Source organism: Pinus tabuliformis, chromosome 8 (assembly GCF_031772625.1).
Source record: "Pinus tabuliformis cultivar Carrire ecotype Pingquan chromosome 8, CPIR1, whole genome shotgun sequence".
Lineage (NCBI taxonomy): Eukaryota > Viridiplantae > Streptophyta > Pinopsida > Pinales > Pinaceae > Pinus > Pinus tabuliformis.
Window position 1 is genome coordinate 1,118,138,229 of NC_142294.1, and position 144,179 is coordinate 1,118,282,407.

Consider the following 144,179-nt stretch of genomic DNA (forward strand, 5'->3'; position numbering starts at 1 on the left):
TTGATTCAGTTTTCTTGTAATTCCTAAAGGGTCTTTTGGTTGAGGTTTCAGCTACCTGTTTTTTGATTTCAACCATTTCATTTGACATAGTCTTGAGGACCTTTTGTAGGCCCTCCATGTCATATGGATCTTTAGGGGTTTTCTTCTTTGAATCATCTTTAAAAGAAACTTTTTTGGTTTTTCTATCTTCAAGAGCAGCTTTCTTCTCTAGAGCATTTATACGTTTCTCCACAGCAAGTGCTTCTTTCATGTTTTCAGCTAAAGTTGGTTTTCCAGCCCTGTCTACAAAAATAGCTATATTGGCAGGTAGGGCAGTTATATACCACTCGCTTCGGATTTGCTCACTTGGTTTGGAGGCGGTTGGGATTTTATTCAAGAGTTTATTGAATCGTGCATTAATTTTGTTTAATTGGTTCCCTATGCTCTATCCTAAGATTGGAGAGATCATTTATTAGTGTAGCCAAAGACCTATCATCACCGTACTTAGTAAGAAATTTTTCTTGGCAAGTCATCCAACTGGTAATGGAACCAGAAGGTAAGGAAAAATACCAGGATCCTGCTGATCCTTGCAAAGTATAAGGGAAAAGCCTAACGACAACATCTTGCTCCGTTACTCCCTTCAAATTAACTGCCAACATGAAGTTATTAATATGTTCCTCAGCTTGTGTTCCATCATCTGGATTAAACTTGGGTAGCCATTTCTCAGGTGCATCAGGTAATGCATGCAATGGAGCAGGCATATTGACTGCACCAGGCCTGGTCCATGGATATGCCATTGTAACCACAGTAGTGGATGATATTACTGTTGAACTTCCAGAAGTCTGGGAAGGAGTTGATATTAAGGATTGTGCAGGTTGGGATGCTGAAGTTGCTAATCCCTGATGAACAACAATGTGCGATGAGGAATTGGATGGTTGACTTCGCACCGGGGAAGGTGAGATGGAGGATGTGGATGAAAGTTCTTCACTATCAGATCCTTCAGTGTTTTTCTTCGCCTTTTTCCTTTTGGGTAAAGGGAACTTAGTAGGTTCAATACCGAGCTTTCCACTCTAAAGTCTGGTGAGAGGGTGAGGTAAATTGAACTGCGAAGTCACACTGCTTTGAGATACCTCAGATTTCTATGGGGATATCGAGAAACTCTGAAGTTTATGGATGAGAGACTGAACTTCAGGAGATTCAAGACTTAATTGTTCTAGATTATGGTGGGTTTGAGCAGTGGTAGTTGATTCCTCTTCTTCTTGTTTGGATACTGGAGAACCAGCATGCAATTGGGAAGTACGAGGTGATGTGGAGGGAGAATTACTCTTAGAATGGTTTGTAGATTTGGGTTTACTTGCCATTCACAGTTGATGGCCCTCCTTCTAGCGCCAAAAATGTTGATGCCCTGAAAATCGTTGTATCAACATTGGGGGATAACCACCCGGTCCGGACCTTAATACAGCTCCTTTTCCGTTTGGAATGGTGGCTCCGACTGGGGATAATGGGACCAGTTTCCCAGTAATGAATAAAAGGGGTGGATGAATGATTGATTATCTAATCTAATGATAGGCGAATAACTTAATCTATCAGCAAAATAAAAGAACTACTACTAATCCCGGGAACTATTATTCTTTGGAATGTAGCGCTTGATGATCTATGTCTATTGACAGACATATAGATGACTCTATCTAATAAACATGGACATTCATTCATTCAAGGATTACTTTGTTTAAATAGTTAAACAAAGTGATTAACACAATATTGCTACACTTATCATTTATATCATCGATACATATATGATCAGAAGAAAAGCATACTGTAAACATCCAATAGTGGAAGGAATAAATAATGTTGTTAAAACACATACATATATTTGATAATAGCAAAAGCGATCAATTGACAATTCATATAAAAAGAATGAATTCAGACATAGATAATAGTACCATATGAGCTGCTTATCACTCCCAATATCAATCGCTATTTGAAATTCTTCTTCCAATGCAGAAATACTTTCAAACAAAGACAGTAGTGCACATTTGCATAAAAGTTTCTTTGCCAAAATCAGAATGATTGGTCCAGTTTTATAAAAGAATATACCTGAAGTACAATAGTGCAACTTCAGGCTTTAAGTCATGTACAAAACTTACGACCCTTTCCAAATACAATGAAATTGTCTATAAATACTTAATTAAGCTAACAATCTATGAAACTGAAATCCTACTTAATTGGTATCAATTGATCTTGAATATCTCCTGTTCAGCAATCTGGCAGTCGGCGGTATGAATCATCATTTAGGCTGTTTGCCTTTAAACCTGAGCTGACATATCGCAAGCATTGGCTCCACTTCGGGCGGTCTATTGAGGCGAGAATTGAGTTGGGCGGCATAGGTGGCATCCTAAATATCGGGAATGATATACCCGATTGCATCTGTAAGGCATTTGAGGGCGGCTCTCTGGCTGTGTGGTTTGACGAAGAAGAACCAATAGGTGTCCCATGTCAAACTGTTAATTCCTGCGATTAATCTCCCATTTTTCTCTAGTTCTGGATAACATGACTGCTCCAATGTTTTCGCCGCTATCAATTTACCTGGAGTACATTGGGAAATCATGTTAGACAAGTAGAGAGTATTATTAACGAATTCAACCAGATTACTTGTGGTTGATTTGCATCTTGAAATTTCTCTCTCTGCTTTCATTAACTAGGACTGCCATTCTGTAAATAATATCTCCTTATGTGATTCTAAAATCTTTGGTAAATTAGCCGCCTGTCCCTGATCGATATCTTGCCACTCAAGAAAATTAGTTAATGTTTCATCGGCTTGATCCAAGTTTGTTCTAGCTTTTTCCAATTTTTCACTTATTGATGTCGTCAAATCGGATAACGGTTCCGCCTGGGTGATTTGTTGACATAAAAGCTTTATTTTTGTTATCAATGCCTTGTTTATCTGTAATGCCTCTATTTTGAATTCGGCTATCTGTGGAAGGTTCTTTGTTTTCTCTAGCTGGGCTGATAGTTGAGCAATCTGCTCATCTTTTGACTTCAGCATTTGTTCATTCGCTGCTTTCAGTTGTGCCAATGCCTCAGACAACTCTTTCTGCTTTTGGACTGCACTGTGAACAATCCTTGTTTCTCTTCCTGCAATTGTTTAGTTAATTGATTATTTATTTGTTGTTGTGTTAACAATTGTCGTTCTGCTTGCTCCACCTTTTGTTGTGCTTCTGATAGTTGTGCTTGTAGTGAAAAGATCTCGTGGTCTTTTGTTTTTAATAAAATACTAACCTCTGATGCTTTGTCTATTGTTGCTACCAAATAGGCTCCAGCATATTGTGATAGTTTTGTTAGGTCATCAGAGGGGTCAAATTCCTCCTTCCAAACCACGTTGCCCGTCACTGTTTGTTCTGGGAATAGGGAAGGTTGATCAGTCCTTCTCCTCTTCCTCTGTCGTTTTACCACAGCTTTGTGTCTTGGGCTATAGAAGACATCTAAGGGAGGAATTTCTTCTATTTGCAAAATAATCTGATCGGAGGGATCCTTTGGGATTATCTCTACTTCTTTCGAACTAGGTAGGCCGCTGGTTCCACTTGGAACCTGTTTTGAAGTGGTCTCCTGCGTGTCTTCCGCTTTTGATGTCTCGGCATCTTTGGAGCATTCAAGATTACTGATAATTGAATCGAATTGCTGCCATTCCTGGAGCAATTTCGGGTCAATTTGAGTATCTACATTCACCTCTATGCTGCTCTGTTCCTGCTCTTTCATCTGGGTTTCCTCTTGTCTTTTCATATGCACTTCCTCCTATTCTTTTGATGTAACAGGAGGTTCCTTAGTATGTCGTTGTTCAGGCTCGCTTGATTCTGTTGTTGGGGTTGTTGCTAACAGATCTAGAGGCAGAGTTTGCAACCTCTGTTCTCTAAGTCTGTTGAATTCAACTAACCCTTCATCTTTGTATTCCATTCTGGCCAGCGATTTAACTTGGGACATCGACTCGGCTGAGGAGAACAGGTCATCAAACTTATCTTCTTTATTATCAAACTTTGTCAATTTGGCCTGTTCAAGTGCATTATAGGCGACTTTGTTTGGGTCAAATCGCCTATTAGGGAGAGTTGCTAGAGTTAATGATCTCATCTTTGTAGATTCTTCTCTGCATGTTTGTAATCATGCAAAGTGTAGACACCACATCTCAGAGGAAAAGAGGGCCAGACCTGCTTCTTATTTTTCTTTAGAGTTTGTGTAACTCCTTCGGAGATAATCTGATAGGCTATTTCCCTAGCCAGTAGTTTATCAGGTATGTACAAAGGAAGGACATGAGGTTCGGCTTGGCTGCCGAAAATTCTTATATAAGTAAATTTTTCCTCTCCGAACCATCTTCCTATTGTTGTCAAATCAATCCCTGCTTGGTAGGAAATCTTGGGAGCAGGTTTATCAAAAATAGAGTAATGAATGGGTAACATAAAGCCATTGCAAACTTGGTATAAATGGTGCTTATAGGAAGTTTTCCACAATTTCTGATGGTATATGTGAATGGGCATGGGGTCTTGTGAAGTCCACCTCCAGCCGAGCACGGGAAATTCAGAATTAAAACACAGGGTGTCTAGTATATAAGCACTGTAGTAGAATGGGGGAATAAGCCTTTCAGTGACGCGGGTTTTGCTTCTAAAATCAAGAACTGTTGTTGCTAGCTTATCTGACAGTATAGTTTCCCAATCCATTATTTCACTATTACACGCCGCTTCCATCAAGGGAACCATTTCTATAGTGAAATTAGCGGAATCGTGCAACCCCCACAATCTACACATCATTATCCCAGCATAACAATAAGGAGAACATAGAGAATCAACAGAGTACTTACCCGAAGATTCATGCTTGTGTTTTGCCGGATTTTGTCTCCAATCCCGAATGGGTTCGGATTCAATTTCGTTCTCTTTTCGGAATTTCTCCAGAAATGCCTTGTTGTACTTCTTCTCTGGCACAGGAAAATGATACATTTGCCTCAAATCATTAGACTGAAATGAACCAAAGATTCTCCCATCTCTGGTGCAGAAGGTTCTGTCTGTGATTGGGATTTCCTCAATTGCCCACCTCACTGCATCCGTATATGGGAGAATTTTTTCCCGAGCTACTATCCGATGAAGGAAAGAGTTGGCTAAGTCCTTTAAAGTAGCATCAGATTTTCGATTGGTATCTACTGTGGCTTGTACTACTGTCACCTCTGGTTCTTCGGCCTTAATCAAATTATAGGTACTTTGCCAAGTAGTTCTGCCGAGTCCTAGACATGTAGTATCGGATATCAATCCTTTTCTTTTAGTTCCTGAATCAGTGATGAGTTGTCCTGTGGCTAGCGAAGCAGAAGCGATTGCAGTTTTCTTAGACTTCTCCCCATTCTGCTTGAATCTCTGACTTTGGAAGAATTCTGCACAGGAGTGAAAATGAACGTAATACAGAGAATTGATAGCGCAAACCAAATATGAGTGAGATATATTGATCAATGCACGATGAAGGATTAACTTAAAGTGGTTGCGGATACAATCTGTGAAAATATTTTTAGGCTTATTATTTCATTAAATGGCCGTTAAAACCTGCCAATCCTTTAAATGCCCATCATATCGTTTATTGGCCGAAAGATTTGTTTAAGCGTGCCTTGGATGTTTTGGCGGTTGAGAACAGGTGAATCACTGTTTGGAAGATAAGGCCTTTAATACGAATTAACCGTAATATCCCTTCTTTAACAATTCTTTGAAATTCGCGCTTTTGGCTTTATCGCAATCGGGCGTCGGGGGAAAACTTAAATCGTTATATTCGTTCCTTTTGGAATCCCCGATTGCCGATAGCGATATCACATCGCATCGGAGCGAAAGGGACTTTATCGCATCGCATCGGAGCGAAAGGCACTTTTGTTATGATAACTTATTATTGCCGATATCTGATAGCCTATTGCGCGTTGTCGCGTCGGAGAAAACCAATGGGTCTTTAAGTTATGTCTCCTTTGTCATTGCGACATGTGATCTTGCGATCGCTTTATCGCAATGATAAAATATTAATCATTTATATTATAAGACCAAATAATTGGTTTATCAAAAAGGTTTTATAATGTTTTCATTTTGTTTTCGGACCTTTTTGAATAATACAAAGTTGATACCAATTAAAATAAAAAGGGACCCATTTCATATTATAGTTTTGTGAATAAAAATGATATGAAATGGGGGGTTGTTGTAGAGCACAACAAGACCAACAAACCCACTATTGGTTTGAGGGGCAGACCCACCTTCCAAGTCAACCCAGCAGACCGACCCCAAAAGATGTACAAGAGTGCAAAGGAGGAAGATATGGGTATCAAATGCATAAGCATTAAAATGTATATATATTTTGGACTAATGCATAGTGTGGGAATGGTGAGACCCATTCCAAGAATGGGTTGATAGCTAATATGACCATGCCAAGTGTCGATAAATGGTTGACTAGGCTGCCACATGGTTGACACGTGGCAAAAGGAGGATGAGGCAGTGGAAAACTTTGCAATTTTATAACTCTTGATCCAAAGTTCAGTTTGCGTGAAATATTATATCACCATAACTGCCTCATCGAGATGAACACAATGGCCACAGTTGTTTCAAGTTTTGAATTCAAATATATATCTCATCTCTCTAATCATTCAAGAGGGATTGGATTAGCAAGTGAACAATCTCACCTTGGGTTAAGGTGAGGGTTGTTACATCTTCTTCAGCCCTAGTAGTCGATTCATCTCAGTGTTTTGTCTCTAATATGTGGGTAGGGCCGCAAGATTATTTGATGGAGAAAAGGAGGGCCAAAATATCTAAAGATCTTGCAAGAGTAGGGCCAGACTTCATGTATATTGCTGCCTATAAGAGAAGGGGTCGAATTCCCTATTGATCTATACAGTGTTGCAAGAGGGAGTCGTAGGCATTAGTGTGCAAGGGAAGAGGCCTAGATGTCAATGCTAAATGTGGTGAGGAGGGTCGGACTCCTTCATATCATAGTGAGGAAGTTTACAAGCCTATCCAAGATTGTTGGTACATTTGGACAAGGAGGTCAAACAATTAGGTCTATGCAAGGGTTGTTAGAAGAAGGGTGAGACTAGTGACATGCTTTGCTAAGTGGAGAGGTTGTTCAATGGTTTGGAACAATAGTATATGTGATGCCTAAGAACAATTGATAAGAAGGAATTCTTACCATTGTTAGAGGATCGATGTTGATGCCCTAGTTGAGGATTCTTCCATGCAAGGTTAGTCATCCAAGATCAGCTCTGAGATCTGGTAAAATTACCCTAGTCATGTGCACAAAAGGAAGGGTCGAGACATTAAGGATGAGGACATTTAGCCTTGTGATTGTGTTATATTCTTCATATTTGTGTACAATAGTTATATTAGGTAAACTAACCTAAAGAGGGATGAAACATGAGTTTTATGTGAATAGAAGAGCGACAAAGCAACTAATGTGTCACAGAAAGGGTAGATTTGTATGCCTTAGGAGAAGCAGTTTGGATCAGCCAAGACGTTGAAAAGTGGGTAGCATGAATACCTAAAGTACAATGTTCATGGAAGGAAGCAATGGGTTGTCAGGAGGCAGACTTATGGGATCCCTAGTTCAAATGATGTAAGGATACAATTGGTTGATTAGACTGCAAATCCAGAAGACCGAATGAGCAGACCTCTTAGTGGAGAAAGAGGGTTGTTAGTGGGAAGATCAGTGGGCTAGAATTGAGTGACACTAAAGGAGCAGTGATCATTGATAGCGGAAAGTTGGACCACTGAAGATGTAGTTGCAGTGATCAGCAAATGAGGAGGCAAAGGACCCGCTAGATATGTTCAAGGTACGGGGACTAAAAGGGCTGAGTGTGTGCACCATCAACAAGTAGGTCAAGTGCATCTTATTCATGGTATATTGGTGTTCATATTTGTTAACACCAAGCGCCAAAAAGTGTCATACACCTTGTCTTTAAATGAACCGATTTTAAATAAATTCAGTCGAAAAAGGAGTGGTTGGTAACCATACATAACCCTCTAAAAATTTTTGCAAGAAATAATGTTGAATTTAATGAAGTATGACCGTGCTGTCGTGCAGAGGCAATGGTAAACAGCTTCTAGTGAATGGAGTAAATGAAGAGAATTCCCTCTGCATAACCTAAAGTGGCAAGTATATTCATGCCCAAAAGAATCACTATGGTATGTAACATCAAGGGACAGGTGGTGGAATTAGAGAAGCATGAAACATAATTACTTAAAAGAGGGATGCACAAGGGAAGGGGTGGATTTTTTGGTTCTGTCCAAATCAAGTTCTATTTTTTACTGAAAGAGTTCCCTCTATAACAATGCAACTATTGAACCCACTATGTGTGGCTTGCTGGTTGGGATAATAGAAATTACAAAGTAAGTGCCTTGCGTTGAGATTGTTGAACCCACTATGTGTGGCTTGCTCAGGGGTTGTTGAACCCACTAGAAAGCTTGAAAATTGATGAACCTGCTAGCTAGAAGTTAGAAACACCTAGGTACTTAAGTAGTTGTTGAACCACCAAATGTGGCCCCGGGTTGGGAACACTGATGCTTGCTCTCTCTATGGAACTACCTAGATGGGTGATCTCCACACTCCCATGGCAGCTTGTTTGTTGTTGAACCATCCTCTAAATTGCTAAGAACTCTCCTCGTATTATTGAACTCTAGTGGGTGAAGGTGGTATGGCCTTGGTACTTTCTAGTTTTTATCCATTCTACCATCCACCCTCTTATTATGTTTCTTCATCTATGTCTATTTTTAGTTGTCCATTTTTCCAAGCCTTTTTTATGACACTTTCCACTCCCCTCTATCTCTAGGATCCTTGCTTTTTTTCCTTTTAATTTTTTATTTAATTGAATTCTTTCAATCATTTTATCATTTCCCTTACCCCTTTCTTAAGAAAGACCTTGTTCCCCTTTCAACCCTCTTCATTTTCAACTTCATCCTAGTTAATTTTATTGTCATTGTCATTGTCACCCTCTTGTTTATGTCTCCCTTGTTTGTTCCTTTTTCAACCCTAACCATCATTTTCTCATCTTATGACGTATTTCATTTTTCTTCAATGAATTTGAATTTCTTTCATTTACTTTATTTTTATCGAGTCAAAATGTTAAAAAATACATCTCTACATATCTCAAATATAAAGAAAAATTTTAATAAAAAGTAGTGAATCGGGTGATGGATATTATATGTTAACCAATATTTATTACCACGCCAACCCAATAAAAAGTGGACAAGGGTGGGGGGAAATACTAATTAAAATGCAATATTATTACATTTTACCTACTATTTCTAGTCACACCCTAACCTAAATATTACATTCTACTCAATATTTCCACTCACCCCTATTGATTTTATAGTTGAGTTTGTTTACTTTTAAACTTCAAATATAAAGGAAAAATTACGATAATAAGTGAACCTATTTTGGGGAAATACTAGGTAAAATATAATATTATAATATTATATTTTACCCAGTATAGCCTAGTTAAAAAGGGATGGATGATTTGTCATACCTATAAGAAAGTTCCACCCAATTCTAATGTGTGATTTGTCATAGTTAATCTTCATAAACAATGCTTTATATGGCATCTTCTTGACCCACAAAATAATTTTTCATACTAAGAATGTTCTCAATAATAAATCTACTTTTAGCAATGCCAATTGTTCTACATATGCAACCTAACAAAAACCTTGACATGAGGACTATTATTGTCCAACTACTTACAGAATTTGATCATTTTTGCATTAATATGACTCCCAAGAGAGAGCTTGATTGAAGAGACTTGAATACATCCGAAGTATGTTCTCTAATGACATTCCCCTCTATCATTAAATCCAAGGGAACGTGATTGTTGATTTGAAGCAATAAGTGGAAATGGAGTCCAAGTCCTTACCATTATGACTTGAACAAGGAAGATTTTGTGAAATCAGTTTCAATGCTCTCCTAATTCTCATAAAAATAGGAGACTCTTGAATGGTGAAATCCAATGTATTATAAACAATATCTATCAAGCTAAAACTTCCTTTAGAGCCAAAACCAAATGGGAAATTAAGCTAATTTGATGCCTAAGAAAACTTCACCAATGGACATTGCCCTATTCAGTAATAGCCTAGAGCATCTATAACAATAGCATGATGAAGAGAAGCCAAGGGAAAACATTGCCTAATTGATTAGATATTGATCCAAGACCTTAATGATAGCTCAAATTTCAAAGTGTTTGAAAGAGTATCAAACCTGAGCAACTGGATAGATCTCGTCTTCCTAATTTTGATGCTATGAACAGTTCGAAAAACCAACACCATATGAAGGAGTTATCGCAATTTGAAAATTCCAGTAAACTGCAATTTATGGACATTTGACCAAGAATAATTTGATTTTTGAAAATATTATAAAAAGCATATTCCAAGGAATATTCTTTTTTGGGTGATCAATTAGGTGTCGACACGTGGCAAGCCTGAAGGCCGCCACGTGGCCCTGGAATGGTTATGTAAAATTTTGTTGGGGGTCCGAAGAAATCAAACTTGTGACCTCCATCAAGCTAGCACAGCGCGCTACCACCTCCGCCTACGTTGTTTCTTAACATATGATGGGCACATCGTATATTTATGTTATAACCAGTCATAGTTTGGGGGTCAGCACTGCCAACGGTCCCATAAGAACTATTCACATGTCCACGAGATAACTGTCGATTGCAGCGCCAGATTTACGTAGTTATCCCTAACCACCAGAGTGCTAACCGTTCACATGCGCGCCCAGAATTAAATGGTAACAGTCAGTTCCAACGGTTTCGTTTGGCGGAGCGGCTAAAAAGGGCGGCTGTGCCAATTTTAACGGGAGTTAAGTGCCAGTTCACCAAAATTGGTGGAGTATTCCTAGGGGATACTGACTAAATGCATTCCAGGAGCAGTTTTCGACTAGGGAGAGTGAAACAAGAGGCTAGCTAGGCTAATTGGAGCCTTCTGAAGCCAATGGAACAATCCAAAGACACTAAAGAAGTCATCTTCATAGAGATTTTCATCCAAGGAGGTTGGAGCAAAGGGCCACCAGGGGTTGGAGGCAGTGGTAGGAGCTACCAGTACTCATTCTCAGCAAACCAAGTCATTCCTGACTGTAATGAACCTTCTGAATCCATTTTAGGGATTTGCAGAAGCATTTGGGGACTTCTAAGAGCCAAGGTGCTACAAGGAGGTTTCAGGCAACCCAGTGCCAACCATGGAGGAAGGCCTAGTTTGGTGATGTAATGCTCATTTTGAGCAAATGATCAGTCTATTGTTGGTGTCTGATATGTGCTAGAGACAGTAGAAGAGGTTTCAATGACAGTTGAAGAATTCTGAAGGAGTTAGTGCCATCAAGAAGCTCAGGGAAGCTCAGAGCACTGATTGAAGGAATCAAGTCTAAGGGAGCTTAGATCTGTTTGCAGAGCGATGTTAGCCATGACAGGGATATAGATGGTATTCTAAGCCCATTGGTTCAGTTCAGTAACCTTTGGAGTTAAGTGTGGAATTTGCAAAAGAAACTTTTCCATAATCCCAAATAGCCAAGTCAAGATGACAAAAGCTCAAGGAGACGTAGCCCACGATATTTAGGTGAACTCCTAGATTAAATTTGTTGTTATGTGTTGATGTTTATTTGCTGCATTATATGGTTGTTATGTGTGTTTAATATCAGCAGAAACAAATGGACTTGAAGCACTTAAACAGTTAAAAGAAATTTCACATACACATGTTTCAAGTAATTAATTCCGCAAATGTCATACATAAGCTAGGTCATTTATTTGTTACGCTTTGAGTGGCAGATTCTTGTAAACATAACAAGTTATTAAACCCCCATTTCAGATCAGGTGGTATCAGAGCTAGATGGTTGATTGACAGAGCAAAAGGTTGCTTGTTTGACTTGAAAGGTGTTTAGAAAGTATAAAGAATTTGACTGTCTGTAAACTGACTATTGCTTGAGTTTGTGAAGGTGAAGGGAAAGCTACTGATAGCTAAGTCCAGGAAAGGAAAAGAAGGAAGAAGGGCTGAAGGCATTCTCCTTACTGAAAGGACATCAAGGAAACCCTTGAAGCACAAGAGGGTTTGTTTACAAAAGGCTGCTTGAATAAGAATTTGATTCTAATGCCATTTAGTTCATAAATTGTCAATAGATTTTGAAAGCTTTGTGAATTTTGTTGAAGCTCTTTTGTTCATTTTTATAATGACAACTTCTACAAGTGAGTTTTCCAAATCCTCCTCCTTCACAAGATTATTTGATGAAGACATGAAGCGATATTTGTTCATCATGATGGATATGGTGAAACAAATGTATGAAGATGAAAGGAAGAGAACAAAACTTCGAGAGCAATTGAATTCCATTAAGGAAGAGAAGTTGTTGCTTTTTGACAAATTGCAGGAAATGGAGAGCCAACTTCAAATGGAAAATATGAACCTAGAAAGGATGCATGAGTTGGAGACAGCTCCTTGCTGCCAAAGAAGCCTTAGTCAAGTATCAGTTTGAAAAAGAAGTAAACAATTCTAGTCTGTCTTCAATTTCCTCTAAGAATGTTTATGTTGGTTCTTTTGAAAAACATACAAGAGGCATAGAGTCCAAGTTGATGTCAAAAATGGGCTATGAAGGAAAAGGATTGGGAAAACATGCACAAGGCATAGTTGAGCCAATAATGGTTGAGGAAAGGCCTAAGTATTTGGGTCTTGGCTATAGACAATCTTATGGAGAAAGTTCCAAAGCAACCATGAAGGCAATTGAAACAGTTCCTAGAAGGAGTTTCATTTTAGGTTCTCTACCTCAAGTTTGTAAAGATTGTATTCATGGGGAATGCAATTGTTTGAAACATACTTTGCAAGAAGAAGGTGTTCATAAGCATGCACTCGAACAAGAGAGTTATGAAAGCTCTAAAATCATTGAAGAGATTGATGGTGTTCCGAAGGGAGCCACTTCTTCATTCGATTCACCTTCTCATGAAGACAACAAAGGTGAAAGAGAAAGGTATAAATCTGATTTCAATCACACTTCTTTTGATTATGTTAAGCATGGTAAATTTCCACATAAGCATTAGAAAAAATTTGCATGTTCCTTTTGTGGTTTGGTTAACCATAGTGTTTCTAGATGTTGGAAGAAAATGGCCACATACAGGAAATTTTTGAAGAAAAGGAGGCAAGGTCCATTGGACAAGGCAAATTATGCTGTAAAGAGGGTGAACATGTGTTGCACTTATTGCCATAAGAAAGGACATATTGTTGAAAGTGTTGGATTTTGAATCCAACAACGCTTCCACGAAATTTGAAGAAAGTGGAAAAAGAATATGGCAAGAATGGAAAGGAAGTTTCCATAATTTATGTGTTTCAGGATGATTCACATGTTGATATCAATGTGCTATTAAGGGAAGCGCCTTTGATGTGGATTGGTAAGAAAGGGTTAGAGTTCTTATCCAATTAAAGTTGCATGTCTATTGATTTGAAACATTTCTTTGCCAATGGAATGCAAGTTGCAGGGTTTTACCAAAAAGGTGAATGGAAAAGTTGAGTATGAGACTCGCTTTATTGCAGCAAAATTATGTTCATTTCAACTTTGTAAGTACATGTACATATGATTGAGGATCTTGTACTTATGATTGTGCTTGAGAGAAAGTTGAAGAATGGAATACATGCATGAGAATGGTATGTATGAACAAAGGAATGTTGATGATTTCCTTGTATTTGAACATGTATGTGTAATTGACTTGATGGTCGATTGCTTTGTTTAAACATGCATGCAATGTCATATCGACTTAGAAAAGTTGATTTTGTCTCCAAAATTGAAAAAGGGAGATAATGATGAAGTGTTTCACAAGGGGTGGAATTCTTTCTACTTTGAAAAAGAATCGTCAAGTTCTTTTTGTATATGCTTGACTTGGAGAGTCAGTTGTTTGAAGAAGGCATGTTTTTGTCGGCTTATGGTTTAGTCAATCATTTGTATACAAGATGTAAAGACATGATGATGATTCACATGATGTGAAATTTGTTTCTTTTGATGGAGCAAGAGTTTATGTCGTCAAGTTATTTCTTGCATTATGTTGTTTTTTTTACAAGATGTCAGAAGAAGATTTGCAGCAGCAAAAGTCACCATAGAAGTGGCTTGGTAAGAAGTGGCTTGACTTCTTGACATAGTAAAACATACTTTTATTGGTGCATATGCAAATTTCAGTTAAGTATGCATGTGTTTATGATGTAATCTCACGTTTGTTTGAGCCACCATGGATCGATGATCAAGGAAGCGATGTTCAGCTACCTTCTGTAAACCTTCTCAACAGAAATTTTGAATGAGTTCAAGGAAGACAGTCCTTAACAGGAGGACAAGCGCATCCAGGAGAGGAAGTGTCGACTACCTTCGAGTTTTGGTTCAAATGCACTAGCCATACAACGCAAGTGTATGGACGCTGAAAGAAGAGGGTGTTGTACTCTCATCTACTGTACAGATCAATATATCGGTCTTTTGGGATCCAAAATATTTCTAATGGGGAGGAGTGATCAGATATTGATCCAGGACCTTAATGATAGCTCAAATTTCAAAGTGTTCGAAAGAGTGTCGAACCTGAGCAACCGGATAGATATCGTCTTCCTGATTCCGGCGCCGCGAACGGTTCAAAAAACCGACACCGTATAAAGGAATTATCATAATTTGAAAATTCCAGTAAACTGCAATTTATGGACATTTGACCAAGAATAATTTGAGGCCACCACGTGGCCCTGGAATGGTTATGTAAAATTTTGTTGGGGGTCCAATGAAATCGAACCTGTGACCTCCGACAAGCTAGCACAGCACGCTACCACCTCCGCCACCGTTGTTTCTTAACATATGATGGGCACATAGTACATTTATGTTATAACCAGTCACAGTTTGGGGGTTAGGACCACCAGCGGCCCCATAAGAACTATTCACATGTCCGCGAGATAACCGTCGATTACAAAGCCAGATTTACACAGTTATCCCTAACCACCGGAGGATTAACCATTCACATGCGCGCCCAGCATTAAATGGTAACAGTCAGTTCCGACGGTTCCGTTTGGCGAAGTGGCTAAAGACAGTTATGCCAAATTTAACTGGAGTTAAGTGTCAGTTCACCAAAGTTGGTGGAGTATTCCTAGGGTATACTGACTAAATGCATTCCAGGAGCCTTCTGAAGCCAATGGAACAGTCCGGAGAAGATGAAGAAGTCATCTTCATAGAGATTTTCATCCAGGGAGATTTTGGAGCTAAGGGCCACCAGGGGTTGGACGCAGTGGTAGGAGCTACCAGTACTCATTCTCAGCAAACCAATAGTCATTCCTGACTGTAATGAACCTTCTGAATCCATTTCAAGGATTTGCATAAGTATTTGGAGACTTCTAAAGGCTGAGATGCTACAAGAAAGTTTCAGGCAGCCCAATGCCAGCTATGGAGGAAGGCCTAGTTTGATGATGCAGTGCTCATTTTGAGCAAATGATCAATCTATTGTTGGTGTCTAATACGTGATGGAAACAGTAGAAGAGGTTTCAGTGACAGTTAAAGAATTCTAAAGGAGTTAGTGCCATTAAGAAGCTCAGGGAAGCTCAGACCACTGATTGAAGGAATCAAGTCTAAGGGAGCTTGGATCTGTTTGCAGAGTGATGACAGCCATGACAGGGATATATATGGTATTCTAAGCCCATTGGTTCAGTTCAGTAACCTTTGGAGTTAAGTGTGGAACTTGTAAAAGAAACTTTGCCATAATCCCAAAGAGCCAAGTCAAGATGACAAAAGCTCAAGGAGACATAGCCCACGATATTCGGGTGAACTCCTAGATTAAATTTGTTGTTATGTGTTGATGTTTATTTGTTGCATTATATGGCTGTTATGTATGTTTAATATAAGCAGAAACAAATGGACTTAAAGCACTTAAACAATTAAAAGAAATTTCACACACATGTTTCAAGTAATTAATTCTGCAAATATCATACATAAGCTAGGTCATTTATTTGTTAAGCTTTGAGTGGAAGGTTCTTGTAAGCATAACAAGTTATTAAACCCCCATTTTAGATCACTAATCAACCTCTGGGGAATAATGGGATTAATAATTGCCTATTAGCATGTGCCTTGAAGATGCTTTACAAAATAAAACATTAATTTTTTGCATGAACTTTAGAGCAAAACCATATCACTTTAGCATACCTATAAGAAAGTTCCACCCAATTCTAATGTGTGATTTGTCATAGTTAATCTTCATAAACAATGCTTTATATGGCATCTTCTTGACCCACAAAATAATTTTTCATACTAAGAATGTTCTCAATAATAAATCTACTTTTAGCAATGCCAATTGTTCTACATATGCAACCTAACAAAAACCTTGACATGAGGACTATTATTGTCCAACTACTTACAGAATTTGATCATTTTTGCATTAATATGACTCCCAAGAGAGAGCTTGATTGAAGAGACTTGAATACATCCGAAGTATGTTCTCTAATGACATTCCATATCATTTTATACAATTCAACTAAAAATCCATCTTCACCTTGAGAATTGCCATTCTTTAGAACCCAAACTGTGACCTTCACCTTTTCAAGGGATAAGGTAGAGTTAAAGAGACTTGGTTTCCCAATCTATCAAAATTAGAAGGGACAACCAATTGAACGCTTATCTTTGGCTCAAAAACAATATTCCAAAATTTTAAGGGGAGGGCAATATATTTTAAAAAAGACCCTAGAACACTGCTCATATCTCAGTGTATTTCATTTCATATATTATCATCTAGAAGGTACAACAATGAAATAAACCTTAAGGAATGCTTTCATTTTAGACCAAAAAACTTTAAACTTGAAGGTTCATTTCCAACTTTTACCCAATTAATTATAGCCTTTATTCTTACTCTAGTTGTGTATTCCTCTATTATTTGTAGTTGTGTATTCCTCCATTAGCTCAAACATAATAAAAAATGTCTCTCATATTGCAAATGAGTGCATCCCTCCAGTGTTTGCCCAACAATCAGTTTGCCCCACCCTCTTAAAAATAAGGTTGTCTTTCAGATTTCACCTTCTAACATCATGTAAAAGGCAATGAACTAAAATAACTTAACGCGCAATTTTCCTACATTCAAAGGACTCTAGATGTGAGAAATTAATCTTGAAAGTGTTCTCTTTGCCCTATTCCTACCCTATCAACATGAAGCTAGACAAAGGAAAATTATATGATCCCATTAATTAAGAAAGATTGTCCACAACGCATCATGTCTCCAGGGTAAAAACATAATATGGACATAATTAATGGAGAAGGAAAAAACAATTTCACTACAAAACCTATCTATCCTAGCAACAATCGAGCTTCCTTTAACTTGTTGGACCAAGTAAACTGCCCAAATTAAGCTATGTTTTTGCTTCCAATTTACATGGTATGTGAAGATGTCTACGACATTTCCAAGCTCGTCTTTAAGCAACACTATAACTTTCCCATGAAGTAAGGTTTTGTAAATCCGAATCCACAAGTAGGAAGTCATCAATGATCCACTGCCACAATTGTGTCTTTGTATTTGTAACATAGAAAAAGCAAAAGGTCAAACCACAAATGTGAAAATTACATTAATCTAGGCATGCTTGTCACTAGGTCAAAACCTTTATTCAAAGAAATGGTAAAGTGAGCCACATGGCAATACAATAGAAAACCCCTCCTTTTCCTGCCAAATACTTTACGACTAAAAATGGTAGTCATTGATAAAAATTGGAAATAAAAAATGACCAAAATCACTTAACGTTAGTTTTTTAGTAAAAGATGGGGAGGGGCAAGTATTGTCAACAACCAAGAGACTAGTGTGTCAAATCCCAAGGTGGAAAAAGGTATAAGCGAGCAAAAACAAGTGAAGTCCAAAATTCTAATATAGATTGACAAAATTCTAATATAGATTGACATAGAATGGAATCCCAAGGTGGAAAAAGGTATAAGCTAGCAAAAACAAGTGAAGTCCAAAATTCTAATATAAATTGACATAGAATGGAAGGGAAGTGAATTAACATTTACACTACCATAACAAGGCTAATGACAATTAAAGGATTTTCCACAATATCGAGCAAACCCTTGCAGGTTGCGCTTCAACTTTTACGTTTATGGATGTATGGATGTATGGATTGTAGGTTATATGACGTATTAATGCATGGATTAAATTTTACTTATTTGAATTGCAAGTTGGCCAATAAAATATTAAAATTTTCAATAACGGCTTGTTTGGTCGGTGAAATCGAGGTTTTGCTATTACCTCCACCAAGGTTCACAATATCGAGCAAACCCTTGCAGGTTGTGCTTCAACTTTTACGTTTATGGATGTATTGCAGGTTGTGCTTCAACTTTTACGTTTATTAATGCATGGATTTAAATTTTACTTGAATTGCAAGTCGGTCAATAAAATAATAATATTTTCAATAATGGCTTGTTGGGTCGGTGAAATCGAGGTGTTGCAATTATCTCCACCAAGGTTCAAGTCTCTACAATGCCATGCTCATGCTCATGTGTCTGCGTGTGCGTGTGAAAAACAGGTGAGGCCAAGTGCTAGTCCTCAGCAGCCTTGGAGAGATAGGTACTCCTGTGCTCGTGGTCTTTTAGCTCAAGGGTTCCTCCATAGAATGGCAGGATATTTGTCCATTGAATATTCAAAATAGAACTGTTATCGGTTGCTTGTGGTCTCTTAGCTCAAGGGTTCCTCCATAGCATGGCAGGATATTTGTCCATTGAATATTCAAAATAGAACTGTGATCGGTTGCTCGTGTTGACTTTATGTGCTAGGTAAAAAAAAAAAAAAAAAAACTAAAAATTGTAGTCTTTTAATATTTTTTGGATTCATCCCTAAAATTTGGGCACTCTAGCTGAGTCACGAGTCATCCCCAAAACTTGTCGCCCGTCGTCAAAGCTCAGCAAAACATAGTTGGAGTGTGATTGCTTTGTCTATTTCTTTGAAAAGCAACTTTCCAAAAGGTTTGACTATAATATCCACAGCCTCCTTGATGCATTCACCTAGATATGGAAAATTCAATCCACAAAGTGCTACAAAGCTTAAATATCACCAAAAGGTTGAAGTCAAATTTCTAATATTGCAGATATGCAAACATTTGAGATATTGTCCATACTCTGTTCATCACTATGGCCTTAGCAGCTCCTTCAGAAATATTGAATTGCAAGTATCCTTTTCCAAGCATAAACATAAGAGTCAAACATTTCAACCCTTAGGTTCCCACATTTTTTCTTTATTTTTTTATGTCTCTGAAAGACAGGATCCATCCCAAGAAAAGGGTGGATTCATGCTTGTTTACACATTTTTTCAGACAGGTTAAGCAACAATTACCTCTGACAATCAAATGAGAAATTTTATTATGGTCGAGAACAGAACTGAGAATGTATAGCTTCAAGGGAATGTCCTCCTTTAATGCTGTCATTGGCATTCAAAACATCTTTAAAGGATCGTTTGTCCACACAATCATTGGCTGTTACCTGTTGCCACTGGGAGACTTCAGAATTTGACTTGCTTCAACCTGGAATTTGATATGCCGTCCTCTATCTCTGTTCCTCAGACCTCAACCAACCAGCACTTCATTTTTCAATTATGGCTTTCAAATCAATGGCACAAGACAAAAATGCTTTTTAAAGAGAATCAGATTGTGCTTTCACTGGGCATCTTTAAAGGATCGTTTTTCCACACAAGTATTGGCTGTTACCTGTTGCCAGTAGGACATTTCAGACCTTGAGTTGCTTCAACCTGGAATTTGATATGCCGTCTTCCATCTCTGTTCATCAAACCTCAACCAACCAGCACCTGATTTTTCAATTATGGCTTTCAAATGAATGTCACAAGATAAGAACGTTTTTGAAAGAGAAATAGATTGCGTTTTCCTTGGGAAAACAACTTGCTGTTGCTAACAAATATATTCGATGCACTATCAGGTACAATGCTTAGTTCAGCTTGCACTGATGCTAGTTTCATATTCCCCTTTGCAGGTGACAAGGCGGTGGAACCAATGGATATGAAATATTCTGTCACATGATCATCTTTCTGTAGTTAATCGAAATTCATGGAAAGGTTTGTTCTGCTAACAGTCTCAACAAGCTTAAGAGTTGACAGACAGGAAAAAGTCCAGAATTATTGCTGCCATTCTTGGCTTTCTTCCGATATGTGGTTGGGGTACCAGTAATAAACTCTTTTATTTCTACCTGAGAAAAATATATTTGGTCAAAGTTGAAGACTGGCCTTGGAACACTGAAATCGAACAGATGTCCAGCACATTAGAATCAATCCAGTTCGTTGTACACTCCTTATTCCAGAATTTCACTGTTACCAACTTGAAACAGACGCTTCCCTAAGCTAGTATTCTACTTACTAAGAATTTTGGGAAATCACAAAGAATTTGAAATCTGGCAAACCAGTAGCCCAAACACACTTTTAGCAAAATCAGCCTCTGGACTTGAATAAAACTGAGCCCTTCCAAATTTGAAATCCTTCAGTCTCCTGAGTCCTTTGAGATCCCCATTTTAAGTGACAAGAAACCTAAACAATCGGACTTCTCTGAAGCCACAATGGTTTCATCTCTGGTCCTGCTAAAAGAATAGTTAAATTCAATGCACACAGGCCACATAATGGGAAGGTGCAAAATCAAAGAAAAAACCAGAGAAAAGAGACAAAAATCCCTTCTGATCCTTCTCTTCCATTCCAACAAATCAAAGAAAAATATTCTTATTGTTTGACCCAAGCCATTCTATCAAAAGCCAGGAAAAACAACCCACGGCCTCTCCTCATGAGAACTAGATTATGGTGAGAAGAAGAGGAAAAGGCTAAATACAGTATAGTGGAAAGAAAAGATATCATATGTACAAGAGCAAGCTACATATCGACACTTCCACAATTACTTGTATTAATGAATCATGATAAATGGAAAACTCAACTAGGAATATGTCAATATTATGGAATTAGAGATAAAACATAAGGTACAAGAACAAGTCACAAATCAAGAGTTCTAGTATAATTCAATGACTTTGTGGAAGACCTTTTCCCAGAAGCTAGAAAAGAAATACTAAATACCAATTTAATAGCAAATATAAATTCTTTTAGGGCTTCCAGTATTGCTAATGTCAAATCACATTTTAAGCACAGGAACTAGCTCCTTCGGGACTCTGTTACTAATGCTAAACTGCATGAGCTTGATTACTTTGCTGTAATTGTAATTTGTAAATGCTACAATAAAAAAGGATCAGTAATAAACCATTACCATTCTCCATCGGCAAGTTCAAATGCAATTGAAGAACTGTGCTTGGAAAAGCACTTAGTAGATGCACCAAACAAAATAATTATACCAAGAAGCAACTTGTTACTTAATTATGGAAGTGATTCCTGAGCCAAGCTCACAAATGATTACATCCAGTTCTATACACTTCTTTAGCATAGAAAAATAAATTTATTTACATAAGCTTCAAGTGTTGATTCATGAACACTTGCATTTACTCGCTTCAAGGGGCTAAAAGATGCTAGACAAAATCCCATATATATGGTAAGCTTAGTTTATGCTTACACTTACCACATTGTTAATAAAAGGAAACAAGAATGCAAACAATATTTCAGGTCGGTAATCCATTGAATAAATTAGACACATTGACATCCATTACTGTCTGTACCATGAAGTCGGCGACTTGAGCTTAGTAACCCACCAGCCTCTTTACACTTTGGCCATTTTGTAGCTTTGTTCTCTTCATTTTTCCATATCTTTGTTGTTAGAGAGTGGAAAAGACTCCTTACATAAGTACCAACTGCTGCCAAAAAATCACTGTAAAAAGACACACAGAGGTAGGTTCAATTAATAATGCTCAAATAAACATGACTGAAATGCCTCCAGTCACAAAATATTTAAGTGAATCAGTAGTAAGTACTTACAGAGCTGAACAAGGAGCACGCCCACCATTTACATAGTACACATACAAATAGGCATCATAATGGTATCCATTAATGTAATAAAAATTTTGCAGCTTCCGCAAACATTGAAAGTTGTTCTTCTTGTAGAAAAGAATAGCAGACTGATTGTAGGAGATGACATGCAAGTAAACTGCCCTACAACTTGGTATGCTTGATGCATATTCGATAACCTCCCAGACCAGTCTTGAAGCTAGAAAACAGATGTACAATGTCAAAACTAAGAAAGAGAAATTGAAGATGCTTTGCAATAGAAGAACAGAAATATCAGGGTACAGAACAATTCCAAAGGAAAATTAATTAATTTTCTTGGAACTTACCAATTCCAAGATTTCTGTATGAGTTTATAACACCAAGAGTTAGGATATACACAAGTGTTCGATCTGTCTTCAATATATCATAACCCAGCATATCTTCCGTCTACACAATCAGGTAAATACAGCTTCTCAAGTTTTATCCAGCTATCAGAAACCAAAACTTCATTGGACATTTGATTCTTGCAGTGAAGTATACAAAAGCAAATTCAATATTCACTGATCAAGAAAAATCTGAAGGCAGTATATGGATCAGAAAAATTGTACCTCACTTTCTGTTGCTACCACAACACGTGCAGTTACAAAGCCGATAGGATCATCCCTATGAGCATCAGGCCTACTAGTGTCAACTGCTGCCCATGATACAATTCCTCGACCATTGACCACATTCAAAAAGAACTCTGATTCATACCTGACACGATTATTCTTCACACAAATTATCCTCACCTTAACTATAAAAGAAGTGTGCATTTATATAGCACCATAAACATAATTTAGGACCTAAGATAGATAACTGATCCAAACCTGATTGGGAATAGAGCTTTATGAATCTCCTTGAGAACTTCCAAGTCAGATGGCCGTATGGGCCTATAACCAATGGTTGGTAGATGACTGATCTTTCGCACTCCTGGTGCTACCATGGATGGTACTGATCTGATCCCCATACAAGATTCTGAATCACTAGGTAAGGGTGATCTAATTACTGGGTTTTCTTGCAGGCTACATCCTTCAATATTTTCATACAAACAGCTACGGTAAAACTGGCGATCACTCTGATCTTTCCCAAGTCCCTATAAAGCAACATATTTCATAACCAACGATTAGCTTTAACATGAGGTGAAAATCTGCAAAGCTCATTCCAAGTCCCTATCAGTCATCTACTCTATTCCCATTTTAATAAAAACGCACTACTGCAATTAGCACAGATCCATAGCCCACATTGCTTTGAATAAACAGTGATTGGGTGTACTGTAAAGGCACTCCTTGATGTTAAGGTCACTGGTTCAAAACCTGTGGGAAGTCCCACTTGCCTAACCAAAAAAAAATATAAAAATAAATAAATAAATAAAACTAAAACAGATCCGTATTAATACCAGATCTATTAAGCACCCAGAGAGATCAAAAAAACCTAGGAACAAGCCTCTCAGTGCTTGAAATACATGGGGTTCAGATGGATCTACACTAGTTTATTTCCTTTATTTATTTTTTGATTTGGGCTATTCCTTTTTTTGAAATTAGATGTCAGGCATCATTTTTTTCTATTTTATATTATTAGCATTGCTCACATACATACATACATACATGGAGGATCTCTCCCACCCCTGGCTGCAAGAGCACCTCACTTCTCTCAATGCAATTACATCTCGTATATCACTTTTCAACCATTCAAACTTGCTTTTGTGTACACCATTTTTACATACAGGAAAATGCTCAAGAAATGCTACATATGAGCATTAGCATGGTTTTTGCTGGAGGCAAATATAGATGTCAGTGTTAATTATCAGTTAAAGTCACGGAAGGATAGTAGCTTGGTTACAGATACGAACACAAAATCTGGCAGGAATAAATCACAAGATATAGAAGATTATGCAGTAAGTATTCACGCACACTGTAAGCTTAAACTCAAAGAAGAATTTCCTTTCAGAAGGAGCATATATATCCATCAATATGCCCACATAAAAAGCAATATCCTAGCCTATATGTATACATCAATATGACCACAAAAAACCCAATATCCTAGTCTTTCTAATGAAACCCATTTGTATTATTATTATATGAAAAGATATTTTGTTAATAAACTAGACACAAGTGACTCATGAACCTTATCCCAACAAGCCATAACTAGCAACTTACATTCCTACATCCATATTATCATTCCTCTCATTCCAAACCTTGGACACAAATTAGCTCCATGTCCAGAAAAGAAGTACAAAATTTTCATGTCATTTTCAACCGAATAAAAACAAAAAAATATCCATACATGTATGCATGCGTATGTACATGTGACTGTGAATGTATTCATGCAGTTTTCAAACTCTTGAATGAGAGGAATCTAAAATATTAATACAACGTAGAAATCAGACCTAGCTGCACTTGAAATGCTATAGGATGAATGGTAATTATTTTCTATATGCCCAAAGAGATGGTAACCAACTTCGTTTCAGATATCAGCTTCCAAACATCACAAGAATAATAACAGACCTCATGCTCATCTTTCACTGTTTATAAATTGAATAATATATATACAATACAATTTAGAATGCTTTGTAACACCTTTTCATCTGTTTTGAAAAAAAAAAATACAAATTAAAAAGAATTCAAAAATCAACGCAAAAACAAGATCACCGTTCAAATTCCCCATTCTTCACTTTTAATTATAAGTTACCACTTGTTCAAAAAATTAAAAAGAAGTAACGTGGTTTATCTAAGTAAAACCACACACCATGTCATCTTTCCTTGACCTCTCTGATTTTCTTCTCAACATGTTTTTTTGTTATCATTCTTTACAGTGAAGAAAAGTCACGCTGAAACTAAATCCATGTTTAGGCCAAAGTTGGTCATGAAGTCAGATTTTGTCTTGTAAATATGGAGGCACCCTATCTTGATTTAATTATTGACACCGGTGGAGGCATCATTATTGTATATGGTGAGTCACCCCCATCTCTGCTGATCATGTGTACATATATGTAAATAGACTACAGGTTGAATAAAGAGTTGCACGATAATCCCAATTGTGAAGGATGTTATGGTTGTTTCTTTCCTTTATCTTATTTATTTAATTCATGAGCACCAATACTCTATTTTATTAGGTGTATGTCATTGTCATTCCCAATTGTAATTTCAGGTGGATTGTACTTCAAGATCCCACCAAATCCCCCGAAAGAAAGATACACTTCTGAAATGGATAATAAATGACCTCTTATTCACCTATTGGAGACCTATAATGACTTCAACGTGGGCAAATATCTTGAGCATAGAGATGTTTTTCAGCCCATGAATAGCACATATAGGAGAATGTTTGTTTCATTGACAACCAACCTAGGCTTCTTTGATGGTAAGAACCACTGAAACTCTCATGAGCTCAATGTCACTTGGTCAAAGCATGAACAAGTCTTCAAAGGATTGGTCCACTGAGGTCTACTACAAGTTGGACTGCTGACAGCAGTGACAACCCCAATTCAAAACTCAGTAGGCATGCTCCTTGCATTAATGTGGTTGTAGCAAATAAGGCCAGGTACAAGTCCTAGGTGATTTCGATGGAACAGATACCCCTCAATCATGTTAACCATGCTTAAGGTTTTTATCAATTGTTAACAACAATGTAAAAGAGAAGCAGAACCTACTATGGAAAAAGGTCCATTTGTCTACCAAAAGAGAAAAGCTCTTCAAAGGATTTATGGAAACATGTTTCCTAAAAAAAGTCTTAGGAGGTATCACAAAAGTCAAATCATAACCAAAATCTGTCCAACATTAATGTTCCTAGTGAACTAAATCGCACTATATATTATAAATGTAATTTACACTTTCCACTATATTTTTTCTTATCTCATTGTACATAATTCATAGGAGACTTGGTCGAAGATGATCACTCTCGACCAATCTTGTACCTCTATAAACAGAAATAATGTCATAGAGTACACCATCTATGTAAAATACAATAATCTCCTCTCTACCTGCATGTTTGAATCTCTTCGGTTTTCTATGAAGTTGCACAATACGGGAAAATGGGTACAAGCTTCTGAAATGGAAACGCACTAAAACATGACTCCCAAAAAAATTGGAAATGAAGAAATGTGAAAATTTTATTGCAGTTAATCTGGTTATTATTCTCCTATTTTTAAACAGATTATTTGTCCCGGCAAATTATTTACTGCAAATAACAAATAAAACACAACTGCTAATGTCACCAATTAAATAAACTACAGAAACTCTGATAGTGTTGAAAAGTAGCAAGTGAAGGTGTTCTTGACTCGTGTCTAGTCAAGATGGCCACAAACAGTTTTCCTTAGCATGCATGAATTCCTAGAAATCAGGACAAGTCATGAAGGAATTTGGAGGCTCAGTTTTGTTTGTCTCCAAGTGCTAGTTTATTTTTGGAAAGGGACGAGTGAGAGTCTCAATGTCTAATTGAGGCTAGGACAAGTTACAAGAGTCAATTTGACTCAGTTAACTAATCAATCACAAGTCCGAGTTCTAAAATTAATACCAGATTTGGCATGATTAAAAAATTTATAAGGAGGATGAAGGCACCTTTGTAATTCATTCTTGTATGCACAGGTTGTGTGTGTGAGAGCTTGTTGTGGGAAGAGAGTATCTAGGAGCAACCTAGACGCAGATTTGAGGCAGATAATTTCCTTGCAGAAGTGCGCTAGGATTTAGGAAGAATTCCTAAATAATAGGGGCCTGCTCAGCACTAGGAAATAGGATATTTCCGCGTAAGGAAATAGGGAGCAGAAGGTCGAGTCTTGCAGGGAGGTTTCTAGCTTAGTCCAAGCAGTGAGAAAAGTTGTATTCTCTGTTGAAACAATTGCCTTGTAAAAGAGATCAGATTGCTCTATTTTCTGTCAATAAAATTCTACAGCTAGCAGAGGGTTTTCCCAGTTGGGTTCCCTAGAAAATATTGTGTCACTGTTTTGTGTTATTGTGTCTTTATCTATTTGTTTTATTCCACTGCAATTTTTTTAGTAGAGAAATCCTGGGTCCTAGTGAATCGAACCCAATTTCAGTTGGTTCATCAAGTAGCTTCAAAATTTCAAGGAAATTCTACAGATAGAAAACTTTAGAAAACCAATCACAAAATGAGCACTATTTTTTGACAAAACATCTGTGGAAAAACACTGAATGGAAAACCAGTGCTTCAGATCTAAGAGTTTTGTTATTAATCTTCAGCAAATTCTGTAATTGATAAATATTACAACTGCTTGCCAAACCACAACAAAGCTCCAGCAAAATATTTCTTCACCTCCACAAGTCGATCTGACCACTAGAAGGCTCATGGCGCAATACGCCTTTTCTGCTATCAAACTGATTTCCTGCAATTCGCTCTGCAACTGGAAATATCGATCTGCTAAACTGGCAACTCGTACAGCCTCTCTTGGCAATCTCGGCCTCTCTGTCTGCAAAATAACTCTGGGAGAATTCCTCCTTTGGATCTCGAAAACTAGAAGAATACTAATGAAAGAAAACTCCGGAAATATTTACTGCTTCAACTGTTGCTGAAACCCTCACTGGTGTTGAACCCCATATTATCATTGCGCTCTCTTCACTGCAATGAATTGATCTCAATTGCCCATTGATTTCCTTTATAATCTCTTGTTGAGAAATCAATCTGAAAAGATCTAATCAATGGCTAAGATCACTTAAAAACTTTACTAGAAGTCTCTACAAACTTTACTAGAAGTCTCTACAGGAAAATTGACCATGTCTCAATTATGACTAATTAATTAATCTATTTCCCTAAGTTAAAACTTTGGAAAATAATTAAAAATTGATTATATAATTTAATTAAGACAAATTCACTTTATAAAATAAATTGGGCTTATAGATATTTTCCACTCTTGTGTTCCTAGCCTCATTGACACCACTTAAGGTTAGAACAACTATTTGAGCTACATCAAGCAACAGAAAATAGCACATTAGATTGTGTGTGTGTGTGTGTATGCGTGTGATGTGTTATTTCATAAATAGCACATTAGGTTGAAACTTTGAAAGAAAACATTATGAATAAATAATAGAGAACAATTAATGACAAACATGAATGACAAGTAATGTTCCATCATTGGTTATGTTAGGATCCTCACCATTAGTATCACCCTTTGCTTCTTGTCTAGCCCATAGTTTTAAAATTCAACCGATTCGAAACGGAAACGGCCGAGTTGATCCATTTCATTGCCCAAAAATGTGACTCGGTGGAGGAAACGGTTCAGTAGGCCGAGTCAGCCATGACTCGGCCGAGTCATAACCAGTGCCCTGTAACCCCATCAAAACAGCGATTTGACATTTTTTTAATGAAATTTTGAAGTGTTCGCTGATTCGTTTGAACTCCAATGTGTTTTATGAATTAGTTAAATGTTATTTGGGGTCCATTTCCCCCTCCCAAACCCTATTTAACACACTCAAATGCTCTCTACTATTGATATGCTATTCAAATTTCATGGTAATGTTAAATTCTTAAAGTAAAAGTGACATTCTCCTTAATCTTCATTTTCATCCTTTTACTTAAATTTTTAACATTACCATGAAATGACTCAGGATGTTTGAGAGTAGTTTCGGCCTCATTGGATTTCATATGGAGAAAGTAGAATTTTAGATTTCATTCAAAATCTAGCAGACTTATCAGTTTTTCAGGATTTCAGGATTGGAGGATTGCAATGTTTCCACTGAATTTTGTCATGTATTAGGGTATGGAACTCGTATTTAATCAAGAGCACCAATCCCTCTATGTACCTTGATGTTAGTGACATTGGTTGTCGAACTCCTCTGGGATTCGCTCCCAAACCAAGAGCTTCTGAAAATGTCGCTCCCGCTCCCGTTTTCACTCCTGCTCCCAAGTAACACAAAGAAGAGAAACCGTTTGGATCAAAAACGGTTAAATGATCTAGTTTATGTCCAATACAACCTCCGGCTCAGACGAAACCATTTGCTAAACAAAAGACCTGATTTAGATCCCATTGTGTTGGAAGACATTGATCCAACATCAGATTGGGTAGTGGAGAGTCGTCCAGAAGAGTTTTATCCTGCTGAGGATCTTGATTTAGATTTAGATATTGAGACATCAGTTGAACTTGAACATGTTGTTCAGTTGAATGCAGATCCCAATCCACCAGCCTCAGTCTCACAGCCAGCAAGGACTCCAGTTGTAGGTGCTTCCTCTGCTCAGCCACGACAGAAGCGCAACCGCATATCTACTCTATCTCAGCTTGCATCTGCTGCAGTTGCACAGCCTGCTAGTGGTACCACTTCTACAGCTGCAGTTGGAGATGATGATGATGAGGAGGAGCCATGGGGCCCCTTGTCTGACTCTGATGATGATCCAGAGATTGATCGACATGATCTTGGCTCCTCTTGCAGTAGCTACTAGCCAGTAGCTGTAGTACTAGTACTGGAGTCTGGTCACAGTTTACTTTTGTTGTAGAGGCCATTTCTAGCCTCCTTGGTTATGTGTTTTTTGTTTTGAGTCTTTAATCATGTATGACAGTTGACTATGTATTGCCATTGGGTACCATTTTGATATAATGGATTGGTTCATGAGCCTACTTTGATCATATGTTGTTTTCCATCTATATTATAATGCTGTGTGTTTGGAAACATGAATGAAAATCTTAAAACTATGTTTAAAATCTTTAAAATTATGTTTTTTTATAAAAAAAATAAATATTTAATGTATTTTTTACAACGACCGAGTCATTGAAATCAAGCCGGCCGAGTCATTACCGTTTCGGAGTCGGAGTCGGAGTCGATCCTCGACCGAGTCGGAGTCGGAGTCGGAGTTTTAAAACTATGGTCTAGCCTTTGCCTTGATCCAAAATTAGTGTGAAAACTAATACATTACACCAATTGGAATTCTTGTATGTAACTCACAATTTCCTGCAACTTCATTAAAAAATTGACTTAATTCCTGATTTTGGGTAGCATCAAATGTGCTCTAGCCTTGAAATTTGGTGGAGAAGCTAAGGCACATGAGATCTCCAAGACCCGGAAATCGTTTGGAGAAATTCCACCTGGATGAGGAGTTATTAAAATAATTAATATTTTTAATGGGTTCCTAAGAGAAAAAGTATAAGAGAAGACTTGAGGATCATTTGGAGACACACCAATAGATACTCAATATCCCAAGGAAAATTGATTCTCAAAGAGGGATAGATTTCAGAGGGAGAGTTGCAAGGTGGAAGAAGAGGAGGGCATCAACACCAGTCAGTGACTGAGGAGGAGTTGACGCGGGGGCATTAAGAGACAGCATAGAGGGAGACGCAGTCCAGGAGAGACGCAACCCTCATGCAGGCTGACGCAGAGGGACGCAGAACCATGCAGAGTGATGCAAAAGTGACGCAAAAGTGGGAGAAGGGTCTCTAGGGTGTCAGAAAGTTTCCAGGGGAAAGTCTCTGGTGTTTTCTCTCGGTTTCTCTGTAAAATCATTCCTTTTAAAGCGATTGTTGTTGAAGATTAATAAAACCCTCATCTGTTGCACTAGTTTTCCCACATTGGGTTTTTTTGGAGACAATTGTCCAAAAAAAACTATGTTGATGTGATTGGTTCTTGTGAACAATAAGTAGGTGAAATAACTCAATTGCTGCAATAGAATTTCGGGTTAGAAATTTTCACATGGTATCAGAGCAGAGATTCGGCAACAGGAGAGAAGAATCGGATATGGGTCAGGAGCATGATGCAAAGGCATCAACTCAAAGGGACTCATGCGGATTTCCAAAAGAAAGCACGAGGGACATGGATCACGATTATTCTATGTTAGCTTCCAAACTGGAAGAATAAGTCGCTTGCCTAACAAGCTCTGCCTCGTCTGAGGTTTGTTATATAGATAGTGGAGCTTCCTGGCATATGACAGGAATTCGAGAATGTTTTTCAAATTATCAAGAAGAAAGGATGAATTTTCAGATCACCGTGGGAAATAAGGCAAAATGTACCCCCATAGGAAGAGGTAGTGTAGTCTTTCAGACCGAAGCAAGAGAGTGGCTTCGAGCAACCAATGTGCTACATGTGCCAAGATTGGGGATGAACTCACTCTTCGTATCTCAACTTCAAAACAAGGGCTATGACATTTTCTTCATTAAGGAGAAAGTATATGTCAAACACCCGAGTTGGAAAAGGAAGGCCCAGATCAGAATCAGAAGTAACAGGCTGTATAGATTACAACTAGAATCTCCAATGGCACTGATAAGCAGCAATGGAGATAAATATTTGAATGAACTATGGCACAAGAGGATGAGACACTTACACCATGGGGCTCTGAGAATTCTCAGGAAAGCAATATCAGGAGTTCCAAAATTAAGTACCAAACGAGATGATGTATGCAGAGGGTGCACTCTAGGCAAGTATGCCAAAGCAGCGTTTTCCAGAAGTAACAATAGAGCTCAAAGTGTTCTAGGATTGATACACTCAGACATCTGCAGACCTATGTCCACAAAAGCTCTTAGTGGTGCTGATTACTTTGCCACCTTCATCGATGACAATTCCAGGAAGCCTTGGATCTAATTTTTGAAAAACAAGGATGAGGTTTTTGGTCGATTCAAAGAGTTCAAGGCTCTAGTAGACAATCTGATAGGAAAGACGATAAAAGTGTTGCGCTCAGACAATGGTGGAGAGTACGTTGACAAGGACTTCACCGATTTTTGTGCTAGGGAAGGCATCAAAAGAGAGTGGGCAGCGCCCTACAATCTGGAATAGAATGGAGTAGCAGAAAGGAAAAACGGGACTATTGTGGAAGTAGCTATGGCAATGCTATATGATCAGGATATGCCCAAATTCCTGTGGGCAGAAGCATGCAGCACGACAATTTATGTCCAAAACAGGACTCCACACAGGGCATTGGGCAAAATCACTCCGGAAAGGGTCTTCACTAAGAAGACCCTTGAAGTCATTCATTTCAGGATATTTGGGAGTTTGGTGTATTGTCGTATACCCAAAGAAAAGAGAAAGAAATTAGATCAAACTGTTGAGAAAGGATATCTTGTGGGATATAGCGAAAATGCTAAGCCATATAGAGTTTATCTTCCAGGGAGTAGGAAGGTAGTAGTTCGACGGGATGTAAAGTTCATGGAGGACAGAGCTTTCAGGAAATCCCGAGAAATGCCTTCCGAGGAGCAGTCAAAAGACGATCTGTTGGTCCAACCACATCTACCAGCAGAGACTAGTACCAACAATTCTCCTAAAGGCAAAGCTTCAGAACATGAAGAATCTCAGGTAGAGGAAGAGCTGATAGATGTACCCACTACCAGAGGAAGAACAAGCCAGGAACTCCGACAAATTCTACGGGATGCAAAGGACTTCATTGGTGCACCCAGGAATGATAAAAGAGAGCGAAGACAGCCAGACAGATAGCAGGCCCTAGTAGCTCAAGTTGGGGTGTTGAAGAAAGTGTAACTAAGTTTGGTCTTCATAATGACATGACCTTAGTAAATGATGTAATAAAGAGAATAAATTATTTTTGTATATCTTGCTACATGGGTTTCATGAGCAAGAAGTGTCATAGGTCAAAAGACTTCTTCTTGATGTCTTTAGGATTTTATTTATATGTCAAAGAGTCATGTCATGTATTGAGAAGCTCTTTATGAGCCTATGTGTAATGTACTCTAGTCTACAAAATGTGTAGAAGCCCTCCAAAGACCAAGCATAATCCTCCAAGAAGTCTGCAAGCGAAAACAAGAAGGAATTCTTTATGTTGGCACAAAATAGAATTAATTGGATAAATGGAAGTCATGTTGGCTCAAGGAAATACACATGTCGGTTCATGGAATCACGTCGGCTCAATATAGAGGCACAAACCACTATAAATACCCACTTAGGGTCAGCGCAAATCACACAAGAAGAATTCGCAATTCTCTGAGATTTCGTGTGAATACGGGTGCAGGGATCTGCAATCAAGAAGATACAAAACTCGCATTTCTTTGAACTACGGATAGATACGAGGTGCAAGAGGGAGATCTCAGTTGGGTATAAGATCTCAGAAGGCCTCATCAGATGCGTAATGATCACAGTGAGGAAGGATGATAATCACCTCCTCCTCGGTGATGTACCCCTCAACAAAAGGAAACATAATCATTATCTCTTGGTGATAAAGAGATCTCTGGAATCCTACAGGAGCACTAACAACCTCGGCATGATCACAACAAGCAAAAGTCTCTCTTTATGAGCCTATGTGTAATATACTCTAGTCTACAAAATGTGTAGAAGCCCTCCAAAGACCAAGCATAATCCTCCAAGAAGTCTGCAAGCAAAAACAAGAAGGAATTCTTTATGTCGGGACAAAATAGAATTAATTGGATCAATGGAAGTCATGTCGGCTCAAGGAAATACACATGTCAGTTCATGGATTCACATCGGCTCAATATAAAGGCACAAACCACTTTAAATACCCACTTAGGGTCAGCGCAAATCACACAAGAAGAATTCGCAATTCTCTGAGATTTCATGTGAATACAGGTGCAGGGATCCGCAATCAAGAAGATACAGAACTCGCATTTCTTTGAACTACGGATAGATTCAAGGTGCAAGAAGGAGATCTCAATTGGGTATAAGATCTCAGAAGGCCTCATCAGATGCGTAATGATCATAGTGAGGAAGGATGATAATCTCCTCCTCCTCGATGATGTACCCCTCAACGAAAGGAAACATAATCATTATCTCTCGGTGATAAAGAGATCTTTGGAACCCTACAGGAGCACTAACAACCTCAGCATGATCACAACAAGCAGAAGTCTCAAAGGATATCACGTTATAGGAATCGGATCTGCCTCCAGCAATCTCGGCATTCAAATGATGAAGTGATATCTTTGTTACAGTCTCGGCATCATAAAAGGCAATGACAAGGGTTACATCAAAAATCCTACAGGGATCAATGATGAGGATCACGATGATCCCACAGTAGCGTATAGTTGTTATCCCTCTCGACATACTCACAGTTGTAACGATAACAGTTCACTCTCCTTGTTGACATTCCAGACAAACGCAGTATATGATGACTTGTATCACAGTAGTATACTCAGTGATTGAATATAATCACAGCCTTAACATATTAATGATAAGGAAGGATCTCTGTGATATACACAGTCCTGTTCCTAGCATGGAGAATTATGGGATCATGATTTTGATATCTCAGTGACCTCATTGTTTCGATGGTACTGATGTGAATGTACATCAATGATGATCCCACACGAAAGGAACAGCAAGTGAAGATGCAGCAGTAGTGTGATGACAGTGGTATGGTAGCAGTAATGATGATGATCTCAATGAAGACAAGAGATCTCAGTGACATGATGAAGAGACAGTAATGAATATCTAAGTGATGGCTTCAATGGTGCAGCAATCATGATGATCTCAGCAGTGTTCAAGCAAGAGGATTGATGTCTTGGTCTTGGAGAGGCAGAATGTATCAAGGGTCATGGTCTTGGTATTTGTTAGTTGGAATCTCTATAAGAAGAATTTTGCGTGGGTTTTCCTCTCCAAAAGGGAGAGGTTTTAGCCCTGACAGAGAGCCAAGTATCTTGTGTTCTTGTCTCTTTGTTTTGATAGCAATTTGATGAAGTAATTACACACACTAATAATAAGAAGAAGATCAAGACAAGAAGAATTGTAAAAGAACTTCACAAATTTGTTATCATGCTAAGAAGAATCACCTTAATTCTGAATGCCCTAGATTCTTCAACATGGGGAACCCCCTAGTTTTCAGGAGGTCGTTCAGCATCAAGTATCGGCTGATGCTATGGTGGAGGAATACAGTTCTATAATGGTCAATGATGTCTGGGAAGTGATACCTAGGCCTCAGGACAAGTCAGTGGTAGGTTCGAAATGGATCTACAAAGTCAAATATGCTGCAGACGGCAGTGTGGAGAAATACAAAGCCAGGTTTGTGGCTAAGGGTTATGCTCAGAAGTAAGGGATAGACTACGAAGAAACCTTCGCCCCAGTAGCCAGGTATACTTCTATTAAAACCGTGATATCCCTTGCAGCATAGATGGGGTAGGAGATTCACCAGATGGATGTCAAGACAGCGTTCTTGAATGCGGTGATAGAAAAAGAAGTATACATTGAACAGCCAAAGGGTTTTGAGACACATGAGAAGAAATCTCATGTATGCAGATTAAAGAAAGCCTTGTATAGGCTTAAACAGGCACCTAGAGCATGGTACAATCGAATTGATTGCTACTTGCAGAAGATGGGGTTCGTCAAGAGTAACGCAGATCCTAATCTCTACTATCTTGTCGTGGAGAATGAGCCTCCAATCCTGGTGTTATATGTGCATGATCTTTTCCTGACAGGATCATCTAGGCTCAAACACTGCAAGAACCTAGTCACAGAATTCGACATGAAGGATTTGGGGCAGATGCATTATTTCCTGGGGTTGGATGTTTGCTAGCAGAAGGGTGAGATCTTCCTTGGACAAGGGAGATATGCTACAGAGATCTTGAAAAGATTCAGGATGCAGGACTATAGACCTATGGCTACTCCAATGATCACCAACTAGAAGAAGATTGATGATTCAGAAGATAAAGACGTTGATCCTACCTTGTACAGGCATCTTATAGGGTCCCTGATGTATCTGGTCAATACCAAGCCAGCCATTTGTTACGCTGTCAACACCCTCAGTCAATTCATGGTGGAACCCAAGAGGGCGCACTGGGCAACAGCCAAACATGTTCTCAGATATATACAAGGAACAGTCGAGCATGGACTAATGTACACCCAAGGCAATAACATCAGGCTAAGTGGGTTCACTGACGCAGATTGGGCTGGAAGTTTAGTAGATCGGAAAAGTACAACTGAGTACTGTTTCAACATTGGATCAGAAATGACTTCCTGGTGTAGTAGAAAACACAAATTTGTGGCTCTTAGCTCAGCTGAAGCAGAATATATGGCAGCTAGCACAGCTTTGTGCGAAGCCATATGGCTTAGGAAATTGCTTGTGAATCTATTCAAGAGAAGGATGGAAGCGACCAGGATTTTGTGTGATAATCAGAGTTGCATCAAGCTCTCTGAGAATCCAGTATTTCATGATCGGTCGAAGCACATTGATATCAGGTGTCACTTTGTCAGAGACTGTGTCCAACAAGGGGCAGTACAGTTGAGGTACACTCCTACGGGAGAATAGGTGGCAGATATCCTCACCAAGGCTCTAGGGAGAACAAAGTTTGTTTATTTCAGGGAAAAGACGGGGATGGTGAAGAATCTATTTCAATAGCAGAAATGGATAAGTATCGGGAGTTGCAGTGCAGCAGTTAGCAGTGGTAGTGCTATGGGTAGCATGATGTAGCATGTTGAGAGGGAGCTGTAGTACAAATGTAGCAGTGGTAGTGGTCGTGTCATGGGTAGCAATACAGGGAGCAACAGTGCAATGGATGTGGGGCAACAGGACAAGCATCAGCACAGAGGAACGATGCGGAGGATCAGTGTGATGCTTCTATGGTGAAGCATTACTAGAGCACATTCCTCGCTAAGAGGGAGTGTTGATTTTGGGTAGCATCGGTTGTGCTCTAGCCTTGAATTGGTGGAGAGGCTAAAGCACATGAGATCTCCAAGACCTAGAAATCGTTTGGAGAAATTCCACCCAGATGAGGAGTTATTAAAATAATTAATATTTTTAATGGGTTCCTAAGTCTAAACTTAGGAAAACAAAAATATTAATGGATATTAATAAAGATAAGGGTGAGAAGCTTCTGAGAGATGAGGATCAAGTCTATTTAATCTTAGTCGTTGATTAGAGACTTAATCTCAGTCATTGATCCATCAACAGGAAAAGTATAAGAGAAGACTTGAGGATCATTTGGAGACACACCAACAGATACTCAGTATCCCAAGGAAAATTGATTCTCAAAGAGAAGGATATCGATTACAGAGGGAGAGTTGCGGGGTGGAGGAAGAGGAGGGCATCAGCAATAGTAAGTGGATGAGGAGGAGGTGACGCGGGGGCATTAAGAGACAACGTAGAGGGAGACGCAGTCCAGGGGAGACGCAACCCTCATGCAGGCTGACACAAAGGGACGCAGAACCACGCAGAGTGACGCAGAAGTGGGAGAAGGGTCCCTAAGGTGTCAAAAAGTTTCCAGGAGAAAGTCTCAAGTGTTTTCCCTCAGTTTCTCCGTAAAATCATTCCTTGTAAAGCGATTGTTGCTGAAGATTAATAAAACACTCATCTGTTGCACTGGTTTTCCCACATTGGGTTTTTCCAGGGACAATTGTCCAAAAACCACTGTGTTGATGTGATTGGTACTTGGGCATGCATATCATTGTTATTTTCTCTGTGTAATTATGTGATAATTGCAGTAGAATTATTTTAATGTTTGCTAAAGGGATTTCGTAAATAACTTATTGTGAAGAATAAGTAGGTGAAATAAATCAGTTGTTGCAGTAGAATTTCGGGTTAGAAATTTTCACATTAATAATGTTAAATATGCAATTGAGAAGAGATCAACAATGATAATGGAGTTCACCCCTTTTGCGTGACATCTCCAGATCCACTTCAACAATGGAACCAATGCGTTAAAATGATTAAAAACAAACATAAAGATGTTTTTGACATTAAGATGGCCTCGAATCTACGAATGTGTCTTCAAGGTTCGCCAAGGAAGACAATGGCAGTGGTATCACGACCCTCTTTGGCCTCTTCCCACTTAAAAGAACCCATCTTTCCTATTCTTCATACAAAGAACTATTGTCTTTTCTTCAACGATATTCATTCTATTATATAGCAATGTCAAGGCCTGCGAATCTAGTGGTGAGTTGTTAAGACTTTTGGGGAGGATATCATGGTTCAAATCACATGACTTCCTCCTACTCCCTTTCACATCGATATAATATTATCCAAAATACTTTTATGGCACAAAATTCTAGTACCAAGTACTAATTTCACACGATAATATTCATGGCATGAATCATATTAAATCTTGGAGCACATGGTTGACATATTTTATACACTAAATTAAAGCAAAGTAATATTCATTCCATACCATATATGGCAATGATAGTTGTTAGAGTTTTGACTTCATGGGTTGTTGAACTTATGCGGGTACATTATTTAATAATAATTCAAATTCCTTATTTTATGGAATTTGATATGATATGATAATAAAAAAACATTTTTTAAACTCAACAACCAATTTCCATGTGTCACTTAAGAACCTGCTTATTTGTCCATGTGTCTATTGTTAACAGGTCCACATGTTGGCCTCATAATGGTCCACATGCCACCCTGTCATTGATCCACATGTCAACTTGCCATTGATCCATGTGTCAACATTTCCCCTTGTTTGTATTCAAATTCCACAGGGCATAACTTTTCCATACAGTGTCCATTTGACCCCATTAGAATTGTGTTGGAAATCTCTTGACAAGCTCTTCATTATGGGAACATTTTCATAATCATTTGAAGCCATCCACTTGCATCAGTTATGGGAATCCTTAACATTAACATTAAAAACCAAGGAATTCTTTTGCATATATGGACATAATGCTAACCGAAAAGCATTGTCACTAATATTTTCCAAAATTTAAATGGACCATTGTAATGTCCCTTTTCTTAGACATGGGCAATGGAGACCATCTCAATAGCCTAGCCATTCCAATAGGCTACAGACTGAATAAATTGGGGAATCTCAATGGAGAAATTAATTAATTAAGATTACTAAAGAAAAGAATATTAAAAAAGTCACTTTATTTAATGAAGGAAAAGGTGGCCCATGGTATTCAGATGACCCAGATACAGACCATGGTATTTCGATAAGCCATTGTAAAAAAAAGAAAGCGGGAGCTCATTCGAAGGCATGGCTGAATGATTTGGTGAATTGATTTTAGTGGCCCTCTAAGCTTGTGTGAGGGTTCCAGGCAAATTTTGCTAACATGTTCCATGAACAATTTGTGTAAATTTCCCCATAATTTATTAATAAAAATTGGTTGGAATTTTGTTCTCGAATTTCATTTAGTAAATTATGATTATTGGCTCTTATTTTTCTTGTGTGGATTTGAATGAAATGTGGTTCTCCACATTTTTCTTGTTGAATTTAATTAAATTTTACGGCAAAATTATTTCTAAATTTTTTCTGAGGAAATGGTGATATTACAACCATACCTGATTGGCTTGAGCCTTTTGCCTTCACCTTTAAGGCTTTCTTTGTTAATGAATAGCTAAAGTTGATCACCAACTTGGAAATGATGATCAACCCAATACTTGGAATGACTAGCCTTATTCTTGGCTTGGCTATTTTCCAATTGTTCTTGTACAACTTGATGACCCAATTGAATCTTTTAAATGAACTTCTTGGCTTTGTCCACATCATTGTGTCAATCTGCCACTAAATCTTGCCCAAGAGTAAATTCCAAAAGAGACTTAGGCAAATACCCAAAACATGTCTCAATAGGAGACTTTTGTGTAGAAGAATGTATGGCACAGTTAAAGGCAAGTTGTACATAATACAATGCTCATCCCAAAGCTTAGAATGCTTCCTACAATATTCTAAGAGTAAATGTATCACTGTCTTGTTGACCACTTATGTTTGTCCATCGATTTGTGAATGAAAAGCAATGCTCTTTTTAAGTTTAGTGTCCATTAATCCCCATAAAATTGACCAAAATTCCCCAAGAAAACAAGAGTCTCAATTAAATACAATGAATGTGGGCAAACCAAAATGAACCCAAACATGCTACAAAATTAATGAACCCAAAATTAGTGTCCATTAATCCCCACAAAATTGACTGAAATTCCCCAAGAAAGCAAGAGTTTTGATTAGATACAATGAATGTGAGCAAACCAAAATGAACCCAAACATGCTACAAAAACAAATTTGCAGTCTTTTCTCCTATCACATGTTTCTTACATGGCACTAAGACACAAATTTGTTTCTTACATGGCACCAAGACCAAAACATACAAATAATCATGACCTTTCTTAGACATAGGCAAACCTCCTACAAAATCCATAGACACACTTCCCCATGGACAAGAAGATATAGGAAGTGGCATGTACAAACCCAATTATGTGTTACTTGATTTGCAAGTCGCACACATAACACATCATTTACATATTTGGACATAATTTCATATATTTGAGTCAAATAACAATATTGTTGCATTTGAGTTACTTTTTTCCCTACACCAAAATGACCAAAAATGAGAAAAGTATGTGTTTCCCAAATTACATGCACTCTTTCATCTCGTCGAATATACAAATTACCAAGATGATATAACAACTTGTCATGTACATGGTAATCTAATTCTTCCACTTGGATACCATGGGTTAGTGTCTCATATATATCCTTAAAATCTACATCTTATCATATTGTTCAATGTAACTTTCATGAGTTAATGAAGTATGTTGTAAAATAAATAATGAATGCATTAATAGAAGGTCTTCATAACATATCATCAACTTTGTTTTGTGTACCTTTCTTATACCTAATGACCAAATGGAATTGTTGCAAGAATCCCATCCAACGAAAATGATGTGATTGTTGTAACTTGGTCTATGATACGAGACACTGTAAAGGTTGATGATTCATATGGATGATTGTCTCTTTGCCCATCAAATAGTGTTTCCCCTTCTTCACACTTTGAACCAAAGCATACAGTTCCTTGTCACAAGTAGGATAGTTTCTTCCCACACCAATGAAGGTCTCAAAATAGTAACAAATTGGTTTCCTCCTTTGTATTAACACTACTCCCATGGCATAATCAATTGCACCAATCAACTAGGGTTGTACTAATCAATTAGGGTTGTACTAATCTTCACTTTCAAAGTCTTGAGAGCCTTCTGTTGTTTACCTCCCCACTAAAAGACCTACGTAGCACTTGTCATGATGGCTTCAACATTAAAAGGGTCAATTTTCAATTCACCGCGCCCTACAATATAGCCCAAATAAATTAGATATATTTACCAGATTCACATTTTGACATCTTTAGGCACAATTTCTCCTTTTTCAAGACATCTAATACTTTCCTAACATGCTCTACAGGATTTTCCCATTTTTTACTTAAAATCAATATATCATCTAAGTAGACTATTACAAAATCATCTATGAATGACCTAAATACATCATTCATAACCTGCACAAAAGTGTCGGGAGCATTATAAAGCCCAAAGGGCATAAATAGGCATTCAAATAAATCCTATTTTGTTTTAAAAGCAATTTTCCAAATATCACCTTCAGAAATCCTTATCTAGTGATAATCAATTCCTACAACCATTTCCTAAGTCTAACTTAGTAAAATAGAATGCATTTTTCAATTGATCTAACAAATCATCAATACGAGGAAGAGGGTAATGATTTTTCACCATGATTTTGTTCAATACCCAAAAATCCACACAAATTATCCATGTACCATCTTTCTTTGGTACCAACACAATGGGCAATTCTCATGGAGAAGTACTTGCTCAGATGACTCCTTTCTCGAATAACTTTTAAACTTGCTTCTTTATTTCTTCATTCTCATGCACAAGTAAACTATACATGTCATTTTTAGGAAGAAGTGCATCTTGTTGTAACTAGATCTCATGTTGTATCACTCTCTTAGGACTCGGGAGGTAATCTTTTTGGTTCTTGAAACACTTCATCATAGTTAGAAACAATCCTAACTAATTCATCTTTATGTCTAGAATCAAATCCTTTGAAAGCATTGAACAACTATTTGATCAATGCAGAAATAAAGAAGCATTCAAATGATGAGCTCTCAAGATATACTCAATCCCATCCTTTGCAAAATGATACTAGTTCTCTTCCATGTAGAAGATAGCTTTCCTATCATATAAATATGGACTTTCCAAAACAATCCCACAAATAATACGGTACGACATCTAACTTTACCTCATCAGTGAAATTAGACATAATTGCAAATATGAGAGTTTCCATTGTTTAGACACCAATAACTCAGCATCCTCACATACGCATCCTAAAGGATATGGTTTTGGATGTGGATTAGTTTCAAGTCTCAATGTCTTAACAATTTCTTCAAAAATAAGATTAGCTTATGAACCACTATCAAAGAGTGTATCAATCCTTGTAAGTTTTGAGATGACTCTTAACATGAAATAGCTCACTTTGTTTCTTTTCATCATGCATAGTTTTCAATTTTAAAGAATGAATGTTAGAGCTAGAACAACCTAAAGAAGATATACATTGTATTTTCATGGTCACAATCTTGGTTTAATCACCTGAATCTGATCCAAGATCCTATTGGATTGTAGCAGTGGTCTTCTGATTACCCTTCTTATTGTTTAACCATGTTGGCTTTAGTTCTGGATGAAGTTTCCATTCCCTGGCATCATCATGTCATTTTTGCAATGTGAAAATGTAGGCTTCTTATCTTCTTTTTTCATTGTAGTTGATATTTTTGTCGTACCCTTTCCTTTGTTCTTGCCTACAACTAGTTGAACTAGTTTCTTTGAGAAGTTCTCATGGACATTTTTACCCTTGAGTAAACGTTAGTAGCTTGGACACAATCAAGATTAGTTGGGTTAAACATAAAAATAGTATGTGTCAAATAACTATGCAACCAACAAATATACTTCTAAAGAGTTTCTTGCATGCAAAGAGGAATACCCAATGCTAATGCCCTCTCTGGATCCCTAAACTCTAGTATAATCTTGCACAATTTGTCCTCTACCTTGTCTTAGATTATGCCAATCCATTAATGCTTGTTGCATATAGCCTAATGGATAGAATTGGTTCTTTAATGCAGCTATAAACTCATAGCAAGAAAATATCATTTTACCTTTCATATGAAGATCTTCGTCCACAATTCTTTGAATCCTGCAATAAACTTCAATCTACTTGACCCAATTATTTAGCTTTTCTACATTAAGTTCGCCATTATATATCAGCAAATCAAATTTTACATCTAGTTTTAAGAAAGGTAATTTGGAATCAACCTTCTATGATTGCCTTTTTTGAGATGGAGATGGAGGTGGAGGTGGAGGAGTTTGAGGAGGGTCCCCATCAGCTCCTCCACTTTTAACTTGGATTGGTCCTCCATTTTTTCTTCATTCACTGTACAACTCTTCCACCATGGCTTTCATGTCAAAAAAGGCTTTTCAAAATGTCTTTTAGACTTGGCGAGGCTTTTTCCCCTTCACATTCCCTTACTTGCTAATGTATGTCTCATATTGATCTCAAAATTAAACTCTTCAAGTGATCCTTCTTCGCGCTTAAGCTTAGACCTAGTTAGCATTCAACACCAACATTTGCAACCCTTGATCAATCCTACTATGATACCATGCCTTCCTCGTAGTGGTGAAATTCCCTTTATATATGTCAACTTGCCATTGGTACATGTGTCAACAATACCCCTTGTTTATCTTCAACTTCCATAGTGTTAATTTTAGATAACAATGGTATGTTCTATGCTTAGCACAATTTATTTCAATGTTCCTTTAGCAGCCCAATAATGATTTCCAATTATTTCCAATAGCAATCACATTGACAGTAAATGCAGATATAACATAAAACAAAATTGCAGAAGACGAGCCAAGATAAGAGAACATCGAATTTGGCGGGTTCCAGGGAAAAACCTCAATGTGGGGAAAACCCTTTAATCAAATCTTCTTATTATTATTCAATAGTTCAACAGAGAGAGAGTGCAAAAGTCAAATTGATTAGCCCAATACAAAGTCAAATCGTCCCTGTCAAATTTTGTAGTCAAACTTCAACCCTAAACAAAAAGTCAACGTTGGTCAAAACAACAATCAAATACCTCCTTTGAAGCTTGGTCAAAAGCAATCAAACTCGACCTCCAGCAATGGTCAAAGTCAACCCAAAACAATCATAAAAACTCTGGTCAACTCAGTCAACTTGCTGTCAACTCTATCGTCAAACAGGCTTGCGGTCAACGCAGGTCAAACTGCCCAAAAAACTTCGATTTTTGTGCCAGTCAATGCGGCCTAATAAAGTCAAAATTTTGCGCTCAAAACCCCAATCAAAACAGCCTCAGTCAATTTTGGTCAAACAGTCTGAAATTCTGCAATTTTGGTTCTATGATTTAGCCCAAAAAATTTGTCGTCCTTGCCGCACGTGTGAGAGAGAGAGAGAGAGGTTGCCCAAGTTGTACGTACTATGAACCAATTTGATGAAGAGAGAGAAGAATGTGTGAGGTCTCTTCTATTTATACACTTTGTTGTGGGTGAAGAGACACATCCATTGGGCTTCTTGAGCCTACATTTAGCTGAGGCTGACCTAAACAAGTTGCACATGTGTGGTCATAAATTCAAAATCACACTTTTGCTTGTCCGAATGAGATGATCTTTATATCAATCTTGGACCTCTCGAAAAGAGGAATCCAATGCAATCATCATCTCCATCAAATGAGTTGTCCCAAGGTGGAATTTGGCCCTAGTTGCCAATTTTAACACTCCCTCTCAACTAGGGAGAATTCCACCTACCAATCCATCTGTCGTCATCATGCCATCCTGTCGTCATGTACCATCTCTGTCATCTCTACTATGTTGAACCATGAAGTAATAATGAAGAAGAATTGATCGAGAGTGAGTCACAAGACCTTACCACTCTCCACTCAGCATTGACAAAGGTCAGTCCAGAGGTAAAACCTCAAATGATCCTAGATCAGTCCAGATTTTGAATACATCATGCTTAGAATTTTAACTCACACTGAGATATTGTATTAAACAGGGATTTCGGCCTTGTTCTTGCAGAGGGAGCTCAGTCTCGAATGACATTGATTGATATTTTACAGTGCCTTGGACATAGACTTAGGTTTCAAGGATCAAGAAGCTCAGATCATGTATTCACAGAGATCATTCATAGTACCTTACAGTGAATTAATATATCAGATAACTCGCAGAGATACATGTCCCAAAAAAGGCTAAAAGGTGTCACAAGGCTCCTGCATTTTGAGACAATAACTTATAATTTCATACTTGTTCACAAAGTCAAATCACATTACAGCAATATGAACTACCTGAGGTAGCTTCGGCCCTCTCTTGATGCCACACAACCTTGTATACATTTCTACAACCCCTTTTGATTTGAATCACGGTACAAGGATAGAATCAAGCCTTCAAAGGAGTTTGGTCAATCCACAGAACAAAGACCTTAGAAATCATCTAGAAGTGAATCCTTTTTCCCAACCACTCATCAAACCACAGCTCTGATTCAGTGTTGATTTTCTAGGATACCTACTATATTTGGTTTTCCTTCACCTAATAACTACTTCAATGATCAATTAAACATTAGTTTTCACATAGCATTAAATTCCATGTCGTTTAGGCAGTTATACAGAAGAATAACATCAACTAATAAACATGAAAGAGCAGTAAAGTAACCATGAAACAATGAGACAAGAGACACAGAAATTAGACACAACCAAGGCAAAACCCACAAGAGGAAAACCCAAAATATGTTCTTCCTTATGAGAGAGAGAGAGAGTTTCCAGATTCATCTATACACCATAAATAATAATAGTAGAATAATAACCAAACCAGAAACCAGAATCATGATGAAGTGCCATGTCAAAAATTCAAGTCCCTAAAATTTTGGCCCTCCCTAGAATTTCGGCCCTCCTCCTAAAATTTCAGCCCTCCTGTAATTTCGTTGAATCAAAGATGCATGAGACCAAATTGATATATACAAATGAGGAGAAATAATCTCTTTTATGTAGCCTTCAAGTGGGGGTCAAATGGGTGCCTCTTAGGGGCCCAACCGACCTACTAAATTTGGAGGCAAATTTAAAAATTCTAAATTTCATTTATTTTTCAAGATGAAAATACCAACCATGGCTACCATATTTTCTCAACAGGTACCACCTTTTATAGAGGATTTAGCACTATATACTCAAACAGAGTTGACAAAAGATATAATTTTGCAAAAGAGATAAAGAACTACAAGACAGGAGGCAGCATGACCTTTGGAGGGTTGGGTTAAAAGAACAACTTCCAGACAAGGCTAAATGGTACTCCAGGAAGAGAGTAGAGGAAAATTTTCCTTAACTTATTTAGTAAAACCTTAGGGACCAAAATGTTGGAAAATGTAACTAGATTCGGTCTTCATTATTGTACTTGAGTTAAATGTAATATATTTGTCAAAATAAAAGCAAAAAGAATTTTATTATTATTTTATTTGACTTATTAAAGCATGGGTTTCATGCTTGGGTCAAATGTCATAGGTCAAGCCTCCATTGAAGGCTTTAGGTTAATTGTCAAAGTCAATTTTTGTTTGAAGACTCTTCCTCCATCAAGGTCTCCTTGTTGTCGGCTTCAAAAGAATCCTCATCAAGTCAGCAACCCTCAAGAGAACTCATGTCGGCTCAAAATAAGTGACACTGCTCTTCAAAAATGTCATGTCGGCTCATTTATGGACAGACAACTATATATATAAGGATGAGGGCTTCGCATTACCTACACAGAAATTTGCATAAGATTTCAAAGAACAAGTTTCGGTACTACTACAGGACATCTCAAGTTCGGATTTCAAGAAGTCTACTTTCAGTGATCACAGAGAGTTTGTATAGGGTTTTTCAGAGACATATGTTCGGTGTCTTTACAGTAAAAGGTTTGGATATCACAAAGTGCTTGGTGCTACTTCAACCCGGTGCTATTTCAGAAGGAAGGGTTCGTTATTATAATATAGATGAACTTACATTGCAGTGACTACAGGATTCGGTGTTATCACAGTGACCTTAACTCGGTGCTCTCACCACAATGACATCATATCAAAGCTATAACAGTGACCTCATCTCAATGATATTACAGTGACTTCAATTTGGTACATGAAGGAGCTCGGATTGGTTGCAGAGGTGATCTCTTCAAGGACAAGTATGAAGAAGACTGACTGCTACAGGAGCAATGGAATTGAAGAATGACAAGGTTGACTTGATGGATGGAGGTAGTCTCGAGTCTGAGTTGTAAGGGTCTTGGTCGTCTCATCTTGAATCTACTAAAGGAATAATTTGTGACTGGGTTTTCCCCTTGAGGGGGGTTTTGCCCTGGCAGTGTGCCTACATCTTGTGTTCTCATCTATTTGTTGCTTGGCATTAATCTTGATGACAAGAAAAGATAATAAAAAGATCTAATACTAATAATGAAAACATCACAAGTTAATGTCATAATAAGGGAAATTGTTTAAATGCCATTTCTATAGATTTTCCAACACAAAAGCATTCCAAAATGGAGAGGTATGATCAAGATTGGACTATTATATTGTTTTTCATCCATCTCAAATGCTTTCAAGGTGGTAAAATCAAAGAAACCATCTTAGAGGAGCAATTTTAGTAACAGGGTAAAACTTTGTCATGTAAGCATCATACCCACCATTTCCATTCAAAAACCTTTCCAATGGTGCAAGAATCACATCATTCAAATTTTGAACATAAAAATTATGTCTCTCGCAAGTTAACCTATCATGATTGACCACCATAATTCGAGAGGTTGCCAAGTCATCCCCCACTACTCATAGAAAAGGGACTAGCCATGTGGGCACAATAAAGAAGACTTTATATGGGTCGAGTTGTAACAGATGTTGAGGATTGAATGGATCAAATCTAACCCCCAATAGGCAGTGGTGTTATAACCAAGCCAATAGGAAGAAAACGGGTTTGTTTTTATTCAAGTGCATTTTGTTCCATAGTAAAGCAGAGTAGCTAAGAGTAGACAGAGAAAGGGCAGAGCAAAGAGAGTTTGTGTATTGTAGCATCCCACATGCCATAGGTCTCACTCCTTTGTATTTGCACCATTTCCATTCAAAGAAAGAGAGAGCAAAGCAACCTCACCTTCCAATTGGGCTTTTCCCCGAAAGGGTTTCCTAGGTCATATCTTGGTGTTATTGTGTTTTTGTGAAAGATTGTTTTATTTGTTCTCTATTCTCCACATTTTTATATATTGTTTGCATAAGAAAAAAAGGTAACTTAATAACACCAGAAATCTAAGGAAAATTAACCCTCATAGTGTAGATTTTGGATTTCAATATATTTTTATCAAATTTGTTGTGATGAACTATGTAATATTCCCTTTCTTGATCTGGTCAAAATGGGCAAAATCTGTCCATGGCATTTACTGTAGTATTTTCCCACGGTATCAACGCATGGTATTTGCCTTTGATTTTCGAGGTAAAATAATAAAATAGGGTCTTGAGAGAGTCCATCAAGCCTATAAAAGGGGATAGAAACTAAGAATTTTAGGCATTCAAGTTTATTTATCTTGCTATGTTTTTCTTGAGAACTTGGCATGGCCAGTTCCAGACTCTAATTTGATCCCAAGGACGAAAACCCCGTGGGTGTTATTTTGTTTGGTGGATCCATCTAGGGTCCACGATTGTGCTTAACTGCATTTGTCTTCTCATTTTGATAAGCAATTGTGCATGCCATTGCAGGGGCTTGAAATTTATTGTATGGGCATGTACCCTTTTATTCAGTTATTAATATATATAAAAGCTACAGTTTCAAATCTCGTTGTGCTCAGTGTTTGATTTTAATTATTTTTAACTAGAACACCTAGATGTGCCAGATTAGTTGATCATTTCGTTGCTTGGGATCTTACAGTGGTATCAAAGTTGTGCATCCTGCCAGCCTGAGGATGTTTTTATTGCAGATCGAGGGTCAAGAGAAACTAGTCTTCGGTGATTTGATCACCCTAGCTAGACTCTCGTCAATTTCAGTGGTCCTCTCTAACCACCCTAATTGAATTGTATAATTGTGTTCATTTATTAAAGATTTTTAGTGCTAGAGTGAAGCTCTATTTTCCAGAGTACTATCGTTTGCAGGGAACTAAGTTCTGGTTACATCACTGAAATATTCCTGCTATAAGGAACAAAGGAGTTCGAATCCATTCGCCCTGTAGATCTTCAAGATGGAGTTCTTTCTACTAGAGGTCGAGTTTTGACAGCATTGTCAAAGGCCGAACTAATTATTATGCATGATCATAAGAGTGTATCTTCAACATTGAGGGTCAAAGGCTGTGACAATTTGGAGAGGTCGAATGCAATTGGCCAAGCCATCAGCTGTGGGTCATAAGCGCATGCCGGGTTTTCTGTTGAGTCGAGGAATCTAAAGTCTAGCCATCAATTGTGGTTGTGGGCATAGTGATTGGGTGCATTAATCAGGTAAGCAAGGTTGCTGCAAGTTTGGCTGAACGAGACTCTTGTTATTCCGGGCACAATCACTTCTTGTGAGGGTCCGAAAAGGCCATTATACTGCAGAAGCCGCAAACTTTTGGAAACAGTCGACTCAATCTAGGTTGGTCGATGCAGGACAGAGCTAATCTATTTCTTTAGACATGCGGTTGACCCCTTGCATGGGTGAAGGAGCGAATCGTGCCACCTGTTCCTGGCATTGGGGAAATAAAATCAAGGATTAAAGGCCACTTTCAGTTTTATAGGACAGGTATCTGTATTCGATGGTGGAAATGCTGAAAAAGAAGGATCCCAACGGTACTTCCTCCATACTGAGTACCCTCTATCGATGAGATCTGATTGATTGAGATTGGATCAATCAGTTGGAAGCGGAGATGTCATGAAACTATACAAGCGCAAAGATTTTGATGGTTGTTAAAAATCAAGAGATATCTATCTTTAGCCGTTGATATTTTTAAATCACATTTCACAGCTTCTCCAAAACTGTTTTGCATCGCCTGATGTTAAAAACTACAAAGGTTTGCCAAGGAATCACAAGAAACGTGTGGGTCACCACCCATTGGACGACGAACAGAGGCAATCATGAAGTCTTTTCCTGCTCGTGGATTTCCGAAGGATTCATGCTCAAAACTATGGAGACAAGGCACGCATAGCACGCAATAGTCCAAGCAGCTTTACGGTTGTTGCGTAGTAATTATGGAAAGTGAGATTATCCGAGCCGCATTACAAATCAAGAATGGCGAAGGAAAAACACATATGCATAGCAGCTATATGTAGTTGTCAAGACTGAAGCGATCTCTATGTTGTGATGGGGGACGAGTCTAAATCACCTTGCTAGATGAAACGAAACCATTAAGGAAGCTATCTAAAAGCCGAGTGGCAGATTTGTAGATTGTTGTTCTCTGCAGTGGTTAAAGAGTATTATTTGTAGGACCGTTGCACCACGACCAAGGAACAACGACAGTGGAGCTCATCTGATATCTCATGGCTAAGATTCTAAGGCCGTAGGCCTCGTGGACAACAACACAAGCTTGGGAAAAGAGAGAATCACCATAGTGATTCACAACTGATGTGAAGCCGAAGAGCCTCTTTAGCTGTGCGTTGAAGTGTTCTTTAAACATTGGCAGTCTCATTATTTTATCGTAGTAGGACCCAACGCACAAAGAAGTTAGAGTCTGATTTTATAATGGGTGAGATTACATCCACAGTACAGACCAAGATCTAGTGTCAAATTTGGAGGAGAATAAGTTCAATATTAAAATAACAAAGGTTTGTTCAAAGGCGGATCCATAAGCTGCAAGAGCACTGATTTAAGCTGAGCATCACCATTTTAACAAGTGATTGTGCTCTCAAAAGGACAATTCAAGGAGTTATCTACAAAATATTATTTATTCCCAACCTTTGTTGCAGGGGATGGATTTTGAGGCTTTAATTATTTGCAGGATAATTTCTTCTACACCAGCGATGGTTGCATTAGATTATTATTTTCTCCGCTATTATTTATAGATTTGGGGCAAAATATTGCCAAGTCTTTGCAGGCCGATTCACATCATTTGAAGGGCCAGATCCCGATTTTTAATACCGAGTTTTATCTGTTGGCTGCATTTGAGCAACTATTGGAGGATTTGAATTGCTAATTATCTTCAAGGAGATTGAGGAGAGTGATCGAGAAGCAAAGCTTGTCAAAGTACTAGTTGCATGAGGGCAATATCATTACATTGAAAGGGTTGAGGTTTGATTGTCATGAAGGCTAAGTATTAAGATCCATTGATTCAAAACCATAATGTCATCATTTTACTTTTGGAAATGCCTCAGGAATCAACATAGTAAGTCTCTGGGCTACAATACTTCGGTAGATCAAAAATGGCAACAACTAACAGATTAGAAGAAAGAAGAAAACAACAAACCTTTCTCTCGGAAGGTCCATATTATCCTTATATCCGAAAGGAAGATGTTAAAAGAAAGTCTCTTTGCACTTGGATCTGAATTGCAACGAACAAAGTCAATCATAGACCTACATAAGTTAAAGAAATTAGACATGTGTTTGTCCGAGGTAGGGCAACCAAAATGGAAGGAACTCAGTGGGGCTCTCAAGGCATCCATGCTTGCATTGATACAACCCAAACTTTAGGAACATCCTTGTGAAGAGGTCAAGCTCACAATTGCTTCTTGTCTCAGCAAGATCATAGCTCTAACATCGCCACTACTGCCCTACAATAATGATTTCATGAGAGATATACTACAGCTGATAGTAGAAACCCTTCAGGGGTTTGAATAGCATCATGCTTCCTACCTTTTAGAAGCGGTGCAGAATTTTAAATCTCATGGTAGAGTTCAGCTTTGGCACCTTTATGTTGAATTTGGAATGTGACGACTTGATCTTTCAGTTACTACAAAGATTTTACACCAACATTACATCAGCTCATCCAGACTGTGTCAAACAAGCATGCAAAAGATTGTGTCGCTATTCTTCATAGGAGATGCTGACATTTGCAAGATACTAAGATCCAAATTGTTGACCATTTGGAGGAAGGAGGCAAAGGTATCATCAGTTGCCTATGATCTAGTCGAGAAGTTAGTCAAGCAAAACATAAAATTGTTTAGAAGGTTGCTAACTAGGAAGGATTTGAGAAGGATCGATGGAGGAAGCAAGAACATAATCTGTAGCAAGAATGAGAGGACTATGCTTTATCTGCAAGGGACCTTGGGCCCTTAACCATTCTTGTCCAGGTGATAAGGAGGACACAAGGGCATATCATGGGGATTCATCCATAGTTGGGCTCACCAGTTTTCAGAGGAGAACCTATGAAGGATCCAAGAAGTCAAGTACAAATGATGAACAACAACACCATGTTTTTCAAAGAAACTTGCAAGACAAGCCGATGATAATCAGTCAGCTTGACAAAGTACACAGGGAAAGGAAGGAAGTAATTCCTCCTTATGATGTGGTAATTGAGTCTATAGATATCCAAGAGAACATCCATAAAGAGTATGGGCAATCAGGTGTGGATAACAGTCCACCAATACATCCATGTGTGACAACCAGAGAAGAAGGCCAGGAAGAAGGGATTCAAGGAGAATCAAATGAGGAGCCAGTGGTGATAATCCGACATGATAAGCACGATCATGCGGGTCAGCATAACAAATATAGTATGCAGGATGAGCCATTTCTAAAGGGTCAGTCAAAGGTTCAAGTTGAAGTTGTGGTCGTGGGGCATCTGGTGCAGACATATACAGAGACATTCAACAAGGCACTAGAATTTCCAGTAGAGGACTTTCAAGAAAGGATCATGCATTTCAAGACAGACCTTATGATGTTGAAGCAGAGAGTCTGGACAATCCGAGACACTGTCTTACAGGAGAATAGAAAAATTGAGGAGCTCATAGGGGTATGTGCCGAATCAACGACCGAGTTGCCTAAAGTTGAGAAACAACTCAAGTCCCTCACAAGGAAACAAGAGGAGTACAGTTGGGAGTTCCAGAGAAACCCTCTACAGGAGTACATAGATAAGGCTTGCAACACTACCAAACCCCCCTTATACATTGGGAAGAGCAGGGAAAAGTTCTCCAAATGCATCATGTTGGATGACCGAGTGAAGCAGCATGAGTTGAGCATCGAGCAACATAAACATAGTAGATTTGCAGGTATTCAACCTTCCCAAGGTGTGGATTGGCAAGAAATTATGAGTTGGTACTCTATTGATAGGTTGATTCTTAAGAGGACACTCACAGCCAAGGGCATATTGCAACGTAGGCTCTTTGGCATGGATAGTGAGGGAGGGCTGAGATGGTACCATAACCCACAGGTCCCAAGACTTAGGTGGCATTGGGATCCAGGAGAATCCATTTGGGCCAGGATTGGTCGGAGGATTGTTTGGGATCCAAATGAATCTATCGAGGGAAGGAATGGTCGGAGGATCGTTTGGGATCCAGGTATCGAAGGATCCATTCGAGATCATGTAGCATGGAGATATGGAATAGCACACTGGGTTGTATGGGATCTCGGTATCAATACTTCTGTTGTGGATAGCAATGAATTGATTAAGGGCAAGCAATCTTTGGGCAGGAGAATTTGTAATATTCCCTTTCTTGATCTGGTCAAATGGGCGGAAATTGTCCATGGTATTTCCCGTCGTATTTTCCCACGGTATCATAACAAGATAATAGATCTACAGTGATCACTTCAACAAACCTTAATCTCGTCAAGTAAACCCAACAGAATTATAACAGCACTTAACATAGATTACAAGAGAGATTATTCATCCATAGTATGCCCAAAAGAGATCAACCACAACTGACAACTTTCACAAGCAAAGCAAACCTTTTAGGAGTGCCCTTGGGCAAAGAGTGAAGAATATACTCAATTAAATGAAATGAGTATAACCTTGTATTTATACACATCCTTTAGGTGTAGGGCACTAGCCCTAAGAGGGTGACTAGGCCAACCAAGTCAAATATAGAGAGATATGATAAATAGGTTGATTCAACATCCATAAAGCCACTAATACATCAAAACAATGGATGGGCACGTGGCCTCAAATGAAGATTAACCACATTATCTCAACAAGGCGGAGGGTGATTGGAGTTGTAGCACTCCAATGCCAAGAGTCAAGTATATAATAAAGTGGCTTTAAAATTTAAAGGGTCACAATATATTAAGAGACCAGTTAAGATTAGCAAAGCATCATTAGTGAAAATAGTTAATGTAAGGTATAACAAAGTATCATTAGTGAAAGTAGTTATCAATTGGACGTAGCTCAGATGGTTAGGAGAATTGTTGTTATCCTCCCCACACAGGTTCAATTTCTGCATGTGACATGTTGAGTTCATACTGAATATATCGTTGTAATGGGTTTGAGCCTTGTTGTCTGAGAGTTTCGTGAAGACCAAAACATATATATTCCTCAGATGGAATATAAAGATATTTCTTCATGGAAAAAAATAATCAGTGAAAGTAGTTATGTTAGGTAGGTATTAGAACATGTTACACAATAGTAGTTAAGGAAACATTTGCTTTATAGCTGTTAATGGTCATGTATAAGGTTTTGTGTAGTTGTTAATGGTCATGTAGATTTTTGTGTGTCATTGTTGCCTGGAATTACACCACTGCCTGGTTTAAATCTGTGGTTCTTGACTGGAATAATGTATGATTCATTGCCGTCCAGAACTTTATGACCTGCAGACATTGATGCATTTTTAAATTATGCAGTTAAGAGTGGTTAAGGACATGTTGCTGACATTCATTTCATGGTGTTCTTGAAATATGCTGCCAAGGGTAATATACTAATAAATAATATAATGGTATTTTTAATGCTTCACTACTGAGCGCTCATTGCCTGTAGTTTTTCTACCATTCTGCCGATTATGGAGAATTTCTTTGTCTCCTGTCACTAGTATTTTCTGCCCATGAAAGTGTTGACCATTACTGATGATAAACCTGCTTCAAATTAGTGAGTCATTGATCTATGTTTGTTACTGTTTGTATTTAAAATTTGTTACCATTGATTGGAGGATGGCATAAAAGCACACTTGCAGTGAGTAGTCCAGCCATCTCAGAACTTGATTAATGGGAATCTCAGCTGACAATCTCAAGGCACAGAAAAATACTAATAATCCATAAATCAAAAAAAATAATAGCTCTAAAAGTAAAAGTATCACTGCTTGCATGTTCTGCTGGCGGGAAAGGTGAACTTAAGGTTGAAAACTTATTGTGGTTTATTGGTTGGTAACGTTTGAGTGGCTGTTGGTCGGAAATAAAACATTACTTGGTGGAGTCAATTGCTTGAACGGTTAAATCATACCAAAATAGGCTGATTTTTCGTATAATGCTAACAAATATTTTTGGAGATACTGTTTGGCTCAGTTTTTCATCATTCAATTCCCATATCCACAGAAGGTTGGAACCAGACCACTGGATGGAGGGTTTCACAAAACCAAAAAATATGTTTAGAGAAGGGGCGAAACAATGGTAGGGGTTAGGCGAGGGGTCATGCTTATGATTCCCAAAAACTCAATGGGGACATCTACATTGTGTAGAAGCACAAACAAAATCTAAACTCACTTATAGAAATCTGTGGGGTATAGCCATGGGTAAAGAACAAGGACCTGCGGATCCAATCAAGTAGGCAACTTTTCTTGAAAAGAATAGGGAAGAAAATTGATGATCATTGTAGTTTATCAGTCATGGGCCACATCATATCCCATGTTCAAGATTCAGGTGATGTACATGTAGCCCAGGAAAAACATCAGACCTTATATGACAACGGAACCCCAAACAGAAAAAGTCCTTGTATCTAAAAGACAAAATGTATAACTTGAAGATGGCAGAAGGAAAATCTGTTACAAAGTATCTTAAAAGGCTCAAGGAGATTAGAGGTTAGTTGGTCGCAGTTGAGGAAAGAAGAGGAAAAGGACGTAGTATCATTGTCATGAATGATCTGCCATAATATTATGAAGGCTTTGTCAAATTTAAGTATCATGGCCGCAAAAAAACCTGATATTTTAAAGAACTTGCGAGGTTTTTTGTTGAAAATGTAGCGTGGGAGGTGATTCTGCATTGGTTAAGTGCCACAACATGCAAAAAATCACCAGAAATTCTTTCACAACAATTATTTTATTATTTTCTAAGTTTAGTCCTTAGGCATAAAGTAATTAATTTAATTTGACTTTACAGGCCAATTTTTATAAAGTTAAAAAGGATAATGAAAGATTATATCATGATTGTAGATCTCAAGCGTTGGGATGCAATCTCAGCACTCCATTACTTTCGAGATTATGCCCAATCTCGAGATTATAAATGGGAACTAGGCTGTTGGAGAGGCAGTTCAATTGTCACTAGAGACTGGGCATTCAGCTGAAGATCAGGAGGAAGAACTGGCAGCAAGAGCGTATCAGCAAACAGGGCAGCAACAGGTTGATTTCAAGACAGCAGGCAGGGCGAGAAGACTGAGCCATATAGGCCATAGTTTGCTGGCCCATGCAGGCCGACATCTGCTGGGTCGTACAAGCTGACTTTATCGAATCAACAGACCACACAGGCCAGACTGTAACAGCACAAAGGCTAAGAAAATTGCTGCTGTAATTTTCTGAGTGAATACTCTTGCTGCAATCAAGATTTTCTGAAGCTGACTAAGAGCCCAAAGTTTGTTGGTTTTCCCCATACTGGGGTTTCTGGGGTAAAATTGTGTCAAGAATTTTTTTATGTGCCTAGGTTTACTGTTTATTTATTTCTGCTGTGCATATTGAGTTAGGAACCCAGTGAATTTCGTGTTATGAATTTCAGATTTGAAGAAGTCATTTTATTTATGTTCTGAGAATTTTATTGGACATTAAATCTAACCTGGGTTCAAGAAAACTAACACTTTTAATGTAGGAGCAATGGAACTAGAAGTTTAAAGAAGAAGAAAATGAAGAGAAAACTTTTGTCACTAAGATTAATGGAAAATGGAAGCAAGCAAAGTGAGAGGATAAGAAGGCCAATCCAAGGTTGACTGTAGTAAGAAGTGGAAACAATAATTTGAATCAAAATAAAATTAGACATTGCTTTAGTTGTGATCCGTGTTATCCAAACTGGACAAGAACCGGTGGAACTTGGAGAGGCAGTTCAATTGTCACTAGAGACTGGGCATTCAGCTGACGATAAGGAGGAAGAATGGCAGCAAGAGCGTATCAGCAAACAGGGCAGCAACAGGTTGATTTCAAGACAGCAGGCAGGACGAGAAGACTGGGCCATACAGGCCATAGTTTGCTGGCTCATACAGGCCGACATCTGCTGGGTCGTACAAGCTGACTTTATCAAATCAACAGACCACATAGGCCAGACTGTAACAGCACAAAGGCTAAGAAAATTGCTGCTGTAATTTTCTGAGTGAATACTCTTGCTGCAATCGAGATTTTCTGAAGCTGACTAAGAGCCCAAAGTTTGTTGTTTTTCCCCATACTGGGGTTTCTGGAGTAAAATTGTGTCAAGAATTTTTTTATGTGCCTAGGTTTACTGTTTATTTATTTTTGCTGTGCATATTGAGTTAGGAACCCAGTGAATTTCGTGTTATGAATTTCAGATTTGAAGAAGTCATTTTATTTATGTTCTGAGAATTTTATTGGACATTAAATCTAACCTGGGTTCAAGAAAACTAACACTTTTAATGTAGGAGCAACGGAACTAGAAGTTTAAAGAAGAAGAAAATGAAGAGAAAACTTTTGTCACTAAGATTAATGGAAAAGGGAAGCAAGCAAAGTGAGAGGATAAGAAGGCCAATCCAAGGTTGACTGTAGTAAGAAGTGGAAACAATAATTTGAATGAAAATAAAATTAGACATTGCTTCAGTTGTGATCAGTGTTATCCAAACTGGACACGAACCAGTGGAACTTGGAGAGGCAGTTCAATTGTCACTAGAGACTGGGATTCAGCTGAAGATCAGGAGGAAGAACTGGCAGCAAGAGCGTATCAGCAAACAGAGCAGCAGCATGTTGATTTCAAGACAGCAGGCAGGGCGAGGAGACTGGGCCATACAGGCCATAGTTTGCTGGCCCATACAGGCCGACATCTGCTGGGTCGTACAAGCTGACTTTATCGAATCAACAGACCACATAGGCCAGACTGTAACAGCACAAAGGCTAAGAAAATTGCTGCTGTAATTTTCTGAGTGAATACTCTTGCTGCAATCGAGATTTTCTGAAGCTGACTAAGAGCCCAAAGTTTGTTGGTTTTCCCCATACTGGGGTTTCTGGGGTAAAAATTTAAAATTGTGTCAAGAATTTTTTTATGTGCCTAGGTTTACTGTTTATTTATTTCTGCTGTGCATATTGAGTTAGGAACCCAGTAAATTTCGCGTTATGGATTTCAGATTTGAAGAAATCATTTTATTTATGTTCTGAGAATTTTATTGGACATTAAATCTAACCTGGGTTCAAGAAAACTAACACTTTTAATGTAGAAGCAATGGAACTAGAAGTTTAAAGAAGAAGACAATGAAGAGAAAACTTTTGTCACTAAGGTTAATGGAAAAGGGAAGCAAGCAAAGTGAGAGGATAAGAAGGCCAATCCAAGGCTCACTGTAGTAAGAAGTGGAAACAATAATTTGAATCAAAATAAAATTAGACATTGCTTTAGTTGTGATCAGTGTTATCCAAACTGGACAAGAACCGGTGGAACCAGCCAGTCTGACCGGTTTGACCCCCAAACCAGTCCAATCAAAGGCTTGGAACCAGAAAAGGCTGGTTCAGTACCAAACCAGTCGTTTTCATCAAACAAACCAATTCTGTAAAATGCAACAAAGGACATTCCAAGCTCAAATTCAAAAAAATAAAAAATAAAAACTAATAAATTTTTAGTGGGGCAGCCGAATATTCAAGCCTAGGGCCCTACTATTGCTAATAGCTATATAATTAATGGTAATGTTAAATTCTTAAAGTAAAGGGCTCTTAAATTTTTTACATTACCATTAATTGTTTAAGGATGTTTGAGGGTGGTTCTAAACTCATCGGATTCATATGAAGAAAGTAGAATTTTAGATCTCACTCAAAATCCAGACTTGCAATTTTTAGGATTCGAGGATTGGGGGGATTGCAACGTTTCCATTGGATTTTGTCATGTACAAAGGTATGGAATTGGCATAATCAAGGGCACCAAGCCCTATATGTACCTTGATGTTAGTGGCATTGACTGTTGAAATCCTTTGTCATGACCCTAGTAAAAATGTACTCATCACTCAAACAAACTCTTGACTTGACATGTTAAGCTTTTTCTATCTTATTTTAATGCTTAGAGGGTTATATTGATAACAAAGATACCAATATAGGCAATGATTTTGATGATATGTAGGTATGTGTTGTAGCGTGATATTTTCAGGATGCTAGTGGCCATCTAGAGCCTGTTTGTTGATGTATTTTTGGTTCAGAGATGGAATGCCCTTGGTGCTAATTTGGTTATATGCACCCTTACATGCCAAAGTATATGACTCACAATAAAGTGATTCCCACATCTAAACACGAACAGCTGCAGAGAAGTTATGGCACTTGAAGATGGAATGCCCTTGGTGCTCATTTGGTTATATGCACCCTTACATGCCAAAGTATATGACTCACAGTAAAGTGGTTCCCACATCTAAACACAAACAGCTGCAGAGAAGAAGTTATGGCACTTGAAGATGATAGTACAAAAAAGGTGCAAGGAATTGACTCAGTCCCAATGACAATGCCAAAAAAGTAAGATGAAATGTACTAGTAGTGTTTTATATGTTTCCAATCTAAGACAAAGTAAACTGTTCTGTATCAGTATTACAGTTAGTTTTGAGGAAGATGACCTAAATAGGTCTGTTGCCGGAGCAGCTAAATAACAAGCATTGATCGTAGCTGGAAATGTTGGAGATATAATTTGGCATGAGAGCTATGGCCATTTGTCTTATTTTTTCTTGGTTTGTTCAATAAGCACATAATGGTGTATGAATTGCCAAACATTCAGAGAGCAGAAGGTGCCTGTGAAGCTTTTCTTATTGATAAACAGCATAAAGAGAAATTTGATAAGGTTAAATCTTGGTAGGAAAAACAATCTTTTAGAGTTAGTGGATGGTGATCTTCATCGTCAGTCCTATGCATAATCCTTGGAGGCTACAGGTATTTCCTGATTTTTATGGAGGACTGTACTCAGAAAATTTGGGTAGCTTTTTTTTAGAAAAAAATCATAAACTTTTGAGGTGTCCAAAACTTTTCGAGCAATAGTTGAAAGGTAGTGGCAACATGGAAATAATTGAAAAAACTAAATATAGATAATGGTGGAAATAATCCACAAGCTTATACAGATGTTGTATTTTATTTTTACAGGTAATCCAATTTTCCTAATGAAGACAGCTTGTCCATCTCCAATCTGAGGGAGTTTACTAGTATTGTAGCCAGCTGACAGCAGTTAAATTGGAGTCCTTTGGGTAAGAAGCCACAAGCAGGGGGTATCTATTCTGCCAAGGTCACCCAGAACTTGCCCCTGGCCCCAACAAGTACAGATGCACAGCACACAAGCAAAAGCACAAGTGTCATTGATGTGACTTGGAACCCTGTTGGAGGTAATTACAACTCCCTCCTTTCACCAACCCGACAAGCCACTGTTAATGCTTTTACAGATATTGTAAGGCATATGGAATCAGAAGGTAAGGAGCATGCTAAAAGAGAAAGGTCTTGCTAATACTTTTTAGGCAGAAGCAGTTCATACAATTGTGTATTTGATGAATAGGAGTCCAACAAAGGCTGTTAAAAATATGAAACCAGGAGGCATGGAGAAGCAGGTAGAAAGAAAGAATGAATCAATGCAATGCAGCTGGAATATAATGCCTTGTCAAAGAACAACAGTTGGAAATTCAAAAATTATCTCAAGGGAAACAAGCAATAGGCTGTAAGTAGGTTTTATAGGACCAAATATAAGGATGATGTGAGTATTGACAAGCAAGCACAAGAGCAGATTGGTTGCGAAGGGCTTTGTACAAAAGGAAAGAATTGACTGAAGAAACATTTGCTCCTTCAGTGAAGATGATTACTGTGAGAACAGTCTTATATATTGCTACTCAGTGTGGCTAGAAGGTATCTCAGATGGATGTTGAAAATGATTTTCTTAATGGAGATATGTTTGAAGAAGTGTGTAAGCAATGGCCACAAGGCTTTCCCATGAACGAAAAAGAACATATGGTTTGCATGTTGGTAAAACTGCATTGTGCCTTGAAGCAGGCCCCTAAAGCATGGTATTTTCATGATTGATGAGCATCCTGTAGCTACAAGTTTCAAGCAAAGTCCCTCTGATCCAACTTGTATGTGGAGGTTAAAGGTGATGACCTTATAAACTTAGTTTGATGATTTGCTAATTAAAAGTAGCAAAAATGAATCAATGGAATAGGTTAAAGCACATCTAGGTAGAGCATTTAATAATACTGACCTTGGCCTTTTGCACTATTGTATTGGCATTGAAGTTTGGCAAAAAGACAATTAGATGGACCTAAGTTGACTACAAGGGAAGACTTGAAGGATGTAAATTAAAATTAAACTTTGTATAGACAATTAGTTGGCAGCTTTATGTATTCGATAACTACCATAACAGACTTAAGCTATCAAGTGAGTATTGTTTCTTGGCTTATTACTTATCCAAAACTTCGGCACTGGAAAGCTGAGAAGAGGATCGTCATATATGTTAAAGGAACTTCCTAATTTGGTCTAGAGTTTGTAAGGAATGATAGTTTCAGGCAGGTAAGCTTCACTGACTGAGAGTGGACAGGTACTTGGACAACAAAAAGTCAACTATGGGTTATTTTTTCAATGCACTCATGTGCTATCTTGTGGGGTAGCAAAAATAACCACTGTGTCTTTGTCTTGAATAGAAGCAGATTACAGAACAGTAGTTCGTGCTGCAAGTGAATCCATATGACTTAGAAGGATTGTTTATAAGCTCAAGGTGGAGCAGAAACAAGCAAGTCCCCTACTGTGTGACAAACAGAAAGTAATCAAATCAGCCAAGAATCAGATTTTTCATGCCTGAACCAAGCATATTTAAGTTCATCAGCATCACATCAGAGGGTGCAAGATAAGGATATCGAGCTAATCTATTGTGCCACTTAGGATTCAGTGACTAATTTTCTCCACGAAGCATTGAGTAGAGACAAATTTGAAAAACTTAAAAACGTGCTTGGTGTAACTGTAAATAGAATGACCATTATGTTGGAAACTTCAAGAAGTTACTGTATGTTTTATGATGATTGTGATTGATCTCCATGGCAATTTGCCACTTTGATAAACTCATAGAACACAGCTCACCCCAGTACATAGTCAAAGACAGAACCGCTTTGTGAACTGTAAACTCATAGAACACACCTCACCCCAGTACATAGTCAAAGACAGAACCGCTTTGTGAACTGTAAACTCATGAACACACCTCACCCCAGTACATAGTCAAAAACACAGCCGCTTGTTGAATTGGGCTATGGAACATATGAAGCATGACATGCTGCATCAATTTGTTTGAAACTGCAAAGTGCAAACATAAGTTCCCATGGAATTTTCTGATTTCTAAATGCTGTAGTTTCCTTAATTGCTTCTTTTGACAGGATGCCATCTTACATGGGATTTTGAGGAGAGGATTGACTGAAAATTTGATGGTTTCTTAAATAATTTGCACGATGTTGACCAACGGAAGGAAATAACACAAACATATTATGCGATGAAACATTAGTCTAAAAGTCGAGTTAGTTACACTACTAGCAGTAATTTTGTTGGACTACGACAGTTCAATAAAACCACAGTTTTCAATTAAACTGATACACCCATTCCAAACTGGTGATTTTTTGAAATTTGCAGGGCTTGTGCAAAAAACAAAAACAATACAACTGTCAAATTTCTTGGACAGAGAACCATCAATCAACATGGTTATCGCTTTATCAACATCGGTGCAAGAGACACGCGGATTTTTTATGATCCTTCATGCAAAAACATCAGTCCCACATTTATCCTAATCCATTTCTTCTCAGACAGATTACTTTCTTCATTTGAGCATCCTACTATGGTTCCTGTTTCAATTATATGCACTTGGTAACTGGTTGTTCGAAATAATATTTGCCAGAGAGCGGTCACGAGTTCAGTCCACAAGGAGTCATCACGCACAAACACAATAGAAGCCTTCCAACAAATGGAAACGTATTCACGGTATTAAGAATTGTGGGCTTCATCACCTATTTTCCATTTCCTCTTTGAAATATGAAAAATGGGTATTGCTTGCAGTTGAGTGTTTGCTATAAATTTATTCAAACAGGGCAAATAAAGCAAAAAAGATACCAGGATGAAAGAAAAGGAGTATGAGAAAACCTGGTATACAGTGCCCATGGTCATCCATCCAAAAGAATCATAAGCCGAGTATGCCACCAGATCAACGAGGAAGAATGAAGCAAAAATACGTGTTGAGATCAACTCAACCACCGAATTGCCAACACGCTTGCTTCGTCAACGCTCAAAACCCATCTTTCACATCCTTGAGCTGCAACCTTCCATGAAGTAGACTAGGTAGATAGATTGCCACTACCTATGCTGAGGATCAATCCCAGAAACCATTCAGAAGTATGCCTTTGACTGTATTACATGATATCCTGCCCAACTAAGCTTTTTTCCAGTTCAAAGAAGATATGACCTCTGCTTTTTCCAATTCTGTCAGTCCGGTTCTCCGCATAATCCTGTGTCCGCTCCTCTAATCAATTAAAAAGATCGCATTTACATACAATAAATATATAGACACAGTAGGGGTATTGATAAACAATGGGGTACATCCAGAACAATGGGTATATTTCCCTTGCACTTTCTTCGCCGTGTTTGAATGGCGGTTTTTCCTCGTTTTTTCCTTGCCGTGAGTGTAGAAGGGTTGTCAGGCTCGTCCCTATGTTTATGAACTTGCACATAACCTTCATTCATCTTAATCCTTCTAGAATAAGGCATCGAACCAAAACACCCCAAGTGCATCAAACATGGAGGTTAAATGTTAATTTATTTTTATTTTAATATTAAATTAATTAATAAATACCCAATTTGTTTTCTTATTACCGTTTTTATTTTTATATTAATCATTGTTGTATTTAATGCCTTCACATTTAAATTTTAGGGTGCTTTTTTATCATTTTTAATGTGATTGTAATTTCTATCTTTGAGACCTTTACCGTTGTAATTTCTACATTTGATACCTTAAGGTTAGTAATTTCTATATTTGATACTTAAGTTTAGGTTTATTTCATTTTTTGAAATTTTTTATAATAAAATTTTGACTTTTTTATTGGGTCATTTTCAAGTAATATAAAGTTGTTTAAATATTTTAAGGTTAGTTGTGATAAATTACATAATATATAATTTGAGTGGGTTTGATGGTTAAAAATATGTGTTCTTTTTTAAATGGTTACGGGTTCAAAACATTTGTTGTTTTTAAATGTTTTCTTTAGAGGAGGTAGAGTAGACAATGGGTCTTGTACACCAATTTGGCGTCTAGCTTAGTCATGACCTTAATATTAGAATATGATTAGTAGACAATGGGTCTTATACACCAATTTGGTGTCTAGCTTAACCATGACCTTAAGATTAGAATATGATTAGTAGACAAAACATTTGTTTTTTTTAATGTTTTCTTTAGAGGAGGGTAGAGTAGACAATGGGTCTTGTACACCAATTTGGAGTCTAGCTTAGTCATGACCTTAACATTAGAATATGATTAGTAGACAATGGGTCTTATACACCAATTTGGTGTCTAGCTTAACCATGACCTTAAGATTAGAATATGATTAGTAGACAATGGGTCGTATACACCAATTTGGTGTCTAACTTAGCCTTAACCTTGAGATTAGAATATGATTATTTTATTGTTATTGTGAAACTACATCTCACTCAACAAAAAATAATTTTACATAAAGCACTCATCATGAAATGAGATGGCAAGCACTCATCATGAGTTGAGATGGCCTATCTAACTGTTTTTAAAGTTATAAATCATTGAACATACAATATATGTTACAAAATTTGGAAAATAAAACAAAGTATTTTTATTATTACCTCTCAAAAATAGATTCTTTATTTGGAACTTGATTAGAGAAAAAGGTAAAAGTGGACCAAGTTATTGTCATTTATGTAAGGAAGCAAAGAAAAACATTTGCCATTTAATGATAAATTGCCTTAAGCATATACACTTCCATAAATAATAGGTCTTATACACCAATTTGGTGTATAACTTGAATGTAACTTTAAAATTAAATTATTTTATTGTTGTTGTTGTTGTGAAACTACAACTCACTCAAGAACAACAACAACAAAAAATTACGGAAAGTGCTCATCATGAGATGAGATGACCCATGGAACCATTTCTAAAGTTATAAATCATTGTACATACAAGTGCAGTTCTAAAGTTAGAAATCATTGTACATACAATATATACATGTGGGCAATAGTGGCCATGTTCTGAAGTTTGGAGAATAAAAGCATCTAAAAAACAAGTTATTTTTATTGTTTTTCTCAAAAATAAGACTTCACTTGGGACCAAGTTATCGTTATTTATGTGAGGAAGCAAAGGAAGACAATGGTCATTTAAAGATCAAGTGCCTTTAAGCATGTCAATTACGGATGCAGATAAGATGATTGGTTGTTGAAATGTGTGGGATGGTTTGTTCTTCGATTGAGGAGTGCCTAAGGAAGTGGTTTAGGAAGAAAGAACTAAAAGCATTTAGAGCTTTGCCTTTCTTTAGTGATGTGGGTCACATGGCTTGCATGTAATAATAATATACTGAATAACAAACGAAAACGATAATTCATAAGTTCCATATGAACCCAAGGTTGACAATTAAATGAGCATTCTTCTATTTATCTTTCTAAGTAATTAGAAATGTAATTAAAATGCCTGTCAACTAGCATATACACATGTTTTCCTTGAGTAAGAATCATGTATGTATGCAGTATGCCAAACAAAGGGTTTGTATATGAACTCATTTTTTTTCTTTTTGAATAGTTCTTTAGAGATAGAGTTCCTACAAAAGTAAGAGGGATGATGTCATCAAGATCAGACCTAGAGTAGCATCCCTAGACCTATTTTCATCGTTTATAGGTGATCCTATACTTAGCAATGGCATTCATTATTGGTTGTTGATTGAGTGTTTTCCCTTGTGTTCGACATCAAACATCTATTTACGCATTAGGATTTGTGCAGTACCTTGGGTTCCATTTTCACAATTGTTGGAATTCCTCACCTCTGTTAACATATTTCATTATTGGTCATTGCTTAGAGGGTCTCCTCCATATGTTATTCCATCTAGCATATCATATCACACGTAGTCTAAGATGCATGATTTGGCTTGATGAAATTATGATGTAGATTTGCAATTGCTCATGAAGTTTTAATCAAAATCACAAAACACAAACCTACTCTACTGCTCTGCGAACATTAATTCACAATTTAGAACAAAAATTTTAGACATGCAATAAGAAATAACACACATGCACACAATATTTTTCCTGGGGAAAACAATCTGCTTAAAACCCCAATGCCTGCATGCATTAATCTGATGAATATAGATGTATTACAATTGCTTTGCTCAACTAAGCACAACCTGCAAGTGCATAACCTATCTCTCTACTCACTGAGAAGCTCTAACTCGGACTTAGTCAATTTCTGCCTCTGCTTGAGCCCCTATTTCCTTGCGCAACTCCTTGAGAAATTAGGCCCCTATTATTTAGGAATTTCTCTAAAATGGATTGTGTAATTCTTCAAGTTGATCATCAGGTTGCATGCAACACCTATACACTCTAGAATTGTCTACAACTAATGTTACATTGCCTTGGAATCTCCACCTCAACTAGGTAACTTTAATTCTCTGCATGCACTAGCTATTTTGAGTTGATTGATTAGTTAATTGGATGATCATTGAGTTTTGACTGAAGTCCCACTACACAACTGACCTTCCACTAGTTCCTCCAACAGTTGGAACTAGTTTAACTGAAAATAACTTGAGATAATTGACTTTGGTTGCTATAAATTAGCAATCAAACATGCTTAACTGAACTCTAACTCCTCCAACTCTAATCTAATAAGTAAACTAGGTGACACAATCCATGTCACACAAGTTAATTGCATCCAAGTTGTCTGTTGATGTGGAAATTCGAATTTTTTCAATTTAATCAAGGCAAAATCAAACTGAGATTTTTTTGTTGCATTTTTCAACACTCCCTCTCAACAAGAAAGGGAATATCAACCACCCTTATCTTACACCTATGGAACTCGAACTTCCCTCTTGATAAGGCCTTTCCCAAAATGTCATCATCTTGTTCTTTTGTCAGAATGTACTGCAACAGCATTATTTGCCTCTGCACACAGTCACGTAAATGGTGATGCCAAATATCTATATGCTTGGATCGATCATGAATACAGGATTCTCAAAGAGCTTGATGCAACTCTGATTATCACAGTAGATCATAGTTGGATCCATCATCTGACCAAACAATCCAACAAGTATCTTTCTCATCTAGATCGCCTCACATGTTGCTTGACTTGCAACCATGTATTATGCTTCTATCGAGCTGAGAGCCCCAGATCTTTGCTTCCTGTTATACCAGGAAACGACTATGAACCCAACACTAAAAAATCCACCTAATGTACTCTTTCATTCTAATGGACTCCCCACCCAATCTACATCTGGGAAGCCACACAGCTTCACTCCCTCTGTCTATTTGTACCATAGTCCAAATTGGGTAGTACCTTTGAGGTACCGTAAAACATGCTTAGCTACCTTCCAAAATAATTTGGTTTGCCTAACCATATCTTGCCTCAATTGGTTGACTACATAGCACATATATGGTTGTGTGTTCACAAGGTACATCAGTGAACCCACAAACTGTCGATAAATGGTAGCATCCACTTCCTCACTTGAAGTGGCATCCTCCTTTGTCCACTTGGTTGCTAGAGGTGTCTCCATGGGTTTGCAACTATCCATGCAGAATCTCTGAAGTATCTCATTTGCATAATTTCTTTAAGAGACAAACCCATCACCTTGCCATACTTTCAACTCAAGGAAGTAGTGCATGAGACCCGTGTCTTTCAATTCAAACTCCCTTGCAAGGTCCTCCTTGCAAGATCTAATCAGCTGCTCATCACCAATTAAAATTAAATCATCAACATATAAGACAATAATGAGAAATTTACCTTCTACCAAAATATGATAGAGGTTTGCATCTGCCTCACTTTTGATAAAGCCCAAACTGATGAGATAGCTATCGATATTAGTGTACCAAGCATGGGGTGCTTTCTTGAGATTGTACAATGCTCACTTGAGTCTACACACATGAGACTCTCAATCAAAAGTCTCAAAGCCTTCTGGTTGCTCAAAGTACACCTCCTCCTTAATAACTCCATTGAGGAATGTTGTTTTACATCCATCTAGTGGATCTTTCACCCCATCTGCGTAGCCAAAGCAAGAATTGATCTAATGGATGAGTACCTTGCTACAGGAACAAAGGTCTCCTCATAGTCAATCCCTTCAACTTAAGAGTACCCCTTTGCCACAAATTTGACCTTGTACTTCTCTATACTTCCGTTTATTGCATGCTTTACCTTGAAGATCCATCGCTAACCTATTACCCTCCACAATGTCCCAAGCTGAGAGGAATTGCGGAGGTAACCACAAACCATGCTTTTAGCTTGGTAGCTAGCCCTAACAAACCAGAGAGGGCTCTCTCTATGAAATCACAGCCAAGAGATGACTGGAATATAAAGGATTTTAGGCTAGATATGTTTAGATCAGGGTTTGATTTGATTTTGATTATTTTTTGGATGATGGCTTAGGTATAGGAAGCTAGATCTAAGCTTTGAGAATCAAATTTACAGAGATGTAATGGGGCAGGGTAGGCACACACTTTAGCACTTTGGGGTTTTCATTGTGTATATGGGAGATAGGTAGGGTTTCTAAACGAGCATGAGTCTCATGAATTTGTTTATATCAGAAGAAAAATTAACAATAATGTGAAAGCTTCTCCAAAACATAGCATTACATGAATGAATTATGTTTATTATCTTAGGAAACAAGCACATGAAACATGGAAATGGAAATGAAAGATACAATACATTCAAACTTATGATCACACAAGGAAAAACGTTGCTAAAACACATACCACAGGAATCCCACTATAATTGTTGCAAACTTTATCTATTAGTTCTTGCCAAATTCTCAATTACACTAGTATTCAAGGATTAATTCCACTACGTCCAACCCTTGACAGTGATTATAAAAGGCCTCATATAGGCTCTCAAGTCGAAATCCTCCCTAGGAGGTTGAATTGCCAGCAAATAAAGTCGAATACATGCACTTATATGATCGTTGCTACATACTAGGGAGGTTACTCAACCATTTCCCCTTTTATCTAATTATCATAAGATATTTATCCAAATCATTAAATGGAGGATAAGGCACCTATTTGCCCATATAGTAACCCATTTACATTTGACCATTTACATTCATCCACTTTCACCTTTTGACTTTTACAAAATTCAAACTAGAAACTCTGAAAAATTACACAGTGAAAATTTTAATTAAAATCTCATAAAATTGCAAAAGCGCAACACCAAGTTTGAGGCCATTTTTAGGTGCCTTCCTGAAGTAAAAATTGAAATCTGAAAGAATGGTAAACTAGCCTTGTCTGTCTAGTTTCCAGAACATCTTGAATTTTTGAAAATGACCCATGGGAAGGCCTCCAAAAACTCATTCTTCCAAGGTGTCTCCAGATGCGCCGCTCCAAGACCAGAAGGGTCGCACTAGCTAGCAAAAAGGTCGCACCTCCTCGGAAAGGTCGCAAAAAAGGTCACACCTCCTTAGAAAGGTCGCAGGAAAGGTCACACCTCCCAAAATGAACAAAACACTTGATTTTTCATAATTTTTTCTCCTTTTTGAGTTTGCACGATGATGATTGGGAGATCTTAAGATTTTTAAGAGTGCAAATGAGTTAAAAATAAAAAATTAAATAAATAATAATAAAAAAACTCATCTTACCCTTTTAAACTCGAATTTGGAACGTTGACACTTTATAACCTTTGTAACTTTATTGGCTTTCCTGAAACATTGGATCTTTTTGGAACTTTGAACTGCAGCAATTGGAACTTTGAAGTACTTATTACATATAAAAACATAAAGTTACATTTGAAATCGAAATTTATTGAAGAGACTTGCTTATTACCACTCCTCCTTTACCGAATTTTATGCATGAAATGAAAGCTTTAGTGACCTTGAAACCCTAATGACCTAATGGAGACACTGAACTGAATGAAATCATGATGGTGATGACTGACATGATGATGATAGTCTCTTAATGATGATACACTTAGCTGAGTGATGAAAGTGACCGACATGTGAAATTCTTGAGAGAGTAGAAATAACCCTAGACACACTAACCAGTGACCAAATTTTATTCTGAAAACCTAGTGACATGATAAAATTTGACTTTGAGACCCCTAACAAAACTTGGTAAAAACATATTTGATCACTAGTGATAGGCATAACTGACTGACACTAACAGAACCCACAATTGTTTATCTGTTGGTCTTGGGACCACTTCCCAAACATTGTACTTTACAATGGATTCATATTCTTCCACCATTGCATCATCCCATACAGGTTTCTCTATTGCTTCCTCGAAAGACGATGGCTTAGTCTCTACAAGCTCGGTCATTAGAGCCATGTAGCCAGTGTACAGATCAGGTGACCTTCTCTCTCTGCGCTAATTTGAAGGAGCACCCGCATTCTCCCTCGCAACCTACACAAGTCTTTCATCTTCCTTAGTTCTTTTTTTGCCTTCTCTGGATGGTTTTGCTTGAGTGGTTCTCTCCATTCTCTGCTCCTCAATTTATGGTTCCTCTACAACTTCCTAAGGTTCCTCCACAACTTCCTGAGGTTGCTCATTTAGAGCTAAAAGCTCCTCTTCTTGTGGGCTTTGAAGCTCCCTCTCAAGAGAGCACCGCATCGCTTTCTCCTCATCAAATTTTACATCCCTTCATACAACTGTCATTCTGAGGGATGGCAAGTACACACAGTTGTTGTGGGGAGTTTATGTGTAACCCACAAGTACCCCCAATTCTGCTATCGGCTCTAGCTTCTTCCTTGATTATTTGGAGACATGGAAGTAAACATAGGCTCCAAAAATCTTGAAGTGTGACACATCTGAATTTCTCCCCAAGAAAGCCTCCTCTAGTGTAATCATGCCTAGAATCTGATGAGGACTCCAGTTCTGCAAATAGACTATCGTGTTGCATGCCTTGGCCCACAAAATGCATCGGTAAGCCTTGGTCATGCAACATCACCCTCGTTGCTGCCACAATGCTATGGTTCTTTCTCTCATCCACCCCCATTCTGTTGTGGGTTGTGGGGTGCTCTCAACTCTCGTCAAATGCCTTATTTTGCACATAAGTTTTTAAATTCATTTGACACGTACTCACCTCCATTATCGCTCATGAGAGCCTTCACATTCTTATCAATTTCTTTCTCAACCAGCGCCTTGAATTCTACGAACTTGAAGAATGTCTCATCTTTCTTCCGCATGAAGAAGGTCTAGCACTTCCGTGACAAGTCATCAATAAAAATGACAATTTGTGTCTGGTAGTGGAGGTTGTCAAGAAAGGTCAACAAACATCAGAGTGGGTCCTTTCAAGGAATACATGTGCTTTGTTGTCCCGATAATGGAATGTGGATTTTGTGTATTTCCCCAAAGTATACCCTTTGCATACATGTTGTTGCTCAAGTGCTCCTTTGGGGAGGGTTGTGGTTACCTGTTTCATAATCTTCAGGGTGTCATGATGCAAATGGCTAAGTCTTTTGTGCCAAAGTTCATTGACATCACGACTCTGCACCTTCTCCGCCTTTGTGCTTAATGCAACACAGTCTTCCACATCTAGCTTATACAGGTTCTTCACACAAACCCTAATCTTCTTCACATGTCACATGGCTATGTGTCTCAAGAATGTCTTTCCTTTGTTGAAGATCACATCATAACCACAACCTTCCAAAACTGCAACAGAGATGAGATTTTTCTTTAGGTCTGGAACAAACATGACATTATTAAGCCTGAGGGGGGAACCTGACTCCCTCTAAAAGGTGACTATACCAATCTTGGTTGCATTATACCTTCCGCCATCCCCCATCTTGATGTGCATCTGCAATTCTTTTTCCTCTAGGTCACTAAAAAAATCTCTACACCTTGTCATGTGGAATGATGCACCTATGTCCAAGCACCACACACTCCCCATCATTGTGTTGGTCATGCATGTGATAAGGGTATAGCCAAGCTCGAACTGTGAAGCCAAAGCTTCACTTGCCGCTCCTCCTGAGGTCTTCTTGCTTGCCTTTTTGTGTGGACACTTTGTGGCATAGTGCTCCAATTCATGACAACGGAAGCATTTAGTTTTTGACAAATCTTTCTTCTTGCCCCCTAGACTGGATTTTGGTTTGGATTGAGATTTATTCCCTTTTCCTTTCTTTTCCTTTCCATCCAATGCAAATTTTTCTTCATCCTCACCCTTGGATGAAGTCCCATCTCTGGTATTCCACCTTATTTCCTCCTGTACCAAATTGGACCATAAGCGCTCCCAATTCAGTAGTTTCTCCCTCCCATTCACTGAATCTTAATAGTTATGCCAACTCTTGGGAAGGCCCAGAAGGGCTAGGCTTACCAAGTCTTCTTCAAGAACATTAACATTGACCCCACCAAGTTCATCACAACATTGTGTGAACTTGCTTAAATATTGCATAATAGTGTCATTCTTCTACATCTTGATACTTTGAAGTTTATCCTTGAGCGTCAGCTTCCTATGGTCACTATTATTCTCGAACAATTATGTCAGTGCTTTCCACATTGTGAACGAAGTTTCTTTTCCATGGATATTTGAGACAATGTGATCCCGTACTCCCTCCAAGATTATTCTCCTCGCCTTGGCTACATATTTCTTCCACTAAGCAAGGTTCTAGGCATCAGAATCTGATGGTTTTGTAACATCAGTCTTGATGTATTTTAACAATCCATTATCATCCAATACTGCCTCCATGCGATCCTTCCATGCAGCAAAATTAGAGGTGTCTTCCAAGGCATACTCTAGCCTTAGTCCATTGTAGGCCATCTTCTCAGCTCTGTAGAAATCTTGCTACAGTGAACTCCAAATTTGAACCTCTTAAGAAACAACTTCAAAATTCTTGCTCTAATGTGAATCATGCTCTGATACCATGTAGAAATTATGATGTAGATTTGAAATTGCTCATGAAATTTTAATCAAAATCACAAGACAAAAGCCTACTCTACTACTCTCCAGACTTTAATTCACAATTTAGAACCAAAAAATTAGACATGTAGTAAGAACTAACACACACGCACACACTATTTTTCCTAGGGAAAGCAATCTGCTAAAAAAACCCAATGTCTGCTTGCATTAATATGATGAATAGAGATGTATTAAAATTGCTTTGCTCAATTGAGCACAACCTGTAAGTGCATAACCTATCTCTCTACTCACTGAGAAGCTCTGACCTAGACTTAGTCAATTTCCGCCTCTGCTTGAGCCCCTATTTTCTTGTGCAATTCCTTGAGAAATTAGGCCCCAATTATTCAGGAATTTCTCCAAAATGGATTTTGCAATTCCTTAGGTTGATCATTAGGTTACATGAAACACCTATACACTCTGAAATAGTCTACAACTAATGTTACACTGCCTTGGAATCTCCACCTCAACTGGGTAACTTGAATTCGCTGCATGCACTAGCTATTTTGGGTTGATCAGTTAACTGGATGATCATTGAGTTTGACTAAATTCCCACTACACAACTGACCTTCCACTAGTTTCTCCAACAATTGGAACTAGTTTAACTAAAAAAAACTTGAGATCACTAACTTTGATTGCTACAAATTAGCAATCCAACATGCTTAACTGAACTTTAACTCCTCCAACTCAAATTTATTGAGTAAATTAGGTGACACGAGCCATGTCGCACAAGTTAACTACATCCAAGTTGTCAACTGATGTGGAAATTCGAATTTTCTCAATTTAATCAAGGCAAAATCAAATTGACAATTTATTGTTGCATTTTTCAACATATCATATCACACATAGTCTAAGATGCATGATTTGGCTTGATGGCATCATCCCCCTTGCTTTTGTTGACACTCTCCCTGTAAAGAAATCTTCAAATAACAAAACTTGAGTTCATATATGTACCCTTTTGTTTTGGTATAATGCATACATAGATGACTCTTACGAGCAAAATTATTATATACACTAGTCTTCTTCAAACAAGTAGTGGATGCCTTCAATTTGCACAAAACCATTAAATGTGCACATAATTACACATTTTGGGAAAAGTTTATAGGTTTTACTGAGAGTTTACCTCTTGTAGCCTGTCCCAATGACCCAACTAACTTGGATGAGTATTTAATGATGCTTTGGGTAGAGGATAGGGGAGGGTACACTTATGATATCGATTTTCTCACTTATCCATATGTCTTCATTCCCATGAGCTTTTAAGTAAATGGAAACACTTGTTTCCTTGTCTCTCCATCATTCTTATAGAATTGGAAATATATTCTTTCTCTTTAACTTTATTTGTGCTAAAGAGGAAGACATCATGGAGGATACCTTTAGTGGCCCAGAGTAGAGGGATCCGTAGGATAGTTCCAAGAAGTTCTTATAGCAAAGAACAAGGTGTTTTAGAGCCTTCTATTGCTATTTACTTTATCAACAAGAAAATCATTTCATTCTATCCCAATTAAATACCATTTTAATATATATTATGACAATGAATTATTTTCTTGATTTCTATCATCATGAACACTTAAGTTTTCTTTAATTAGGTTGTTATCACCTATTATTGTCTCCTTTTGAGGGCAGGTTCTCAAGGAAAATATTGGAGTAAGAATATTTGGCTAGTGGATGATCCAAATCTTTTCGCTCCGCTACCGAAATTAACCAAGATCATTTACTTCTGTGATGTTAGTAGAATTGCATGTGAAAGAGTATGAAAAACCACATGTGCATACTTTAAAGAAGAGGAAACATAATGACAACCATCAAATCAAAGAACACAAACAAGTTGATAATGAAGTTCACCCAGTGTGGGTTACGTCTCCGGGCTCGATGTCAAGAGTGGGGAGGCCGCTTCATTAAATGTTGCAAGATGATGATGAGTACATGGTACATTCTTTGTCATTACAAGGATAAACTCACTCAACTAGAGTGGCATGTATTTCCACGAGACATTCTCCCATAGGAACTCTAACTCATATGGGCCCTCCTTTAGCATGACAAGATATATAATTCTCACATGAAGTGGCATACGAGTATCCTCCAACAGAATGGTAAACAAGGATCTCAACATAAAAAACATCATCTCAGCAAATCAAAAGAAAGACATGGCATCACTGCATCATATACCTCCACTTTCGGGGATGGCCTAAAAATGCACAACTCTATTGAAGAAATGGAATGTATCATTGAATTCGTGGTGCAAAATCGTGTCGAATGACTATAAACTTGACCCCTTTCTGACACCGTCAAAATATGGACCTTAAGGAATCTCAAAGATTCCTTCTCGCTAGTGGACTTGAGATTTTGTTGCTCATATGAGGAAACTGATCACACCATCACATTCCCTCTGGAAAACTGAGAATAATGAGTATAAAGTTGGCCTGGTTCTGAAACTGTCAAAATTTGGCCCTTAGGGAATCTTTGAGATTCCTTATGATTCCACAAAGATTCATCTCTGCAAGTTCACTGAAGATACACTAATCATATTAGAAAATTGATCACGCTATTAGACTCCTTGCGAAATTCTAGATTGTTTGAGTATAAATTTGGCATGATTATGCCACTGTCAAAAATAAGCTCTAAGGGAATCTTTTAGATTCCTCACGATTCCCTACCTCAGGGTTCCTTGTCTTGATTTGTGTGCTAGCTCTAGGTTCTATGTGCTCCATTCTTTAGTTCGATCCTCCATTTCGGCGAATGAGAAATTTTGGTTTATATAAAAAAAAAATCAGGCGTGAATTATAAAGCCAAATAGGTTGGCGCATTGGTAAATTCGGCAAATGGTTAGAGGGTGTCCTGGGTTCCAACCCATGGCCCACCTGTTTCCATTTTTGGTTGGTGTTGTGTTTTTAGTTGAGGAAAAGGGCCAGCCATCGGCTGATGCAAGTTCAAATCATGTCGACCCCCCATTATACGACAACCGTTTGAAATGGCGAACCCGTATCATCGTTATATTTTGTATATAATATGGTATGGGGGTGGTGGCCCACCAACTCATATATATATATATATATATATATATATATATATATATATATTATATATTTATATATATATATGAAAATATATGTCAAAAACCGTCGATCGAATTTTTATGGGTCACCGACAAAATTAAGTAGGCAACAAATTCACCTTTTCCAACCGCCGAAATCCGTCGGCGATGAGTGCCAAATTGTTGCCTCGTTAGTGGCTACCAATGGGCCTAGTTTGACCAAGACTTTGACTGGCCATAACTTTCACATATGAACTCAGATTGAGGTGTAGTTTGCGTCATTGGAAAGCTTGCGACAAGATCTTAGATCTGAACCTAGTTTCACTTCAATCCAACAACTTTGAATTTTGAGTTTTTCCAAAGCCACTTCTGAATTCTGAGTGTTTCTGGATCTGGATCCACCTGGATCATTCCTCCCCACTGAGGAGCTTTTGGTCCTCCAAAATCATGAACATAATTTGAAATTGTTGTGTTTCATTGTCTGCAAAACAAGCGTCTTGACAAGTCACACTTCCTTCTCCTTCACCCTTGTTCTTTGGAGCCATAAGTGATGAACCAACACCTGAATCCTTTGCAAACCTGTAGTACTATCTTTGCAAACTACATGTTCAATTACATGACCCAAGCATCCCCATACTTGCTAAGAGTTTATAAGACACACTCTTTGGTCAAGTGTACGTCATAATAGAAATTAATACCCCAACTATCAACAAAGGGCAAAAACATCATTGTTGCTTCAATAAGCGATGGAAAACACATCATCATTTTTACAATTATATCACAACACACGATTTACAAAATGCAACCGTGAAAAACTACTATATCTAGTAAAACCATCTCTCACTCGTCCAATTGAATGGGTCATCATCTCCCTGTGGTGGATTCGCTTATTGAACAACCTTTCCAATTGGTTCTTGCATGAGCACTTTGTCCTTGAGACGTTGCTCTGGATGGAGCCTCCAACATGTGGTTCTTTGATGTCCATATCTGTTGCAATGATTTCAAAAAGTTTTCTTTCTCCAGACCTACTTAACATTCTTCCTTCCCTTATGTGGAGAAGGTTTTTCACATCTTGTCCTCTTTCTTGTTGCCATTCTCTTCTAGCACTCAGTAACCACGTGGTTATACAAGACACAAAAACTACATGGTTTTCTATGCCATGATTTCTGCTCATTATTAATAGTATGCTTGTAATCAAAATGAACTTTAGAATACTAAGAATTTTTATACCTGTCTTAGTTGTCTCTAGTGCAACCCTGGCAATGTCATCTTGCCTTAGCTCTTCTTCTGCAATATGCATTTTCATGGGAGGATTGTGATGTGTTCCAATCATCCTATTTCCTTGATGGCTTCGAAAATGCCTTGGAAACTTTTGCTACCTTCAAGCACTCTCCTTTAGTGTATCCCATCTTGGTAAGGAGTCTCGGGTCGGTTCTGAAATGGGTACCTCAAGGCTTCCAACATAAATAACGTCATGTGAAAATGAAACTGAAGAACGATCAACATTGTTTACCTTAGCTGTCGATTCTGAAGCAGGTGATGATAGCTTCGCTAAGCCTTCGTTGCGCTTCAACTTTTCCAAGGCCTCTTCTGTGGCTCATAACTGAAGTTGCAATCTATGTTTCTCCTCTTTTTCTTTTCGTAGAAGTCTCCTAAATTCAACATTATCTGCTTGAAGGATCTGATTTATCTCCTCATTTGAATGATGAGAAGATGATGAAGAAGAAGAATGTTCACTCGAGGGGGTAGATGGAGCATCGTCCTCTGCTCTTTCTTTCTCATGTTCCTCTCTTGCCATTTTCTCCTCATAATCTGCATACATTAAATCTACCATGTTGACCATCCTGTAGAAGGCCTCATATATATCTTTGTTGTTCTCCATTTTCCTTCTTGTTTCACATTTAATCTCTAGTTATCATTCAAACTCGCAATTCACATCAACGAGAAGACCGCTCTAATACCAAACTTGATCCGGATCTTTTTACTTCGCTACTGGAATCAACCAAGATCTTTTACTTCTATGATGTTAGCATAATTGCATGTGAAAGAGTATGAAAAGACACATGTGCATAATTTAAAGAAGAGGAAACATAATGACAACCATCAAATCAAAGAACACAAACAAGTTGATAGTGGAGTTCACCCAGTGTGGGTTACGCCTCCGGGCCCGGTGTCAAGAGTGGGGAGGCTGCTTCATTAAATGTTGCAAGATGATGGTGAGTACATGGTACATTCTTTGTCATTACAAGGATAAAATCCCTCCACTAGAGTGGCATGTCTCTCTACGAGACGTTCTCCCATAGGAACTCTCACTCATATGGGCCCTCCTTTAGCATGACAATATATTTAATTCTCACATGAAGTGGCATATGAGTATCCTCCAACGGAATGGTAAATAAGTACCTCGACATCAAAAACATCATCTAAGCAAATCAAAATAGAGACATGGCATCACTGCGACATATACCTCCACTTCTGGGGATGGCCTGAAAATGCACAACTTTGCTGATGAAATGGAGTGCACCGTTGAACTCGTGGCGCGAAATCATGTCGAATGACTGTAAACTTGACCCCTTTCTGACACCGTCAAAATGTGGACCTTCAAGAATCTCAAAGATTCCTTCTCGCTGGTGGACTGAATTCTACTGCTCAGGTGAAAAATCTGACTTCACCACTGTGCTCCTTGCGAAAACCTAAGTAATTTGAGTATAAAGTTGGCCTAGTTATGAAACTGTAAAAAATCGGCCCTTATGGAATCTTTTAGATTCCTCATGATTCCACAAAGATTCCTTTATGCAAGTTGACTGGAGATCTACTGCTCATATTTGAAAACCAATCACGCCATCAAACTCTAGGCAAAATTCTGGTTCGTTTGAGTATAAAGTTGGCATGATTATGTTACTATGAAAATTTGGCCCCAAGGGAATCTTTTAGATTCCTCATGATTCCACAAAGTTTCTTCACTACTAACTACTTGAAATTTTGCTACTCAGATTAGGAAACAGATCACACCATTAAGTTTCCTACGGAAAACTGATAGGAATGATATAAAGTTGACCTGGTTCTGAAACTGTCAAAAGTTGGCCCTTAGGGCCTCATGATTCCACAAAGATTCCTCTTTGCAAGTTCACTGAAGATCCACTATTCATATCAGAAAACTGATGACGCCATTAGACTCTTGGCAAAATTCTGGTTCATTTGAGTATAAAGTTGGCATGATTCTGCCACTATAAAAAATAATCTCTAAGGGAATCTTTTAGATTCCTCATGATTCCCCTACGTCAGGGTTCCATGTCTCGACTTGCATGCCCACTCTGGGTTCCGTGCGCTCCTTTCTGCAGTTACGTCCTCCGTTTGAGCGAATGAGAAATTTTGGTTTATATAAAAAGATGCGGGCATAAATTACAAAGGCAAATAGGTTGGCGCATTAGTAAATTTAACAAATGGTTGGAGGGTGGCCCTGGTTGCAACCCACTACCCACCCGTTTCCCTTTTTGGTTGGAGTTGTGTTTTTAGTTGAGGAATGGGGCCACCGCGGGTTCAAATCCCGTCGGCCCCCCATTATATGGCAACCATTTGAAACGTCTGGCCCATAGTGCCATTATATTTTGTATATAATATGGTTTGGGGTGGTGGCCCGCCACCCCATTTATATATATATATATATTGTAATTTTATTAAATTTGAAAATATTGTCAAAAATCACCGGACGAATTTTTAGGCGTCACCAACAAAATTAAGTAAATTTGCCTTTTTCCAAACGTCAAAATCTGTCGTCAATAAGTGCTAACTTGTTATCTCGTTAGTGGCTGCCAATGGGCCTAGTTTGACCAAAACTTTGATTGGCCATAACTTTCACATATCAACTCGGATTGAGGTGTCATTTACATCATTGGAAACATTGCGACGAGATATTCAATTTGACCCTAGTTTCACTTCCATCCAGTAACTTTGAATTTTGAGATTTTCCAAAGCCACTTTTGAATTCTGAGCGTTTCTGGAGCCACCTAGATCAATGGATATACTCCAACCTTTGATTTTTTCGGTAAGTTATCAAACCCTAAGAAATTGTTAATAAATATTTTTTCTTTTCTCTTTGATTGAAGTGAGTGTCTCTTCTCTTGCTCTATTATGGCTCTTAACTCTAGCCATTGGAAGTAATTTCCATCAATATGAATTAGAAGCCACCCTTTACAAAATTTCATTGTAACAACAAATGCATCGACATCAAGGTCTCCAAATAAAAATCCAATTATTAGGAAATTGATTCGTCAAGTGAAAGAACCAAAGAACACAACTATGGTCAACATAAACATTGACTATAAGACTATTCAAAAAGGCATGAATGGAATTTACTTTGAATATCCTCAACTAAGGTGTAAATTATAACAAGTGGCAAACCAAATTCTTTCAAAGAAAACTAATCATGGTAAATCAACAAGGAAACAAGTGCTAAAGTTGAATGTGGTATCTCACTGTGTAGAGGTGTTGGAACAAGCTAAGGAAGTAATTTTCAAGTAACTTAAGAAAAAGATCATAGTAAATAACCATACGAAAATAAGACTGAAAGCAAGACAACAACAAGATAAACAACAATCCAAAGAAAACGCCACTAGGTCAAAAAATAATGAAGTTGGGCTCAAGTAGAATAAAAAAAAAAATAACTTGACCACCTTAGGCCCAAATTGATTTCACACAAGAGTCATCATTGATGAACCCAACCTTGGTTGAGTAGGAAGCCTCAATGTAAACACTTGAGTAGTAGAAATTAACCGAGTCACTTGTGAAGCATAAAAAAACTAGACAAACAATTAAGTAGTAGTTGGTGGGGAAAACTATCTAAACTCTAGAATGGGAAGGCCATGGAGAATGGACCAACTGAGAAAAATACAACAAAGAAGAATAAAGAACAACAACATATTGGGATGCAACTGAAAGAACAAAACTAACTATGGGACACCCAACAACATAACCATGTGGGGAATAGGCAACATAAAAACTGACAAGTCAACCCAATTCCCAACAACAACAATAAACTAACCAAGTCGACAATCAAGCATAGTGGTAGCCTGTATAGGCAAATATAGAGGAACAATGGTCGGCTCGTCCCATCAAACTACCACCACTAGCAACTCTAAATTTCACAGTTTTGTCTCAAGTAGCTTCAACAAGGCCCCATCTTCCTACATTCACACCAACACATTATTATCACTAGAGAAATCAAAAGAACAAAGTAAGGGATTGGATCAAAAGAAAAATTAATTAAAATTGTTTTTAGATTTTTGGTCGCAATAAGGTTTTGCAACGCAAGTCATATTGGATCAATCAACTACATCTGGAATTGAAATGTTATAACTTTACCCTAAATTAAACACAGAAACTTCATAAATGTGGAAGAAAACAACAAAGGAAAGAACAATAGTAACAACAAGACGAGATAAAGAACATGACACTTGGCAAGAATGTGAGTCGGTGACTCAATACAAGCTTGGCATGGATATTAAAGAATCATATACAAACTATCTCTACTGCATGAAAAATTTAATACATACATGGGTCGACAAGAATCAACAACTTCAACATCGCGATTTTTTTCCTGAGATCCGCATTCTGCGCGCTTTGCAACCTACGTGCGCATCTGCTAAGGGCTTCGCTATTGGCCGCGGCCGGCCTAGCTGGGTTTGCTGGCTTATCATGGAGGTGTTGTCTCCCCCTCAGGGGCCTCCCTCTCCTCCTCCGCCTTCTTCCGCTGAGGCCTTCAAAACCTTGCTGGCCTCTTTGCCTAAGAAGAAAAGCATGGAAGCTGCAAAGTTTGTGAAAAAACTAGAAGACATCCCTAAGATTGCCCTTTTTCCAGAAGGACCGATCCAAGTAGCCTTGTCTCTGGTAGATCGTGCTCTGGTTGGTCAGTTCACAGGACTCTGGCCTTCCCTGAAATCCACTGAGAACTGGGTCGCCAGGAACTGGGCACCGTTGATAAAGGACAAGGTAACCTCTTACTTCCTCAGGAGAGGCTATTTTTGTTTGAGTTCTCTGCAAAAGAGGACAAAGATCTCATTTTCTGGAATGTCCCTTACTTCATGGGTCCTCAAGGTATGTATTTGAATAAATGGACGCTAGACTTCGATCCGGCAGTGGATGTGCCTACAGCGGTCCTGGTGTGGGTGAGACTCCCCAACCTTCCAGTGCACTGTTGGAAATAGGACTCTTTGAAGCACATAGGAAATACCCTTGGCAAATTTATAGACAAGGCTAATAGCAAAGATCAATATGACGTGCCAGAATCTATGTGGAGGTAGATCTAGAGATCGGACTACCGGAAGCCATCAAAATAATCGTAAGCCCCTGTACTCATGTACATAAGCTAGATTATGAGCAGCTGCCGTTCAAATGCCGGAAGTGCCACGTCTATGGACACTTTGCCAGAGACTGCCCATCCAAAGGTGTGGAAGAAAAAGGGAAGGAAGATGGATGGAACCAAGTAAAGCACTCCAAAACCTCTCACAAGAAGAATTCAACTGTAAATGCTAAAGATCCTCACTCTGGTCCTGCTCAAAAACCACCCACGGAAAGCCAAGGTAATAAATTTGAGATCCTTGGATCTGAAATCATGACCACCCAGGAGGCAGAAATCCCAAAGGAGGCCTCTCCATCTAAAGCCTCCCCCTCCATCAAAAGTGCAACAGAGAGATCCAAAGGGAAGATTTCAGAAGAGGAGGAGGAAACCCAAGAATCCGAGGAATCTTAGGATGAAGGAGAAATAGGTGAATCACAATCTTCTCCCAGAAGAACCACAAGAGGACGCAAGTCAGCAAAGGAAAAAAGAGAACAAGAAACTTATAAGGAAAAGCTTTAGGGCAGCCAATCAACGCTAGAGAAGCCACTGGCAAAAACTCCGAAGATGACAAGGAATCAATCTCAGGGCTCCAAGGGAGCTCATCACAACAAAAATAAATGATGAAGATAGTCTCCTATAATTGTAGGGGAATGGGCACCATAGTCAAGGAAGAAGCAATGAACAGTCTAATAAGATTGGAAGCCCCGGATATCCTCCTCATACAGGAAACTAAATTGGAGGACACAACGTTCCTATAGGCAAGTAAAAAAATTTGGAATAAAAGTGTAGCGCATGCAATTTCTGCCTGTGGAGCTTTGGGAGGGCTTGGGTCGCTCTAGAACCCTAATAAGTTCTCATTAATCTCTGAGTCCCTGAATACCCATTGGATTTTTTTAAAAATGCAGCATTTAGAATCTAAGGAGATTATCTGTCTATTCAATGTGTATGCTCCTAACAATGCAGGTGAGAAAAAAAACTGCTAGGACTCCATAAAAAGCTTGGCAAATCTAGAGAACCTGGAAAATATAATCATAGCCGAAGATCTCAACCTCACCCTCCTCTCGTTAGAAAAAAGAGGAGGTAGCATCGTTAGAGATCCAGCAAGAGAATGGGCAGAAGACCTCATGCAAGACTGGGATCTAGTAGATATGAAGCCGGTTACTGGTAAGTTTACATGGTCAAATAAGAGAGTTGGGCCGAGACACATAGCAACAAGACTTGATAGAATTTTTTTTCAAAGTTCCTTCCTGCTTCTTGGGTTAGAGGCTAGAATGAGTATTCTCCATAGCAGTGTATCAGATAACAAGCCCATTAGCCTAGAGCTGCTGAATCCCAAGGATCTGGGGCATATCCCTTTTAGATTCAGTGCACTATGGACTAAAGAGGCAGACTTCATGCAAAAGGTCAGAGATTGCTGGAAAGATCCAGTCAAGGGTTCCCCTTTTCTTGTTTGGGAGGAAAAACTTAGAAGAGTAAAAGCTATGCTGAAAGACTGGGTTAAGACCTTGCCCAATCCTGCTGTTGAAAGAAAAAAAATCCAAAGCGCTTTAGAGAAGCAGCACCTCCATCTAGAAGCTACTGAAATCACCAAAGAAGAGTTGGACAAGGAGTCTTAGTTACAGCATAAATTCCATAAGGCCTACCTGGCAGAAGAAGAATTCTGGAGGCTCAAGTCCAGGAGTTTATGGCTCAAAGCAGGCGATAGAAATTCCTCTTTTTTCCATAAGCAAGCTCAAGCCAGGAAATGCCGTAATTCTATCTCTGAAATCAAAAAAGATAACTGCACCTTAAAGGATTTTGCCAGCATAAAAAAGGCAGCTTCAGAACATTTTGAGAAGATGTATAGTGAAGACATGGAGGCTGGCCAAAACGACAATCTGCTAGACGTTGTTCCCAACCTTATCACTTCTAGAATGAATTAGGCTCTTGAAGGCAAAATCAGCAAAAATGAAGTTAGGGATGCCCTCTATGCAATGGATCCCGACAAAGCCCCAGGACCGGATGGTTTTACACCCAGATTTCTCCAGACCTGTTGGCAGATCGTTGAGAAGGAGTTCTTTAAAATGATCCAGAAGTCCCAAGAGTGTCAGAAAATTGGAGGTTGCACAAACTCGGCTTTTCTCGCCCTCATCCCTAAAGAAAAAGGTGCAAACTCTTTCAATAGATTTCGCCCAATATCCTTATGTAACATTGGATATAAAGTGATAACCAAGGTAATAGCAAACAGGTTGAGGAAAATTCTCCCCAAAATCATCCCGGAGAATCAAGGTGGATTTATACATGGCAGATAGCTAGTAGATAACTTCGTCCTGGTCCAAGAGGCGATCCATTCCAGTCTTCGTGGAAAAGAAAAAGGTATGGTCATTAAACTAGATCTAGCTAATGCATTTGATCATGTAAGACATAGCTTTTTGTTTGATGTTCTACAGAAGCTGGGTTTTTGTCAAAATTTTATCAAGTGGATCAGAGCTTGTATTTCAGAACCCTGGATTGCACCTTTAGTGAACGGTAGGGCAGCTGAATTCTTCAAAGCTTCTAGAGGGCCGAGGCAGGGGTGCCCCCTCTCACCCCTCCTCTTTGTGCTGCAGGCCTCTGTCCTCAACTCTTATTTAAATAAGAAGCAACAAGACCAAGATATAGCTGGCCTGTGCATAGCAAGGGGGGTTAAGAGCATCAATCACACCCTCTTTGTGGACGATACCTTGCTGCTGGGGGCTGCATCTCCTCTTTCAGCAATCAAATTTAAAGAAGTGCTGGAAGACTATTGTAAAGTTTCGGGCAGTGAATTAAACAAGGGAAAATGTCATATATACTGCTGGAATATCTCTGCTTCTTCTGCAAACTCCATTGCCAGATGTCTAGGCTTTGCAACATCTACATCTGGACCTCCTTTAAATACCTTGGGCTGCCCATATTTCATAAGAGGGCCTTGAGCAAGGATTGGTATCCTCAGATAGAAAAATTCAAAGCAAAAATGCAGGCCTGGGGATCGTCTTGGCTGAACATTGCGGGAAAATCAATGCTCATCAAATAAGTGCTTAGCAGCCTACCGTTATTCCAATTCTTCGTTCTTTTGGATCTTGTGGGAATCATTAAGAGGATGGAGGAGCTAATCAGAAAATTTTTCTGGAAAGGAGGCAAGCTTAATGAGAAGAGAATTCCTCTTGTCAACTGGGAAATTGTCTCCAGACCGCTTCAGGAGGGAGGGTTGAATTTCAAAAACCTCTGTGCCCAAAACTTAGCCATGGGAGCCAAATTGATTTGGAAAATCATAGCTCCAAAACCAGGATGGGTTCACTTAGCTCTGTGGAGAAAATATTTCAGAGGACAGAGACTCTGGTGCCTGGAGCAGTCCAAAAACCATATCAGAACCCCTTTTAGCATGCTCAGCAATAAAACTGGCCCGCTGATAAGAAATCACGCCTATTGGATACCGGGAAATGGAAAATACATCAATTTGTGGGATGATAGCATAATGAACAGGCCCCCGCTGGCAGACTCGGGCCTCATGACCGAGCTGAAGGGATGGATGGATGAAGCAAACATCAAAACGCTTTGGGACATTTCGAACTGGAGTGGCGACAGTTGGACGGGCTGGAAACAGCTCACAGTCCCACCTGCATTACAAACAAAATTTGTTGCGCTATTAACGATGTTGCATGGGCTGGCTCCATCACACGCAAGAAGGAAAGATGCGAGAGGCTGGGGTCCGAAACAAGTTGGCTATACGGTGGCTCAGGGGTACACCAAATGCATGGAGAGGCCTCACGTGCCTCCCAATCCTGCCCCATGGGTTGGCATATGGAATTTCCCATCTATTCCAAAAATAGATCACTTCTGCTGGCTGCTATGCCATCAAAAAATCCTAACAGACGACAGGTTACAAAAAAGGGGCATTCTCGGGCCATCAAGATGCACGCTATGCAAGGAAAGTTCAGAATCCGCCCTTCATCTCACGCTGGAGTGCAAATTTGCAGGTTTAATCTGGCATGAGCTTCTTGGATCATGGAATTTTATGTTCACCTTCCCCCACTCTGTCCCGGACCTGTTTGCTGGATGGATGGCCAGATATCCAGGCCCAAATCCAAGAAACAATATTGTCAAGGCAGCATGGACTGCTCTGCCTAAACTCATCAGCTGGCAAATCTGGTTGGAGAGGAACAGAAGGATTTTCAGAAACAAGGAACAAGACTTCAGATTAGTTGCAAATACAGTGAAATGTCAGTTAAATGAGTGGCTAAGAGACAAAAGTGATGACTCAAACCTAAGCCAACAAGATATTGAGTTTGGAGCTGCTCTCGATCTCAATTTTCAAAAATAAAAAACCTCATCTACATCCCTCAAAGATTGGCAAATCAGGAAAAACGAAGAAGAATTCCAATCTTGGATGTCCAAGCAAACACTTCCTTCTCTCTTCTTTGACGGGGCAGCCAAGGGAAATCCAGGAATTGCTGGTGCAGGAGGGCTCATTATAAACCCAGAAGAAACATCTATACATAGATTTTCTTGGGGGTTGGGCCATTCCTCAAGCATTCAAGCTGAAGCGATGGCCCTTTTTCAAGGGATCAAACTTCTCAAAGAGCTGGGACACAAGGAGGCAATTGTTTTTGGCGATTCCTAGGTCATCATCAAAGCAGTGGCGACCAACACAAATCCAGCAGATTTGCGGCTGGCAAGGACAATTACAAGAATTAAAGACATGACAAAGCTCCTGAATTTGAAATTTTTCCATGTCCTGAGAGCCAACAACAAAGAAGCAGACATAGAGGCAAACAAGGTAGTCCAGCTAGTTGGTGGAACTATTCTCAGAGACAATGAAACCTCTTGGGACCCAATTCCCTAAATATTCATGTTTTCTGCATTTTATTGAAACAGTTTGTATGCAATCATAAGCTCGGGAAATCAGCAAAAAGAGTTCATTTTATAAATTGTAAAAAGAGTTGATTCATAAGTGTATGTGCTATGTCCCTCTTGTTGGAGAACGCTTAGAAACCAACCTCACTATTTGTAACCGGAATTGTGGCTTTTTTGCCAAATAGTTAATGAAATCCCATAACCGTTTCTGTAAAAAAAAAGAATCAACAACTTCAACACGAAAAAAATATGGTTCAAGCTTGACCAAATGAAGGCTATTTTGCAAAGATGGCATGACAAATTCACAAAAACTAGGCCAACCTTTGAATAAATAAATACTCATGTTTCTAACATGAACTAATCCTTTCCAAATGGCCATTGCACTTTGCTAATAGATGTTGCTAACTAAAAGTAGAACAACCCCTTATTGGATATTTGACCAGTTAAAGGAATGTAAACTCTAATCCTTGAGCCTATGATGTCTGAAACATATAGATTGAGGAAGTAAATAAGGTCAAGAAAGAATTTGTAACCTAACTACATCGATGGTTTTTGGAAGGGAAAAATGCACAGGTTAAATAAGCAATCATATCTATGAACTTGGTTCATGCAATTCAAAAAGGAAAGTATGTGCAATCAAATTATAGTCTAGATTTGGAGGTTGTATATAATGCCTCCATCCCTAAAAAAATAGAGTATGTGATTCAACTGAAAATGCTTGACTTGTGAGAAGAACAAGCAATAGAATATCAAAAATATTTTGAAATTTGATTACAAAATATCGCACCACATATTTACTAGCTTTGTTTAGAACCATTGACAAGCACAATGGCACTACAATAATGAATGCAAGCACCCTCTCCACCATGACCATGGTTCACTTTTTTTAGCCCAAGTACAACTGTGTAATGTCTACCTGTAACCGAAGAACATGAGATAACACAAACCATAATAGGTGACCCTTCTAATTGGATGATGTAGCTTAGACTAGTGTGGGAGACAAAAGCACATTAAGAAGAATCATTAGTCAACCATCCTAACATGCTACAATTAAAAGTCCTAGAAGATTGTCCATCAATTGGCTCCACAACAATCAACAAACAAAATAAAATTATAATCTATAGTAGAAAGCAACTAAGTGTTGAACACTCGACTAATAAGTGAGCATATAAAATCAAGACCACCAATTTTGTATAATAAGTAGTTGACCAATAGGGGCTAGTCAAAAGTAAATATATAGTCAAAAAGTAATAATAATCAATGCCCATTTTAAGTCAACAGTAATTTGATCAAAACATGTGGGAAAAGTATTCGACAACAAGAGCCAATAATATGCATGAAAATTGAGGTAATTATCATCATTCATGTGAATTTTTTATAAGAATGACCTCCACAAGGTGTCAAAGGTCATATGCAAAGTGAATTCACTATAGTGGAGGACAAGCAGTTTTCCAGCATTCCAAAGTTAGTGTTAGGGGAAATTTGATGTTAGGGTGAATAAAAGAATCTCCTCTAAGAAATGTATGGGATAAATATGATCCAAAATAGAAAATAATAAGAGATAACATGGTTAAATCATTGGTTTCTTACATCATGAGACAAACAAAAATGAAAGGAGTTGACATAAACAAAAAACAATAAAACAACAATGAAACAAGTATACCTTGTGTTATAGGCCATTTTGTCACACTTATGCAAAAGACCCTAAACTTAGATCTTTCACCATCCATTACACTTTGCATCAATCCCTTGCAAGGCTAAAAGCAAACTATTTCCAAAAGTTATAAGAATCTTGGATTACATTGGCTCAAAACCCTAGTTTAAGATTCTATTGCACTTACTCTCTTGACAAACTGCAATGGCACAGGTTGCACACATGCAACTTCCATTGGTCAACGTATATTTCCTTTATAATAAGTGAGATGACACCTAGAAATGAGGAAAAATAAAATATAATTTTGAAGCTTCCCCTTCTGCATGCTTCAATAAGGAGCTGGGATTGATGTTTCGATTCATGGTCCATTACATCATTCATGTAAAATTACATGCAATGTGAGAATGATTTCTTACAAGTTAGCTTTTGATTGCTCAAACAATGAGGTGGAGTATGAAGCACTGATTGCTGGCCTCAAAATTCTGAAAAAGTTGGGAGCAAAGAAGATTTCTATTTATGGCGACTCTGAGTTGGTAATCAAACAAATAAAAGGGGAATACCAGGCCAAGCATCCACAAATGAGAGCTTATTGCAATGTTGTAATTGACATCCTCAAAACTTTTGCAAAATATACTTTGTCTCTTATTGTAGAAATTTCACCTGTAGAACAAACCGATATATGCAATGTCCTAAAGCATAATACTTGTTCTACTTCTACAAAATGTTAAGCAGAAGCATAATCGAATTCATGAGCAACATCAAGTAGAAACATGCATAACTCATCAAGAGAAATAATCACACATAACACAAGATATATCCAGGGGAAAGCACCAGCATAAAACCCCAACCATGTATTATCAATCAAGTGGAAATCCTCTTCACAATACAAAAAGAATCAACTCTCAAGCTATCCACTTCTCAATGAACTATGAAGATATGAAGATATCTCATGAACCAACCAAGCCATGTATATAAAGGCTTTACCTATGGTCCAATCCTTATTTCCTGGTGCAGTTTGCTAAGGAAATAATAACAAAAGCATATGCAATTAATTCCAAACATACCAAGTCAACGTCTGGTCCAACTACGCAATCTTTGAGGACACAAGTTCCTCAATGATGCAAAAACAACTTACTAGAAATAGTCAAGCATTTGATAGTACACTGTCCCACATTTGATCTCAACTGGGTCTCTGACAGAATTGACATGCAACAATTATCCATGAGTGAATCCTCAGTTATCTAAAATAATTGTGTTCACATGCATGCAAGCATTAACAAACTATATTTTATTATTTTAACAACTTGTTAAAATAATCTAACTAGACTTGACTAGTTAGAACTAAGTCAACTGATTCTCTCATTATAGAACTCATACTTATTCCCTCAATCAGTGGACGAAATTAAGGATAAATTCCTCAATCAGTGGGACAACTCATGTGCATGCTCACAAAGACTTCAAATTAGAATTTCCTTAAATAATTAACTCAACTAAATTAATAGTTAATATTTCCAACTGCTGTTAAGACCAAATTTAATTTTATTTCCTATAGATAGACTAGGGACTGCTATAAATAGGAAGCGACCTAGAAATGCTATTTTTAGAACTTTATATTTTTAACAGTTTCACCTCTCACCCAATGTGGCCAACGACCTCACTGGCCAAACTGTTATTTTTAGACATGCTATTTTTAGTAGGTCTATTTTTAGCACATTCTAAATTTAACATTTCTTGTTGCACATTTTTCAACACTCCCTCTCAACAAGAAAGGCTTTCTCTCGAACCCGATGCTGTAACTCTGGATTGTTCTGCATGCAACACATCTACTCGGTCCACTTGCTCCAACAACACTTGGAACAAAAACACTCCCAACTGATCACTCTGTTGTGTTGGGAACATACTTTGATGCTGAAGCTCTACTAGCTGCTAACAAGTGCTCCCTCTCTGACATCTACGCTACTGCAACATCTCCGTGCATCTCACACCATTGCACACCTTTCTGTGCCACCTAGCACTGTGCAAAACACTTGAGCCTCTCGCATTGTTGCAACCTGCTAGCTATGCGCTGTCTTGGGATTCCCTGCACTGTCGCTCTCTCTGCCACTCCATTTGCATCTGCCTTTACCCAATCAGTCAATTCCTGCTACTCCACATCGGGGCTCCCATAGCAAGGTCTCATCCAAGAGGTTGGGTACCTCAAGGATCCTGCCCCTCCTCCTTGGGACAATCACTCTATATCGCCCCACCTCCTACCTGAAGGTATGGCTGCATGTGATCCCTCAGCCCACCTGGCTCGAAGTTTCCCCCTACTGGAGGTCTCTGCATGAGTAGATGTCTCTACTCGATCTCCTCTCATCTTCCCTGCTCGTCCTAAATCTGTTGCACCTGGCAATTGTTACTTCTTCTGGCTGAGAGGTAATACACCCTCCCTCTCAACCACCAAGTCTCCGTCAATTGCCTTGTTGCTCAAGGCTTTGCATGCATCTTGAACCTCAAGAGCATAAAGGTTCTTGACCCGTGAACCAATCTGCTTCACCTGTCTAGTGATGATGTGTCTAAGGAAAACCTTTCCCTTACTAAAGACTACATCGTAGCCTCTGTCTTCCAGCATCGTGATCGACACGAAGTTTCTCTTCAGTCCTGGTACATACTTGACATCGATCAAGGTACGACGAGATCCATGCTCCCTCTGAAAAATAATTGTGCCTACACCTAAGACACTATACTTCTCATCATTACCCATCGTCATGAGTATCTGGAGATCTTTCTCCTCCAAAGTACTAAACAAACTCTTGTTGTTGGAAATTTGGAAAGAAGCTCCACTGTCAAGAAACCAACCACTTCCCACCATGGATGAAACCATGCATGCGAAGAGTGTGAAATCCAACTCAAATTGTGAAGCAAGTGCCTTAACTTCAGATCCTTCCCCAAATCCCTTCTTGGATTTCCTCCGTGGACAATTTGCAGCATAATGGCCCACCTCATGACAACGAAAGCATCGCACTTTCTATTTGTCAACCTTCTTCCCATCATTAGAAGAACTGGGTTTGGAAAGAGAAAACTTCTCCTTCCCCTTCTTCGCCTTACTTGCTAAGGCACAATTCTCCTCATCATGCATGGATGAAGAACTGTCTTTGGTGGTCCATCTGATCTCCTTCTGCATCAAATCCGATCATAGTCATTCCCAATCTGGCAGTTTTTCCCTTCCATTCATCGAGTCCTGGTAGCTATGCCAGCTCTTAGGAAGGCCAAGGAGTGCTAGACTCACCATATCCTCATCCGATGTCACAACCCGTACACTTGTAAGCTCATCCCTGCATGTGATGAGCTTGGTCAGATACATAGAGAACGTCTCATCCCTTTCACACTTGATCTTTTGAAGTTTGTCCTTCAGTGCTAGCTTCCTCTGATCATTGCTATTCTGATATAAATCTTTCAATGTTTTCCACATTGCATGCAGAGTATCCTTCCCATGGAGGCTCGAGACAATGTGATTTTTCACTCCCTCCAAGAGAATTCTCCTAGCTCTAGCCACACACTTCGTCCATTCCACCTGCTCAGTCTTGTGAGTAGGCTTAAGAATTTCTTGATCAATGAAATCCTTAAGGCCATTATCTTCCAAAACAGCCTCCATGCCATCCTTCCCAGCTATATAGTTTGAGCTGCCATCAAGGGCATACTCAAGCCTCAAACCATAGAATGCCATAGATGAAATTGATGTGATAAGAACTTGAGATCTATATCCCGAATAATAAACTTCGAATTTCTCTTGCTAGTATATTGTTCTTGGTTGATCACCTTTGCTCTGATACCATGTAGAAATTTCACCTATAGGACAAACCGATATATGCAATGACCTAAAGCATAATACTTGTTCTACTTTTACAAAACATTAAGCGGAAGCATAATCGAATCCATGAGCAACATCAAGTAGAAACATGCATAACTGATCAAGAGAAATAATCACACATAACACAAGATATATCCAGGGGAAAGCACCAGCATAAAACCCCAACCATGTATTATCAATCAAGTGGAAATCCTCTTCACAATACAAATAGAATCAGCTCTCAAGCTATCCACTTCTCAATGAACTATGAAGATATGAAGATATCTCATGAACCAACCAAGCCCTGTATATAAAGGATTTACCTATGGTTCAATCCCCATTTTCTTGCACAGTTTGCGTAGGAAATAATAGCAAAAGCATATGCAATTAATTCCAAACATACCAAGTCAACCTATGGTCCAACTATGCAATCTTTGAGGACACTGGTTCCTCAACCATGCAAAAACTACTTACTAGAAATAGTCAAGCATCTGATAGTACATTGTCCCACATTTGATCTCAACTGGGTCTCTGACAGAACTGACATGCAACAATTATCCATGAGTGAATCCTCAGTTATCTAAAATAATAGTTGTCACATGCATGCAAGCATTAATAAACTATATTTTATTATTTTAACAACTTGTTAAAATAATCTAACTGGACTTGACTAGTTAGAACTAAGTCAACTGATTCTTTCATTATAGAACTCATACTTATTCCCTCAATCAGTGGAGGAAAAGGATAAATTCCTCACTCAGTGGGACAACTCATGTGCATGCTCACAAAGACTTCAAATTCAAATTTCCTTAACTAATTAACTCAACTGAATTAATTAATTAATATTTCCAACTGCTGTTAAGACCAAAATTAATTTTACTTCCTATAAATAGACTAGGGATTGCTATAAATAGGAAGGGACCCATAAATGCTATTTTTAGAACTTTCTATTTTTAGCAGTTTCACCTCTCATCCAATGTGGCCAATGACCTCATTGGCCAAACTACTATTTTTAGCACATTCTAAATTTAACATTTCTTGTTGCACATTTTTCAACACTCCCTCTCAACAAGAAAGGCTTTCTCTCGAACCCGATCCTGTAACTCTGGAATGTTCTGCATGCAACACATCTACCCGGTCCACTTGCTCCAACAACACTTGGAACAAAAACACTCCCAACTGACCACTCTGTTGGGCTAGGAACATACTCTGATGCTGAAGCTCTACCTACTACTAACAAGTGCTTCCTCTCTGACATCTGCGCTACTATGCATAACACTTGTGCCACCTAGCATTGTGCATAACACTTGTGCCTCTCGCACTGTTGCAGCCTGCTAGCTATGTGCTGTCCTGGGATTCCCTCCACTGTCACTCTCTCTGCCGCTCGATCTGCATCTGTCTCTACCCAATCAGTCAGTTCTTGCTACTCCACATTGGGGCTCCCGTAGCAAGGTCTCATCCAAGAGGTTGGGTACCTCAAGGATCCTGCCCCTCCTCCTTGGGACAATCACTCTATATCGCCCCACCTCCTACCTGGAGGTATGGCTGCATGTGATCCCTCAGCCCACCTGGCTCGAAGTTCCCCCCTACTGGAGGTCTCTGCATGAGTAGATGTCTCTACTCGATCTCCTCTCAGCATCCCTAGAGCATCCTGAAGCTCTACTAGCTGCTAACAAGTGCTCCCTCTCTGACATCTACGCTACTGCAACATCTCCTTGCATCTCACACCATTGCACACCTTTCTGTGCCACCTAGCACTGTGCAAAACACTTGAGCCTCTCGCATTGTTGCAACCTGCTAGCTATGCGCTGTCTTGGGATTCCCTGCACTGTCGCTCTCTCTGCCGCTCCATCTGCATCTGCCTTTACCCAATCAGTCAATTCCTGCTACTCCACATCGGGGCTCCCATAGCAAGGTCTCATCCAAGAGGTTGGGTACCTCAAGGATCCTGCCCCTCCTCCTTGGGACAATCACTCTATATCGCCCCACCTCCTACCTGAAGGTATGGCTGCATGTGATCCCTCAGCCCACCTGGCTCGAAGTTTCCCCCTACTGGAGGTCTCTGCATGAGTAGATGTCTCTACTCGATCTCCTCTCATCTTCCCTTGTTATGGCTGCTCGACAACCTCCTAAATCTGTTGCACCAATCGTGGCTTCTCCACAATTGTCTGAGACTTCTTCTGGCTCTGCATGTTGAGAGGTAATATACCCTCCCTCTCAACCACCAAGTCTCCGTCAATTGCCTTGTTGCTCAAGGCTTTGCATGCATCTTGAACCTCAAGACCATACATGTTCTTGACCCATGAACCAATCTGTTTCACTTATCTAGTGATGATGTGTCTAAGGAAAACCTTTCCCTTACTGAAGATTACATCATAGCCTCTGTCTTCCAGCATCGCGATCGACACCAAGTTTCTCTTCAGTCCTGGTACATACTTGACATCGGTCAAGGTAAGGCGAGATCCATGCTCCCTCTGAAAGATAACCGTGCCTACACATGAGACACTATACTTCTCATCATTACCCATCGCTATGAGTATCTGGAGATCTTTCTCCTCCAAAGTACTAAACAAACTCTTGTTGTTGGTCATGTGGGAAGAATCTCCACTGTCAAGAAACCAACCACTTCCCACCATGGATGAAACCATGCATGCGAAGAGTGTGAAATCCAACTCAAACTGTGAAGTAGGTGCCTTAACTTCAGATCCTTCCCCAAATCCCTTCTTGGATTTCCTCCGTGGACAATTTGTAGCATAATGGCCCACCTCATGACAACGAAAGCATCATACTTTCTATTTGTCAAACTTCTTCCCATCATTAGAAGAACTGGGTTTGGAAAGAGAAACCTTCTCCTTCCCCTTCTTCGCCTTACTTGCTAAGGCACAGTTCTTCTCATCATGCATGGATGAAGAACTGTCTCTGGTGCTCCATCTGATCTCCTTCTGCATCAAATCCGACCATAGTCATTCCCAATCTAGCAGTTTTTCCCTTCGATTCACCGAGTCCTAGTAGCTATGCCAGCTCTTAGGAAGGCCAAGGAGTGCTAGACTCACCATATCCTCATCCGATGTCACAACCCCTACACTTGTAAGCTCATCCCTGCATGTGATGAGCTTGGTCAGATACATAGAGATCGTCTCATCCCTTTCACACTTGATCTTTCGAAGTTTGTCCTTCAGTTCCAGCTTCCTCTGATCACTACTATTTTGATATAAATCTTTTAATGTTTTCCACATTGCATGCGGAGTATCCTTCCCATGGAGGATCGAGACAATGTGATCTGGAACTCCCTCCCAGAGAATTCTCCTAGCTCTAGCCACACACTTCCTCCATTCCACCTGCTCAGTCTTGTCAGTAGGCTTAGGAATTTCTTGATCAATGAAATCCTTAAGGCCATTATCTTCCAAAACTGCCTCCATGCCATCCTTCCAAGCTAGTTTGAGCTGCCATCAAGGGCATACTCAAGCCTCAAATCTTAGAACGCCATCGATGAAATAGATGTGATAAGATCTTGAGATCCATATCCCGAATAATAAACTTCGAATTTCTCCTGCTAGTATATTGTTCTTGCATGATCACCTTTGCTCTGATACCATGTAGAAATTTCACCTGTAGAACAAACCGATATATGCAATGTCCTAAAGCATAATACTTGTTCTACTTCTACAAAACATTAAGCGGAAGCATAATTGAATTAATGAGCAACATCAAGTAGAAACATGCATAACTGATCAAGAGAAATAATCACACATAACACAAGATATATCTAGGGGAAAGCACCAACATAAAACCCCAACCATGTATTATCAATCAAGTGGAAATCCTCTTCACAATACAAAAAGAATCAGCTCTCAAGCTATCCAGTTCTCAATGAACTATGAAGATATGAAGATATCTCATGAACCAACCAAGCCATGTATATAAAGGCTTTACCTATGGTCCAATCCTTATTTCCTTTCACAATTTGCTTAGGAAATAATAGCAAAAGCATATGCAATTAATTCCAAACATACCAAGTCAACCTATGGTCCAATTACACAATCTTTGAGGACACTAGTTCCTCAACCATTGCAAAACTACTTACTAGAAATAGTCAAGCATCTGATAGTACACTGTCCCACATCTGATCTCAGCTGGGTCTTTGACATAACTGACATGCAACAGTTATCCATGAGTGAATCCTCAGTTATCTAAAATAATAGTTGTCACATGCATGCAAGCATTAACAAACTATATTTATTATTTTAACAACTTGTTAAAAGAATATAACTGGACTTGACTAGTTAGAACTAAGTCAACTGATTCTCTCATTATAGAACTCATACTTATTCCCTCAATCAGTGGAGGAAATTAAGGATAAATTCCTCAATGAGAGGGACAACTCATGTGCATGCTCAGAAAGACTTCAAATTCGAATTTCCTTAACTAATTAACTCAACTGAATTAATTAATTAATATTTCCAACTGCTGTTAAGACCAAAATCAATTTTACTTCCTATAGATAGACTAGGGACTGCTATAAATAGGAAGGGACCCAGAAATGCTATTTTTAGAACTTTCTATTTTTAGCAGTTTCACCTCTCACATAATGTGGCCAATGACCTCACTGGCCAAACTGCTATTTTTAGACATGCTATTTTTAGCAGGTCTAATTTTAGCACATTCTAAATTTAACATTTCTTGTTGCACATTTTTCAACACTCCCTCTCAACAAGAAAGGCTTTCTCTCGAACCCGATCCTGTAACTTTGGAATGTTCTGCATGCAACACATCTACCCGGTCCACTTGCTCCAACAACACTTGGAACAAAAACACTCCCAATTGACCACTCTGTTGGGCTAGGAACATACTCTGATTCTGAAGCTCTACCTGCGGCTGACAAGTTCTCCCTCTCTGACATCTGCACTACTACAACATCTCCATGCATCTCGCAGCATTGCACACCTCTCTGTGCCATCTGGCACTGTGCAAAACACTTGTGCCTCTCGCATTGTTGCAGCCAGCTAGCTATGTGCTGTCCTGGGTTCTCTCCACTTTCGCTCTCTCTGCCGCTCCATCTGCATCTATCTCTACCCGATCAGTCAATTCCTGCTACTCCACATCGGGGTTCCCGTAGGAAGGTCTCATCTAAGAGGCTGGGTACCTCAAGGATCTTGCCCCTCCTCCTTGGGACAATCACTCTATATCGCCCCACCTCCTACCTGGAGGAATGGCTGCATGTGATCCCTCAGCCCACCTGGCTCAAACTTTCCCCCTACTGGAGGTCTCTGCATGAGTAGACGTCTCTACTCGATCTCCTCTCAACTTCCCTTGTAGTGGCTGCTCCACAGCCTCCTGAAGCTGCTGCACCAATCGTGGCTTCTCCACAATCGTCTGAGACTTCTTCTCGCTCTGCATGTTGAGAGGTAATATACCCTCCCTCCCAACCACCAAGTCTCCATTAGTTGCCTTGCTGCTCAAGGCTTTGCATGCATCTTGAACCTCAAGAGCATACAAGTTCTTGACCTGTGAACCAATCTGCTTCACCTGTCTAGTGATGATGTGTCTAAGGAAAACCTTTCCCTTACTGAAGACTACATCATAGCCTCTATCTTCAAGCATCGCGATCGACACCAAGTTTCTCTTCAGTCCTGGTACATACTTGACATCGGTCAAGGTAAGGCGAGATCCATGCTCCCTCTGAAAAATAACCGTGCCTACACCTAAGACACTATACTTCTCATCATTACCCATCGCTATGAGTATCTGGAGATCTTTCTCCTCTAAAGTACTGAACAAATTCTTGTCGTTAGTCATGTGGAAAGAAGCTCCACTGTCAAGAAACCAACCACTTCCCACCATGGATGAAACCATGCATGTAAAGAGTGTGAAATCCAACTCAAACTGTGAAGCAAGTGCCTCATCTTCAGATCCTTCCCCGGATCCCTTCTTGGATTTCCTCTGTGGACAATTTGCAGCATAATGGCCCACCTCGTGACAACGAAAGCATCACACTTTCGATTTGTCAACCTTCTTCCCATCATTAGAAGAATTGGGTTTGGAAAGAGATACCTTCTCCTTCCCCTTCTTCACCTTACTCGTTAAGGCACAATTCTCCTCATCATGCATGGATGAAGAACTATCTCTGGTGCTCCGTCTGATCTCCTCCTGCATCGAATCCGACCATAGTCGTTCCCAACCTGGCAGTTTCTCCCTTCCATTCACCGAGTCCTAGTAGCTATGCCAGCTCTTAGGAAGGCCAAGGAGTGCTAGACTCACCATATCCGCATCCGATGTCATGACCCCTACACTTGTAAGTTCATCCCTGCGTGTGATGAGCTTGGTCAGATACATAGAGATCGTCTCATCCCTTTCACACTTGATCTTTCGAAGTTTGTCCTTCAGTGCCAACTTCCTCTGATCACTGTTATTCTGATATAAATCTTTCAATGTTTTCCACATTGCATGCATAGTCTCCCTCCCATGGAGGCTCGAGACAATGTGATCTTGCACTCCCTCCAAGAGAATTCTCCTAGCTCTAGCCACACACTTCCTCCATTCCACTTGCTCAGTCTTGTCAGTAGGCTTAGGAATTTCTTGATCAATGATTTCCTTAAGGCCATTATCTTTCAAAACTGCCTCCATGCGATCCTTTTAAGATATATAGTTTGAGCTGCCATCAAGGGCATACTCAAGCCTCAAACCATAGAATGCCATCGATGAAATAGATGTGGTAAGAACTTGAGATCTATATCCCAAATAATAAACTTCGAATTTCTCCTGTTAGTATATTGTTCTTGCTTGATCACCTTTGCTCTGATACCATGTAGAAATTTCCCCTGTAGAACAAACCGATATATGCAATGTCCTAAAGCATAATACTTGTTCTACTTCTACAAAACATTAAGCGGAAGCATAATCGAATTCATGAGCAACATCAAGTAGAAACATGCATAAATAATCAAGAGAAATAATCACACATAACAAAAGATATATCCAGGGGAAAGCACTAGCATAAAACCCCAACCATGTATTATCAATCAAGTAGAAATCCTCTTCACAATACAAAAAGAATCAGCTCTCAAGCTATCCAGTTCTCAATGAACTATGAAGATATGAAGATATCTCATGGACCAACCAAGCCCTGTATATAAAGGTTTGACCTATGGTCCAATCCCTATTTCCTTGCACAATTTGCTTAGGAAATAATAGCAAGAGCATATGTAATTAATTCCAAACATACCAAGTCAACCTATGGTCCAACTACGCAATCTTTGAGGACACTAGATCCTGAACCATGCAAAAAATACTTACTAGAAATAGTCAAGCATCTGATAGTACACTGCCCACATCTGATCTCAACTGGGTCTCTGACAAAACTGACATGCAATAGTTATCCATGAGTGAATCCTCAGTTATCTAAAATAATAGTTGTCACATGCATGCAAGCATTAACAAACTATATTTTATTATTTTAACAACTTGCTAAAATAATCTAACTGTACTTGACTAGTTAGAACTAAGTCAATTGATTCTCTCAATATAGAACTCATACTTATTCCCTCAATCAGTGGGACAACTCATGTGCATGCTCACAAAGACTTCAAATTCGAATTTCCTTAACTAATTAACTCAACTAAATTAATTAGTTAATGTTTCCAACTGTTGTTAAGGCCAAAATTAATTTTATTTCCTATAGATAGACTAGGGACTGCTATAAATAGGAAGGGACCCAAAAATGCTATTTTTAGAACTTTCTATTTTTAGCAGTTTCACCTCTCACCCAATGTGGCCAATGACCTCATTGGCCAAACTGCTATTTTTAGACATGCTATTTTTAGCAGGTCTATTTTTAGCACATTCTAAATTTAACATTTCTTGTTGCACATTTTTCAACACTCCCTCTCAACAAGAAAGGCTTTCTCTCGAACCTGATCCTATAACTCTAGAATGTTCTGCATGCAACACATCTACCCGATCCACTTGCTCCAACAACACTTGGAACAAAAAGACTCCCAACTGACCACTCTGTTGGGCTAGGAACATACTCTGATGCTGAAGCTTTACCTGTTGCTGACAAGTGCTCCCTCTCTGACATTTGCGCTACTGCAACATCTCCATGCATCTCGCACCATTGCACACCTCTCTGTGCCACCTAGCACTGTGTAAAACACTTGTGCCTCTCGCATTGTTGCAGCCTACTAGCTATGTGCTAGCCTGGGATTCCCTGCACTGTTTCTCTCTCTGCCGCTCCAGCCGCATCTGTCTCTATCCAATCAATCAGTTCTTACTACTCCACATCAGGGCTCCCGTAGCAAGGTCTCATCCAAGAGGTTGGGTACCTCAAGGATCCTGCCCCTCCTCCTTGGGACAATCACTCTATATCTTCCCACCTCCTACGTGGAGTATGGTTGTATGTGATCCCTTAGCCAACCTGGCTCAAAGTTTCCCCTTGCTGGAGGTCTCTGCATGAGTAGATGTCTCTACTCGATCTCCTCTCAGCTTCCCTTGTTGTGGCTGCTCCACAACCTCCTGAAGTTGCCGCACCAATCATGGCTTCTCCACAATCGTCTGAGACTTCTTCTAGCTCTGCATGTTGAGAGGTAATATACCCTCCCTCTCAACCACCAAGTCTCCATCAGTTGCCTTGCTGCTCAAGGCTTTGCATGCATATTGAACCTCAAGAGCATATAAGTTCTTGACCCGTGAACCAATCTGCTTCACCTGTCTAGTGATGACGTGTCTAAGGAAAACCTTTCCCTTACTGAAGACTACATCATAGCCTCTATCTTCCAGCATCACAATCGACACGAAGTTTCTCTTCAATCCTGGTACATACTTGACATCGGTCAAGGTAAGGCGAGATCCATGCTCCCTCTGAAAAATAACCATGCCTACACCTGAGACACTATACTTCTCATCATTACCCATCACTATTAGTATCTGGAGATCTTTCTCCTCCAAAGTACTAAACAAACTCTTATCTTCGGTCATGTGGAAAGAAGCTCCACTATTAAGAAACCAACCACTTCCCACCATGGATAAAACCATGCATGCGAAGAGTGTGAAATGCAACTCAAACTGTGAAGCAAGTGCCTCACCTTCAGATCCTTCCCCGGATCCCTTCTTGGATTTCCTCTGTGGACAATTTGCAGCATAATCGCCCACCTCATGACAATGAAAGCATCGCACTTTGGATTTTTCAACCTTCTTCCCATCATTAGAAGAACTGGGTTTGGAAAGAGAAAACTTCTCCTTCCCCTTCTTCGGCTTACTCACTAAGGCACAGTTCTCCTCATCATGCATGGATGAAGAACTGTCTCTGGTGCTTCGTCTTATCTCCTCCTGCATCAAATCCGACCATAGTCGTTCCCAATCTGGCAGTTTCTCCCTTCCATTCACCGAGTCCCAGTAGCTATGCCAACTCTTAGGTAGGCCAAGGAGTTCTAGACTCACCATATCCTCATCCGATGTCATGACCCCTAAACTTGTAAGATCATCCCTGCATGTGATGAGCTTGGTCAGATACATAGAGATTGTCTCATCCCTTTCACACTTGATCTTTCGAAGTTTGTCCTTCAGTGCCAGCTTCCTCTGATCACTGCTATTCTGATATAAATCTTTCAATGTTTTCCACATTGCATGCAGAGTCTCCTTCCCATGGAGGCTCAAGACAATGTGATCTTGCACTCCCTCCAAGAGAATTCTCCTAGCTCTAGCCACACACTTCGTCCATTCCACCTGCTCAGTCTTATCAGTAGGCTTAGGAATTTCTTGATCAATGAAATCCTTAAGGCCATTATCTTCCAAAACTGCCTCCATGCAATCCTTCCAAGCTATATAGTTTGAGCTGCCATCAAGGGCGTACCAAGCCTCAATCCATAGAACGTCATCGATGAAATAGATGTGATAAGAACTTGAGATCTATATCCCGAATAATAAACTTCGAATTTCTCCTGCTAGTATACTGTTCTTGCTTGATCACCTTTGCTCTGATACCATTTAGAAATTTCACCTGTAGAACAAACCGATATATGCAATGTCCTAAAGCATAATACTTTCTCTACTTCTACAAAACATTAAGTGGAAGCATAATCGAATTCATGAACAACATCAAGTAGAAACATGCATAACTAATCAAGAGAAATAATCACACATAACACAAGATATATCCAGGGGAAAGCACCAGCATAAAACCCCAACCATGTATTATCAATCAAGTGGAAATCCTCTTCACAATACAAAAAGAATCATCTCTCAAGCTATCCAGTTCTCAATGAACTATGAAGATATGAAGATATCTCATGAACCAACCAAGCCCTGTATATAAAGGCTTTACCTATGGTCCAATCCCTATTTCCTTGCACAGTTTGCTTAGGAAATAATAGCAAAAGCATATGCAATTAATTCCAAACATACCAAGTCAACCTATGGTCCAACTATGCAATCTTTGAGGACACTAGTTCCTCAACCATGCAAAAACTACTTACTAGAAATAGTCAAGCATCTGATAGTACACTGTCCCACATCTGATCTCAACTGGGTCTTTCAAAGAACTGACATGCAACAGTTATCCATGAGTGAATCCTCAGTTATCTAAAATAATAGTTGTCACATGCATGCAAGCATTAACAAACTATATTTTATTATTTTAACAACTTGTTAAAATAATCTAACTGGACTTGACTAGTTAGAACTAAGTCAACTGATTTTTTCATTATAGAACTCATACATATTCCCTCAATCAGTGGAGGAAATTAAGGATAAATTCCTTAATCAGTGGGACAACTCATGTGCATGCTCAAAAAGACTTCAAATTCGAATTTCCTTAACTAATTAACTCAATTGAATTAGTTAATTAATATTTCCAACTGCTGTTAAGACCAAAATTAATTTTACTTCCTATAGATAGACTAGGGGCTGTTATAAATAGGAAGGGACCTGGAAATGCTATTTTTAGAACTTTCTATTTTTAGCTGTTTCACCTCTCACCCAATGTGGCCAATGACCTCACTGGCCAAACTGCTATTTTTAGTAGGTCTATTTTTAGCACATTCTAAATTTAACATTTCTTGTTGCACATTTTTCAATACGTATTCCTAGGACTCAGAATGTTATAGCTGATTCTCTTGCTACTGCAGCTAGTATGGTGAAGATTCCCATTCACTCCAATCAGAAGTATTCTATCCATGTTAAACACCACCCAACTGTTCCTGATAATATGAGATTTTGGCAAGTGTTTTGGGATGATAAACAAATCAATAATTTTTTGCAAATGGAAGGTGAATTCCAAAATTCCCGCATTGATGATACATCCAATATGAATGATCCAGAGATTCAATCAGCTAAGATTGAAATATTGCAGTTGAAGGAAAACAACATTCCAAGAGGTCTTGTACCTTTGGAAGAGTTGTTTGATCGTGACGATGTTGCCAAAAATCCCACCATGGTCCCCATAGAGAAAGGTGTTGAAGATGTGAACATTGGTGTAGCTGACAAGCCTAAGATGGTCAAATTGTCAAAGTCCTTATCTCCTGAGATGAAAAGTAAGTACATAGCTTTAATGATAGAATTTTCTGATGTATTTGCTTGGGACTATTCATATTTGAAGGTTTATGACAAGAATATCATCCAGCACACTATTCTGGTCAAGCTTGATCAAAATCCATCTTGCCAGAAACTGATAAGGATTAATCCTAAGATGCTACCATCAATTGAAAAAGAGGTAAATAGGCTTTATAAGTCTAGTATCATAGTTCCTATTCGATTTTATGAATGTATGTCAAATCTAGTGTCGGTAAGAAAGAAGACCGGGGAGATTCGTCTTTGCATTGATTTCAGAAACTTAAACAAAGTGTCCTTGAAAGGCAATTATCCCCTGCCAAAGATGGATCATATACTTCAGAGGGTAGTTGTGTCTTCCAGGAAGTCATTGCTAGATGGATATTCCAGGTACAATCAGATTTTGGTGCGTAAGGTTGATCAACTGAAAACAACCTTCACAACACCATGGGGTACATTCATGTACGCCAAGATGCCATTTTGATTAAAGAATGCAGGAGCGACTTTTCAACGAGCTATGGACATAGCTTTCACTAATGAAAAGGATATATTTATGGTTATATATTTAGATGATCTCGCAGTTTTTTCCAAGTCTGGTGAAAATCATTTACATCATTTGAGAATTGTTTTTGAGAAATGCAGAAATTTGGTATTTCACTCAATCCAAAGAAAAACTTATTTTCCATGGAAGAAGGTAAGTTGTTGGGACACATTATCTCCAAAGATGGTATTCGCATTGATCTTGCAAGAGTTCAAGCCATTCAACAATTAGATTTCCCAAGGAACAAGAAAGAAATTCAGTCTTTTAATGGGAAAATCAATTTTTTGAGAAGATTCATCCCCAACCTCGCTGAACATTTGAAAGAGATGACAGACATGCTGAAAAAGGACAACGAGGTAAAATGGTCTTTAGAGGCTAAGAAATCTTTCCATGCAGTCAAATTTGCATTATCTACTGCTCCTATTCTAATTAGCCCAGATTATACTTCAGATTTTATCAATTTTTCATTTGTCTCTAAGCATACATTAGCAACAGTCCTAATGCAAAAGAAAGATCATAAAAATGAGCAGTCTATAGCATTCTTCAGTTGCACAATAAGAGATGCAGCACTGAAATACAAAATAATTGAGAAGCAGGCTTTGGCATTAGTGAAAGCTCTCAAATATTTTCGAGTTTATATTCTGCATTCTCACACCATTGCTTATGTTCCCACAACAACTATAAAGGAAATTCTTATGCAAACAGATCCTGAAGGCAGACGGGGAAAATGGATCGCAGCCATGCTGGAGTATGATTTGGAGATAAAGCCCACAAATCTCATAAAGGGACAAGGTTTTGCTAAGATCATGGCTGAATCTAATTTGCATGCACTAGATATCAATTTGATTGCTGCACTTTCTAAAGAAGAAGAAGAAGATTTACACTTCCAAGTGTCCAATATGTTCATTACATCTCCATGGTATTCCAACATTGTTTATGTGTTGCAACATTTAAATCCTCCATCGGAAGTTCCCAAAGGTAAAACTAGATCTTTGAAGTTGAAAGCTTCAAAGTATCGTATTCTTGATGGTGTTTTATATTGGAAAGACCCTGGTGGCATGTTGTCAAATTGTTTGGTAGAAAATGAAGAAAAGGATGTGATAAAATATTTTCACAAAGGACACTGTGGTGGCCATCACTTCTGGAAGACTACAACAAATAAGATTTTGAGAGTTGGTTTCTATCGGCCCACTCTCTTTTCTGATGTATATAAAACAATGATGAGCTGTCATGAATGTCATATTTTCCAAGGAAAAATAAAACTTTTTCCATTACCTTTGCAATCCATTTCAATCACAACTCCTTTCTAGCAATGGGGTCTTGACTTCATTGGCGATATTCATCCTTCATCATCAGCGCAACACAAATGGATCTTGACATCCGTAGACTACTTTACAAAATGGATTGAGGTGATCCCAATCAAGCAAGCTACTGATTCTGTCATCATTCAATTTATTGAATCTAATATCTTGTCTAGATTTGGCTGCCCGCATAAATTAATCACTGATAATGCCGTTGCTTTTAAATCAAATAGGAAGGTGGATTTTTGTGCTAAGTACCATATTTAATTGGGACATTCCACTGCTTATCATCCATAAGGGAATGGTCTGGCTGAATCTTCCAACAAATCTTTAATCAACATCATCAAGAAAGTTTTAGAAGTCAATAAGAAGAATTGGCACAAAAAAATCATTAATGCTCTATGGGCGGACAGAGTCAATACCAAGAAATCAATAGGTATGTCTCCTTTTCAGTTGGTGTATGGGGTTGACACAGTTTTTCCTTCATCTCTTGTTGTCCCGGTCATGAAAATTCTGCAGGAATTGGACAATGAAACCAATGATATGCAACGGAGGATAAACTAGATGATCCATCTACAACAAACTAGAGAGGAGGTTTTTCAAAACACTTCTAAACTTTAGAAAATAATAAAAAAGATCTATGATCGTAAGACAAAGGAAGACAATTTCAATTTGGGAGATGTGGTTCTTCGTTGGGATGCGAGAAATGAAGAAAAAGGCAAACATGGGAAATTTGAAAATTTGTGGAAGGGACCATATAAAATTTCAGCTTTCAGAGGAAAGAATGCTTTTCTATTAGAGGAAATGAATGGAGAAGATTATTCAGGAGGAGCAATCAATGGTAGGCTTCTCAAGCACTACCATGTTTGAAACAATTTCTACAAATTCACACCGCCATTGTACGTACTGGTTTGTTTTTTTATGTTCCAGTATCTAAAAGGCTATCATAGAAGTTTGAAGCCCGAGGAGAAGGCCATAAGGTTTCTTTCATCAGCTGCTGCTTTTATTTTACTTTTACAGTCTTATCATGTCAAATAGTCAGTCAATTTTCAGTTACAATTTAGTTTTCTGCATTTTGACTCCATTGCCCAAAGAATAAGGCTACTTGGTCTACGGTGTTCTTGACACCTCCAAGGAGCTGCCATCCCTAGCTGGAGCCAATTTTAGTGTCAGTCTTGTTTTCCTGTCACTAGTGATCAAATATGATTTTACCAAGTCTGTTAGGGGTCTCAAGGTCAAATTTTATCATGTCACTAGGTTTTCAGAGTAAAATTTGGTCACTGGCTAGTTTGTCTAGAAATGTCTTCATTCTTTTGAAAAATATCACATGTTGGTCGCCTGCTTCACTTAGATGAGGGAATCATAATAAAGAGGATGTTTTCATCATATCAGTCATCATCATTACCATTTCATTCAGTCTGATATCTTCATTAGGTCATTAGGGTTTCAAGGTCCATCCTCATTCCATGCATAAATCTAGCATTAAATGAGTTGTGATAAGCAGCTCTTTGCATAAGTTTTTATGAATCTTCATAAGTTCTTCATGGTTGCAATCTCAAGGTTCCAAAGAAGAAGTCTCATTGTTCAAAAAGATAAAAAGAAGCTCAGGTTTCAATTCTCCAAAGTGGCCCAGTTTAAAAGGTTAAAATAAGGTTTTGGAAAGGTATGTGGGCCCCATTTTTTTTTAGAAGAGAATCATATTTTGCCTATAAAAACCCAAAAAGTCCCAGGTTTTTGTCATTTTCCTCTTAACCTCCTTTGTTCATCGAGATCTCCCCTCCATTGGTGAAAAAACACGGGTTTCCTAGGCAAAATTGGACAAAATTTGGTGGCGCTGCGCTTCTGGAGACTGCGCTGCACTTTTGAGGCTGACGATGCGCTTCCATGAAATGCGTTGCGCTTGTGCTAGAGAAGACCGAAGCTCATCCAAACTCACCCAAATTTCGACTTTGAGCTTGCAATCCTATTTCTTGCTATTCTAAGGTTGTTCAGAAGTATGTTTAAAATAGCAACAAGAAATGCTAAAAATAGCATTGCTAAGGATAGCATTTCAGGATATATTCCAATTTTAATTTGTCCTTGAATTAAAATTCGAATTCAGTCTCACTAGCTATTTGAAAAATAATTAATTAATTCATCCCGAGTTAATTAGTTGGAGAAATTCAAGCTAGAAGCCTTTGTGAAGTCATGCAACAGTTATCCCTTAAATTAAGGAGATTATCCCTTAAGTAAGGAGATAAGATTCAGTTGTAATTAGTTAGCTCAGTTAACTGAGTTATGTCCAGTTAAATTAGTTCCAAATAGTTTGAGTAACTAATTTTGATTTCAGTCAGTTAATGCATGCATGAAACTAGTGTACTCCAGATAACTGAAGATTCTCTCATAAATAACTCATACATGTCTATTCAGAGAAAGACCCAGTTGAGATTAAAGACATGGACAAGTTACTATCAGTTGCATGAGTTTTCCTATAAAAGAAACTCATCCATGCAGAAGGAGTAAGATTCCTTGAGGATTGCGCAGTTTTACAGTGTGTGAGACCAGTGTCACACAAGGTTACAACAGGAGCACCCACGGAAAATAGCGGAAGGAAATAGGAGGCTTGGAGGATAGAGGGAAAGGCATATGAGTTGTCTAGTCTGTCTATTAGCAGTGAGAGGGATTGTACTGAGAGTTGGATAGCTGTGAGAGCTAAAGATTTGTGTAATCCTGAAATATTTCCACTTGTATGATAATACAGATAGCGGGGTTTTTAGCTAAGGCTTTCCCCAGAGTATTCTTCTCTGTTTCATGTGTGATTTATTCTTCTTCTCTGTTATATGTGTTCTATTTGATCTTGCTCAAAATCGATTAAGCTTCCGCAAGTTTGATAGTAGAAGTAGATCAAGTATTTTGCTTTAGTTACATTGCATTATCAGGTGATCTACAATGAGAATTTCTACATGGTATCAGAGCAAAGGTGATCAAAACAGAGAACAATATACAAAGAAGGGAGAAGTTCGAAGTTTGAAGTTCTTGATTGTAGGTACAAAATCGATTTCTTATCACATCTCAAAGTTCACCAATGGCGTTCAATGGCTTGAGACTTGAGTATGCCCTCGATGGCAGCTCGAATTACATAGCATGGAAGGATTGCATGGAAGCAGTATTAGAAGACAATAGTTTGAAGGACTTCATTGATTAAGAAGTCCCCAAGTCAGCAGCAGCTAATGCCCAAGAATTGGCGGAATGGAAGAAATGTGTGGCGAGAGCGAGGAGGATTCTTCTGGAGGGAGTTTGAGACCATATTGTCTCGAGTCTCCATGGGAAGGAGACTCCGTTTTCAATGTGGAAGACATTAAAGGACCTATATCAGAACAACAGTGACTAGAGGAAGCTAGCACTGAAGGACAAGCTTCGAAAAATCAAGTGTGAAAAGGGAGACACAATTTCTACATATCTGAACAAGCTCACCACCTACAGAGATGAGCTTGGAAGTGTAGGAATCACGACAACCGATGATGATATGGTGAGCCTTGCTCTCCTCGGTCTTCCTAAGAGCTGGCATAACTACCAGGACTCAGTGAATGGAAGAGAGAAACTGCAAAATTGGGATCAACTGTGGTCGGATCTGATGCAGGCGGAGATCAGGAGGAGCACCAAAGATGGTTCTTCATCCAAAGAGGATGAAGAAAATCTGGCCTTAGTGAGTAAGGCAAGGAAAGGGAAGGAGAAGGATTCTCATTCCAAATAGATTTCTTCCCATGGTGGGAAGAAGATCAACAAATCTAAAGTGAGATGCTTTAATTTTCATGAGGTGGGCCATTATGCAACTAATTGTCCATTGAAGAAATCCAAGAAGGGATCCTCTGAAGGATCTGAAGGTGAGGCATTGGCCTCTCAGTTCGAATTGGATTTTACCCTCATCACATGCATGGTTTCATCGATGATGGGTTGTGGTTGGTTTCTTGACAGTGGAGCCTCATTCCACATGACCGATGATAAGAGTTTGTTCAGTACCTTGGAGGAGAAAGACCTCCATATGTGCATAGATATGGGTAATGATGAAAGGTATAGTGTTTCAGGAGTGGGCACAGTTGCTTTTCAGAGGGAGCATGGAGCTCTCATTACCTTGACAGATGTGAAGTATGTGCTTGGACTGAAGAAGAACTTGGTATCGATTGCGATGTTGGAGGACAAAGGCTATGATGTTGTCTTCAGTAAGGGAAAGGTTTTCCTTAGACACATCACCACGAGATAGGTGAAGAAGATCGGTTCATGAATCAAGAACCTTTATGCTCTTGAGGTTCAAGATGCATGCAAAGCCTTGAGGAGCAAGGCAAACGTTGGAGACTTGGTGGTTGAGAGGGAGAGTAAATTACCTCTCAATATGCAGCCCTAGAAAAGTCTCAGAAAATTATGGAGGAGCCACAATTGGATATGCTGAGAGGAGACCGAGTGGAGGCATCCACCCATGTAGAGACCTCTAGTAGGGGGGAATTTCGAGCCAAGTGGGCAGAAGGATCACATGCATCCATAACTCCAGGTGTGAGGTGGGGCAATGTGAAGTGATAGTCCCAAGAAGGCTGAAATAGGTGCAGGATCCTTGAGATACCCAGCCTCTTTGATTAGACCTTGCTACGGGATCCCCGACGAGGAGTAGCAGGAATGGCTTAGTGGGTAGAGACAGATGCGGATGGAGCGACAGAGGGAGCTTCAGCATCAGAGGGTGTTTCTAGCCCAACAGGGAGGTCAATTGGGAGAACAATTACTTACTTCTCAGTAAATGAGTTGCAATGCAGCAGTGGGCAGCATGATGCAACATGATGAGAGGAGGTGCAGTGCGGATGCATGTTGGGAGATAAGACCAGCAACAACACGGAGGCAGGAGGAGGAATTAGTGTGATTTATGCAGTCAGAGATCAAAGTGACAGAGGCTAGAGCAGTCAGTTACTGAAGAACACAGAGGTGCAGAGTTTTCAGTCGACAGAGGCAATAACAGTCAGAGACTTTGATGACAGAGGCATCATTCTGATTCAGGTTGGATGTTTTCTTTGTTTCTGAAGTTGTTGGAGCAACCACACTTGAGAGAAGTGTTGCATGCAGAACATTCCAAAGGTTCAGGATCAGGTTCGAGTTGAATGGCTTTCTTGTTGAGAGGGAGTGTTGAAAATAGCAACAAGAAATGCTAAAAATAACATTGCTAAGGATAGCATTTCAGGATATATTCCAATTTTAATTTGTCCTTGAATTAAAATTGAGAATTAAAATTCAAATTTAGTCTTACCAGCTATTTGAAAAATAATTAATTAATTCATCATGGGTTAATTAGTTGGAGAAATTCAAGCTAGAAGTCTTTGTGAAGTCATGCAATAGTTATCCCTTAAATTAGGGAGATTATCCCTTAATTAAGGAGATAATATTGAGTTATAATTGAGTTGTAATTAGTTAGCTCAGTTAACTGAGTTATGTCGAGTTAAATTAGTTCCAAACAGTTTGAGGAACTAATTGTGAGTTCAGTCAGTTAATGCATGCATGAAACTAGTGTACTCCAGATAATTGAAGATTCTGTCATAAATAACTCATGCATGTCTATTCAAAGAAAGACCTAGTTGAGATTAAAGACAGGGACATGCTACTATCAGTTGCATGAGTTTTCTTATAAAGGAAACTCATCCATGCAAAAGGAATAAGATTCCTTGAGGATTGCGTAGTTTTACAATGTGTTGGAGCAGTGTGTGAGACCAATGTCACACAAGGTTACAGCAGGAGCACCGAGGGAAAACAGCGCAAGGAAATAGGAGGCTTGGAGGACAGAGGGATAGGCATATGAGTTGTCTAGTTTGTCTATGAGCAGTGAGAGGGATTGTATTGAGAGCTGGATATCTGTGAGAGCTAAATCTTTGTGTAATCCTGATATATTTACACTTGTATGATAATGCAGATAGCGGGGTTTTTAGCTGAGGCTTTCCCTAGAGTATTCTTCTCTGTTTCATGTGTGATTGATTCTTATTCTCTGTTATATGTGTTCTTTTTGATCTTGCTCAAAATTGGTTAAGCTTCCGCAAGTTTGATAGTAGAAGTAGATCAAGTATTTTGCTTTAGTTACATTGCATTATCGGGTGATCTATAGTGAGAATTTCTACAAAGTAAGTATAATTCTTTTTATCACCTTTTTCCTTTGGCAAGATGAATGCAAATGAAAGTTCTCTTCGTCTAGGGGTTTGGTGAAATTTTCATGCTGCAAGCACTAGTGTAACCGATGGTTTGGTTAGTTTTGATATTGAAAACATGTAAATCTTCCACCTCACACCTCTGTACATGTTTAAAACACCCTTTGATTCACTAAAAAGCTTATCAATCATCAGATTGCCTCACCCTTACATAAACCTAGCTCATACCTAGAAAATTTGAGTAGATTTCCTAGCAACCCTGTTTTTCAATTTCTCCTAATCATTTATTTCCCTCATTTCACTCCATTTAAACTTCATAAGTTTCTTGCAGCCGCTATTCATCTCCTAAAATTTCCCCTACCATCTTTTCCTTTCCTCAATCTCCTCATTTCATCATTTCACTCATTCCTCACTGTTTTTCCATTTTCCTGTTATCTAGGGTTTCTACCATAATGGAGGGAGATTCTTCACCATAAAAAAGGAGAAACCGCCGTAAAGGAGGCCAAATCCTCAGATTTGAGCCCACCAACTACAATTAAATCAACTCCCCACCTTTCATCAGGTAGTGTTTTGAAGATGTCAATTGTCTAGGGTTTTGTAAAAGGGTATGTGAAGTAGGTTTCCATGAACAATTAACTGATTGGATTGCCACCATCTGAAAGGGGGAAGGGCCATCATAGCAGGCGTTGAGTTTACATTTTCAGTGGCTGCATTTCACTTGCTACAACGATACCTTATCATGGAGAATACTGGTTTAAAGGTATGAGTTTGGACCTTGAACATTACAGGTCTTTCTTGAAATCATCCTACAGAGAGACCCATATACACATCATCCCATTTGGGTACCTGTTGGAAAAGTATGCACCCTTGATGAATATTGTAATGAAGTTTTTTACCTATGAGGGAAGGTTCTCTAGATTGTATGCATATCACATCAGGCTTCTAATGCACTTTATAGCTCAAAAACATCTCAACATGTGTAATTATCTACGTAGAAGCCTTGCTAAAATTTCTGAGAAGGTATAGGTGAAAGACAAAGAACACTGCCCTAGTCTTTTTCATCACAGCTTGATAAAGATTGTAGTTCTCCATCAGCTAGCAGAGAAAAACATGACAAGGGATTCATTCATAGAAACAACTTTGTAATGGCATGAAACTACTTTTTCAGTTCATCATCAAAACATATCAACACAGTAGGTGGATGTAGGATCGTCAAGCAAGTCAGTGGAGGTTCCCAAGGCACCTAGACCTGAGGTGACTAGAATGTATCAAAGAGGAAAAAGGCTTGTGTTTACTTCTCAGGTTGAGAAAAGGGCCAAGCCTTCTACATCAACAAAACAGGGATCACATGTATAGGATGAAGACCTAATTGAGCATGATTTTGAATTGGTGGACTTGGAAGTAGCAAATGAACCTTCAAACATGCAAAAAACTATCAAAGAGAAATATTCTTAGATCAGAGAACTCATGGACAGTATGGCAAGAGCAAGGTTTGTTATCTCCTTCCTTGAACAAGAAAACAATCAGCTTAAGGCTAGACAACTCATCATGGAGAAAGAGAAAACTAAGTGTTGCAGCAAGAAGGAAAAGGCAAAGTAGTGTTGGAGCCTAGTGAACCTAAGGAAACTGAAAAACAAGTCAGGAAAAAGAGGCCAAGGACCAAGGGACTTAAAAAGGCATTGAAGGAGGGAAAAGGACACAATTTGCTAGATGAAGACCTAGACATGGAGGACAGAATTGCCTTGGAGATCAATGAGGATAGAGAATATTGGCTAGATAAGATTAATGACCACTTAGAAAATCTTCTTGATAAAGCCAGCATAGATAATCAGATATTAAGGCATGTGGCACATCATTATCAAACCAGAAACATGATATGCAACATCAAGCTCAAGCAATTGAAAAACAAGCTAAAGGAAACCCTAAAGGACATAAATGAGAGGGATAACTTGGAAATGCTCGCTGAAGCATCTGTGAGGGCTTGGCATACTTCATTTTGTAGCTCATGACCAATTTTGAAGGATTTCTTAGCATTTTTGGTTTTTTGACTGTTTTGGTGCCAAATTCAGAAAATGAGCTAATCACGGAACTTTTTCCTCAAACCTCCAAAGGACAAATGGCTTGCATTTTTGGAAAGATCATGGCCTCCTCTCAAAACCCATTTCATCATTTTTCTCAGAGAGGGCTAAAATTTTGAGAAAAAGGAGAAAAGGGGGTAAAAAATCATCATTCTGCCACTCTTTTTGACAGGTGTTGCACTTCTGGAGACATCTTGGGAGAATTATTTTTGAAGGCCTTCCCATGGTTCATTTTCAAAAATTCTGTTGAAATATGGCAACAAGAATATTCCAATTTAATTTGTCGTTGAATTAAATTTGGAATTAAAATTGAATTTAGTCTTAAGAGCTACTTGGAAATAATTAATTTATTTATTTTAACTTAATTAGTTGGAGAAATTCAAGTTAGAAGTCTTTCTGAAGTCATGCAAGAGTTATCCCTTAAATTAAGGAGATAAGATTGAGTTATATTTGAGTTGTAATTAGTTAACTCAGTTTACTGAGTTAAGTCTAGTTAAATTAGTTCCAAACTATTTGAAGAACTAATAGTGAGTTAACAGTCAGTTGATGCATTAATGCACTCAACTAGTGCTACTTCAGTTAACTGAAGATTCCCTCATCAGAAACTCATGCATGTCTATTATGAGAAAGACCTAGTTGAGATAAATGTTCAAGGATAGTGTACTATCAGTTGCATGTGTTTTCTCATGGAGAAAACTCATGCATGCAGTCAAGGATTCATCCTTGAGGATTGCGCAGTTTTGAAGGCTTGGTTTTCCACTTGGTAATAGGCAAATCATCCACAAGGAAAAATGCAAGGAAATAGGAGCTTGGAGGGCAGAGAGGAAGGCTGGAGAGAAGCCAAGATTGCCTGTGAGCATTTGTGAGGATTGTACTAAGAGCTGGCTAGCTATGAGAGCTATGGCTTTGTATAATTGCTATGTATTTCCACCATGTATGATAATACAATAGTGTGGGGTTTTTAGCTGAGGCTTTCCCCAAAGTATTTTCATGTGTATTGTGCCATTGGTTCTTCTTCTTCTGGTTATATTATTCAACTTGATCTTTAAGCTTCCGCAAATTGATAGTAGAAGTAGGTTATAGTATTATGCTTTGATTTATATTGCATTATCGGGTTAAACTATCACAGATTTTCTACATGGTATCAGAGTTGTGAAAAATATACTGAGAAGAGACTTTGAAGTTTGAAGTTCGGGGTTGCAGGTGCAAATCGAATTCATATCATACTTCAAGGTTGGCCAATGGCGTTCTATGGCTTGAGACTTGAGTATGCCTTGGAAGGTAGCTCGAATTACATAGCATGGAAAGATAGAATGGAGGTTGTATTAGAAGACAATTCCTTGAAGGAATTCATTGATCAATAAATCCCAAAGCCAGCTTCAACTAATGTACAAGAGTTGGCTGAGTGGAAGAAGTGTGTGGCGAAGGCGAGACAGATCATCCTTGAGGGAGTTCAAGACCATATTGTCTCGAGTCTCCATGGAAGGATACTCCATTTTCAATGTGGAAGACATTGAAGGACCTCTACCAGAACAATAGCGACCAGAGGAAATTGGCGCTCAAGGATAAGCTTCAAAGAATCAAGATGGAGAAGGGTGATACTATTTCCACATATCTGAACAAGCTCACCACCTGCAGAGATGAGCTTGGCAGTGTGGGAATGACTAGTGTCGATGATGATATGGTGAGCCTCGCTCTCCTTGGCCTTCCAAAGAATTGGGATAGCTATCAGGAATCTGTGAATGGAAGGGAGAAACTGTCGGATTGGGAACGACTGTGGTCGGATCTTACACAAGAGGAGATCAGGAGGAGAACACAAGATGGTTCTTCATCCAAGAATGGTGATGAATAAAATCTGGCCTTAGCAAGTAAGGCAAGGAAAGGGAAGGGGAAGACTTCCCATTTCAAATCAAATTCTTCTCATGGAGGGAAGAAGGGTGACATGTCTAAAGTAAGATGCTTTAATTGCCACAAGATGGGACATTATGGGACTAATTACCCATCGAAGAAGTCCAAGAAGGGATCCTCGGAAGGATCGGAAGGTGAGGCATTAGCCTCTCAGTTTGAAATGGGATTTACCCTCATCGCATGCATGGTGTCATCGATGATGGGTTGTGTCTGGTATCTTGACAGTGGAGCCTCATTCCACATGATTGGTGATAAAAATTTATTCAGTGCCTTAGAGGAGAAAGACCTCAAGATGTGCATAGATATGGGTGACGACGGAAGGTATAATGTTTCAGGAGTGGGCACGGTTGCTTTTCAGAGGGAGCATGGAGCTCCTCTCACCTTGACAGATGTGATGTATGTGCCTGGACTGAAGAAGAACTTGGTATCAGTCATGATGTTGGACGACAAAGGCTATGATGTTGTCTTCAGTAAAGGAAAGGTGTTCCTAAGACACATAACCACAAGTCAGACCAAGAGGATAGGGATTCGAGTGAAGAATCTTTATAAACTAAAGGTAGATGATTGTGTAGCATTGAGTACGAAAGCAGAATTGGTGCAAAGCCAAGACATTAGCGAGTTGTGGCACAGGTGGTTGGGCCATTTGCATCATGGGTCTTTGAAGATAATGCAACAGATATCTACATGACTTCCCAAAGGTAAACTTGAGCAAGTTGACACATGCAAAGGTTGTACCTTGGGAAAGTACACCAAGTCTTCCTTTCATGATCGAGACAGTTGAGCAGAGGTTATCTTAGAGTGAGTTCATACTAATTTGTGTGGACCATTCTCAACAAAATCCACAATGAATCAAAGATATCATGTGATCTTCATTGATGACTATTCTCGTAAATGCTGGATTTATTTCATGCAGAAGAAGGACCAAACTTTCACAAAGTTTTGTGAGTTCAAAGCTTTGGTCGATAAAGAGTAAGGGAAGAAGATCAAGGCCTTGAGAAGCTACAATGGTGGAGAATATGTCTCTCGAGAGTTTAAGGACTTCTATGCAGTAGAAGGAATTAAACGAGAATTGACGACACCTCATAACCCACAACAGAATGGGGTGGCTGAGAGGAAGAACAGAACTATTGTAGGGGCAACACGGGCAACGCTGCATGACCAAGGCCTACCACTTCACTTATGGGTTAAGGCATGCAACACAATGGTCTATTTGCAGAATAGAAGCCTGCATCGCATACTTGGGATGAGGACACCAGAGGAAACTTTCTCCAGTAAGAGACTAGATGTGGGTCACTTCAGGATCTTTGACTCATCGATATATTGCCATGTGACAAAGGATGCACGGAAGAAGCTTGAGCCAACAGCAGAGTTGGGGATATTTGTGGGGTACACTGATACACCTCACAACTATCGGGTGTACTTGCCTACCAGTCAGAGGATAGTGGTTCGCAGAGATCTCAAGTTTGATGAGCAGAAGGCCATGCGAGTTTCCCTTGAGAGGGAGCTCCAACTACAGGCTGTGGAGGAACTGTTGGTTCCTAAGGAGGAGGAGCCTCAGACTGATGCGGAGTAGCTGCATGCAGAGGTTCCAGGAGTGGAGACATCCACTCAAGCAGAGTCTTCCAGAGATGGATGAAAGCGCACAAGAGAAGCTGACAGATTGTTGGAGGATGCAAGAGAGAATGTGGGAGCACCATCTTCTCAGCGCAGACAGAGGAGGTCACTTGAGAGGTACACTGGATACATGGCCCTTGCTGGGGAATGTGTTGAGACCGAGCCATCTTCCTTTGAGGAAGCGGTGCAGTCGCTGATTTGGGTTGATGCTATGGTGGAGGAGTATGACTCCATAGTTCGTAACAGTGTTTGGGACGTGGTTCCGAGACTGAAGAACAAGTCAGCTGTGAGTTCTCGTTGGCTTTACAAGGTAAAGAAAGCTGTTGATGGTAGTGTGGAGAAGCATAAGGAAAGATTTGTTGCTCGTGGGTTTTCACAGGCGAGCAGGTTCATGTTGCTGTAGTATATTTTGACAGAGGAGCAAGATGCTGACATTTTGACATAGGCATTGTCAAAGTGTAAATTCGAGTTCCATAGAGATAGGATCAGGGTGGCAGATAATCCATTTCTTGTTGAGAGGGAGTGTTGAAATATGGCAACAAGAATATTCCAATTTAGTTTGTCCTTGAATTAAAATTGAATTTTGTCTTAACAACTACTTGGAAATAATTAATTAATTAATTTTAAATTAATTAGTTGGAGAAATTCAAGTTAGAAGTCTTTCTGAAGTCATGGAAGAGTTATCCCTTAAATTAAGTAGATAAGATTGAGTTATATTTGATTTGTAATTAGTTAACTCAGTTTACTGAGTTAAGTCCAGTTAAATTAGTTCCAAACTATTTGAGGAACTAATAGTGAGTTAATAGTCAGTTGATGCATTAATGCACTTAACTAGTGCTACTTCAGTTAACTGAAGATTCCCTCATCATAAACTCATGCATGTCTATTATGAGAAAGACCCAGTTGAGATTAATGTTCAAGGACAATGTACTATCAATTGCATGTGTTTTCTCATGTTGAAAACTCATGCATGAAGTCAAAAATTCATCCTTAAGGATTGCGTAGTTTTGAAGGCTTGGTTTTCCACTTAGTAATAGGAAAATCATCCACAAGGAACAGTGCAAGGAATAGGAGCTTGGAGGGAAGAGAGGAAGACTGGAGAGAAGCCAAGATTGCCTGTGATCATCTGTGAGGATTGTACTGAGAGTTGGCTAGCTGTGAGAGCTAAGGCTTTGTATAATTGCTATGTATTTCTGCCATGTATGATAATACAATAGTGTGGGGTTTTTAGCTGAGGCTTTCCCCAAAGTATTTTCATGTGTATTGTGCCATTGATTCTTCTTCTTCTAGTTATATTATTTTGCTCGATCTTTAAGCTTCCAAAAATTGATAGTAGAAGTAGGTTATAGTATTCTGCTTTGATTTATGTTGCATTATCGGGTTAACCTATCATAGATTTTCTACAAATTTAAGGTGTTTTGGAAACTAGACAGATAAGGCTAGTTGACCGTTCTTTCAGATCTCAATTTGGTCTTCAGTAAGACACCTTAAAGATGAATCAACGTTGGCGCTGCACTTTTTCAAAATTCTGAGTTTTTATTTTAAATTTCACTGTGTAATTTCCTAGTCTTCAGTTTGACTTGGTCAAAGTCAAAACTCATGAGGTAATTGAAGTAGTTCGAGGTTAGATGATGTAATCATGAATAAATAAACATGATAGACTATTTTTTATGGTTTATTAGGCCTCATTAAGGAAGCAAGATTCAAAACAAAGTCTAAGAGAAGAGTTTGTATTTGACCTTCTCACTCTCACCTGTTGGTTGAGAGAATATTGGAAACAATTCCACCACCTAGGAGTTCGACTCCTGAAGGTGGGGAAGTGGTTCAATTGAGTATATATGTATCATTTCTCATTCAGAGAGAAGGGTTGGACTTTTTTGGAGAAGCTTGTACCTTATGTTTTTTATAGCTAATACAGGAGCAGTTGCAACTATATTTCAGGAATTTTTTTCAGTGAGTCTATGGTGTTGTTTTCTTTTCCTATCAGTTTCTAATGGAAATCATCTCTCTTTTCATGCTTTATCTTCTTCCTATGAATTTCCTTACATCTATATAGGCAAAAATCTTAGATCTAAGCTCTGTTTATTTGGAAATCATGCTTGTGTTTATTTTCTTCTAAAACTAATGAACTCATGCTTTTACATGCTCATTATGTTTTCTTAAACTCTCAGACCTATACTACATTGAAAACACTTTAATTTCACCATATCACACTAATATATAGCTCATTTTTATACTTGTCACTGTATACTTGAAGCCTTGACCTAATTACCTGCTCTAATCCCTAGTCTAGCAAACCAAAAATTCTAAATTTACAAACATCCAAACAAGACTTTTATATCTAGCCTAAAACCTATTTCTTTTCAATTATTGATTGAAAATCCTTAGAGAGATCCCTCTCTGGTTCAGTAGGGCTAGCTATCGAACTGAAAGTGGTTCGAGGTTACCTCTTTCGATCTCCTCCTCAGCCTAGGAAATTGTAGGGGATAACACCTTCAACACTTAATTTGTCAACTCGGGGCTATGTAAGGTTAGAGGTGTAGCACAAGAAATGCCAAGAAATGATATGAACCTTCGCTAAATCTGTTCCTATCTTTCCTAGTTACAGTTTTCAGAATCAAAAAGATCGCACGACAAATAATACCAAGAGATTTTTGGTGTTGGAATGAAAAAGAAAGTACTTTGCAAAAACTCAATAAAAGGAAGTTCAAATCAATCTTGATCAATGAAAGGTAAATATCTGAGATGAAATTCAGTGCAGTCGTAAGACAAATAAATAGTTAAACTGTTAAGAACATTTCTCTTCATTAAAGATTTTCCTTCCTACACTGGACCACCGTTCCTACACTGCAATGATGTTCTTGCACTGGAACGATATTCCTGTACTAAAGTGATGTTCCTGCACTGGAAATATGTATTGTGCCTGCACTAAAGATGTCAACCCTTATACAAGAGCTCTGGATTGTTGTACCAGGATATCGATTCTTGTACCGAAACAGAGGTTCCTGTACCAAGAAATCAACGTTCCTGTATTGGGTTGCCAAACCACTTACAGAAAACGAAAAGGGTGTTAACTAAGAATAAATTGCAAGGTGAACAGAGCTGAGAAAGTAAACACTCATAAGCAAAATATCCTTTAACTAATCATGCATTCAGAAATGAAAGGTACTTCGAAAGTTAAAGAGAAAATCCTTGCTAGAATAGGGAACTTCTTTCATGTGAAAAATAACTATCTGATTCAAATACTAGAAGGCTTCTTCCTGAGATGACTAGCTATTATGTAAATTAGATCTGCACTTATTATAAATATTTTTTTTAGCTTAAAGGTCCCTTTAATAATTTCAATGTTGAACTGAGTTACTTCCACAAGGGAAACAAGTGCAAGTATAGATCTATATAATGCAAACAGTGTTTCATTAGAGCTCATAAAGATAAATTCATTCTAAACTGAACTTCCATGCTGAGAATGCTTGGAGGCTCACTCAGAAATAAAACACAATTTGCAAAAGAAAGCAAATGAATCTTGCAGAAGTAAACTAAGCAACCTTCACTTGCAGAAATGAAAATGCACCGGTGCAAGCAACAAAAACGCACTCGTTTTGCAGAAAGGAAATTAATCATGCATCAAAGGAAAGCAAGGTTAACCCAAAAAGCAGGAAGTAAACACACCCAAGCCTGCACACTTCGGATCTGAATCACACAGCTTACATAGAAGTCAAAGCCTGTTAACTATGAAAGGATGAAATACAATCTGCTCAAACCTTGCATAAAAATAAATTTAACACACCTTACGGAAAAGCGAGAACGAGCTTGGTTGGCTGGGCCCTATCCAACCAACTCTTTTCCTTGCTACGAGATATGGAACTTCAGGTACTCAAATAACACATTACAAATGCATTAAAACATGACAATGCATAATTGGCGCAGTCCTTTGTATTAAAATTCTAGAGTTGCAAATATACATTGTGGATTCCAGATCCAACCCAGAAGATATGGTGACACAAAAATATCAGAATGTTCGTCAAAAATTCCTCAGTGTATCGCTACCTAGCTTCCACTAGAAACCCTATTAAATATACAGTCTCGTCTCAAATCCGCAACAGAAAGTAAAACAAGAGTTTAACTTGGGCCTCTCGACCATTAACAAAAGATTAAACAAGGGCTTTCGGTCGAAACCCTCGTCTTCACATCCTGCATATTCCTCTATGCTCCGAGCCTAACAAAGATGATTGATCTTTTGGCAAAGAATCTGCATAGTTTGTCAAGTTGTCTCGGTCGTAAGCGGTGAACCAAGTTGAAGTTGACAGCTGCCTTGGAAGTGCAAGAACGACGGATGGTACAAGAATCATTCCTGCACCAACCCATCTTCCACATTGATTAATACTTTCGCCTTATCGAATTACCTTAGGAAAGACAATGTATCAATTGCAAAGGCAAATAAGATATTAAATCTATTTAATTAATAATTAAGTTCATATATAACCCTTAATACGAAAACCATGAAAGAAGTGCAGGAACGAGTACAAGTTTAAGAGAAGTGTAGGAATAAATAGGCTTCTAAGGTTAAAGCAATGGCTTAGGTAGTGTGTTTAGGATATGATAGAGGTTAAAAATAGGACAATTTTGTTGAACAACATCTTCCCATCCCCATCTAGTTGTGTGTCCTCACACAACCTTACATTCTGCAAAAAAATGACTTGGAGAGCTCCCTTTAATCATGTATTTGAATACTGATACCTGTCTTCCTAGTCTTCGACTTCTTACTGTGAGCCTTCTTAAGTTGTTTGACGACTTTCCTACGACGACCATAGCATTTAGATGCTCAAAATTTCCACACATTTTCTTGTCGCTTTCGCTCTCGCACCTCCATCATTAATTCAACATTCCTTCTCTGCAACACTGTGCTTTATTCCTTCATAGACTGGTTTAATATCTCAAGTCCATAAATACGTTGTTTCAGTTCCTCGACCTGGCTATGCATGTAGAGAGAAGGATTTTCCTTATTAGACTCCCCTGTGTCGAAATTATTTCAACAATTGACTCATAACAAGTGTGGGTGTCATCAAGGGCAATGTCACCTTGTGTTTCAATACCCCGTGTTTCAATGTCACCTTGTGTTTCAATACCCTGAGTTTCAATGTCACCTTGATCCACTGTTGGTTTCTTCCCTGCACTTGCATAAGGTGTCTCCAAAGTCTTCCTTTTCTTCATTTTCCCAACCAAAACTGACAGAGGAGTGTTATCCTCCTCCTCCATATAACCTACACTAAACACCGAATGAACTGCAACATCTACAAGAAGAGAGAGATTATTTTCATTTGGCGAACTGGGTTGTGAATCATCTATATTTATTGGAGAGGTTGATATAGTATGGCCTCCCTTTGAGGAAGAAAACCTCTTTTTGACAGAGCTCTTGGTTATTCTTTTTGAAGGGCCCGAGGTTTCAATCATGGGTTCTTGCTTTTCCTCCAGTACTAGTTTCTTGGATGGGGTTTTCTTCTCCTTGGTCTTACTAGTCTGCGGGGTTAAGGGTTTACCCTTTCGGTTAGGTTTCTCTTTAGTGACCTTTCCCTTCTTTCCTGATGACTTCACTGTGCTCCCCTCTTGGAATTCTTTCAGGAACTCTTCCCAAGTCATATTCTTCCCCTCTAACTCCTTTTTAACCAAAATTGCAATCAACCCATAATGACATAATTTGTACCCAGTTCGGCTTTCTCGACTTTTCTAGACACTTTTAGACATCTTTTCTAAACTCTTCAACAAGAAATAGGGGAAGTTAATTAACTTACCTGATTTGAAATGCAGTAGCAACCGAATGTGGTACAAGAAGGTTAATGAATACCAACCTTCACAAGTGAGAAACTTTTGCAAGATATATAGAAAATGCTTCCACTTCTCTATCATTGCATTTTGCTGTAACCCAACCTTCCAGTCCACTTTTGATTCTTATTGACCATGAATCAGCACCAAGCTCCTTTCTTGAGTTTTTCCTTTTTGAACCATTGCTCCCCCGTGGCCGCTAATCCTGTAGCTTGCAAAAGGGATTATTCAGTTACTTCAAACTCCATGGATCCCACCTTAGCTCTTCTTCCATCAAAGGCCCAGGAAAATTCAAGTGCAATGACTGAATCAAAACCATCAAACTTGAGCAGGAAGGGGAGAAATCTTGATTCCTACAACAGAGACAAACTATCCTTGTATTTGGATGTCAGCTCTAAGTCTCTTACAAACCATGGTTCAATTCAAATGGGTGCCATAATTGTTCAATCTTTACTTGATTTCTCAAAATTATGAAAAGTACTTAGTAAGATATTTAGGACTAACACAATGTATAAAAGAATTTGTAGTTACCGAATTAGCTATATCAACATTTTTCAATGGTCACACTCTCATCATGGGAATTTCAGTCTTGAAAAAGATGCAATACGATAATGTGTATACAGAAATGATGATTGATAGAGGGAAATGATCATGGAAAGGATTTGTTATATAAACAACACAAGGTGTAATATAGGATCAGGTCATCCTTAATTATCGACAAGGCTCAAGGGTGAACGTTAGATTATAAGAAGATTTCACACACACCCCAATCAAATCATGTTTTCGCATAGGGTACATATGATACTTATATAGAGATAAGAGTTCATAAATAAATGCATTTGTAATTTAAAAAATTTCTTTCCTAATTATTAGTGATAAAACAAAGTCAAATCAAATGTAGGAAAAATTAATGCTTAGTATAATTTAAAATAGTGCATCCATTTATGCTTGAATAAAAATCCCTGTATTGAATGAAGTTAAACTTCCCTGGTCCCTAGACCGAACTCTTGTTCCAAACATGCCTTCTTGTACTGGACATTCCTGTACTGCAATGCGCATTCTTGCACTCAGGAGTCTTTGGTTCCTCCACTAAAACACACATTCCTGAACCAAGGACTACCATTGTTCTTGTACCAAAACACATGTTATTGAACCTAGGAGCACAGAACAACGTGAATTCCTGCACCAGAAATTTGAAAATTCTTGCACTGAAGCACACATTTTGTACTGATGAATATCGATGTTCCTTCACTCGAAAGTGTTGCGGCATATCTGAAGAAAGAGGTTTCTAAAAAATACAATATACAGGTTGAATCTTGAAAAATTTGCAGAGTTTTTCAAAGGAGGTTTTATTTTCCAGTTCTTGGTATTATCATGTGCCTTCCGATCTGATCCATGAATTCTTATCAGATCCTACAATACAATCCATGAAGGAAAGAAAGAAGTGGGAAAGGGGTAAATTTCAGAATGGGAAGGAGATCAATCAGGGAATTCAAGAGTGAGACCAATCCAAGAGGGATATACAGAAAAAGGGATAGGGAAAAAAAATTCAGGGAAAAGAGGGAAAAAACAAAATCGGATAGGGACAATCTATTTTGAAGAAAGGGATGGTCAATCTCAATAGGATAAAATAAGAAGGATTAGAGGGACAATTACGAAAAAGAATAGAAGAAGGATAGAGTTTCACCTTAAAATCTGCTTGAATAGTGCTGAACCAAAAGAATAACTGTAGTGGGAATTGAGTGTTGCTTGCATAAAAATTTCCGTGTCAGTTGTCCCGAACTTAGATAAGGGCTCGGTTCCTGCACTTAAAAACCTGCTTCTTCTCGATGACAGTTAGCACATATAAAGATCAAGCAACATTCCCATTTTATTAAAATTTGATCCTCCTGCCAGCATGCTGGTTTTTAGGCTGATCCTTCTGTGATCATGTCAGTAAACTAATTTTCACAACCACAGGCAAAATATTTTTTTTCTTTTAATTTTTTTGATTTCCTTTTTATTTTATTTCTGGAAAAGAAAGAATCAGATTTGCAATAGGTTGGCACAACCACCTACCATCTTTAGTTCAGACTGCTGCTGCACTTGCTGCATGAAATATTCCTTTGTGAGAGGCTGAAAATATACTTTAAGCCTATGCCCATTCACAAGGAATACTAACTCTCGCCCATCAATAGTTTTGATTTCTACAACCCCGTTTTCAAAAAATTTAACCACTTCATAAGGTCCCATCCAACGTGTATGAAATTTCCCTTTAAAATGTTTAAATCTAGAGTCATAAAGAAGTACCCAATCACTTGGTTGGAACTGCTTATTTCTGATCAACTTATCATGCCACTTCCTGCGTTGTTGCTGCACTAACACATTCTGTTGAACAACATCTCTTTGAAATTCATCTAACTCATTTAATTGCAATAGATGTTGCTGTTGTGCTTCTAAGAGATCTAATCCCAATTGAAATGCAGTTCAGAAAGTTTTTATCTAGAACTCGATTGACAAAAGGACTTGTTTCCCATATACAACTCATATGGTGTATGCCCTGTGTTGTTCCTCCAAGTGGTTCAATAAGCCCATAAGGCTTCAGGTAACCGATTGGCCCAATCCTTTCTATGAAGGTTCACTGTTTTGGTAAGGATGGATTCGATCACCTTGTTGGTAGATTCCACCTGGCCATTTGCTTGTGGGTGATACGGTGTGGTCTTCCTGTGCCGAATTTTGTATTGATCCATAACTTCCTGCACCAGATTAGAAACAAATTGTGGTCCATTGTCAGAAACAATCTCTCTAGGAACACCAAATCTAGTAAAAATTTCACTAAACAAAAATTCAACAACGACTTTTTCAGTAGCAAAAGAAACAACTTTAGCCTCTACCCATTTTGTAACAAAATATGTACAAACCAAGATATGCTTTTTATTCAAAGATGTTGGATTTATAGGGCCTAAAAAACCAATAGCCCATTTTTTAAAGGGCTCAATCATAACCTGAGGACATAAAGACATTTCATTGGCTTGGACAGGTTGACCCATTCGCTAACAGCTATCACATTGTTTGACATATTGTTTGGCATCCTTAAACAAGGAGGGCCAAAAATAGTCAACTCGTAAAATTTTATATGTAGTTCTCCTATCATCGAAATGGGCACCATAAGGTTCATCATGGGCAGATTTCAAAATGTCAAACACTTCCTCCTCTCTTACACATCTACGAATAATGAGATCTGATCCGGTGTAAAAGAGGTCTCCCTGAATCCAGGAATATGAAACACTTTTCTGTATGATATTCCTTTGTTAATGAGCAGATAAGTGAGGTGGTGTTTTTCTAGTGACTAAATAATTGGTGATGTCAGCAAACCATGGGGATTTTGTTGACACAGCAAAAATATGCTCATCAGGAAAATCATCATCAACAGTAATTACTTCAACAAGATTATTTAATCTAGAAAGGTAACCAACTACAACATTAGAATTTCCTGGTCTATCAACAATAGTAACATTAAATTCTTGTAACAAAAGTAACCACCTAGTCACTCTACCACTAGTCAATGGTTTATTCATTAAATATTTTATAGTAGAATGATCAGTATGCACAAAGACTTCATATCCTGTAATATAGTGTCTGAATTTATTTATAGCAAAAATCACAACTAAAAACTCTTTCTGAGTTACTGTGTAGTTTAATTCGGCAGGTGACAAGTTTTTACTGATGAAGTAAATAGCATAGGACTATTTGTTCTCTTCTTGTCCTAGAGCTGCGCCAATGGCAGTATCTAAGGCATTAGAGGAAATATGAAATGGTAGGGACCAATTAGGCCGCTGTAAAACTGGTGCTTGTACTAATTTTTCCTTTAATGTCTCAAAAGACTGTTGGCAAGCTGTGGACCAAGAGAACTCACTATCTTTAGCTAATAATCGGAAAAGGGGGGTAGCTATCCTAGAAAAGTTCTCAATGAATCTCCGATAATAGCCCGCATGTCCCAGGAATCCTCTCACTTCCCTTTGTGTTTTGGGTGCAGGAAGATGCAAAATAACTTCTATTTTAGCTAGGTCTACCTAGATACCTTTGTTAGAAATCAAATGACCAAGAACTATCCCTGCTTTGCACATTAATCTGCATTTTTTATCACTCAAAGCAAGGTGGGCTTCTTGGTAATGAAAAAGTACTTTTTTATAAGTTTTTGAGGGCTTCTTGGAATGAGTCACCAAACACTGAAAAATCATCCATGTAAATCTCAACACACTTGAGATCAGCAAAAATAGCCAACACTACCCTTTGAAAGGTGGTTGGGGCATTACATAGCCCAAAGGGAAGCACTCAGTAGGCGAATGTCCCCCATGGGCATGTAAAGGTGGTTTTGTCTTGATCTTCGAGTGCAATTTGGATTTGGTTATATCCACTAAAACCATCTAGAAATGAAAAGTACTTTTTATCGACAAGGGTATCTAGCACCTGATCGATAAAAGGAAGGGGAAAATAGTCCTTGAGAGTGGATTTATTCAATTCTTTGTAATCAATGCAAATGCACCATCTCCCATCTTTTTTCGAGACCATCACCAATGGAGAGACCCATTGGCTATCAGATATAGGATAAATGAAATCAGCGTCTAAGAGTTTTTCTAATTCTTCTTTCACAACTTCACGTAGCGCAAGGTTCATGCAACTTGGGGTTGTCAAATAGGTCGGGACCCATCCTGAATATAGATATGATGAGTACAGGTTTCAGGAGGTATGCCTTTCATATCCTCGTAACTCCATGCAAAGGCATTAAGGTGATCTCGCAACAAGCTAACAAGCTACTCTTGTTGGGATGAATCCAGGTTTGAGCTGATGTGTAAGGATTTGCCTGGACTAATCTCAACAAGAGTGGTCTTGGGCTCAAGAGTACAGGAAGATGCTGCTAGAATCTGTGATGAGGGAGGTTGAGAACTATAACTTTCTTGAAAATCTAGACTAAAGATTTGACGAAGCATGTCAAAATTTGGCATTGTGTCTTGATTGTTCAAGAAGTCCTGTAACTCATCCTCCTGGGTGGACCCAGTATGATGATGGATCAAAGACACAGATCGAGTCTCCTCATCACTATTGTCGTAATCTAGCCATAAAGTATCTTTGAGCTCTTGAATGGATCTAGTAGGTGGGTACAAGGTGACTTTCTTCCTATTGTCTCCATGGGAAATGTACATATCACCAGAGTGACATCCAATATAAGCATCGGCTATGGCAAGCCATGGTTGTCCCAGAATCAAGGGATGTCCACCCATAGGATTTTTAGGCTGAAGCACAATAAAATCTACGGGGTATTCCCATGAATCAATAGAAACAACCACATCATCCAACACACCTTCTGGCTTGATTTTGGATCTATCTGCAAGTTCAAGCATAATAGGGGTAGGACGAATATGGACCAACCCAAGTTGATCCATGGTCTACCTAGTCATCACATTAATGGCCACCCCCAGGTCTATTAATACATTGGGGACAAGGATATCACCTATTTGGATAGAAACAACCGGGTTTCCAGGATCAATATATTTCTCCATTTGTGCACATCCTGTCATCAACTCAGCTGCTCTACCAACAAACTGAATGGTCTGGGGTTCTACTCTCTTCCTTCCTGGCTTCTTAAGACAGAGTTCCCTAATGATTTTTGTACAGATGGGGATCTCTTTAATAGCTTGTAGCAAAGGGACCTTTATGCAAAGATTCCTAAGCTCGGAAGCCAGACTAGACTCGGGAGTGGGGTCATTTTTCTCCATAACTAGCCTCTCTAGATAGGGAGGTTGTTTTGAAGAAGATGGCAACTCTGAATGTGTGGGAATGGGTCGAACGATGACATCTTCTTTCGAACAATCAGGAGTTTCCTCCTCATTTCTCTCCTCGATAATCACCATGGATTGTTTTTGTTTTTCTGGTTGTACTACCCTTCCCGATCTCAATTGAAGCTCATGGATCCCAACCAGCAAGGTCTGATAAATGGGAGAAGGGAGCGGTCCAATAGAATGAATCAATTGTACCACTTTATTATTAGGATTCGGTACCAGTTGAGCAGGTAGTTGGGGTGGTCGAAAGGGTGGTGGTAAAGGTAATGTTGGCATTGGTTGACTTTGCTGAGGTAAGGAGGGTAAAGATGGTTGTGACATGGGATAAGGTGTATATGATTGCATAGGTGCAGGATGGGAATAATGAGAATGATTTGACCCCCTCCATCCTTGTTGCCAAGGTTGAGGAGGTTGTCCATATTGAAAGTGATTCCCATGCTGCCAAGGTTGAGAGTGATTTGAATTATGATAGGAATACAGTGCTGCATTATAACCATAAAAATTTAGTGGAAGCTCAGGAACCATACCTGCACCTACATGAGGCCAATTTCTTCGTGCTTCCATAACATGCAATGGCTCAAGATCAGATTGCTCTCCTTCAAATGCTGCTTTCAGTCCCGGTATAGAAGGGCACTCCTCGGTGGCATGTTTTCCTGCATAAATCACACATTTATTAGCACATTTAACATTAGCATGACATTCTCTTAAAATATGATTTTTCCTACACTTTGGACAATAAATAGACAATGATTCTTGTTCTTCTACCATTTTTTGCTGAAATTTTAAAGAGCCTATTTGTTTGTTAATAGTATTCATAATTTCAATTTTCATGTTGTCCATTTTATTTTCCAAACCAATAATCATAGCATCTTGTTGTAGCGGCTACAACCACCCTCCAAAATTTTTCCTTAGCATGTTTTGGAGCCTCCCTACCAACCTTACACAGCACTTTGTCTTGCTTCGTCAAGTACTCAAGCTTCAGTGTTTTCCTCACACAAAGGCAGCCTATCGACCACAATCGATCCATTCCCCTCACAGGCTGCCCACTTGGACTTGGTCTAGCTGTAGGCTGAGCAGCTTCCCCTTGAAAATTGTGCATTCCTAGAGGGCAACCAACCTTCCCTCTAGGAATTGTACAATCCTCTTTGACAGCCTGCTAGGCTCTAGGATTGCGCAATCCTGCGAGCCAACCCTCCCAGTAGGATTTGTGTAATTTTTCCCAGCAGTAGGTTGTTCAGCCAAGGCTTTGCGCAAATATGGGCAGCAGTGAGCTGCTCTGCCCAGAAATTGCACAATCCCCTTGGGCAGTGAGCCTAGCTCCAAGTTAGGGATGCACATTTTTCCTGAGCAGTTGAGCACTCGCATGCATGAACGGGCCCGGTTGACCAGTTCCACCCGGGACCGAGGAAAATTGACTTGCAAGCATGCATGATTTGATATTCCCAGAATAACAAGAGACAACATGCAAAAGGCATCCCATGATTTAGGGAACTATTTTTAGCAACTAGGGGTTACATGCAAAGTTGTTTTAGAAGTTTCCCTCCAAGTGTCGATTTTTCCTAGAATTATGGCATGCACGTCATGAGACCAAACTTATTTATTCGACGCATCAGAGCTCATTCATTCACATTGATCTTGGAGCTCTGACATCCCACAGCACATCCAAGACTCTTTGACACATCCGGCTTAGTTATTCACGGGTAAGTGGCCTCAACTTATCTTTTTGATCATTTGTGTTGCTTTTTGTGTATTCGCTTGTGTGAGTGTTGTTTGCTTGATTTCTTTGAATGCCTGTTGTCATTTACATATACTCTATCTTTTCCTAGCTCTATTTCAATTTTCGTTGCTATCTCACAGTTGTCGCATGCATGAAACTGTTTTGCATGGACGTTAGCCCAACTGGCGAACGACCTCACCCACATGCATGTTGATCTGTTTGATGAATCTTCCATTCATGTTTTGCATGCACTGTTTATCACTTCTACTGTCACTTAGTGTCTCCATGCATTTCATCGACTTACTTGCTTTCAGTTGCCTGTCGGCAAGTCGAGCCAACCTTGGCTCGGTCTCTGCCTTCACCGAGGCTGCATTGCGTAATCTAGGGAAGGAAGGTTCACTTTCCTCTGTAGATTTGCACATTTTGGCCCAGCACTAGCCTCCTGGACTCTTTTGTGCATTCTTGGAGGACAGTGGCTGCTTGGCCCCAGAAATTGCGCAAATCTGTCCCTGGGCCAGCAGTCCTTCTCAGCTGGAATTGCACATTGCGCAATCCCAGCAACCAGTTGCCCAACTGGATTGCGCATTTCGCAGACCCAGCAGCCAGTCTAGCCTCCTAGACAACCCAAAACGCCTTTTGCGTAGTTCTAGCAGCCAGTCAGTCAGCCTCCCAGTGAAATTTTCATAATCTTTCTCATCAATTTCCCAGGTATGTGCTGTGTCCTTCCCCAGATTTGCTTTATTTTCATTGACATATTTCTTGCTATGCATGCCGCCTGTTTCTAGATCTTTAAGGTGTTCATATGTCTTAATGGCTTCCAAGAGAACAAGATCTGAGGACACTGATGGTATGGCCGCTGGAGGCAGGTGTCCTCTCGTTTGTCGATCTATGAAGATACGAAGTTGTATCTAGACAAGGACATCAAACTGAAGTGGCAAGAGGTCCATGAAACATTCACAAGTACTTTTGGGGAAGACCTTGAAGACCGTTAGGTGTATGTGAACATTCATAAGTTCGGGTTATACTGGATTGCATGCAGATACCCCGCGTTCCCATGCGCGAACATGATTCACTAGATCGTCTCTCACACTGACCCCAAGACGATGACCTTGAGCAGTGTCAGTGGGACGAAGCTTACAACCTTCTGGGCATGAGATTACAATTAGATGTATCATATGACTGAGCCCATGACTTTCATGACTCCCCCGTTCAACTTGCCCAACAGCAGAGGCCACTCCAAAGACATTCTGAAGGATTGGGTAAAGGAGCCAACTCGTTTCAGGATGACCCCCAATCAGATCTATAAGACGAAGATATTGAGGAAGGCATACCAATACTTGGTCATATTCGCATGTCAACTGAGTGGCCAAGCGAGCATTGAGACCTTCCCTCAAAGTTGGGTGGTCGCGTTGGACCAACTAGCTAGAGAAGGAAGACCATGCAACTAGTCTGGCATACTGGCTCATCAGCTGAAGGAGCAAGTCACGAAGGCTCGACAGTCACCTGAAGGCATGCATGCAGAGATTTACATGTCCACCTACATTCTAGATGCAGTCTGTGCCCGACATGAGTTCCCGGGCTTAGAGTGGGCATGGTCACTAGTAGAGACTGTTGTGAGCACATATTTCAAGTTATTGTCCGAGTGCAGCTTCAGAGGAGTGATCATATGGCTGTTTGAGCATCTTGTCACCCTAGTGTACAGGTTGATATTTGAACAGGATCCACCCTGCATGTCAGAAGAAGTGATGAATGCATTGTTAGGCATTGTAGATTGGTATTCCTAACCCAACGACACGTTCATCAGAGTGTTCAGTGCGGAGAAGCCTCCACATGTTCTGCCAAAGTTTGCGTTGGACGTGCTTGTCATGCAGGAAGTAGCGTATCATATCTCAGCAGGATTAACAACTAGGCTGTAGTGGAAGAAGAAGGCACCTTGGCCCACTCTTCCATTGCGGATTGGGTTATATGAGATCCAGAGCATCAAGCAAGCGGATGTCAAAGCTGAACAAATGAAGAAGTACCCATTCGACCTCTGAAGCTTCAACCCGTATGACCCACATTGCATTGTGAAGGATCACTGCATGAGAGTTCAGTTCAATTGGATCCATGGGGAATGCCATTGGGCCGAGGAGGACTCATGGAGGTATTGGTACAATTCCTCCAGACCTAATGAACAGGTCGGTTTTGCCGTAGAGTGGTTAACACAGTATCATGAAGCAGCATCACGAAGAACACTAGTAGTAGCAGCAACGATAGAAACAACGGAGCCAAGCATACCTATGCGCAACAAAGGGAAGAGAAAGATTGTTAACTGCATGGAGGAGGAAGAAAGCTGCAAGTTTTGAGCAGATCCACTTGTAGAAAAAACATCTATGGCTATTCAACAGAACAGGCAGTAGCGCGACAAGAAAATTGCATAAAGGCAAAGGGATAAGAAGAGAATGTAAGAAGCAGAGAAGGAGTTGCATGAGCCGAGGGAGCAACTCCGGAAAGAACAAGAGCTGCACCAACTAGAGAAGGAAGCGAAACAACAACAGATTCAGTAAGGGGCACATCACGTGTAGATAGATGAGCCAACACCCGTACAAGTAGTTGATTCTTCTGAACAACTGGCATCAGGCAAACATGGTGAACCCTCACAGGGGCAAGACTTTTCTTAGGAGATAGAACAGGCTCTTGAATAGTTGGATGCAGACACGGAGTAGCAGGAGTTGAAACAGGACATTGACCTCATGCCCCACCAAAGAGAGGTTGACTCACCTACTTCAATGCATCCAGATGATGAGCAAGTCTCGAATGACCAAGGAGGCACTGAGATCCTTGGTGGTCAACCGGAAGCAGAGATGCACAATATCTCCTTTGACGAATCTCATCATAGAGTTGTGCAGTCTTATAGGGTACTGACTCTGGAGGACCAAACATCCCCTACATAATTTGAAGAGCAAGTGATCGTGACTGATGTGCACAAGTATCTAGCTACGTTGGACGATGCAACTAGAGTGTATGCCGAAGCCACTAGCTCAAGTGTCTGTTTTGTCATAGCCGAGAATGAGCGAATGTCGAAGGAACTACAGGTGGCCAAGCAGGGAGGATACTTGGTGACAATGTCTGCCTAAGTTGAACTAAAGAAGGCAATAATGGATGAAGTATTGTCCTTGGACACAGTTATGCGAGCATTGTGCTCCAAGTTTGGTACCGTGCCCTCAAGTAGTCATTCATCTCCACGGATGGTAGCGACGATGTGCAAGAAGAGTACACATCTTGAAGAACATACATACTTTTGTTGATAACATGCGAGCATGGATGATGAAGTACAAGGGAGCCTCACTTCACTTGCCAAAGATGATGAAGGCCAATGCAGTCGAGTTGCAACCATGTATCCGAAGTCAGATCCGACACTATGAAGACCTACCACAACTCATCACTAGGAGCAGGTCCAACAGGAGCTTCACTCGTACTTCGACGAGCTGATGTGCACCGCCACCAACCCAGACTTGCCTATCAGTGCAGACATCATGCAAAAGCACGTTGTTGGTCTGGCCACACTAAAGACAATGATGCACATGTTCACAGACGAGTTGGATAGAGGAGCCCGAACAGTGTACCCAGATGCTATGGAGGCAAGGTTCAGGTTTCAGACGGATGTCACAGCAGAACACACAGACACTCTCAAGGACTACCAATCTTGGCATCAATATGTCACAGTTGACCAACATGAGGATGTCGAGCAGTTGGACTTCTATGGTTGTCTAAGTCCGAATGATGTCTAGTTTGGCTTGTCCAAGCCATTGTTCACATGGGTACATGTGCATTGTAATGTTGAGTCATGTCAAGTGTAATTCAAGTTTCAAGAGTGGATGTAATAGTCATAGAGTAGGTGAAGAGTTATGAGGGTAGTTGAATGGTCACAAAGGGGAATGTCAAGGGTCACCCCACCCTTTGCTATAAATAGTCCCTCATAACTCATTATAGAGGCTTTGGTCAGCCAAGCTTCTACTAAGACTATTTTTAAGAAGGCTTGCACAATATTGTAATGCGCCTTGGCTTCTCCACTGCACGAAGCTTGTAGATCTCTTTGGAGGAGTAGGCGGATGTGGTTGTAATGTTCCACTGTTGGGGCTAGCAGGTTTACATGGATGTATCGTATGATTGTGAGATACACTTCTTTATATAATAAGAGCCAACACATTTTCATGCATATGTTGTTATTGTAGTTGGACTGCTCCTGTTGCTTTAATGATATGTGATGTTTAAGTTACGTACTTATGTATGAATTGATTCGCATGCAATTATATGAATCTTGTTGTTAATGTGTTGCATATGTTGTTAACGCTGTCACCGTCTATGTCGATTGCTCTACTGGACATCAGACAGTCCTTTCACTTGAACCTTGCTATAACAACTGTCACACTCGTCTCAGATTGATCCGTGAATGTTGTACGTGTTATCTTACCTTGTATGATGTGACTTCCACATCCGAGTGGATTGCTCCATTGGAAGCTGTGCATGTCCTTGTGTTGTGTGTTCCTAGTCGAGTTGGGACTACTCCCTTTCAGCCGGGAACTCACCTTCATCTCCTTCCCCTTTCAAAGTATTGGAACTGTCAGGCGGAAAGAGTCGATAGTGCGGACACAACCAACCTCCCTAGGAGCCTAAGACTCTCTAGTGACAAACAAGACAAACAAGAACAATCCTTCTCTAAACATGCATTTACTATATAAGAAATCAAGTGTTTAGATCCTACCTGTAGTCTAACGCTGTTGTAGCAGTCCAGCCTCGCTGATCCGGATGAGCTCCTCCTTCACTTCGAAACCTGCATTCACTAACAATCAAACGATTAAATAGCACTTGATAATCTCATAAAATAAAACATATTTAACACATAGACCAAGGAGTACATGAAACAACTCATAAATAACAAGTTGGATTTCAGAGATCTGTGGTTTGAGCTTTTTGAATTTTTGACCGGAGAACCCACAGTAATGGAATTTTTACACCAACGTTTCGAATCCCAAATGGGATCCATCATCAGGGTAAGAGAGAGATGATAGAAGATGATAAAAGAAGAGCCAGAGGGAAGAAATGGACTCATTTGCATTAATAGGAAACAAAAGGAACAATTACAACCTGAGCCTTGGTGTTGTGCAAGTCCCTCCCAAGGTACATCAAGAGTTCTCCTTTACTTTGACAAAGCTCACCCACTTCCAAATAGAACAAGCAAAGATGGTAATCTCTCCTCACAAGCTTCTAAATGGGAGTCCTAATTCCAGCAGCATCTACCCTTAGAAATGTTTAGCTTCCAACCTCTCCTCCTTCTGGCCCAATGCCTGTATTTATAGTGCTCAAGAGGAAGTTAATCAGGTCCACCATCAATGGGATAATCCCCTCTTTGGATGGGATAGCTCCCTTATTGATGGGATAAGTTCCTCTTTGGTAGGGGTACATGAACCATCTGGAGGCGCTTCATACACGTCAAACATACTTCTAGAAGCCTCTAGAAATGACCACAAGTAACTTTTTTGGAGTGAAACTTGCGCCTTTTGACCTTTACAGGGGTACGCACCTGCCCCTTTACATACAGAGCGTACAAGTACGCAGTTTTTGTGAACATTAGGTGCGTATACGCAGGTAAGGCCGAGAGAATCTGCGTACCCAGAGATAAACACATTTACAAAGACTTTCTCTCTTTTTGGAGTTTGACATGGAAAGCAGAGGCATAAGACTTGCCCAGGAGGATAGCATGACTGTTGATAGAGCCATACTAACTGTAAATAGCCATGGTGACATTTTTTAGTGTAACAGATTGCCCCCTAAAGTGCGAAGCCTGTAGTAGATTAGGGTTTTGTATTATCTAGGAAGGGTGAAGCGCTTTATCATTTCAAGGATTATCTCGTGGAGAGCTTGGTCAGAACCTGCAATTTTCAACACAAAATACATGTATAAGATTATATCATCGCTGAGGTAGGCATTCCCATACTCAGATCAAAACTTTAACTAACAGACTAACTACTCTGATACAGGAATTATCTTGCAGTACATCATAATCATAGACTTTTGTAGACACAGTATGGGCGCAGCCATCTGTTTATGATTAGTCTACTAGATAATGAATACAAAACTCCTCGCAGCCTGGATGGTGGAAACTAGATCTAGGGTCTTCATTTCTACTTCCCGAATTGGTACGATTCTAGCCATGCGAATAAATGAGTTGATGTCGAACATGGTAGAAACCACTTGATTACCAGTCGATGATGTAAACTGTTAACAAGTGTGAGAGAAACCACCAGTAATGTCAATGATTCTCAAAGTACCCAGTACAATCCATGAGATGTGAATGAATGAGTTGATGTCGAACATTTCACGGAATCCTTCGATCGAAAGTCAATGATGTAAACTGACGTCAAAGGCGAGAAACCTGCCATTGATGCATGCAGACTTCAAGGTACTGACGATTTCTAAGTCATCTCTCTAGATAGTGTGCTGATGTCGATAGAAAGTGACCCGTTGCAGGCAAGCCCACAACACGAAATCATTGTTCAAGTTGAAGAAATGTTGCTGTAAGGACTGACTCAGGGATGGTCAAATGGATGACAAGTATTTTGCAGATGAAAGTTTATTTGCAGAGACCTCTTGAACACATAACGACACGACAAATGGTTTGGTTACGATTTGACCCAAAGTTAATACCCGGAAACGGTTGAAGACTTTTCAAAGTGGTTTGATCAACTTTTAAGGCGAAGGATTTCCCAACCCAGGTGGACGGAAAGTGTCGTGTTCAAGAGCGGTGATAAGGTTCTTCTGTAACAAAAGATAACAAATAGGCTCATTCTTCTCTCTTTTTCCCCCACCATTTCTGGCAAGTACCTCTTTATTTTTAACAAGCTTGAGGAGGATAACATATGCTTGATTATAAGCTCATCCTTCGGATGAGTCCAACCTAGTTTTGATTTGAACCCTAGGAAGGAGTGGTTCGTTCCTGTTTGTAATTGAACAGGTCCTTTACTGTGAAATTTTAACGAGCCCAGTATAGGAGAAACTCGGCGTTTTTCAATTTTAGAGAGTCTGAAAAACTTAAGAAGACTCCAGATTGACCTTTTTCGTAAATTTGTGTCCCCCAAGCCCGAAAAAGTATAAAATAATACCTGGGAGAACCGCTTGATCTTGCGACCAAGGAGTACTTTCATGATTAATGTCTCTGACCTGAAAAGTAAAAAGCGATCAAGGACACGTCGTTTTATTTCCGTATCGAGTTTGAAACGACAAAAACCCGGCAATATTTTCCTGTTTTTACGGTCAGAAAAGAGCTATAAGGGGACCGTCTTTTAATTCCGTTTTAACGAGTGTAAAAGAAACACTCGGCGATCTTTTCATGTTTTAGGAGTCAGAAAAGAGCTTAAAAGATGACTCTGATGTTTTGGTTCGTGAAAAATGATGATTTTACTCTAAAGTCCTTTTGTCCTGCACAAAAATGACACATTACTCATACCTGTTTAATATGGGTAAAAATACATTGAAAAATGTCCTTTCATGGTGAAAAATAAACAAACTTAGCATTCATTCATCCAAAAAACCTATAAAAAGACTTTTTACCATGTCATTTTACCATTTTACTGTTGAGGTTGAGAAAAGGGCTTTTGACAAGAAACTTCCCGTGGAGATTACGGAGAATCCGACCGTCAGAATCGAACGCCATTTCACCAGGTATTCTACAACACCCCTCTCTTGATTTCCATCCGTTTAGAATTCATTTTTAAGCTTTTATTTGATTTTTTGGGGGTCTTGGGGTTTCAAGATGCGCACTTCGGGGTATGCAGGTCATGCACTGCTGACCTGCGTACCCCGATATTTTCTCAATGGGAAAATTACGGGGTGTACGCACCCGGCCTTAAGGGCAGCTGCGTCCAGACGCTCTGTTCCTAAAGGCCGGGGTGCGTACCCCGCAAAACGCAAATTGAAACCCTCATACCTCCAAAATAGACCAAAATTTTTAAATTTTATGGATCCTAACTGATGTTTTATGATGTGTAGGGAGCACATCATGCTTGATTGGCGCGAAAGAGAGCACGAGGACGTTGATTTAGCCGCAATCAATCATCAACCCTCCATTGATGCTTTGAATGCATGCAGACTATACAAATACTGGGCCATAGCTGGCATGAGGGCACAGGTGGCATTCTTAGAGTGGCTGGTTGAAAGGTGGAACGTCCAGGAACAATGCTTTTACATCGGAGAGCAGCAGCTCGAGATAGAGCCCTCTGATATATATTTTCTCACTGGTTTGCCCAACAGGGGTGAGCAACTGACTCTCTCCGGGACTAGGCCGGGTGGCCAATCCCTTGCTAGCCTCCGGCTAGAGTGGTGCAACAATAAGAACCAAGAGAAAGGGATAGAAATCAAATATATATCCCTGCTTGAACTTATGGTAATTGCCTTTACAGTTACCAGACTCTGCGGCGCAGCCGCCTTGCACATTGCCACCGGGTCCCAAATGCGGATAGCGATAGATTGCTACCAAGGCACCATTTTCAACTGGTGCGAAGCTGTGTTGGCCAACATGAAGGCCCAACTAACTAGGGTAAAGACCGGGAAACTAAAGACCTTTGGGTATGGGCCTTTGGTTGTGAGCTTTGCCCTAGAGAGAGTTCCTATGTTGATCCCTCAGTAGCTTACTGTTCCAGTTGGGGCTCCTCGGGAGCCTAAGTTGACGAGATGGGTTACAGTGATGGCCCGACATCCTGATGAGGGCACGACAGTGGTTCGATTTCCTGATGGTTACTTTCACTGGCTAGAGGGCCAGGTCTTTGCTATTCAGGACTTTCCTTATGCCGGAATGGATTTTCGGAATGATCCGGACATGGTTCTTCCACAGGGAGAACAGTGGGACGACAGAGGTATTTCATTTTTCACAAGTTTTTAAATTATGTATATTTTTTTTGTTTTTATATATATCGCCTCAAAATTGACAGCACAAATTTTCGAAATGCAGATGTAGGTCCACGGCGTCCAGCCAACCTCCGGGCTTTTGAGAGGAGAGTACCAGCTGTACCAGCACCAGCCCCACAGGATGCGGCCGCAGAGACCTTAGTCGAGCTGGAACAGGATCTAGAGCGTCTGACGGCGGATATACCAGAGACCACCATAGATGACATTCCCATTCGACTTCAGCGCTATGTGGTCGCAGTCCCAGGACCTTTTAGGAGGTTCTTGTGTAGGGTAGCGCGGGCAGTGGTCTCGTATAGAGAGCACCACCAGTGATTGGCTAGTCACTTTTGTAGACACATATGACATTTTTGGTTTTTTGTACTTATCATTTTGCCGATCATAAGGTGTTTGAAACCTATGATCGAAGACGATGTATATTTTTTGACACACTCCTATCTATATATATATCATTATTACCGGCTCATTTTGTTTAACATATGTGATGAAATGTTTTTAAATTTACTTGCATGATTATCGTAAATGTCTGTCCAACATTCGAGAAGCAATAGCATCTGCTAATGTATTTAAAGACCTTGGAATATGCTGATATTCAATGTAATCAAATTCACGTTCCAAGAGGCGCACTCTCAAAAACAACCTTAATAACACAGGATTTCTAATGGCATATACTCTATTAAGCTGTAATACAACGAGTTCAGAATCTAACCTCACTATCAAACGTCGAATTCCAAATGAAATAGATTCAGACAATAATTCAACCACTGCACTGTATTCTGCAATGTTGTTCGTCGTTTGACCGAGGCTCACCCCATGCATAGAAACTAACTCGTCAGAGGGCGAATAGATAACCCAAGCTGCGGAAGAGATATTCCGTATACTAAGACAAGCACCATCGGCAAATCCAATGTACGTTTGGAGCGGCGTCAACATCTGCAATATCAAGAGTAAAACCAAGATAAGCCAGAATAACGACGAAAAACACACTTTCTAAGCTAAGCAAACTATCTAAACTAACAAACATACTAGCTAGAAAGAAAACCTAACCTAACTAAAATTCTCCATACCCACCATTTAAGCATAATACCTCTTTAGGTAAAGTCCATTTCTGGGTTTACCCAAAGAGTCCCCATCAAAATCTACCAGCTCATATGCCCCTTTTGCTAGCTTTCGCTTTACAATGTAGGGTCCATGCCACATAGGAACGAATTTTCCAGCACCTAGCTTATCGTTAGCTTGATCATATAATAGCACTAGGTCTCCCTCCGAAAAACTCCGAGGGGTCACATTTATATCATACTGAGCTTTCATTCGCTTCGCGTGAGTCTCGATTGCCAATGCAGCGTCACGTCGAGTCTCATCTAACTGAGCTAAGTATAATAAACGTTTCTCCTCTTCGGAAGTAGCTGGGAGTAATTCGACAACCATTTGAAGTGATGGGATTTCGCATTCAATGGGTAATACAGCTTCCAAGCCATAAACTAGCTGGAAAGGAGTGAACCCTGTTGAAGTTTTCACTGAAGTTCGGTATGCCCATAGCGCTGAAAATAACATGTTGTGCCAATTCGACCGATGAATACCAATGATTCGTCGGATCATGATAACCAGAACTTTGTTGATAGACTCAACCAAACCGTTGGCTTGCGGATAATAAGGAGTAGAGCTATCGTGGCGCAAACCAAGCTGGCTTGTAAGCTCAGTCATCATGATGTTTCGAAAATGGCTCCCATGGTCAGTGATGATTGCTTGTGGGACACCAAACCTAGTTATAATGTGATTGAATACGAAAACTGCAGCTGTTTTGCCGCTTGCGTCGAATGTAGGCATCGCCTCGGCCCATTTAGTAAAATAATCAACCGCGAGGATGATATACGCATGCCCCCCGGCCGAGTGAGGGTTACAAGTAATAAAATCGATACCCCATTTGGCGAAAGGACCAACGACAATTATAGGATGGAGAGGAGCAGGTGGTGCGCGCATCTTGCGATCAAACACTTGACAGTTGTGGCACTTTCGGACCGCAATGATACAATCTTTAAACATGGACGGCCAGAAATAGCCAACGCGCAACACCTTCTGAGCTGTGGCGTACCCAGACATATGACCGCCACATGCTCCAGAGTGACAATCATTCAAAACCCTCTCAGCCTCTTCATGAGTTAAACAACGTCGAAAAACTAAGTCTGCCCCCGGGCGATAAAGTGTATCTCCAATAATTCTGTATTGCTGGGATTGAAACCGAATTTTTCGACGTTCCGACTTTGAAGCTTCAGGCCGAAAGGTTTGGGTTTGGAGATAGATGATTATATCCCCGTACCACGGATCTAAAGTACTGATAAGAAACAAAGATTCGTCCGCAATGGACTCCTCTGCCACAGTTTCTGTGTCAGCATGCGGGAAATCACACATCAATTCCGCAAAAACTAAGGATTTCTTAGACTTGGACTTCTCGAACTCCAAGTCGAACTCTTGCAGGATAACGATCCATTTAGAGTACTTGCCCCCTAGCAGTTGTTTAGTCAAAATATAAATCATAGGGTTGCAATCCGAAATAACTGTAGTTTTACGGAGAAGAATGTAGTGACGAAAACGCTGGACAGCTTGAACGGCTACCAGGGCCAATTTCTCCACATGCGAATATTTTAGCTCAGTGGGGTTTAATGTCCTACTAAGATAATATATCACATGTTCCGCTCCGAATTCATCTTCTTGAACTAACACCATTCCAATAGTGGAATGCGAAGCTGCGAGGTATAAGAAGTAGTCCTGGTTGTAGTTGGGAGGATGCAACAACGGTGCATGGGTCAACGCGTGCTTAAGTGCATCAAAAGATTGTTGAGCAATCTCATCCCAAAAGAATTGAGCGTTCTGTTTCAACAACCGTGTAAAACCTTTAGTGACCTCGACGTAGTTTGGAATGAATCGGCGTAAAAAGTTCGCTTTCCCTTGCAAACTTTGGAGTTGGCGCAAACTCGAAGGAGGAGGCAATTTGATGATAGCTTCGACCTTCGAGGGATCGACGCGAATGCCGGCTTTTGAAACAACAAATCCCAGCAATCGACCCGTTTCTATACAGAATACACACTTGTGGGGATTCAACCGAATACGATAATGCCTACACTTCATAAAGATTGCTCGTAAGTGGACAAGGTGATCAGCTCGATGTAAAGAATGAGCAGGCAAATCATCGAGGTACGGTTGCACAATGTGCTTGATGTCATGAAATGCGTAAGACATCGCCCGTTGAAAAGTGGCTCCGGCATTCTTAAGTCCGAAAGGTAATTTGCAGTAAGCAAATGTCCCCCATGGACAAATGAATGCCGTTTTTGGTTGATCGGCAGGTAGAATATTGATTTGATTATAGCCTGAAAAACCATCCATAAAGGAAAACATTTCACTTCTCGCACAATCATCAATTATTTGATCGATATAGGGCGTAGGATAGTTGTCTTTTGGACAAGCTCGATTTATATCCCTATAGTCGATACAGATTCTTATTGTTCCTTGCTTCTTGTTAACCAGAACAATATTCGATACCCAATCCGTTAACGGGATTGGATAAATGAAACCTGCTTTCAACAGCTTCTCGTCTTCTGCTTTAATCGCAGTCGCTTTCCGAGGGTGAATCTGACGCAACTGTTGCCGGACGGGTTTAGCGTCCGGGTAGGTCTTTATTTCATGAACAACAATGGCAGGATCGATTCCTGGCATTTCCTCGTAAGACCAGGCAAACACATCGCGGAATTCTTGGAATAGGGCCTTGTAAGTTTGAATTTCATCTTCTGTACATGAGGCACCTATATGAATGTTTTCCTCAATTCCGGGCTTCACTGAAACGTCAATGGGAATAGTGCGAGAAATATTCCCTAAATTCAACTCTGAATCAGAATGTTTCGTTGGATTCTAAGCGTCTTTGACATATTCAGTGGTAAAGATAGATGAAAAATCATTTTCAAAAGTATCATCCTCAGGTAAAAACGAAGATCTATGATGGAGATCTTCCCATGGTAGATCGTCTACGCTTAGGATTTCGCGAAGTTGCTCGTCAGATGACACGACTTCGGGAAACGCTATCCGTTCTGAGGTTGATGTGAAAAGTGATTCTTCACTGACCACATTCATTTGGTCGATTTGGGTTGAACGCGAGTCGGTAAAAGACATGACGGCTTCATAAGCAATTTCATATGGACTCAAAGGCATAGCATCACCGAATGAGTCTATCTCAGATTCAGATGGGACAATCCAAGGATCGTC

The 144,179-nt window shown here is 39.2% G+C and overlaps 1 protein-coding gene across 1 annotated transcript; it reads right to left on the reverse strand.

The window, feature by feature from the left end:
• Positions 1-20,257: 20,257 nt before the first annotated feature.
• LOC149239259 (histone acetyltransferase MCC1-like) lies at positions 20,258-63,411 on the reverse strand. The gene is made up of 6 exons (XM_089373371.1): positions 62,850-63,411; positions 22,753-23,018; positions 22,495-22,639; positions 22,234-22,333; positions 21,878-22,106; positions 20,258-21,770 (listed from the first exon to the last, which is right to left on the reverse strand). The coding sequence occupies exons 1-6, from the start codon at positions 62,871-62,873 to the stop codon at positions 21,590-21,592; spliced, it is 945 nt and encodes a 314-aa protein (XP_089229497.1). The 5' UTR covers positions 62,874-63,411; the 3' UTR covers positions 20,258-21,589.
• Between the last annotated feature and the right edge of the window lie 80,768 nt (positions 63,412-144,179).

Bases quoted from the DNA above. Each gene is read 5' to 3' on its own strand.
- LOC149239259 (XM_089373371.1), bottom strand. From the start codon at position 62,873: ATGACCATGGGCACTGTATACCAG. The intron at 22,640-22,752 runs GTTTGGATCAGT...TAATCGTGTCAG, and splicing joins AAAGCTCTATTCCCAATCAG to GTATGAATCAGAGTTCTTTT. The intron at 22,334-22,494 runs GTACAATTTTTC...CTGATTGTGTAG, and splicing joins TGGTAGCAACAGAAAGTGAG to ACGGAAGATATGCTGGGTTA.